The 144,179-nt window shown below is 41.4% G+C and overlaps 3 protein-coding genes, 3 long non-coding RNA genes and 1 pseudogene across 10 annotated transcripts in view; 2 read left to right on the top strand and 5 right to left on the bottom strand.

The window, feature by feature from the left end:
• The window catches only part of LOC146716523 (protein NLRC3-like), a 16,701-nt gene extending 12,610 nt beyond the window's left edge, over positions 1 to 4,091 (bottom strand). Inside the window, exons 1-2 of the mRNA XM_085452532.1 lie at positions 3,833 to 4,091; positions 796 to 931 (exon numbers count right to left, since the gene is read on the bottom strand). Coding sequence (XP_085308658.1) covers positions 796 to 905 — 110 coding nt within the window. The 5' untranslated portion in view covers positions 906 to 931; positions 3,833 to 4,091. The remainder of the gene's footprint in view (positions 1 to 795; positions 932 to 3,832) is intronic.
• An 8,270-nt stretch (positions 4,092 to 12,361) lies between these two features.
• LOC146716522 (uncharacterized) lies at positions 12,362 to 22,071 on the top strand. Of its 3 annotated transcripts, XR_014918998.1 has the most exons (4): positions 12,363 to 12,558; positions 18,294 to 18,922; positions 19,075 to 19,449; positions 19,574 to 22,071. It is a non-coding gene; the product is annotated as an uncharacterized LOC146716522 (long non-coding RNA). The 3 variants fall into 3 exon arrangements; XR_014918997.1 differs by having other exon boundaries at positions 12,362 to 12,558; positions 18,294 to 19,449; XR_014918999.1 differs by lacking the exon at positions 19,075 to 19,449.
• A 30,512-nt stretch (positions 22,072 to 52,583) lies between these two features.
• On the bottom strand, positions 52,584 to 55,937 carry LOC146716521 (protein NLRC3-like). The gene is made up of 3 exons (XM_085441535.1): positions 55,849 to 55,937; positions 54,526 to 54,602; positions 52,584 to 54,409 (listed from the first exon to the last, which is right to left on the bottom strand). Exons 1-3 carry the CDS (start codon positions 55,935 to 55,937, stop codon positions 52,584 to 52,586), a joined length of 1,992 nt encoding a protein of 663 aa, XP_085297661.1.
• Positions 55,938 to 83,869: 27,932 nt separating this feature from the next.
• Positions 83,870 to 87,955, top strand: LOC146716520 (uncharacterized; annotated as a pseudogene). The gene is made up of 3 exons (XR_014918996.1): positions 83,870 to 85,366; positions 85,611 to 85,707; positions 87,008 to 87,955. The product of XR_014918996.1 is annotated as an uncharacterized LOC146716520 (transcript).
• Positions 87,956 to 89,253: 1,298 nt separating this feature from the next.
• On the bottom strand, positions 89,254 to 132,969 carry LOC146716517 (uncharacterized). Its single transcript, XR_014919227.1, has 2 exons — positions 132,919 to 132,969; positions 89,254 to 89,862 (listed from the first exon to the last, which is right to left on the bottom strand). It is a non-coding gene; the product is annotated as an uncharacterized LOC146716517 (long non-coding RNA).
• Positions 93,057 to 107,113, bottom strand: LOC146716519 (protein NLRC3-like). 2 transcript variants are annotated; one of them, XM_085452572.1, is made up of 3 exons: positions 106,887 to 107,113; positions 104,975 to 106,745; positions 93,057 to 93,252 (listed from the first exon to the last, which is right to left on the bottom strand). In XM_085452572.1, exons 1-3 carry the CDS (start codon positions 107,092 to 107,094, stop codon positions 93,057 to 93,059), a joined length of 2,175 nt encoding a protein of 724 aa, XP_085308698.1. In that variant the 5' UTR covers positions 107,095 to 107,113. The 2 variants fall into 2 exon arrangements, with proteins under 2 accessions (XP_085308698.1, XP_085308697.1); XM_085452571.1 differs by lacking the exon at positions 93,057 to 93,252 and adding an exon at positions 96,427 to 96,622.
• LOC146716518 (uncharacterized) lies at positions 118,143 to 118,955 on the bottom strand. Its single transcript, XR_014918995.1, has 2 exons — positions 118,646 to 118,955; positions 118,143 to 118,394 (listed from the first exon to the last, which is right to left on the bottom strand). It is a non-coding gene; the product is annotated as an uncharacterized LOC146716518 (long non-coding RNA).
• Positions 132,970 to 144,179: the final 11,210 nt, after the last annotated feature.

Genomic DNA, 144,179 nt, shown 5'->3' with positions numbered 1-144,179 from the left:
ATACTTGTATCATGTGTGTTTTGTAAGCGTGTAGGCAATCCTTCCATACCTCTAAGTCACTTTGCACAATAGATCGGCATCGCGACATCGCGCCAGACGAAGCTTCTGACCATCAATTATCAGACTGAGCTTAAACTCTTTAAAAGCACAAACTGCAAGATGTGTATAAAAATAGTTATAACTGCACCTGGAATAAAGGTTAATATAGGATTATGATAACACCTGTAAAACAAGTTTTAACGTAATACCAACAGCATCAATAAATGCTTTGATGAAATGATGATTAATGCAATGGTAATGATAATGGTTATGACAGTAACAGTAACATATCTCCCTGATCTCCACACAATAAATGTAACAGCTTCATGAGACAGGAAGGAAAAAATGGAAATGTTAAATTAAAGACATGATGAACAATCTGAAACTCATAAAAATAATGTTCTTACTCTTTGTCACATAACAGTCTTTTGTTAAAGTTTACAATAATACCCTTTGACATGTTGCTCTTTAAAACACACTTTTACTCCCTGACCTTTGACCCAGTGTGACATGTTGACTCACTACCTCAGACAGCTTAAAATAGTCTTTTTGTTTTTTGGTGCTGCCTAAAAGAACCGTAAATATCTGTCCTATATACAGTTATGTTCATATATTTTTGTGCTACATCAGGAAACTCAAAAACATAGTTTGTAACATTTTAATCCTTATTTTTAAAACTGTTTTTGTCATTTTTCTTCTCCCATTGCATCAAAAATCATTATTTACACTGAATAAATGAGTCAGCAGCTCTCTTACATTGTTGCTGCAGGTTCATTACTGAAGTCTGGAGGGTTTCCTTTGGACCAGTCACTCCTCACAGACACACAGCTGGATGCTGCAGATCCTGCTCCATCCTCTTCCTCCATCTTCTTGATGTCAGGGTGGAGTTAGTCTGAGAGGCAAACACACACACTCAGAGGTGCTGTTGTACTGGAAGCATCACACTGACGGGTTTCTAAAGTTCTCATTGATCATTTCATGGAGTTTCTGTGGTAAACAGTGTCCTGTGACGTATGTGTTATGGTGAGGGTCATGAGGGCTAACCAGCCCCACTCCTTCCTCCTCATATTTCAGCCTGAAGCACAATAACAGCCTAAACCTAACCCGGGCCCTGTTTCAGGAAGCCGGTTTAGAAAACTCAGAGTGAAAAACGATACTCAGGGTTGAGTAACCCCGAACTGTCCAACTCGGAATATTCGGTTTCAGAAAGGCTGATAACAATTAGTTCAATCAACGCGGAGTTGCTTTAACCCCAAGTGAAGCGCGCGCACGAGGATACATAAAGCCCTGATTAGTGGAGCACAGATTAAGCGAGTCACCATGGAGACGGAGGGAAAGAAGGCGCGGTCAATGTATTTTACAGCGCTTGAGGCCGAAATTCTGATGGCAGCATATGCCGATAACATGCAAATTTTGCAGAAAAAAGTAACACAGCCTCAGCTGCAAAATAAAGGGAGCATGCATGGCAAAACATAGCCGACAGAGTCAATGCGTGAGTGTTAATTTAAACATTGATCTAGGGATTTCCACCCATTTAACATGTTATTTATTATATTTCATTTTTTATTTTATACATTTTATTTTGTGATGTGATGTGAGCGCAGGTGCAACCCAACAGGCCCCAAACGTTCCTGGCAGCAAGTAAAAATGAAATATAAAAATATAGTCCAAACAGGTAAGGTGTAATTGTATTATGAGCCATAGTGCTTGGACTGTTTGTCCGATGTAAATCAATTGCAGTTAGAGGCTACATTAATTTTCTTTCTGTAAGCACTTATTGAAATTATCTGAGCACATTACAAGTACATATTTGCTTTCTCTGTATGCTCATATGTGACCCGTTATGGCCACTAGAAAAAAAAGCGGAGGCCCGAAAAACAGGTGGGGGTCCTCCACCACCACCACTCACAGAGCCTGGCCACTTGGCTTCCACATTTGTGATAATGTTGGCAGCATCACATATGATCTTCACAGTGCAGAGAACACAAATTAGCATCCATTACTATAATGGAATGATTTGTTAGTTTGAAATGCTACAGGGAACTATGTACCTGTACATTAATGCTGTGGAACGACTTCCTGTTCACATAGTCTCCTTCATTTACTGAAGGAGCAATGATTGGAATGTGAGTGCCATCTATACAGCCAATCACGCCTGGGAACCGTGAAAATAAATGTAAAATTTAAGTAGTAGTTCAAGTATCACCACATCATGAATTAAGTTTTGTTCATCCTGCTACCTGCAATTTTGTGGCATCCCTCTTTGATAAATCTTGTGGGTCTATGACGGGGGAACACCACAAACGAGTACAGGAGACGTTTCAGTGCAACTGCAACATTCCTGACTGCCCGACAGACGGTAGCCTTGGAAACGTGCTCAGCGTCACCAATATTATACAGAAAGCTCCCGTTTGCAAAAAACCGAAGTGCAATACAAATAATATGTACAGAACTGAGAGCATGTCCACGATGTGTCACATGAGCAATATTAGGCCTGAGGATGTTATTCAAATAACTTATAGATTGTGCTGAAAAACGGTAACGTTCACACAGGAAATCATCATGAAATGATAAAATGTCCGAACGCGCTCTAATCACTCTCTCCCGGCGGAGAGCTCTGCGGAGAATTTGGGCTTCAACATCTACTGGCTCTTCAAGGAAGGAGCACGCCATGTCTGACACTAGTGATGGGCAGATGAAGCCCCATGAAGCACTGGAGCTTTTCATCCAATTGGTTCACCCCAACGCGAAGCTTCATGAAGCTTCATTTGCTCTAGCAGGACACCTACTGGACGTAAAAATAATAGCTGGCATGAATTTGAAGAGTGTGGCATTTTGCACACAGCCTGTAAATGTCAACAACAAAAGGAGTGTGTAAAACATGTATATTGTAGTGATGGCAGTATACTGTGTATATTTATGCTGGCAGTATGGAAAATGATTATTTGCGGCAAAGTTCGAACCGCTTCATGAACCAGTCACGTGGTACAGCCGGGCAGCGAGGCTTCGGACGTCATCATTTTCAGCTCCTCCCATAAATGAAGCAAGCCTCGATACGCGCTTCGCGGAAACGCCCCCTCCATTACTCGACACACGCTCCGAAGCCTCGATACAGAACGTCCCATCACTATCTGACACTTCCTACAGTCAGGTTTCCGACACAGAGGCGGAGAACGTCAGGGTTAGTTGAAGTAAACCTGCTAGGGGGCAGGTTAGCTTCACGGAGTGTGTCGTCATAGTAACTCACTCAGGATTAATCTAAACTCGCTTTGTGAAACCGAAAACCCAGAGTTTTCGTTAACTCAGGGTATACTTACTCAGAGTTTGCACTAAACCGGCTTCCTGAAACAGGGCCCTGAACCCTGAACAAACCCACCTGTTCTCTGATTGGATTGTTAAATTTGTGATTGACATGACATTGGCCAATCAAATGAAAGGCAGAAAAATAGGGACGTACTTGTAACTTGAAACTTGAGTGCAGAGTTTCACACGTATTGCTTGGCTAAGTCCACACACAAATCTTTTTTCCACCTACAAATCCTGATTTACAAGTACAAAATATTTATGACCACAATTTGAGCCCATACAGCCACAGACTGACGGAGGCAGGAGAAGCTGCCTACAGACATCAGTCAGTGGATCCACAGTAACATCGAGTTCAGCTGCTGATCATCAACTGTTTCTGTCTCGTTCCCAGACTCTGATCTCACATAAAACGAAGCAGATTTATGCTGAAACTAAGCTGCACACAGCTGATGTCAGCCAGGAAAACAGTACAGACTGCTAACGTTACCTTAACATGGAGACGATCAACTGCGCCACAACATTCACGAAAGCGACGGAAGGAAACGCCCAGAGAGGCGTTTGAGGGACGGTCAGAGTCAGGAACCTCAGAAACTCATCAGGCTGGAGTTTAAGTTTTAATCTGTAGTCTCACACACATGTGCAGAGCACTTTTTTGTTTTGGTTCACATTGATTGATATTCTGCTGCAAACAACTAATGAGGACATTTTCTAAAAGCTTTGAGTGTCCATCAGGATCCTGTAGAAACAGCTTCTGGCTGCAGCTGCCGTGGAGCTCCACAGTAACCGGAAACACGTAACTTCAGTTAAATCGACTTTGACAGCGAAAACTAAATTGCGTTTTTGTTACTATTGATGCTGCTGAGAAATAAAAATGGTTTTAAGTTTTTTTTTAACACTCTGGGTTTGTTCATAAAAATTCCCCTAAATTGTTCGTGGCCAAAAGTGACACTTGCTGTTTCGCTGATTCATTTATTTTTTTTACAGTACATCGCGTTGTGCGTTCTGATTGCTGTAGACCATTGTCAATCAATCTAGTCCAGTGTCTCCTGTACAGGAGCGGTCCCTAATAGGCCCACGGACCGGTCCGTGAGTCTTTTGGTACCGTTCCGCGAGAGTTGATCCTCCGGTGTGAAATGTATGGTTGTAGTTGTGTCTTATTTTGAAAGAACTATTTACGCGTTACCATAGTGACCAGAGAGCATTAAAAAGCAGAGAGGAGGATGTCACTGTCATTGTTGTTGGCGCACAGCTCAAGTCACGTTTATTATTATATTTACAAAATACCACAGTTTCTTTTTTTTATTCTTTTGTTGTATTTATCCGCGACACCTTAAAGGTCGTTCCCTGAAAATATTGTCTGACATTAAAGTGGTCTGTGGTGCAAAAAGGTTGGGGACTCCTGCTGTACAGTACAGAATGCGTTTAGCTTGTCGAATTTACATAAATCTTCGATCGCTAGCAGTGTAACTCTGAAGTGCTGCACTGTGTGTTTGTAAGTTTTCTCCCAAACAAACACAACAATGCCGACGAAACGTTTTGCACCCTCAAATGCACCTTCAGGTTTCATTCCATGATACTGGACTTATGTTTCTACGAAGGTTTGAACTCTAAGAGTGTTTAACATGATAGTGATTTATTGATTCTAACCCTAAATCTATCCAGTAATGTCTGCGCATATTTTCAGTACTGATTTTAAAGTGTTTTAATCCTTCTGTCACTCAGGGAACCCAATAAGGATTCAAATACTTCAAAAGTCAACCAATGACATTGATGTGTAAGACTATTTAATAATTATTTATTGTTTATATTTCATTTATTCATTCATTCTTTGCACTGTGATTTAACCCATCTTTGTGTAAAGCAGGGGTGTCAAACTCCAGGCCTTGAGAGCCAGCGTCCTGAAGCTTTTAAATGTATCTCTGCTGCAACACACCTGAATAAAATTATTAGGTCATTAGCATGACTCTACCCTACTCAAGTACATTTAAATAAATGTAAGTACATACCACCAGGTAGCTCCACTCATACCCAGTGTAACGGGAAGTGAGAGGGTTAGGTTTTGGCGCTTTGAATGTTCAGTTGTGTGATGCAGCGATTAACGTTTGAGTAAAATATTGGGCTCCCTCGTGTCTTCCCTACATTCCTCCACAATGTCCGTTTTTGCAAAAATGTACTTCTAGAAGTACTTTTATTGCACGATGTTCATTCACTCATGAGCTGCTGCAACATGAATCAAATGGCTGAACTGCCACCTTGGCGTGCAGTCAAGTTCTACAGTCTGCTAATGATCTAATAATAAGTATTAATATTCCTCACTCACCTTACTAAATGTTTGTGAACACAGCCAGAAACATTTGCATCACAAACACAGACTAGTGTTTATTAGCAGAAGCTTTTGGGTGGTTGCTCTCAAACCTGTGTACAAGTTGAAGCATTAATGGTCCCTTCACTGATTTCCAGGTATCCAATGTCAGGGCTAACAGATGGATTCAGACGCAGGCAGCGTTCTGGCAAGCAAAGGGTTGACAATTTATTAACACAGAAGGGAAACCACAGTGATGTGTATATACAGTGCATGGGGCAGGGCTTCAGGGCTCCAGGGGAAGGAATCCACACTCGCTCCCCACTCGGCCCAAACTCCGCCACTCCTCTTCTTACGCACACTCGCTTCTCCACAGCCACTCTCGCTCCAATTTCCACTTATGTTGACACACACAGGGATCACAGGTCAGGGTCCGCCACCAGTTCCGGGGAGATCTAAACACAAAGAGTCCAATTAGATCAATACGCCACACAACACTGAGAGAGTTTGTCTTAGGAGAGCTGAGAGCACGAACATGGGAGGTTCAACGTTCCAGTGCCGAATACTCCGTGCCGCAGCGTTAAATAGGCAAGGGGGACGCCGCCTGATCAGCAACAGGTGTAGAAATCACCGCAGATACGTGGGCCAAGGGTGAGAGCCCACAATGAGCTCCACCCAGGGAAGCAGGAGAGAAAACAAAACAAACCTGTGGCCAACATGAGCAAGCCGGAGAGGCACAGGGACCATGACAGCCAATACCAAGTGCACAAGTTCACCCCAGATGGTTCCTCTTCTCTGTAACTTGGAGGATGTGGAGTAGGCTGTATTTTAATCACAGACATATCAATCAATCAATCAATCAATCAATCAATCAATCAATCAATCAATCAATCAATCAATAACCATGTCTAAAAACAACACAGGTTGACCAAAGTGCTGTACACAGTAAAAGAAAAAGTAAAAAGTAGAAACAAATACACACAATGAACAAAACAAAAAATAATCCCAAATTTCGTTTTTTTTCCTGAAGGGGTCAAACACTTTTATGCAAGAATGACAGCGAGGTGAAAAACCTTCACCCGCAAGAAAACTCGAGCTGTGACTCATAGTACGAACACACACCTCACAGTAACACACTTTGTTTAATGTGAACTTTTTGCCAAGCTAGCTAATCCTGACCAACACACCAGACACAGAAGATAAAGGAACGATGTTTTACTGTTAGAGACAGAAAGGTTAAAACATTTTGGCAGAGGGCTAAAAGGGGCTAAAATTACCCAAAAAGAAATTCCATTTGACCAAAAACACTTAATTTTTAAAACATTAAGTATATAGTTATGAATAATGAACAAATAATTAACAAACTGGGGTTTATAAATCGTGTAACACATCCTTATGGTAAGAAATTTTACCTTCATGCGTTACATGTGTTAGAAGTCAATGTATCTTTAACAATATACTCCTTATTTTATATCTCCTGATCCTTCACAGAGCTGCATGAACCTGTTGTTGATGTCAGAGAGTCAAACTCTGCTGAAGAGTGGGTTGTTTCCTGTTCAGCCACTGGTCGACCTGCTCCCACTGTAACACTCTCACAACAAGACCTCAGCTTCTCACAGTACAACACTGTCAGTGTGTCCAACACCAACGCTACATTCACTGTCACCACTACAGCTGTGCTCTCAGGTTCACGTAAACACAGCACACAGGTGGGATGTGCAGCACGAGTGCTCTCTGCTCCTCACAGAGAGGTGATGGAGACGATTCCTGAGGTCCAGCAGACGTCAGATTATCAGTGATGGTGAGAAACTGAGATGCAATAACAATGCATTGTGGTAGTATGCATTTTCTCTTTGATCAATAATTGATGTATTCATTTTGATCAGTGTCACATTTTTCCTGCTTTTTCAAGTTTCCTCCTGGATCATTGTATTAGCTGCAGTATTGGTGATGATGGTGTTTGTCAGTGTTGCTGCTCTACAGTAGGCTACTCTTTAAAGAAAAAGACCAGATAACTTTCATTTTTCATTTCTTGTCATTTTTTTCTACACCAAAATCTATCCAATAATATCTGCATAACATTTTCTACTTGTGATTTAGTTATTAATTCTTTGCTTCATGATTCAATCGGTCTTTGTCTAGTATTAAATTTTATGTTTCCCATTTAATCCCACTGGCTTTAAAGTGTTTCACCAGATTTTTACGAAGTATTTCCAGTCTTTTGTTGTCTCTGTCCCAAATGTTCTGAAATGTGTTGCATGTATTAAAAGAAGTTGGACCAAAAAATGTACTATGTACTTACAAACTTACATTTATGAAAGCTGAACAAACATTGATGTACTTGACTTTTGTAACAGTGAAAAGGCGATCTGTTTTTATTGATAAATATATATGTTTGCATTACTGTTATTTAGATTGCCATGTTAGAACGTAGCAAACAACATTGTTTGTTCCTCTATGGTTTCTTTATTTTTACAAATCTAAATGTTTTTGGTCAAAAGATTAATAATTTCATATTGAGGTCAGACGGTCAGCAGTTTTGATGTTTTTGCAGAGATTTTATTTTTTGCAAAATAGCACAAGTAAACATTAAAAGTAGTTCCTAAATCAAGGCATTTATTATTAAGGCGGCCATTATTATGGCCCTGTGTGGAAAAAGTGATTGCCCCCTAAACCTAATAACTGGTTGGGCCACCCTGAGTAGAAACATCTGCAATAAAGCGTTTGGGATAACTGGCAATGAGTCCTTTACGAGGTGCTGGAAGAATTTCTGCCCACTCATCTTTGCAAAATTGTTGTAATTCAGCCACACTGGAGGGTTTTTGAGTATGAACCACCTTTCCAAGGTCACAGCACCTCAATCAGATTCACGTATGAACTTTGGCTAAGCCATTCCAAAGTCTTTATTTTGTTTTACTTAAGCTGCTTAGAGGTGGACTTGTTGGTGTGCTTTGGATCAAGTGCACTTCAGCTTGTGGTCGTGAACAGATGGCCAGACATTCTCCTTCAGGATCCCAGAAACTGGATTCTGTTCATCTTGACGTTGCATCTCCAGACTGAGAGATCTCAATTACTTTGTTTCTTATTTGCTTCTGAATTTCCTTGGATTGCGCCATGATGTGTAGTTTTTGAGGATCTTTTGGTCTACTCTACTTTGTCAGACAGGTCCTGTTTAAGTGATTGATTCAGCACAGGTTTGGCAGTAATCGGGCCTGGCTATGACTATGGAAAAATTGTATATTTTCTATTGATAAATGCAAATATTTTATGTCTGTTATGTGCATTGCCGTGTGGAGAATATAAGGAAAACAATTGTGTGGTTTACATTGTTTCTTCCTCTTAGATTTCTTGATTTTTTTTAAAAATTGCAATAACTTTATGTTAATTTCAGTGCACTTTCACATTTCTTTAAATTCAAACTACAGTCCTGTGAATAACTAGAAACACTTCTAGCAGCACAAATGTGAGCTAATTGTTTTCTGCTTGACTTTATCAGTCTCTCATATTGTTGTGGAGGAATGTTGGCCCACTCTTCATTACAACGTTGCTTCAGTTCTTTGAGCTTTGTGGGCATTTATTTAAGCACAGCTCTCTGAATGTCCCAGGTTGAGGTCTGGACTTTGCTTTTCAGCTATTCTGCTGTAGATTTGCTGCTGTGTTTGGGATCATTGTTCGACTGCAAGACCTAAACTTTACCTATTAAACAGTTAACTCTGTATTTTACACTTTATGTGAATATTGTTGCAGATTTCAATTATTAATGTTTTTATAACTTTGTTCTTTCTTATATTTAATATTATACAATATTTATACTTCATGTCTCTGTCTTCTTTTGAACACTCCAGCACAGCATCACTATAACTTTGTCCTCACTGACAATAAAGCTGTTTTATATATTTCATTGCAAATGTTTCAAGCAATTTGTAGCTGTATCTTAAGATATTTTGTTAATAATATAGTATTTTATATTGTTTTTTTCCCCATATTTGAGAAATATTTAACATGTAAAAGTCTGTTTATGTACAATTTGGTGATATTAGCCCTGATTATTGGAGGAACTTGTACATGAAGCAGATTTCTGAGACTTCAGATTTGAAGGTTGTTGTCATATAATCTAAATGATGGCAGATTAACGTTCCCTACCTCTGTCCTACAACCACAGGACTCCTTTGCATTCGACTGATAGAAATTTCAAGCTCAGTGTTAATGAAGATTTCAAAGGCCTTAGTGCAGGGGTAGGGAACGTCTAAAACCTGCAGGGACACCGGCCCTCGAGGCCTGGAGTTCCCTACCGCTGCCTTAGTGTGAAAGGAATGAAGCTGTAGCGCCTCCCAGTGGTTGAAAAGAGGTACACAAGAGGTTTTTGCAACCTGCTGTTTAATGAAGGTAATCAGCTGGGACAAAGGTACATTATGAGAATAATATCTCTGACAAACCTCTACCTCAATTAAAAGATGCATTTTGATTTACATGAATGCATTTCATCTTCTCTGCAAAGGCTACACAACCTTCTTTGCCATTTGAGTGTGTCCAGTCCAGCTGAAACCAGCTCATTACTGATGGCATGAAAACGATCTGTGAGGTAACATTTTTACTGTCATTCATTCCTGTTGAAAACTTGTCACGTGTTTGCTTAGGTTCTTCTCAATAATCCTCCCGTATCCTGTGTAAAAACTACCCGAGCTTAAAGTATACAGACTGCCTCGAGGGGCGAGACGGGAATTTTCATTGCATATATATATATATATATTAAAATACAGATAGCAGCAGCCACGAAAACATAGGCAAGAGAGAGCATAGCAGTGTCGTAGATGTAGCCAAATAAGACAGATAAATTAAGATGGAAAATCCCCAAAACAAAACCCAATCTTTAGTGTGGGAGCATTTCCATGTCATTCCCAAAGGTGTAATTATTTTCAGCGACTGCAAACTGAACACAAACTTTTCATAACTGAGTTTGTTTCTTCAGTTGTATTTTGGTAATGCTGTTGTACAGCAGGGAAGCAAACACAAGTGCTAACGCTAACAACATCCAATCAGGATTTATTGGTTAGATCAAAGCTAACATCTGCATTACATGTGAGCACTACACATGTTATTTAACATATATAACGTATAAGATTTTTACATCTTTCTCTTTCCCTCGAGAAGAACTGCTAAAACTGTAGAAATAACATTACAGAAAAGCAGGACATGCTCAAGCAAAACATTATAGAAAGTCTGTCACGGTTCTGGGTCAGTTTGACCCAGTATTTTGAGTTGTCATGTTTTTGCAGGTTTAGTTTAGTTCCATGTGTCATTTTCTGTCTCTCTCTCTATGTCGAGTCTGCGTCTTAGTGTGATGGTTTCTTGTTCCTGTTTTATTGTGAAGGTCTGCGTCTCATGTGAGTGTGTTCAGTTTGACCTCTGTCTCGTCTTGGTGATTATTCCCAGCTGTGTCCACCACCTGTGTGTAATTCCCCTGTGTTTCTCTGTGTATTTAAGTCGTGTCCTCTGTCATTGTAGTTGCTGGTGCGTCTGTGTATCCACCATGTCTCACCCGTGTGTTCTCCCTGCTGTCCAGCTCCTCTGCTCGTTCTTGTCCAGGTTTGTGCTCTGTAGTTTAGTTGTTTCCAGTCTAGTTTACTTCGTGCTCCATTTGCTGTTTGTCCATATTTATTTTTGTGTTCAATAAACCACCTTCACTTCTCCACTACTGCCTGCGATTGGATCCTCATTTATTATTTTCACACGGCTCTCCTCACCCGCCGTGACGGTACGGACCAGCCAGATATGGATCCAGCGGCAGTCACCCCACCTAGGGAGCTTCAGGAGGCCGTTATCGACTCTGCTTCTAAATTGATTTACTAGCTGTTAGAGCATGAGGGAGAAGTGTCTCTTTACACTGTGGAAGCCAACCTACAACACCTTATTTCCAGTTACCCCTGGTTATTGGACTCACTGCGTCCGCTCGTACAGAATTTTGTTCTTCACGAGCTTCACCTACACCCCCCCGCCGCTACCGCTCGCCTGCTCATGCAGTGATATCATCAGTGACAAGTCAGGTGATAGAGGCTAATGCAAAATGGTGTTTCAGTGAGGCACAATTTATTATGACAATACATTTTTTTAAATACTCAGTATGAATTAAACAGGTTAAAGGTCAATGCTCTGTTGTAATATAAAGACAAAATGATTGACAGCAGCCCAGCAATATCAGTAAAACACAAATTAGCCACATGGTGCAATGTAAGGAGCTCTGTGATTGGTTAGGAAAGGACAGACTGGCCACCTCGATTTTTCTTCACTGCACATTGATCCATAGCTTTGCTCTGTAAAGGCTAACAAAGTGCTTTTGCTTTACAAAGACATTCAGCGTCGGTATTCACTCTTTTAAAATGCCACTGAACACTGGAGTGAAATGGAGCCCTGATCCTCAGAGTTTTATTGTTGCTAACATTTCTTATAGATAGCACAGATAGTGCCCCACTGCAGTAATCACTCATGTCTAGATATTCCTGTTAAAAAGGAGTTTTTCCTCCCCACTGTAACATGGCAAACATAGCAAACGGATAATCCAGCTGAAGCTTCAGACAGCCGTCAGACAGTGAAACACTGCCATCTGCTGGACGCGAATAACAAAGACGCTGCTTTGACGGGTGAGGGAGTTTCAACAAGTCTGCAACGACTCAAGCATCAAACTACAGAACTATTCTAGCGGACATGGTGCTCTAATGACTGCTTCATTAACGCAGGTCAGAAAGGATCAAACATATCAATAAATCATAAAACACAAAACGTCTCTTATTGCCCAGGGCTCAGGAAGTGAGTGTGTTCCTTATAGCCCAACACGTTCTCACTCCCAACTCGTCAAACGTGTGACGCATGGTCAGGCTCCCTCTGCTTCACTTATGGACCATATGGACCACCAGGTAAGACCATTTAAACGGACAGCATTTATAGAATGACTATTAAAAGTCTGCGAGTGTCAGTAATGTTAATGTGGTTATGTTAGTAATACACCGAGTGCTAATATAACAGCTTTAAGATGCATTTGTAGATGTTATTACGTGTTTTACCGTCTTTATGGTGCTAGCTTAAAGTTACGGTGTAAACGTTAGCTTATATTGGAGGAAAGCTGTTACTGTTTAAACGATGTTAGCACAGAAATATTAGCTTCTGTCATGACTGATGAAGTTACTAGTTAATAAAGTTTCCAGTAAAGTGTTTAATCGCAGCCACAGATTGACAGCAAATATCTCGATTAGCTTCAGTGCATCTGTAATAAATATGTGCAAGTTTCAGTGCTTCGTTTAAACTGTATGATACTTATACTGACCCAGGGTCAGTGTAAAATACAATCCTAGCTGTGTGAACAAAGCCTGGCTGCTTTAATCCTGCATGACAAACCTCAGGATGCAGGTTATTATTACTCTTTCCTGCTGGCACACCTGTCACACCTGAGAGTCAGCTAGAAACTCACAGTGACGTGGACATCATGCAAAGACTGCCAGACTCTGTAATACTGCAAATGATCAGTGACTCAGGTTATCACTAAACTTTAAACGGCACTGTTGTATGCTCACCTTATTACTAAATTAGGCAGAGCACTCTGAATTGAATCAGGACATAAAGCACGGTCTTTATGTTGCTTTATTGAACACTGTCCATCTTACAACTAGCCACTTAACGGGGCTTCCTTCGGACAACAACATCCGGTTCAAAGGTCATCACCTTAAGACATAGCCATATCAATACATGACATCCCCCTTTTCCTTAGACTCAAACTTTAGTTGTAATAACTTTGATGTCTTTTTTTTTTTTTTTCCAACACTGAACATTCTTCTTGTCTTACTTTCTAACAAGTATATAATCTAACTGTCTCACCACACATGTACCTTTCTTTTTTCAATATATACATGTCGAAATACACATATGAACTTGAAACTTGCCAACTTTAAGTTACCTCTTCACTTTAACATATTATAGTTCATTTCACCACAAAATCACGAAACCTCTCGGGTATCTTTTTAGCCCTCTGTGATCTACTTGGTCTCTCTGGCCCCTGGGAGCCCTCTTGTGGTGTTGGAGTGAAGGTGTCAATCTTTGTGGGTGTTTCACCTTCCTCCCTTTCAGGTATTGTGTCATAGTGTCCTTCTCTGGTCTCATTCGTCTCGTATTTCTTCACATGTGTGGTATTCCGGTGATAGCGAGCTCCTGTTGGTGATTCAATAATGACTTGGTTTCCAGTTCTGCTTACAACTTTGTGTGGTGTTGCGTTGAATGGTGTTGTAAACTTGTCCACTTTGTCTTGTTGAACCAGCACTGTGTCTCCCGAGTCAACTTTTGAATACTCAGCTCCTCTTCGTTCATCAGCATAAAGCTTTGATTTTCCTTTCTGTTCAGCGTCTCTGTCACGCACGTCCAACTCCGTTGTTTTTGCCTCACTGATGTTCGGTAACTTTCCTCTCATTTTGCGGTTGAACAGTAGTTCTGCCGGACTTTTGCCCGTGGTTGGATGTTCAATGCTGCGATACACTGTTACATATTTTCTTAGCTCTCGCTTCCAGTCAAGTCCTTCGGCTTGTGCGATCCTGATTCTTTTCATCAATGATGCATTTTGCCGTTCCACTTCTCCATTTGCTTGAGCCCATTTTGGTGTAGTTCTTATATGTTTGATTCCATTAGTTTCACAATATTCTCTGAACAGCTCAGATTTGAACTGTGGGCCGTTATCAGATTTGATTGTAACTGGTAGCCCATGTCTGCTAAATATACAGTCAATAGAGTCAATGACTCTTTCAGCAGTTGTAGATGACATTACATCATACTCATAGTACCGACTGTAGTAATCTATCAGTACAAGTATTGAGTGGTTCGAAGGTAGTGGTCCCAGTAAGTCTACCGCCACATCTCGCCATGGTCCATCTGGTAAAAGTGTGTTTCTCAGTGGTTCAGGTGGATCTGGTCTGGCTACTATTTGACATCCGTGACAAGCTTTACAAAACTTTTCTGCAGCTTTGTCCATCCCTGGCCACCAAACTTTTGTTCTGAGATGCTGTTTGGTTCCAACAATTCCTAAATGTCCTTCATGAGCTAGTGACAGTGCTTGAGCTCTGAGGTTTTCTGGCAATACAATGCGAGTTCCCCGCAAAACTATGTAGCCGATGACACACAGTTCATTTGCAATGGGTGCATATGTTTTGCATTTTTCAAAGTGTCCATTTTCAATAGCTCTTCGCACTTCTGTTAATTCTGAGTCTGTAGCAGAGGCTTCTTCAACCTCTCTTGTTGTGAGTGCTTTTGGAGTAGCATTAACTGCAACAAATCTCACATATTCTTCAGATTCATGCTTATGTGTCTCTTTTGACGTGGTGTCAGCCAGCAGTCTTGACAGTGAATCCGCAATGTTTTGCTTTCCCGCAATGTGCACTACTTTAAAGTCATATGGTTGCAGTCTGAGAACCCATCTTTCTATGCGTGCACAAGGTTTAGATTTCTGGCTGTATATGACCTCTAATGGCTTGTGGTCTGTGATGAGGTCAAACTTCCTGCCATACACATATGGATGTAGTCTCTCACATGCCCATACCAGTGCTAGGGCTTCTCTTTCTGTTTGAGAATATCTTCGCTCACAGTCTGTTAAACTCCGACTTACGTAGCACACTGGTACCTCTTCTCCGTTCTGTATTTGTATTAGCACTGCGCCCAAGCCTACAGGGCTTGCATCTGCTATGACTCTGGTTGGGGCTTCTTTGTCAAAATAGGCTAGGGTACCTGCTCTGGCTAACTCAGTCTTTAGTCTTTCAAATGCTTGCTTTTGTTCTGGCCCGAATGTAAACATAGTTTCTTTTCGAGTTAAACGTCTTAGTGGTTCAGAGAGTGTAGCAAACTGTGGTATGAACCTGCTACTGAAGCCTACCAGTCCAAGAAAGCTTCTCACCTCAGTAGCATTCTTCGGTTCTCGGGCTTCCACCACAGCTCTCACTCTTTCTTCAGTCGGGCCGATACCTTTCTGTGTCAGCAGTATTCCCATGAACACGAGTCTGTCCATGTTGAACTGACACTTCTCTGAGTTTAGTGTCAGGCCACAGTCAGAGAGTCTCTTCATCACAGCATGCAGGCGCTTATCATGTGTTTCTTGGTCTGGCGCGTGTATGATTACGTCATCTGAAATGTTCTCAACTCCTTCAATGCCAGCTAGTGCATTGGCAATCTCATGCTGGTATTGCTCACTAGCTGATGAGACTCCAAATATTAGCCTTTTGTACCGGTATACTCCGTTGTGCACTGCAAATGTAGTTATCTCTCTTGACTCCGGGGTAAGCTCTAGTTGATGGTATCCCCACTTGAGATCGAGTTTGGTGAAGATTGCAGAGCCGTTTAGTCCTTGCAAGATTTCATCCACAGTGGGTATGGGGTATCTTTCCCTGATTATTGCCTCATTTGCTTTTCTCATGTCTAAGCACATTCTGATATCTTTGTCACATTTCTTTGGGAGTACCACTACAGGATTTACCCAAGGTGTAGGTCCTTCTACACGTTCTATAATGTCCATGTCGATTAGTTCATTGATCTTTTTCTCCACTGCATCCCTCAAATGATAAGGTATGCGCCTCAGTGGCTGTGCTACTGGTTTCACATTTGGATCAATGTACAGGCTGATCTGTTTGGTGTTTAGTTTTCCTACTCCTTTGAACACTTTTGGATACTTTTCTTTAAGAGTGTGCTTTAAATCTGTGACAGCCGCCACATTTTCACCTATTTTCAACACTCCTAACTTTATGGCAGTCTTTTTCCCCAGGAGTGGTTCACCATTACCTCTAATCACAATAAATTCAGCCTCTTCAGTCCTGTCACCAATCTTGATTTCACATCTGAATGCGCCTTTAACCGTGAGTGCCTGTGCTGAGGAATATGCATATAAATTCCTCTGCTCTTTGGGTACATATGAGTGACATTTTATCTTTTCAGCTTTTAGCTTTTCCCATATGTTTTCTCCCATCACATTACTTGTAGCTCCAGAGTCAACTAACATTTTCAACTCTATTCCCCCAACAGAAAAGGTAAGTTTCTCAGGTATATTATCATCATTTACAGTAAATGCATAATCATCTTGTTCAACAGCATTCACATTTTGTTTCTTTTGTCTTTTTGTACGACACATTTTTGAAAAGTGGTCCTTACCATTACACTTGTGACATGTTTGTCCTCGTGCTGGGCATTTGGGATCTTTGCCCATGTGGTCAGTATAACCACACCTGTAACACTGTCTTTCTGTTTTATTATCATCTTTCATTTTTCCTTTTGGTCTGTTGTTCTTCTCTTTCTTTGCTGTAAAAATCCGGCTGACCGTGTCCTCTCCTTTCTTTTCCCCGGTGACGCTCATCGCCGCCATCTGCTCCTCCACACGTTCACAGTGTGAAGCCACCTCTAACGTGCGATTTAGAGTTAAGCCTGGACCCTCCTCAAGCAGCTTTCTCCGTACATATTCAGAAGTGCATTTACTCAGGATAGCGTCCCGTATCTGGTTATCATTGTCAGCTTGAAAGTCACAGTCTTTTGCAGCTCGCCTCAAACGTGTACAAAATTGTTGCACAGTCTCACCTGGTGTTTGGGACAATTTGTGGAAAGTTTGGCGTGCGTATGCTGCATTCACTTGAGGAACAAAGTAAGTGTTGAGCGCAGTCACCGCAGCGCTGTAATCCTTTGCCTCTCCCGTCTGTGGTAGAGTGGAGAAGACGTCCTGCACGTCCTGTCCGGCCATGTGCAGTAGAAGAGCGCGTCTCCGCTGTCTGATCGCGTCTGTAGCATCATCCGTCAAAATAAGACCTTTCCCATCAGCAAACAACTCGAAGGATGTTAACCAGCGCGTCCATCTCGGTCCGAGCGTAGCTGGATCCGTGTAGCAGGCGAACGGTTGAATACCCGACTTTTCCATGTTAGCCCACAAGTTTTTTTTTCGCTAACACCGTGCCGCCGCTGGGTCTACTTCTCACAAAAACAAATCCAGGTCCGTGTCGTCCTCGTCGCCATTGTTGTATGCTCACCTTATTACTAAATTAGGCAGAGCACTCTGAATTGAATCAGGACATAAAGCACGGTCTTTATGTTGCTTTATTGAACACTGTCCATCTTACAACTAGCCACTTAACGGGGCTTCCTTCGGACAACAACATCCGGTTCAAAGGTCATCACCTTAAGACATAGCCATATCAATACATGACAGGCACCTCTGTGTCTCTGTGTGCTGAACATCTAGGATTGAGTCAGGCTGCATTGACTGTGGGACTTTAATGTGTTAAAAGCAGGTTGAAGACGGCTCAGAAACATTTGAAGATTAAAATTTAGCATTATGGCTGCTGGTGGTTTGTAAAGCCTCTACTCAGCTGTATTTTTGTTACTAATTTATGTTTGTTGTTGTTTAACACAGATTTCAGAAGAGCAAATATGCTTAATAGTTTAACTAGATTTCATTTGTCAGTGTGGGACTGCTGAGTCACCTGAAGAACTCATTTCATTCATTCTCCACATGATGTTCATTTACAGAAATGTTTCACAGGAACTGATTTCTCCCAAAGGGTGAACTAGTGTGTTTCCATAGATTACCTCTGTATGAATGTACTTCTTAAATGAAGGCAAGTGTTTGTCCTTTTTTGTTCCTCAGGTACAGTACGTGATATCAAGGGCAGGCGGTCATCACTGGGGGTAGACAAGAAGCAGACGTACTTCCAAGAGGGAGCTGCAGTGAGGTCAGAGGTCAGAATCTGAAACAGCTCAGGTTTATATTTTAGAGGTTATAAAAAATCAAAATGTATTATTTAAAGAAACCTTTAAATAATAGTCATAATTATGATTATTATAAGAAATATCAAACATTTAAGTGGATTTTCTGTTACACATATCGTGTTAGCCCTGCAATAAACTGGCAGCCTGTCTTTGTCCTGTATCAGCTGGGATAGGCTTCATCCTCCTGCAACCCTGAATTGGATACATTGTATTCCAATTATGTAATCTGATCATTTACAAACTCAAGGTATCTAATCAAAATGTAAGTGATGCCGCCCTTGACAGACAGGGAGATTTTATTCCTCAAAGACCATCATCCAGTCGAAGTACTAGTTGCCACGTGGTCAGTGTTCTCACAACCATTGATTTTATCTCACAACTTGTTTTCACCAAAGAATTTCAGTAAGTAAATATTCTTCAATCTCTTTTTCCCCCCAGTGTCTGCAGATCAGCATCAGTGTCCACGTGAAGAACCTAGTTATGTTGCCAGTGTCAACCCAACAAAAGGTACTTTACCTTCTTGTATATATTGTGATTCCTTTACTTTTATATTTGTTGTTATAGTTGAGTTAGGCAGGGCTTTTGTGCAGTCCTAAGAAACATACTGCCTAGAGTGTTTTTCACTTTGTGGAAGAGTTTCTTTATTTTTTTTCTGTTAGTGTGTGGAACTGAGGTGCTTCGTCAGGAGCTCCTTCAGTTGTTGGAGGATGGAGAAGAGGACGCAGCCATGACTTGTGAGACGTTGTCTGAGTCAGCTGCTACTCACTGGGTGATCAGAAACATGGTGTCCTTGCTAAAGTGGAAAGAGGCCAGGCCTTGTCTTATAGACAATATGTTAGCTACTCTGGATCCACAGTCACACCGTGTGTGTCAGTGTGGCAAACAAGTAGTTGTGAGGTGTCTGGACTGCCTGCCTCTTCCATTCCTTTGTGCTGACTGTGATATTGCAGTTCACACACGCTTTGTCCTGCACAGCAGAGAGGCAGTAACAGGAGGGTTTTTGCAGCCTTCATCAGAGTTTCACAATCCAATAGGTACGGTTTTTAAGTCTTATGCATTTATTGCTATGTACTATGAGTGTGTGCTGTTATTGTATATTTATTGTGTATCATTTAATTTCCAATTCTTTTTATATATATTGTGTGTTTTTAATGTTAGTTCGGCTGTTGCCTGTGCAAAGACCAGACTGTGTGTGACTGCCCAGCAGGTAACGTTGAGGTTTCACCCGGTGCAATTGTGGCTCTTGTAACCATAAATGGTAAGTTGCTCTTTTGTCACACAGTACATACACAATAGATGTGTTTGCAGGTTTTATTGCAAATTGTACATTGCTACATTGTTTTGAATTACCCTCGGCCCGCAGTATATGTGGGCACCTGTCAAAGGTCATTTGGATTTACCAGACCGCTTTGAAAACAACATGGGAAAAAATGAATGTCTTTGTTGAGCCATGACTGGATTTCTCCTTATCCTTCCTAAAGGCCGTTATAACCTTGCACTGCCAGTGGTGAGCTGCACCAGCTGTGGCCTAATGTGGTCCCCCTCAGTTAAGGACTTCCAGGGTGGTGGATATTGGCCTGGCACCTTAAATTTCTGCACCCTGTTTTCAATGGATGTCTTTCAGTCTTTCTATGACATTAAGAAGCTGCAGCAGGGATGTCACTTAAGGCCTTTGTCAAAGTGCTGGATGAACGAACAGCCCATTTTGGAAGGGTGAGTTTCTAAATTTGTCAAGTTTAAGGAAATTGTGCAAATCAATGTTTATGATGACTGTCCGTGAATATTCTGTTGTTTGTCCTCTACTTAAAAGACTGGCCGAATATCAGCTGATGCCTTCAGTAAAAGTTTCTTGGAGTGGAGTGCTGTAAAGTGTGAGGTGGACAGGATGTGCAAGGAGCCATGCTTTAGCTGCCCTGCCTGCACTCCAGACATGCTCGCCGTCTCAGTTGATGGAAACTGCAAGCTTTATCGCTTTCAATCAAATGCAAGGTACGTTATGCATTGTGTACATAAATCAAATATGGATTTGTACAAAAATTGTATTTTGATGTTTCTTTTCAAACAACTGTCACCGTGTTCGTTCAGCACTTCAGAGCAGGGGAACTTTGAAGGTGTCTTCATTGAGAAAGATGAGGAAGTTGCTGAGTTTGTGAAATACATCCAGAGACACACAAATGATGTAAGATACACATATATATCAGTGCTGTCAGCGTTAATCTTGTTAAAATGACGTTAACGCCATAACCATATACTCATACGTGTGTGTGTGTGGATACATATTTGGATGGGTGGATATTTATTTTGTTTTTCTCTTGGTGTTGTCGTAATACTATTTACTTGACTTTATCTTAATGTGTACTTCATTTTGAGTAGCTCACACTTGGATGTGCGAGGTATACTGCAGCTTGTAGTCTTGGATACGTTTAAGACATTTTGTTATAAGGTTGAATGAATTCAGCAGTCATGTATTGTGACCTCCTTTCTATAGATCAAATGGGGAGGTGCGTTTCAGGATGGGGCCGGTTCTACAGTTGGAGAAGAGGTGGAGCAAGTAAACAGTTTCCTGTCTAGGGCGGCCATCACAACGAAGTACATGTCTAAAGCAGGTGTGTGTCTGTGTGTGAGATTCCACTCAGTCTCCTGCTCATTCATTCTTATTTGTATACTAACTGAAATGCAGGGCGAACAGACATGCTGAGCCTCCTGGCTTTGGGCTGGAACAAAAGGAAAGTGGAACAACTGGGCCGCACTTTGAGCCAGAGATATCTAAAGGTCATTTTTTCAACACCCATTTTAATGTGTGTGGTAATGGGGCAAAAACACCAGTACTCTAAAAATGTCCATATGAATGACATTTATTAATGTATTCTTAGATCATAAGGATCCTTAGAGAACAAGTGGAGAGCCTGAATGCGAGCAGAAATGAGCTGGGTGTGGATGACGACACACTGCAGCAATGGGCTGAAGGTGAGTCTCAATATAATGCACTCGTGTATAACAACAGGACCCACCATGGCCTCATTAAAGAACTTAGAGTTAAGATCTTTCTGACAGTGTCAACAAACAATGAAAAATAAGCTTGTAAAAGCAGAATTGATGGCAGAGTTGTTGCGTTTGATCAAATTGGATTGGACCTGGGTTGAAGTGATGTCGTACTAGTTGGTTTTATAAAGCTGAACACCAACATACTTGTTATCTCATGATAATGCAGCACATGAAGGCTCCAGATGTCTTATAATGAATATCATCAAGTCAGTGATTACAGAGTCCACTGTAGTTTGGTGACTGTTACTCATCCTGTGTTCTGATTAATATTCCTCTCACTTAGAAACGGATCAAACTGATGGCAGCCTTGGAGCGTTGCAGGCACGAGTAGAGGAGCTTGTCGTCATCATCAGAGTGCGAACACAAAGTCTTTACAGACAAAATGGTGTCACAGTTTCTTTGAAACGGACCGTTTGATGCTCAGTTTGTACAGCTTGTACAGCTACTTTGTAAACAGAATAAAATCAGATCCAGGTTTGTTTAAGCTGGATGTGATTTGTTCTAGCAAACGAATTGATGAGTGTAGATTAAAATGTAAATATATGCATTATGTGAAGGTGTTCCTTTTTATGATTATTTACAGATAGCAACAAGAGGCGACACAGAATTCGCAAGGTTATCTTAGATGAGAAGAAACGCTTGGCGGCTGCTGTTGACGACTACAACAAGGAAACAAGCAACAAAGCAAATCGTATCCAGTGATGCCCTCATGCAGAGCGACGTTTGGCCCTGGCAGAGCACAAGTGAACGTAAGCTCTTGATTTCTAAATATCCTTTTTAAACAAACTCCCAGTATCTGAGCAGCAGTTGAATGTTTTGTTCTTGAATCATAATATGCTGCTATGTTTTCCCATCTGATGTTGTTAAACTGCAGCTGCTGCTGACCTCCGGACAAAGAGAAAGGTCTTTGAGAAGGTGATGGCTGTGAGGCGCCTGAGAGAGGAGGAGATGATCCTTTGCAGGGAGATGCAGCATCACTGGACAGTGTTGCAAATGCGATCTGTGGTGTTGGGGACAATCTCCTCAGACTGTAAGCACATCTTTTATTTATTTATACATTTGGTGATGAATTGATTGAAAATAATAGCAGATGCTAAAGTCTTACTGGATCTTTTACCTATATTTGGGTTGCTAGCTAACACTGCCTTCTCCCTTAAAAAAAGTTTAATTACATGATCCTAACTCCTTGTGTTTATGAGGTTTTTTTGTCTGTTTGTTTGTTTTACTTATATTTAATAGTTTTGTTGTTTTTACAGCCTCCCTTGTTGGCATGTCGGAGGATGCACAGAAAGGACTCCATAGCCTGGTTTAAAAACAAAGTGAACTGAAAGCTGAAACGCTCAAAGTAAAGGACGTGTACAAGAGAATCCTCAGCCACCAACCACTCCTGGAAATGGACTCAGAGGAGGACGATGAGAGTGATTTGAGCACTTCTGATGAAGACTGATTGTGTCATCATTGATGTTATGTTTGCTAGAATAAAAAGTTAATCACATCTGTTTAATGTGATTTTTATAATGTCTGTTTTAGAAATTGCTTATCAACAGACATTTTACATGTTGAGAAGAAAAATGTAATTCCCTTGGTGCAGTTGTTTACCCTGAATCATTCTTTCCCATCTAATTTAATGACTCGTGTACATGTTCAGATACAATAACATCATTGAATTCATGGGATGCTTTCTGGGCTGCTCAAATTACCACAAAATGTAAAAGCACCAGGCAGCACACTCACAAGGACATGTTTTGTTCAGTGTTTTGTTGAAGAAATCAACAAGTACAACTGAGATGTTTGCTGTAGTGGTGTGTTTGTTAAGAAGCATGCCAGCACACTGGTGAACTGACAGTCCCAGAATGCACCCGAGCCAGTGACTCGCCCCAGAACAAATGACATTAATTATCTAGAAAGACAACCGTGATCAAAGACTAAGTAAAAGAGTAGGAAACAAAAGATAAGGAAAGGTACTGTGGGGTAGGAAAGAAAGGCCAGAGCCGTGCAAAATGACCTCCAGCAGGCCACAAATATGCACGTCTGCTCAAACGGTCAGATACTGACTCCATGAGGGTGGTATGAGGGCTCGACGTCCACAGGTGGGGGTTGTGCTTACAGCCCAACACCGTGCAGGATGTTTGGCATTTGCCAGAGAACACCAAGCTTGGCAACTTTGCCACTGGCGCCCTGTGCTCTTCACAGATGAAAGCAAGTTCACACTAAGTACTTGTGACAGAGTCTGGAGACATATTGGAGAACCTTCTGCTGCCTGAAACATCCACCAGCATGATGGTTGGGCAGTGGGTGACTAATGGTGTGGGTGGCATTTCTTTGGGGGACCGCACAGCCCCCCGTGTGCTCGGCAGAGGTAGCCTGACTGCCATTAGGTGCTGAAATTAGATCCTCAGACCCCTTGTGAGACTATATGCTGGTGCGGGTGGCCCCGGGTTCCTCCTAATGCAAGACAGCGCTAGACCTCATGTGGCTGGAGTGTGTCAGCAGTTCCTGCAAGACGAAGGCATTGATGCTGTGGACTGGCCCGCCCATTCCCCAGATCTGAATCCATTTGAGGACATCTGGGACATCATGTCTCACTCCATCCACCAACTGCACCACAGACTGTCCAGGAGTTGGCAGATGCTTTAGTCCTGGAGTCTGGGAGGAGATCCATCAGGAGACCATCTGCCACTTCATCAGGAGCATGCCCAGGTGTTGTAGTGAGGTCATACAGGCATGTGGAGGCCACACAGACTACAGAGCCTCATTTTGACGTGTTTGAAGGACATTACATCAAACCAGATGAATGATTCTGTATTGCACTGATCAAGGAACCAACCCAATAGGAGCTAAAGGCATCCTCTTCACATTACTTAACATAGTGAGTTTATACTATGTTTAATGTGCATTTTCTTCATCAGTCTAGAACATAACATGTTAGCGCTCCCTGGTTCTTTTTGGAGACAGATCCTGAGACAGCAGGCAGCTTTGGAGAACTCATGCCAGCTGTGGTCATTAAGGAAAACTTTGATTTAATATTGATTTCATGACAACTATCCTCAGGCACATATTCCTGGATATATACAATGACACGAGTAGACACTAACCCCCAGCAGTCTGGTGCTATGACAGCATAACTAAGGGCTGACCTGAACCAGCCCCAACTATAAGCTCTATAAAGAAGTGAAGTCTTATGCCAACTCTTAAAAGTCTTGACCATGTCCACCTCCAAAACTCATAATGGACTTTGGAGGTGGACAGCTATCAAGCTCCTCACAGAGGAGCAGCTTGACAGCTAACAGCTCCCAATTTAGTTTAGTCCAAATACATGAATTCAAATTGAGGTGATAACTATTTATCAACAGTATGAATGTCTGTTCCCGTCCAACAAAGTTGTTACTACATACCATGTTGAGCAAGGCTTCCACTTGACTTTAACTTCTTCTTTTTCCTGAAAAACATGATATAAACAAACAATTAATTCAGAAAGACATGCAGGTTGCATACAAAAAGGAGCCTACAAACATTTGTGTACTGTTGAATGGCTCAATATATTATACAGTTAGTTTACAAAAACATAAGAACCACTACAATGCTTGTACTGCCAGCATCGAGTGCATGTCAGCAAAGCAACACTGCTTACATTGTGGCTCACAAGCTCCACTCCTTTTCATCAAAACCACAATTTTATCTACATTCTGTTTTTTACACTTTAAATCCCAGTTAGGTTAAATATTACCAGTAGCTTTTCAGATAAAACAGTAATAAAGTCCTAATGGTTTCATAAATCTTCATATTTTTTTTCATATAAGCATCGGGGACAAGGCTGTCTTGCAACTGTTGAGGTCACTAGTGTGCGCCCTGTTTCTTCCAGGATCACTCTTCATTTGTAGGTTTTAGTGGACTCCTACTACTGTGAAGTGGTTTTCATGGGACAGGGGCTTGTATTCCAAGATCTGGGAGATTGTAGAAATGAGCTGTGATGCCCTTCTTGCCATCTTTCCAGAAATATCAGTGATCTGGAAGCTGTTAGGCTGACTTACAGCAGCAGCACTTTCTGCACCTGCAGAAACTCCAGGACACATTTACTAACAGTGTTTGTTGCTGTGTGTGCTGCAGCTGCAGCTTTGAATTTTTTTTGAGAGCTAATATTTTGGCTTTGGTGTCTTGTTATGAAATGTACAAGAGTAAGAGTGTTAGCATGTGTGTCAAAGCTACGTTTGACTGGGAAACTCAAAGCTCAATAACCTGTATCAACAACAATTCACTGCAGCCTGTGTAATATTTGATGCATCATAATTTATTCCAGTCTATCTTGCAAATACATGTTTGCGTTGCAATGTCATGCACAACACACACAACTATTAGAGCCTTAAGATCAAACCTGCGTCATTCTTTTGGTCCACTGCAGTGTAGCAGTCAAACAAGGAGAAGTGAAGTGGCCCCAAATGGCCAGGATAGAGATCAGAGGGTTAATGCGTAAAATGCATAAAAATATTATTGATTACAGGATAATACATTAATGTTAATATCAACAATAAGCTTTTTACTCTGAAGTTACAAGTATAAACAATGCTGTTACATTTACACTTACATTTTTTACTATAAGTATGGAAACAAGTGAACAGCATTTTATAATAAGTTTAACTGGAATTCTGTACACTGAAAAACAAACAACAGATAAAAAACACAAACAAACAGCCAGTGCCTTCATCTGTCCATTAAATGTCAAACATCGCTTTGACCTGTAGTCTCTGCTCGTCAGCACATGCTTTTAAAAAGAGCTCCATGTCCTCTGCAAACTGAAAAACAAAGAGGAAGAAGTCCCTCTACACAAAAACACTGTGGATGACAGGCCAGGCAAACATCTATTGACCTGTTTGAATGCCTCCTCATCATGTGAGCCTTGAAGTTTTTTTGTAAGAAGACTAAGACCACAGTGAGGACGTTTCATTTTCATGGACTTTCCACAAGCCCCAGTTTCATTTAGCACAGAGGGTGGAGCACATGAATGTTCTACCCAAGATTCAGGAAATGGTTTAGATGCTGGAGACGAGACATGGAGAGGGAGACGAGGCTCCACGGAGAGTTCAGTGGGGAGCAGTCCTGAATGCTGACATGACAATAATTGCCTTGCCATATCCCCACGCTGTATGACTGTCATGTTACAGAAGGGCAGTGAAAGTGCACCGGCACATCATTTTGTCTGTAAGAGAGAAAAAAAGAAAAAACATGTAATTTAAATGTAGTTGTATAGAATGCAGTCAGTTTATCTAACAATCAGATTGTACATATTAACAAAAATATCCAAGCCGTCCTCAATAATGAAAGCAAAATGGTGTGGATCACAAGAGCTGTCAGGAAATGTGGTGAACAGGAAAAATATTTAATGAAAACACTTTTTTCTCTCGCTGATGAATGAACTGAACTGTACAATGTGAAAAATAACTTTTAAGTCAACAAAGACCTGCAGAGGTGCTGAAAAGAAGTGCATATTTATGACTTTAACTATGAGGTATATTTAATACCAACATACCTTTGAAAGGCAAAGCACTTTGAATGTGTCCATTTATATGCTGCTCAATCTTTGCCCTGACAGCAGGGCTGAAAGTGGGGCACAGAGGGCAGTGAAACAGCCAACACGTGGTGCATTCCTGCAATTCTGGCCTGGAGGCAGAACTCCAATTTGATATTTGCATCTAAAACAGAGAGAAAAACAGATAAACACCATATACACATTTAAGTTCAGGTTTTAGCAGAAATAACACGTTACAGTTAGCATGTAAGAGATTTGGGAGAAAATTCTTTACAAAAACATAATTTACAAGAAACTTTTATTTGTGACATACGTATCTATTGACATATAAAAGACAATTGAACAAAGGCTAACTAACATCTGGGCAATAAAACAGAATAAATAGAGAATATTAGTATTTATACATATATAAAACTCTCTGTGACGACCTTTACAATGTTTTTGCAGGTGGAATGAGAGACATGAATAAAGTGCAATATGCAGTAAATGGAACAATGTGCATTGATGTTACAGATCGTGAAAAGTAGTGAAGTGAATTTGTTCATAACAAGCAAAAATCAAATACGTTTGAAACTGACCACTAAATGCTAACCAGAGGTGTCAAAAGTGCACATTCTTACTAAAGTTTAGATGCCTCGGGGGTCTGACCGTTGTTGTAGCGCTAACAAAGTGCCAACGTAATCAGTGTAAGCAAACTAGATGATTCCTACAATTATATAATTATTAACGGCAAATTTAGACATGAAAGACTCTGTAACAACCTTTACGATCCACTTGCAAGGTTTCCACAGTCGATGGCTGTATCCCAATTCAGGGTCTGCAGCCTTAAAGTTTGCAGCCTCAACGGTCCATGAACTCTGAACATCTGAACTCTGAAGCATGAACTCTGTGTCAAAGATTCAAGCTGCAGTTATTTATATTTCCTATCACCTTAAATCTTCACTCAAAGACACTCAAGTATCTGTGACAGTGTGTATATAGATGTATCATATATAAGAGAGAAATATTGTTCTTTTAATATGTTGGCATTACTAAATTTGGCTCAATGCTTACATATATGTGTAAAAAGCAAATGTACGAGCTGTGATAACTGTGTCTGATAGAATGAAGAGTAGACTGATAAATGAAATATTCCTTTATTGGGTGAGAAAATCAGACCATGTCATAACTGCTTTAAGTCATACAGAATAGACATCAGAGCCTTAAACAGGCTGACTTCTGCTAAATGGGTCAAACTGGGCAGAAAGTCTACAAACACATAACATCCTTATAGAATATGATGTAACACTATAGATCAACTTAGCTCAGAATATATAAAGCATATAAACAATCACAGCAATATGATGCAACAAACACAGCAGTGCTACTGATCCAAAATACTCAAAGCTTCATAGAAATGAAACAAACATTTATTTTTAGCTCCATTCTGCTGCTGATACAGACTTTAGGTTTCTGAACATTAAACTTGTTGCTGCCTTTCATAGTGTGTAACTTGAAGGCCCTGAGTACTTTCTCCCACACTGGAAACACTGGGAGGATAACATTATTTGAACATTACCTAATAAGACTGATTCAGCACAGACAGTTATGTTAAACTTTCCTAGCAGTCCTTCACAAACAGGGAACAGTCTGTCTATTCTCTCCATCTGTCAGCTGCTGCTGGCTCTTCCTCCTCCTCTTCCTCACACACTGCTGAGTTTGTCCTGGTGGATCATCAGGGTGCAAAGCCTCACAGATGATGTGCAGCAGTGGGTCCCTCAGTCTGTCCTCACTCTGGACACTTGCAGTCGTCACACATGGAAATCAAATGTGTGATAAGGTGCAGGATTCAAACACAAGTGTGACTTATAAACACATGTTCATACTTTTATTCCACAATCAGAGAGAAAGAAACAGAGAGAGAGTGCAGGACCATAGCTGGACTCGCCATCGGGCATACCGGGCATTTGCCCGGTGGGCCGCTGGCGATTTTTTGCTTTTATGGGCCGATCGATTTTTTTTTTTCTTTTGGAAGGGTATAAATAATGAAAGGTGTTGGATTGGCCAATTGGTCATGATCGACTCTGGGCTGGACCAATTACAGCCGAGGAGGGCGGATGCACCCTCCCCCTTGTTTAGCAATCTTATAAATGAACTAAGGAAAATGGAGAACAAAAAAAGGAAAGGAGGTGCAGAAAAAATTAGGGCCAAAAAGAAACAAGCCCTTCAGGCAGACGCTGCCAAATGTGTAAAAATAACTGAATTGTTTGGCGGTAGCTGTGGCATAGCTTCCACAGATTTAGCAACATCAGCAAGTGGTGGAGGCCAGCAGGTGGATAAGGGAAAGGGGAGGCAAGAGGAGGAGAGACCCGAGGTCGCCACCGGTCATAGTGGCAGAGGAACTGAACTTCAGGTAAGAAGTTATGACCTGCTGTCTATCTGTGTCAGATATAAACCAAGTTTAGTTGTAGTTTGTTTTCGTTGTGCTGACTTTTTACAGTCGCTTAGAATAACTGGTACTAGCTAGCATGACGGAGTTTATATACTGCTGGGCGGGTGCTATGAAGTTACTGATAGTAAATTTTATTTTATGCTTAAGGTTAGTTTCTCAAACTCCTCAAAATCTTAACAAATTGTGCCAATCCTTACATGTTGCACCAGGCTGATTTATCATCTAAAGTGGAGAAGTCTGTGACAGAGGAGACAGAAGAGCAGCAGAGAGAGATGGAGCAAGAGAGAGAAATAAAAGAGCAGGAGATGGAGATGGAGAGATGACTTTATGTCATCCATGAGGGATGCATTTGACATATGTTTCACATATTATAGCCCAACAAGTTACTTATAGCAATTTAAATACGAGCAATCACTTTTTGGCAGACAATCACTTTTTGGCACAACACCGGCTATTTTTTGTGTTTCTTTTTATCGCTCTGTAGCTGAGTTCAATTGAAAGCCTGCATGCGCTAGTACCTCTTGCCACAAGTTCCCAGAATCCTTTGCGGTTTTACCCCTGAATGACGTCACATTTTTGGTGGGCCGGTCTCTAGTCAAAATGCCCGGGCCGATTTTTTGTCCCAGTTCAGCCCTGTGCAGGACAGACAGACAGGTGACAGTCTCAGGTGTATACACTGCTACACAACAGCACCAGAGAAGGAGGATTTAGTGTTTGTGTTATTACGAGTGCAAACAAGAAGAGTTCCAGATGGTGCAGTGGACACATGTGTGACTGCTGTGATTAAAGCATCTTTCTTTCAGCTTAACGAGTGAACCGTCAGCTCGTTCAAACACACGTTAAAGTCCGTTTGGCTCGACACCACCGAACAGAGGCAGCAATATAACATTAACAGTGCAGTGAATCCTGCTTGTGCCGTGATATTCAGGACTGCAAACCGAGCAGCATCACTGACTTTCAGCTTGTTGTGTTTGTGGATATAGGACTGACTTTAATTATCCACAAAATCATCACATTCTCTGTAGGATTAAGGTCGACTATTGAACAGCGTATATTTTAAAGTAAAGGCTTTAAAACCAAGTAAACGCTGAAAGTACAAACATCACTAATGTCACATAACTCTGACCGTTGTTGTAGCGCTAACAGGGGAGGAAGCCAGAGTCCCCTGAGAGGACCCACACAAACACGGGGAGAACATCCAACCTCCACAGAGACTCTCTCTGCACTAAAAGCACAAAATAAAAATCACACCGTCATGTAATTCAAGAAACTGGTCTTAAAAAACATTTAATCTAATATGTCCACATGGAGCCCGTGTTAAGGTCCGTACTGGGCTTCAGAACATCAAGTGAACAACGTCAGATGGGACCTGAGTGCGTTGTCTCCTGATAGAAAGTGCTGAGGATCAGGACTCAGGGACAACACGATATCTGTCCAGCAGAGGGCGGCATTATTCCAAACGGCTCCATCCTAGAAACATGATGTGGAACAGCTGACCTGTAGATCTGCTCAAGAACAATCGTCACAGTCTGATCACAGTCAGTCCCACGTCTGCCATGTTCTCAGCTTCCTTTAGTACAGGTAGCTTTAATGATCATTTCAAGTGTGGTTGTTTCATGGAAACAGAGAGCAGACTGCAACATCTGTGACAGCCGCCTCTAACACTCTGATGGACGTGTGGACAGCAATGCTGCCTTGAACAGTACCGATGTTTCAGGGCTGATGACGTTTTTGGGTGGGACATCTACATCCTGACATATCAAGGTTACTTTACTTTTACGTAAATTTGCTTTACAGAAAAATAATAGCGTTTGTCATCCCTTCACAAACACACACATCGATTTAAACCTGACAGACACATATTTGGAAAGTAGACGCGATGAATCAAATCAGGAAAACAGTTATTAGTTATTACGTTTAGTGACGGCAGCAGGGACAAAGCTGCTTTTATAAGACTTTGTCCTGCATCATTCTCATGATAAAACAGACTCAATGGCCCCAAGATATTTATATGACTGCACTTGCTCAGGTTTGTCCGGATTTCAAACTGTTCTAAAAGTCTTTTGATTCAAATCTGGGGCTGTGTTATTGAAAGCAGCAGAGAAATCGATGAACTGAAGTCCTTTACTCTCTACATGTTTGACAATCAGGTGAAGTAGAATCAAAAGCACGTCCTCCACTCCTCTGTTGGGCTTATGTGCAATCTGCATTGAATCAAGCTGAAGTTCAGTGTCTTCCATAATCACATTTCTGATGATTTGTTCAAAGACTGAGGTGAGGGCAGCAGGCCTGAAGTCGTTTAGAACTTTTGGACGACTAGATTTAGGACCAGGAACCACAACAGCTTCTTTCCAAAGAGAGGGCATGAACGATTTATTCAGAATAACCTAAAATATAGGACTGAGTTCTTGAGCACAAGTGTAGGAGCCATATGAGTTGTTCCTTTTTGTTTTGGATTAAGAGGGTTGGTTTAAATGCACACCTTGTATTGGTGCACGGGTGTGGGGCGTGACTCGTGGGCGTGTTAGGTGATAAATGTGGTTGCACTCACCTGATGAGCAGAAAGGTCGGGTGAGCATGAGGGGAACCTGTTGACCCCAGCTTGAGTCATTGTGATGCATTTTTGGCTGTAACTTGATGTATGTTTTATGCACTAATTGATGCCACAGGCCGATGTTGTAGTTTGGTGTAGTAATTGGTGTAATTCTTGTGAGATGCAGTTATTGTGTTTGTGCAGTCTGTGCATTTGTTTAATAGTTCGATGTGCTGATTTGTATAGTGGACAGTAACATGTGGAATTAAAGGAGCAAATAGTGCAGAAGTGCATCTCATGTGTTTGTTGTTGTCGTCATCAGCGTCCTCATGTTTAGCCTGCTGCGGCCATTTGCTGGAGGAGCCACAACAACTTGTCAACAGAAGAGTTTGTAGGTTTTATTGGATTATTTATATATAGTTTGATTGGTGAGAGTTTTATGGTTCGCTGTTGCCTTTTAGAGTAAGCCTGTGGCTTCACACAGCTGTTTCAATCAGGAGTCTTATTCCCCTGTTAGGTTTCAGCAGTTTCACCTGCATTAGGCGTTGTACTGATTTGCTTTCTATTGTGCATCAGGCGGCTGAAGCCATTGGCTTGGGAGTACCGCCGCAGTTTGTGTTTAAGACAGTTTGTCTTCCTCACAGCTGACGGTATGGAGGTACATAAATACCCATCGCCAGTATGTACGGAAGACTAGGCTGGGTTAGCTAGGTTTAACAGGCAGATTAGTGGGGATGTTACTCCTGTTAATTGTGTGTGTCCAAGGTTTATTGAAAGGAACGTCATTAATTTGATGTGTTGGAATGAAGCTCTGTGGCATAGGTGCAGTTCAGCGTTTGGATTTTGTAATGTTTGAGTTATGAGTTATGTGAGTTATGCAAACAACAAAGTTTTTTGCAGCTGTTCACCTAAAAATGCAGCCAAGGCGTTTTTAAAATAAACATTTCAAACTATTTACAGAACAATCAGCTGTTCGGCATCAAATCTGATGCCACACAAATTATTTGTGCCACTGCAAAAAATAATATCTGTCCACTATGAGATAAAGGAGAACAACAGCCTGATACCTGCAGGCCTGACAACAGCAGATGTATCACTCCACATCAGCCACGCCGCTTTGCTAGCTAAAACACATAAGGACGCTGTCATAGCCTGTCAACCATGTTGATTAGCTGCGTATATACACGAATGTGAATCGCATCATTGGCTGGACTATGGGATAAGGTGGCATCATTCTAATCGCATACAGGAGCAGCCGGACACTTACTGACTATTAACTACTCGATTTAAATCAAGACGCAACCTCTCGCGCTCTCTCTCTCTCTCTCTCACTCACTCACTCACTCACACACACACACACACACACACACACACACACACACACTCTTTCTAACAGCCATCTTCAAGATAAAACAAATCAAGCTCCAATAACTAGTGAAAAATGTAAAAACTCTCCAAGACATCTGGATTAACGTTAAATCCTAATAACTGTGAACTCTTTGCCATAAATGATAAACTGTAAGATTCCTGTTAAATCAGAAATAAGATATTTGGAAATTCATCTCACAAAGGACCAAAAAGTAAATCGGTCGTTGAACGTGGAGAAGAAACTAAAAGAATTCAAGACCAAACTGAACTCTGGGCTTTTGTCACGGTTCTGGGTCATTTTGACCCAGCATTTTCAGTTCTTATATTACTTTGTATTATGGTTTGTATCCCGATGCTTTTGTTTATTGGTATTCCATGTTTCTGTTATTCTTAGTGAGGGATTAGTTCTTAGGTTGTGTCTCGTGTTTAGTATAGGTTCAGTGTCAAGTCTGCGTCTGTTTCTTGTTTCCTGTTTTATTGTGAAGGGTTGTCTCATGTCAGTGGCTGTATCCCAATTCAGGGTCTGCAGCCTTAAAGTACGCATTTCAAGGCCGATTACGTCACAGCGGCGCGCCGAAGGCTGTCCCAATTCAAAGGCTGCTCCAAATGCGGCCGTGAAATGCGTCCTTCATTTCCCTGAATTTTAAGGCTGTGGCAGTGTAGACTTCGTGGCCCAACATATCCCAGAATGCATAGCGCGGCAGTGGGTGTGGATAATTTAGCCGAAAAATGGCATTAAAACGGATCTCCAATGTGCACTGGACGACAGGAGGGGGAAATCCTTGTGAAAGTGGCCAAAAGACACGAAAAAGGTTACGGCAAAAACAACTAATCATCCGTGTGGATACTAACTCACTCGCCTGGCTAGTGCGCTGCAGAGAGGACGTGAGTAACATCAGTTCTTTTAAGTGAAGGATGTTTTTGAAAATACTGAGAAAATGTCAGGAGGCGTTGGACAAATGGACATTTTTGATAATGGCAAAGAGGATTGAACAACATATGTGGTGAGAGATGAACAATATTGTCTGGCTAACAAAATAGAGGATGAGAGGAAAGTTGCTGTGTTCCTGAGTGTCATGGGAGGAAAAACATACAACTTGCTGCGCAGCATCAAACAAAAACTAAATGTGCAAAAGAGACCGAAAGCTGCATGAAGTAACTGAGAAAGACTCAAATGATTCTCAGGAGGATTTGGCATGCCTGGAGCTGTACACAATGCAAGAGAAAGACAATGATGCAATATGGCTCACACCAAAAATACAAGAGGTTGAGTTACAGATGGAACTGGACACTGGGTCTGCCCTCTCACTGATCTTATATGAAGATTACAGAGACAAATTCCCCAATCTGAAACTGAAACACACCTCGGTGAAACTGAAAACATACACAGGTGAAAGAATAACTCCTCTGGGAAAAGTGAAAGTGGAATATGAGAAAAAGAAACGCAACCTGGAACTTTATGTCAATGAGACTGGAATGAGGCCTGAGTGCACATTCTGTGGATGAAAGACTGAAACAGAAACTTAATAACCGTGCCCAGGTGATCAAAGATGGAATCAGCACCCTGAAAAATATTAAAGCACAGATCATACTGGAGGACAATGCAAAACCAATATTTCACAAGGCACGTCCTGTACCTTATGCTTTATGCCCCAAAGTCGAAGCAGAGCTCCAGCGCTTGGAAGAGCAAGGAATACTCACCAAGGTGGAATGGTCAGATTGGGCTTCACCAATAGTGTCAGTAAGCAAGAAAGCAAGTGACAGAGTGCAGATCTGTGGTGATTTTAAGGTTTCAGTGAACCCAGTTCTCCACATAGATCAGTACCCACTTCCGCGGATAGAAGACATATTCACAGCAGTCGCAGGTGGCAAACACTTTTCAAAAACTGACCTTGCCCAGGCTTATCTCCAGTTGGAAGTAGAAGAGACATCCAGGAAATATGTGGTGATAAACACTCACAAAGGCCTATATCAGTACAACAGGCTGGTATTTGGTATCGCCAGTGTCCCAGCAGTATGGCAACGTGCCATGGATCAGGTCCTACAAGGCATTCCAGGAACAGTGTTTTCTGGATGACATAATAGTCACTGGTGTTGATGAGGAGACTCATCTGGCTAACCTAACAGCAGTCCTGGCCAGGCTAGAAAAATATGGATTGAAAGCAAACAAAAACAAATGTGAGTTCTTCAAGGATGCCATTGAGTATTGTGGACACAAGATCGACAGACATGGGCTCCACAAAACCGAGGACAAAGTTGAAGCAGTCCTGAAGGCACCAGACACTAAAAATGTGAGTCAGCTACGTTCATTCTTGGGCTTAATTAATTATTACCACAAGTTTCTACCAAACCTTTCAACAGTCCTGCACCCGCTGAACTCTCTGCTGCAACAAAATGTCAAATGGAAATGGACAAAAAACTATGAAGAGGCATTTAATTTAGTTAAGTTAAGCAGCTCATTACATCAGAGGAGGTTCTGACACACTTTGACCCCAATCTACCACTTCGCCTCGCCTGTGATGCCTCACCATATGGCATTGGTGCCGTGCTATCTCACAAAATGCTTGATAGATCCGAACGACTACTTGCCTTTGCCTCAAGGTCCCTAAATGCAGCCGAGCACAACTATACGCAGATAGACAGAGAAACACTCAGTCTAGTGTGGGGAGTGAAGAAGTTTAATCAGTATTTATATGGACGACACTTCACCCTGATCACAGACCACCGACCGCTGGTGTCCATCTTTAACCCTCAGAAAGGTATTCCAACCATGGCTTGCGTACGCTTGCTTGGGCTTTGTTCCTGGGTGCACACACCTACACCATTGAGTTCAAAGGGACAAAGCTACATGGAAATGCAGATGGACTTTCACGTCTTCCACACATGCAACCCACCGAAGAAATGACTGATCCAGCTACTGTGTTTCATGTTACACAAATGGAACCCCTACCTGTCACAAGTGCTCAGGTGAAAAGAGAAACGAGCCAAAACACAATCTTGTCAAACGATCTTACTGTGAATGGTTGGCCGTCCTGTAGTGACACTCAGTTCTCTGCGTACTCCACCCGCAAAGACCAACTATCCGTTTGCCAAGGATGTGTCATGTGGGGAACTCGTGTCATCCTGCCACCCAAACTACGTACAAAGGTACTGACTCACTGCACGATGGACATTTGGGTGTTAAGATGAAAGGTCTTGCTAGAAGCTATGTTTGGTGGCCAGGCACTGATTGTGAAATGGAGAATATGGCTAAATCCTGCATTGTTTGCCAGCAGACGCTGCGCCAGCCTCAAACAGCACCTGTACACGCGTGGGAGTGGCCATCTGCTCCATGGCAACGCATTCATATAGACTATGCTGGCCCATTTATGGACCAAATGTTCCTGGTTGTGGTTGATGCCCACTCAAAGTGGCCAGAAATCTTCCCCGTAAAGCAAGCAACAGCTGCCAGCACGATCAATAGTCTTTGGTCACCGTTTGCACGCACAGGTCCGCCACAACAGCTCGTAAGTGACAATGGTCATCAGTTTACTGGAGAGGAGTTCCAGTGTTTCCTTAGGAGTAACGGCATACGACATATCACTTCAGCTCCCCATCATCCTGCAACAAAGCTGAACCAGCCAGTCGCACAGAGGGGAAACCACTACAACAGAAAATTGACAATTTTTTTACTGTCTTACCACTCATGCAACAACTGGACACACACCTGCAATGCTCTTCATGGGATGAGATCTGAGATCACATCTAGATTTGCTGAAACCAGACATTCGCAAGGATGTCCAAGATAAACAGTCTTCCATGGTGGAAGCAACAAGAAACAAAACCAGGTTCTTCAATGTTGGACAAAGAGTTCTCGCCAGAGACTACAGAGACCCAAGTCAGAAAAGGCAGTCTGGCACGATTCGTTCACGGACCGGACCGCTGATATACACCATAAATGTTGGAGCCAACTTAGTCTGGCGTAGACATGTTGATCAGATTCTAGATGCAGAATGTCACGTAGTTCCAGAGCAACCCGAGAGGACACATCTACACTTCAAGATTCAGAAGAGTTTGCCCTCGCTTCACCACCTGAGGTTCAGGGTTTACGTGAAACCACCAATGTTCAAACACCTGAACTTTCCACACAGAGCACTATGGACTCTGACCAAACAGGCAGACGTTACCCTGAGAGAAATCGCAGAGCACCTCAGAGACTGAACTTATAGGTTTCCAGTTCATTTTGTAAGGAAAGCGGTTAAAATGTTTAAGAGGAAACAACCTACCTCTATGTTGTAAATCACTGAGTAGGTGTCATATTTCAGTTTAAGTACAATTATTGGGTTACGGCATTTACCTGAAAATATCTCGATTGTTTGATACTTAATGTGTTCATCAAAGCTGGATGGGAGGAGCTGTGATGTATTTAGTAAAATCAGTTTATATTTTGTGGTAAAGTAGAGAACACCAAGCGTGGTGTATGTGTGCATTGATATGCCTGTGCCATTCCACAACATGGTTAATAAAGTAAGTTACTAACAACCAAAAATGTGTTGTTACTTTATCAGTTAAGTTATAAGAGAGAACATAAAAAACTGGTTGAGATCCTGGATTAAAGAGGGAATGGGAAGGGAAGAGGAGTACAGAGGACTGATTGGTCGGTTCGTGAGGAGAATCACCTGAAACTGAATGTGGCCAAAACAAAGGTGCTGGTGGTGGACTAATTGTAATTTAAAATGTGAAAATTTTAGCTGTCCTCCATCATTCTCCCTGAGGAGTCGAGTTACGGTGACTTTGTATCTTCTACAAGAGACGCACAAGAGCAAGTTTAAAAAAAAAACTGTAGAGGAAAATATGGCAAAGTCCCAAGACTTACAAAAGGAAGCTTATGCTAGACGAGTCCAGAAGTACAGAAACCTTGTGTACAGCGTTGGAGATGAAGTTCTTCTCTTGAACATGAAACGTGGAAGGAAGGGAGGAAGACTTGATCCAGATTCTTCAGGACCCTACACCATTCAAGACATCGCTGGCAAATGTGTGAGATTAAAAAACACAGAAGGAGCAACTTTAAGAAATCACTACAGCATTGACCATATCAAGCCGTACAGAAGAAGCCACCATGTAAATATCAGTGACAAGTAAAAATACCCAACTCGCAGTCAGACAGTGAACAGCAGCACAGACCTGAAGATGCCTCCCTGCCATCCTACTGCTAACCCTCAGTGCCAGCAAAGTCCAGAGGATTCATTATGCACCCAAAACGGCTGACACAAGGAGTTTAATTGTGTTCCAGGACCAGAAACGCGTGAACAAGAACTTCCCTCCCAGAAACAAAGCTTAGAAGATGAAGGTGACATAGTGAACAACTCTTTTTGACCAGTTGGTCATTTGTTGCCAGTTTGGCGTTGCAACTTAATTGACTGTTGCATGACTTTGTTTGCATTTTGCAGTCTTCAACTCATATTAGATGTAAAGAAACGTGCAACGTGCACTGAGCTTGTGGAAGTCTGGAAATGGATCTGCCTGTCAGTAATTTTCTCTTTTGCCCACCCGCTGTACCTTTCCTATTTCTCTGCGTGTAAATGCATGCCTATTGTATTGACTTTTTTCCTGTTGTGGCCCGTTGGCCTTTACCAAGCTTATCCACTAGAAATCTCATGCATGCCTAAGCTAACTTATCATATTTTTCTTTTAGTAAAGAGGCTATGGCGTGCAAAGGATACTGGGCGCTTGGAGGCAGCTGTTGGACCATACAAGTTATTTTTCGAACACTGCAGGGGTCACGGTGGTTTCTGATGAGGTAAGAGAACTTATCATTATTGAGTCTGATTTCGAGGTTCTGCTCCTTCTGAAGCATTTGCAGTGCAGAGACCATTAATAGTTTAAAATGTGCGGGTAGGTCGGGGGGTTTATATAGCAAAACTCTGATAAGGTTTCACCCATTCACTTCAACAGGAAAAAATGTTATCAACCACAACACAGATGTTGTGACATCATAATACCCAGTTTCAGTATATGCAGAAAGAACCTTTATCAGCAATTCGATTCCTTTAGATGTTTTTGTGTACAGCACTCAAGCAGTTACTTCAAAAATTGTTGCTGTTGTTGTATAAACTCAGATTTTTCAAAACAGGTCATTGATGCATATCTGCACCGTGTTATTGACAGACGAAAGGTAAGTAAGAAATGTCATTTACCTACTAATTTTAAAATTAAATTAAAAAAAAACACTATTTACTGTTCTATAACATTTTTCTATACTTGTGCAGAATGCTGCACACCTGCTCTGTTCAGTAGTTGCAAGCTCGTTGTTTTCTGGGCAGTTCAGATGCCTCAACTGGTATGTTGAAAGCTCAGAAGTGGTCCAAACAGTTGACTCCTTTCTGTTGCTGAGGAAAGAGTTCGGTTCCTTTAAAGAAGACTATATTTGAAAACACCCTGAGACGCATGGTTCCTAAGTAAATCCAAATTACTCTGCACTTCCAATCCCACAGATGAAGTTCCCAGTTGAAGACGTGGCTGTGCCCTGTGAACTTTGGTACACACTGGATTCTTGTGGTATGTGTTCATTTTGTTATTAATTTGCATAATTTGTTGTGAAGCAGTTTCTTGCACAAAGTGTTATTTTTAAATAAGTTTTCAGTGGCACAAACAATTGTAATTTTTAATTTAACTTTTTCTTTAGATTGTCAACATTTCTGCACAGAAAATACTGCTCATAGACCCCATGGGAATGAAGGTGTTTATGACAGGAAAATTCTGCGCAACTGGAGGTATGTATGATACTGAGGTGTTATTCTTAGATTAAAAAAAAAAAATCTTGTTTCATTACAAACACTTTTGTTCAACTAGGAATTTTCTGAGGATGAGAGGGCATGAAGACACCATGGAGTGGCAGTTACAGACTATGCAACACAACAAGCGACAGGATTCCAGCAGTTGTGGAGTTTTACTGTTAAAGGTAACCCGTATTCAAATGATTCAGTTTCTTGTTAGCTAGAATTAAGACTTTAAGTGAATTTAAGAGAAGTGAAAGTTATTTCGGTCAACAACAACAAAGATGATCATTTTACATAGAAGTACTTAATCATACAGTAACTGAAAAAGGAATAGGCTGAAGCCTTGTGGCTTATAATTATCCTATCCTTTACCTAATTAAGACTTTACATTCTAATTATGATCAATCTCACAGTTTGCAGAACACTACCTTGATTTTGGAGAGGTCAGTGAGGTGTCAACCACTACAGAGCCAGTTGTGCTGGAGCGAATGCAGATAGCTTGCACCCTACTTGAAAATCGAGGTAAGTCCAGTAAAGTCCTTATCACGTTAGTGCGTACTTCCAATTTAAATAGTGCTTTTCAAACAGCACAGTACAAATAGTGCTCTTTAAACACTTTCAGATAAGACCCTTCTCAAAGTCTAATTTAGACTAATTTTCCAGGAAGTATATTTGGAAAAAATGTACTATTATTTTTTAATTATTCAATAAATAATGTTTGATTAAAACCTAACTATGATTGTGTTTCAGGGAACGCTGAGGACTACTGCATTGTTTTCTCCATGTTAGATGCTAACACTGACCGCAGCATGATTGAAATGGTAAAACAAAACAAAACAAAAGAAACACATAAGTCTTAGTATCATTACTTGCCAATCATAATTAAAATGTTGAGTAATAGTATTCACCAAACAGAATATGAGCCATTTATTTTTCCTTTCCAGGTGCAGTATGAATCTTGCCAAAGATGGGCACATTTTGCATGTGAAAAATATAAAGAGAGCAACCAAGAATATAAATGCCAAAAATGTAGCCAGAGTCAGACAGAGACTGTGCAGAGACTGTAGAAGGACAGAGCAGCAGCAGAGCAGTCCAGATACACTGATGATCCTCTGTCAGATCCAGAGGGACACACAGGGATGATGCTGGACTCTACATTGTGTCTGACAGTGGAGCTGTTCTCAGAGCAGTTCACTCTGCAGCACTGACAGTCATCTGCACTTCTTCTCATTCCTCTGTCAGTCACTGCTGGATGAAGCTCTCCTCTCCACCTCCCAGTAACATGGCCCAGTCAGAGCGTCTCTACACACAAGCTGCTGCTGCTTCAACCTCTCTGGATCATCAGGACACAGCTCCTCCTCTCTCAGCACACACACCGTCCTGTTTACCATCATCAGCTCCACCTGCAGAGAGAAGAAGGAAGAGCAGAGGAGATAAACGAGTGTTTCCAGAGACTCTTCATCAGCTGTCAGTCAGTGATGCAGCACATCCAGTATAAAGAGCAGCAGGGACTTCAGTGCTGGGACTGTACTAGGACTCATTGTTGCTTCACTTTTTCTAATCTTTGGATTTTTATTGAAGTTGATGAAAATGTTTTTCCCTCCTAGTTTGAGTTTGGACTTTCATTCATTAGAAGAACCTTGGTGTGTCCACTCTGAGCTCTGTAGGAACCCCAACAACAAGCCCAACAATCCAGATGGACGGTTCCAGCTGTTAACTGGAGGAATTCCATCCAAACATCTGCTCTCACTAAATTCTTCCTCACCTACAGACTGTGTTCTTCACTGCTTTAAACTTGGAAATGAATGCAGTCATTGGTCTGTGTGCTGCTTTGTTCAGAGAGCTGATTGGCTGTTGACAGTGTTTGATCAGAGCGTGTCAGCCGTTACTATGGTGACCATAAAGGTCAGAAACAGGAAGTGTTTGTGTCCAATCCTGAAGCCTGTCACCATTCTCCTCTCACAGCTTCACTGAGAAGCTGCAGCTTTACAGGAAACACTGGATCTTTGTTTCATACTGACTGTGTTTAGTACAATACTGCTGACAGCACCACCCACTCACTCCATCACTCTACTGACCTCAGAGTCTCCAGTCTGTAGTCTGGACTCTGCTGAAGATCAGACAGCTGCTTCACATCTGGATCCTTCAGGTTGTTTCCCCACAGGTCCAGCTCTCTCAGATGGGAGGGGTTGGACTTCAGTGCTGCTACCAGATAATCACAGCTGATCTTTGACAAACCACAGCTCTCCAATCTGTATAAAGAATGAAAGATGTAAGTTTATTAGACAAAGTGTGAGCTTGAAATCATTCAGTGTTTCATCATCTGTTCAGAGCTGAAGAAGGTTCAGAATGTAGAAGTTTAGAAAATGGAAACTCCAAACAGCTGAAGCCAACAGGAAGCAGCTTCAAACAGGAAACTGTGCAGAGTTTCAGACTATATGTCCTGATGCAGCCAGTTGGATTTTGGAGATTTGAATCTCTGTTCTGTGACTAAGTCCTTGAATCGTTTCTTCCAGTTGGTCCAACAAGACAGACTAAGTGTTGGACATGTGTTGTGGCTCCATTAGGGGAGCTTCTAAATGTGATGTGATGGCCCCTCTGGGTCTGTCAGGTCACAGCACTGAAGAGAGCTCAAACTGGGCACACAGTTGTTCCAGTCTGGACCAAAGACTATATACTGGGACTGAGGGACTGCTTTGACTGCACCCACTGGGACTTTTTAAAGGCTCATGTTCTCACTTAGATCATCGATTTCTACTTACATTTCTTTCTGGGAAAAATGGGGATTACTTTGGAAACAGGAAGTATTTTCCCCAATAAGCAGCCCTGGATTAGTAAATCACTCCAACATGTTCTCAGGCAGAAGAAGCTGTCTTGTTATGAGGGAGAGAAGAAAAAGATTGAGGCACAGAAACTTGTTGAAAGAGAGATAAAGCAGCTAAAATCAGGTGTAAAAGTAAAGCAGAGGATGAGCTGAATAAAGGACACTCAAGGCTGGCTTGGAAAGGAATGAAGTCCATGGTGGGGATGCAGAACAAGGAGCAAAGATGAATGTGATGCTGAATCAGCAGAAGACTTGGACTCATTTGATTCCAGCTTTGATATCATTGATTTCAATGAAGAGCTTTGTGATTGTAGCAAAGGGCTGGTAGCTCTGAGAGTCCCACTGATGAGGTGTTTGTGTGGAAATCTCTTAGTGGGACCAAAGAGAGAAAAAGCCCTGGTCCTGATGCTGTGGGAGGGAAATGATTGAAGTGTGCTGTGAGGAACTGACTGGGAGATTTTCACACATTTTCCAGTCCTCCTTGGAACAACAGGAAGTTCCCAGCATATGGAAACAAAGGTTAAGTGTCCTATGGCACTCAGTGATGATGGTGCTGTGGCCCCACCACCTCCACCTCTTTGTAAAGGAACTAACTGTAATCTGAAGCTTCAAATGGAACTAAGACTTCCTCCACTAGGTGGCAGTGTCTGATGAGAAAGTGTTAGTGGAGCTGGCCTGGAGTCAGAAACAGGAAGATGCAGGATTTGGGCTGAAATGGGGAAAAGTGGTTCGCACTAGTGCCTTAAAGCAAGAAGGTTGTAGGTTGAAGCTTGTTGGCCTTTCTGTGGAGGTTGGATGTTCTCCCACAGTCCAATGAAATGCTGCTTAGGTTCATTGGTGCTTCTAAATTGGCTGTAGGTGTGGATGTGAGAGAGTGCTTCTCTGTCTCTCTCTGTTGGCCCTGTGATGGACTGCTCACCTGTGCAGGTGGACCACGCCTCTTGCCCTATGACAGCTAGGGCACAGGCTGCAGCCCTGTGAGCCTAAGCTGAATAAACAGTTAGCAAAAATGATCCATAGATGGCCTGAAATCCCCCAGTTAGCAGTTTGGTAGATAGCTATGACATGCTAATCCCATCCAGCAGCTGTATTCTACCTGTAAGCTGATCCCTGCTGAGCCAAAGCACTTTTTCATATACAAATTACAACCTTTAATAGAAACCTATTGGTCAGCATCTTATTAGCCTGCTGTTAGCTTCATTCCACAGAAAACTGAGAGAAACTAACAGAGTTGATAAAGAATAAAGAGAAATGTGCTGATTTAAAGCCTTTGAAGTGCTTCAGATGATCTCTGTCCACTTCTGTCCACTCATTCATTCATGTAAGCTTTCTAATGCAGCTTTGATCTTCACAGTCTGCTTCATGAAACTCATTCTAACCCTGAATGTCAGAGTGTTCCTCCTTCTCTTTCCCATCATTCATGCTGGCAGTGGAGGAGATTTGGATGTTGGACTGTGTTTTGGATGATGTGTGTATGTTTGTGTTGGACTGCTGTCTGTAAAGCAAACGCACATTTTGCTTTGGATTTCAGTGTCAGACAGACTTTAAGGTGGAATGAAGACTTGGAGAGTTTCACAGTGAATTATCCAGTGGAGGATTTTTCTTCTTCTTTGAAGGTTTGAAATGTGAACATTGTTCTGCTGCAGTCAATGGACTAAACCAGAGAAGAAGAAAACAGACTTTACCATGAAGATCCTCAGTGTGGATCAGTATAATATCAGCCTGATGTCTGCAGTTTAGTGTCAGCACAACTTTCACATCATATTCATCTCAGCACAACTAAAACATGCTGACTGACCTCAGAGTTTCAAGTCCACATCCTGGACTCTCCAGGAAACCACACAGATGCTTCACTCCTGAATCCTGCAGGTTGTAGTTGTCACTCAGCTCCAGCTCTCTCAGATGGGAGGAGTTGGACTTCAGCGCTGCTGCCAGATAATCACAGCTGATCTCTGACAAACCACAGTTGATCAATCTGTATAAAGAATGAAAGATGTAAGTTTATTAGACAAAGTGTGAGCTTGAAATCATTCAGTGTTTCATCATCTGTTCAGAGCTGAAGAAGGTTCAGAATGTAGAAGTTTAGAAAATGGAAACTCCAAACAGCTGACAGAGTTCATACGCCTTTGTCAGGGTCAAATTCAAGCAAGACCATGTGAAAATTAAAACACATCATCCTAGGTGAACTTAAACACCTTTGTTCCCCTTTTGTTAAGACATAGAAAAGTACACCACACAAAAATACTGCAAAAGGAAACGGTCGCCTTATATACATAGTGTATAAACTCAAAATGCACATTTCACTTCAAATTAAGATTAAGGCTTTGAACAGATCACATAGTTCAGTTCAACATATAAGACTTTAAGAATGCACAAGCATCTACTTAAAATCTATTTAATTTATCATCCATGATATTATTTTGTACAATTCCAATGTATTTTGTTCATCTCCCTTAAATAAACAGGCAGTCTTAAAGTATGAAATATTCATATACAAACACATATAAATGTGTGTACTGTCTCAGTGGCTGATAGTACCCCACAGGCCTCAGTGTGAGCTTGAAGACATTTATAATGTTTAAGTAGTTTAATGTGCAGGTGCTGACGATAAACACATTTTGAATGAAAGCCGGGGAACTTTGGTAGCACAGAAACAAGTGGCTATTCTTTGTGACTATATGGATCACTCACAATACCATTATTTCACACAAAGGAACCAAATTAATACTCAAAAAAGCTGCAGCAATACACACAAATATAAACAGTACTTGGTGACAACTTTGCTTTTAGCCTTTAACCCTTCTTGACTACTTTTGATGTGGCCTCTATATTTTACCTTTAAAAACAGTTTATCTTGCCAATCTGTTATTTTCTCATTTTGACCAACTGTATCAGCACAATTTATCTAAATTCAGACAAAATTTAAAATACAAGTAGAAAGTGATATTTTGACTGTAAAAACCACACACATGTTTAACGAATCATCTTCATAACTTGAAATGCAAATAGAGATTGTACACTTTTAAAAATACGCACACGTTTTGCAAACAACAAAGTTATATGGTACTATTTACCAAAAAATGCAGCCAAGGCTCAGACGTTTTTCATATAATCATTTCAAACTATTTACAGAACAATCAGGTGTCAAACAATAGTTTGTGTCACTCTAACACATATGAGAACAGCACAGGGATAAACCTGCAGGTCTGACAGCAGGTGTGTCACTCAGCGTTTACACTGCAATCTGCCTTTGTTGGCTTTAAGGCAGCAACTGTGACGATCACTAGTAGAACTGACACACAAAACAAAACAACAGCTACACACTAAATACACAAGACAACAAACTAACTTGAGACCAAACACGGTAAACGTCACAAATCTCTCACGTATCAAAACTCTCTCTCTCTTTCGCTCACTCGCTCTCTCTTGCCGGTCACTCCTAAAACTTCCCCCTTTTGCTAAACAACCAAATGTCATGTTTCCATATCATTTTTGATTGGTCGACATGGTACATTTTCCCACCTATAGGGCTTTGGAGCGTGATGTCACGGGAGATGGGCCATGCCCCCTTCCGCCATGACAGTAGGCCAGCCAAAGGATACCATTTCAGCTATGGATCGTACGTGTTGTGTTGTCGGTTGCAACGTTAGATCACACGATCGTGAAGGCAAGAAGCTGGATAACGGGCTCTCTTTTCATCGTTTTCCATCCTGGAGGCAACGTGAGGGATCCCATGTATCCGATATTACTAAACAAAGACGTCAGGCTTGGATTGCAGCGGTGAGACGAGCGGATATCGAGTTCTCTGCAATCCCCAGCTTTTTGTTGGTTTGCTCACGGCATTTTCTTTCCGGTGAGTTCTAAATTAATTCATATCACTCTTGAAAGGCTTTTAGTGTTATTTTCAACGTGCTGAGGTCATAGATAATGAGATAAAACATGCTAATGTGTGATGCTGCAGAACCACATCATGTCGACTGAGTAGCTTATGATTTGGCATTATTGCAGGCAAACCAGCATATGAAATGGATGTAACAAATCCAGACTGGGCACCAACACTGCACATGGGGCATGACGACATACCTGTATCAGACTCGGACCGGCACTCAAGGCGTACGCAACGGAAGCGAAAAAGAGCACCCATCGGAGGTAAACAACCCCCCCCCCCCCCTCTAAAAACATACTAAATTGCTATCACTGTACACTAATCCGCACATAACTTCCAGATGAATCACACACCTGTCATTGGAATATTGGTGTACATTTACCTTATGTCTAATTTTATCTTACAGGCTTTCGTTATGCAGCTGCAGAGTCTGAAGGTGTGCCCCGTGCAGAAGTGATTGATGAAGATCTGACAGAAGACCAACAGCAAAATCACAATGTCATGGAGGCAGTGGACAGCAGTTGTGTTGGACAAGTGGAGGTTGAGGTAGCAGCTGCAAATGTGGATATACTGAAGAAATGTAAACCTTTTAAAATGATGACAGATTACAAACTCTCAGCTGTGTCTGTAATCAAACCTCTGTAACTTTGCTTCACTTCAGCAGCATCAGCTCATGTTCACATGTTGATTCATGGTTTGCTTCAGTTTTTGATGGACTGCAGAATATTTTGAAGGTTATCTGCTATAAAAAGCCAGAACAGGAAAATCTGCTTCATGTGTTTCTGTTTGATCCTCAGTGACTTTGACACAAAGGCCTCTGCTGTGATGATCACACCTCTGATCAAGTCTCACAGTGTCAGCTTTGTTTTTATACATATGGATATGTGCTGATAAATGATCAGAATTATAATATTTCCCACTGTCTGCTGTGTGCCGTGACCTTTGACCTGCTAAAGACAGTCAGCTGTGGATTATTCATTGTTGTGTCTGATACTTAGAACTGTGAGGAAGAACACTACACAGTTAATCAGGGTCCCCTCTCTCTGAATCAGGAAAGGTGGGCAGGCCACGTGTGGGCCGCGGGCCATACGTTGAGTCTCACTGTTTGAAATGTGAACATTGTTCTGCTGCAGTCAATGGACTAAACCAGAGAAGAAGAAAACAGACTTTACCATGAAGATCCTCAGTGTGGATCAGTATAATATCAGCCTGATGTCTGCAGTTTAGTGTCAGCACAACTTTCACATCATATTCATCTCAGCACAACTAAAACATGCTGACTGACCTCAGAGTTTCAAGTCCACATCCTGGACTCTCCAGGAAACCACACAGATGCTTCACTCCTGAATCCTGCAGCTCGTTGTTCCAGCTCAGCTCCAGCTCTCTCAGATGGGAGGGGTTGGACTTCAGTGCTGCTGCCAGATAATCACAGCTGATCTCTGACAAACCACAGCCCCACAATCTGTATAAAGAATGAAAGATGTAAGTTTATTAGACAAAGTGTGAGCTTGAAATCATTCAGTGTTTCATCATCTGTTCAGAGCTGAAGAAGGTTCAGAATGTAGAAGTTTAGAAAATGGAAACTCCAAACAGCTGAAGCCAACAGGAAGCAGCTTCAAACAAACACAACAAGAGAAAAAACTCTGAATGTTTCACATTAAAGTCGTACATTTCTCATAAAAACAGGACAAAGACTTGAAAAAGTCGTGTTTTTCCTTCCAGGAACCACAAGGCTTCACTTTTAAAGGTGAAGTGTGAAAGAAATGGACATATTTGAAGTCCAACACCTTTTTCCAGTCACATTATTAAAGCAGACAAACTACAAGCTCATTTTCATTCCAACAAGTCATCTTCTGACCTGGACTAACAACACTGGTCTCTATGTGCAGCTGGCTGTGAGACCAGTGCTCAGGGAGCGTCTACAAAGTGCAACACTGAAAGAACATCACACACTAGCTGTGTCCCAAAACGTCGGCTGCATCCTTCGGAGGACCCGGTATTCACGGTCTACGTGGGCCGGGTCCTTCAAAGACCGAAAAGGCTGGAAGTGCGAGGCTGTGAAATGGGACGGTCTAGCCTTCAGATTTGCGTCACCGCTGTGTTGGTGGAGTTTAATAAACTCGGCCGTCTGCTCCTTGCTATCTAAAATATAACAGGACACTGGCGTAAATTCTCGACCGTCTCACACTTCTGTTTAATCAGTTTCCTGTTTAACGTTTATTCAGCTGTGTGAAAATCCCGGAGGAACTTTGATCTCAGCCAAACCGATTTACTCCGGAACAAATAAAACACAGAAAAAAGGCAAACAATTACATTTTTAAGTTCTCCGAGTGACTTATATATCGTGTTTCACCTGAGTAGCGAAAGAGCGGGGTCTGAAAACGATGAAGCCGGGCGTCCGCTGCTCTCGCCGGCTGGAGTGACCATTGAACCCCCCGGCTTGCTAGCGAGCGGGTGGGTAACAGACGTCTCCGAAAACGTCGGCACACTTTTGCAAATATGCGATGTCTTGATAAACCAAGCAGATATTTGAAGTTTACACAGCTACTTTCTCGCCTGAAAATATGTTAAAAGTTTATTTTGTGACCCAGAAAGATTAATAACAGTCATTTGAAAACTTAGTAGCTGCCGCCATTGTTGGCAGCTGAAATTTGGCTGGGCCGCGCTATGAATTCTGGGATATGGTGGGCCACGAAGGACACACCCGACGAATCCTTCAAATTCGGGGAAATGAAGGACGCATTTGTCGGGCACATTTGAAGGAGTCGACAAATACGGACAGCCTTCATCGCCTGGCTGTGATGTAATCGGCCTTCAAATGCAGCCTCTGGAGGATGCAGCCGACGTTTTGGGACACAGCTACTAATTTGCTTCCATCATCCAACCTGAAGAGGAAACAGAGACGCCTCCCCTTCAAAGTAAAAGCTGCTCCTTTTGGACACAGTATCAAAGAAAGTCTACAGTATAACATAGAAAAGACAGAACAAAGTTTTGGTTGTTTTTAAATTGTGCAGAAATGAAACTACACTAAGCTCAATTATGTGACAGACATTTCATCCCATGTCAGTTTGGCCTCATCCTGGGCCGGATTATCCAGCACACACTCTGACCACAGGCCCAGGGGCCACGCACAGCTGGGCTCCATCCAAGAGACAGCAAACAAACCAACACAATAATAAAAAGCACCATGTGATCTTCTTACATCTTCAAGACAAACATAGTAAAAACATGAGCATATTTGTTTCCTGATAAAATGATGTGACAGGTAGAACAGAGTAAAGTGGTGGTGTTACAGCCTTTCTCCCCTCTGCTGCCGAGGCTGTTAGTCTCTCCCAAACTCAGCTACAGGACTTCCAAATGAATGAAAGCAGCAGAAGTGGCTTTACAAATGAAAGAGGAAGAGGAGAAGAAGAGGAGAGGGAGGCCACCCTGACCATCACTCCAGCTGAAAACATCACACTTCCATTAAAGTTGGTGAGAAAATGTTGAGTAGGATGAGCTGCTGGCTAATCTGGAGGCTGTAGCAGCAGCTCACAGTCACAGTGGATTTCCACTCATGAAAAAGCTCTGGCTGCTTCATTTCTCATCTCATATCAGAGACTTTAATGCTTCACTGAAGCTGTACAGTGATGCTTCCATATTCCAGTGAGGCCTCCATAATGATTTCAGCTGTTCTGTACACACACTGTGTGCCCTGTATGGCTCAAAGTCTCTGCAGCCTGTTTTTATCTGCTATCATCAGATCTTCATCATCCTCATTCACATCCCTCACACACTCTACAGCCTCATCAGCACTGACTTCATCTTCACTGACTGATGGAGCACAACATGACCCTGTGGAGGCTGAAACACTGTCCTGTCAAACATCTCCCCGTCACCACTCCACTTCTGTCAGCCTTTAAATGAACCCTGCTCAAGTCTGTCACTTCTGTTTGGAGCCAAAAGGAAAAACTGTTGTTCAGTCGTTTGGAAAGACAACATTTCTGAAAGCACTCAAACTTCTTCACATTTGTCTTCAGACACATCCTGAACATTTAGGAACTAAAGAAAGTTTCAAACATCCATCAAAGACCTGAAATATAGAAAAACAACAACAGCCGCAGTCAGTGAACTCACCTCAGAGTCTCCAGTCGACAGTTTGGACTCTCCAGTCCAGCACACAGAAGCTTCACACCTGAATCCTGGAGGTCTTTATTTCCACTCATGTCCAGCTCTGTCAGATGGGAGGGGTTGGACTTCAGAGCTGAGGCCACAACTTCACAGTGAGACTCTGAGAGTCCACACTGAGTCAGTCTGTGATGATAGAAAATATAAAATGTGTTATTATAAAAGCAGAAAATCTGCATTATAAACACAGACTGAATGTATACGAAGACAAAACAGAGTGAGGTCATAATCTGATGAATCTGCTCTTCACATCTGTGCTTCAGCTCCTCTTACTGTGTTTGACATGACACAACGATTGAGTCTCTCTCAGACCTGCAGACTTTTAATGAGAATCTTTGTTTGGCTTTAATCTGCAGATGAAGGAGGAAGATGGTGTCACATTTAGGCTTCCATAATGTCCACAGTCTGTCACTGAGATCTGATCCAGAGTCAGAGTGAAGACACACATTTGGACTGTTTCCTGTTTTGACTCCAGAACATTTTGAATGAGTTCAGCTCAGTGAAGAGTTCCAGCTGGAAAGATGATCTCTGTTTGCTACCTGCTGTCAGGTACGACTGTTCACGTCCACACGCAGGAAAAACCTGCTGACTGTTACCAAACGGAGCAGAAATCTCATCACTGGACAATAATGATGAATGAACTCAGAGCTGCTGATATCAGATCTGATTTCAGGGGAACTAAACACAGAAATGATTGGCTCATTTGAGCTTTCTGAGCCATTATCTGCTGGTGTGTCGCTAGTTGGCAGAAAATGATTTGTATTCCTGTTCAGGGCTTCAGTGTTTATGAGTCCAGATCCAGGTGACAGCAAGTCAAAATGATGTTACCTGTCTGTGTCCAGCAGCAGCCTGTATTCACTTTGAATATTGTTATAACCTGACATGGATCAGTTTGTCTTTGATTGGTTTGTAAATGTCACTGTTTCCATTGGACCTGAGTGACGTACAAAGACAGAGAGGGAGAGAAAGGAGAGAGAGGATGGAGACAGCAAAGAGAGAGCAAACACAAACAGGTGAGAGTGGACAGGTGACCAAGGTCAGCAACCAATCAGAGAGCTTCTGTTTGACCCACAGTCACTGATGATGACTGCACATAACCAAGCAGTGTGTTACTCTGATATCAAATATGGATCCTGCTCTTATAATAATGATCATCAGATGATATTATTGTGTTATTTTGTAGCTGAATACGATGTTTGTGTGATTATCAGTGAAAGAAGCAGTGAGGAGGATGGAGAGAGAGAGAGGACAGAGGGTGAAGTTAGAAACACTAAAAGGATTTTTCATGGATTTCATGGATGATTTGAGTGATTTCCAGCAGGACACTTAAACATGTCAGTGGACGTCCTAAAGAACATATTCACTGATATGAAACGTGTCATTGAACAGGATTAATATCAGTGGAAACATGGTGGAAACAGCTGTGACTGCATGGATGTGACACACTTCAAATCTGTTCTCCACTCTTGGATTTGGGATCCATGGAGCTGCTGCTGAGTCTGTACAATAAAGGAATGGTGTGGAAGGTTGCAGCGTACGGACACAAACACTTTGTGGTTACAATCTGATTTTATTTTCAACATTAAACTACTAACCTACACTGATCAGTGATGTTAATGATCACATCTGGACTCACCCAGCCTTTCTGCAGTTCCTCACAGCTGGAATCAGTCTCTGTCGTCCCTGCTCTGATGTGTTGTACTTCTGCAGGTCCAACTCATCCAGAACCTCCTCTGTCATCTGCAGCATGAAGGCCAGAGCTGAGCACTGGATCTCAGAGAGTTTCTTCTCTGATCTGTTCTTTGACTTCAGGAACTCTTGGATCTCCTGAAATAATGAGAGGTCGTTCATCTCCATCAGACAGTGGAAGATGTTGATGCTTCTGTCAGGAGAGATTTCATCACTGTTCATCTCCTTCAGGTTGTTGATGACTCTCTGGATGGTTCCATAACTGATCTCTGTCTGACCCAGCAGACCTACTAAGAGTCTCTGGTTGGACTCCAGACAGAGGCCATGAAGGAAGCGAACAAACAGGTCCAGGTGGCCATTTTTACTCTGGAGGGATTTTCTCATGACTTTAGTTAAAAAGACATCCAGGAATTTGAAGTTGTTTAAAAAAGATCTGTTTTTGTATTCTTCTCGGAAATTCCCAAGAAAACCTTCTACCACCTTTGTCTTCCTGTTGGTGTGACAGTGGAACATGTAGACAGCAGCCAGAAACTCCTGAATGCTCAGATGAACAAAGCAGTAGACTGGTTTCTGGAAGATCACACACTCTCTTTTGAAGATCTCTGTACAAACTCCTGAGTACACCGAGGCCTCTGTCACATCCAGACCACACTGCTCCAGGTCTTCTTGGTAGAACATGATGTTTCCTTTCTCCAGATGTTCAAACGCCAGCCTCCCCAGCTTCAGAAGAACTTCCCTGTCAGCCTCCGTCAGCTCCTGTGGACTCGTCTCATGTCCCTCATGGTACTTGTTCTTCTTCCTCTTTGTCTGAACCAGCAGGAAGTGTGAGTACATGTCAGTCAGGGTCTTGGGCAGCTCTCCTCTCTGCTCTGTAGTCAACATGTGCTCCAGAACTGTAGCAGTGATCCAGCAGAAGACTGGGATACTACACATGATGTGGAGGCTCCTGGATGTCTTCATGTGGGAGATGATTCTGCTGGACAGCTCTTCATCACTGAATCTCCTCCTGAAGTACTCCTCCTTCTGGGCGTCAGTGAAGCCTCGTACTTCTGTTAGCCTGTCAACACATGTAGGAGGGATCTGATTGGCTGCTGCGGGTCGGGAAGTTATCCAGACGAGAGCCGAGGGAAGCAGATTCCCCTGGATGAGGTTTGTCAGCAGCTGGCTGACTGATGACTTCTGTGTGACATCAGACAGCAGCTTCCTGTTGGTGAAATCCAATGAAAGTCTGCTTTCATCCAGGCCGTCAAAGATGAACAAAAGCTGAGAGACAGCCAGCTTCTCTGCTGTGACCTTCTGTAATGTTGGATGGAAAACATGGAGCAGCTCCAGAAGACTGTACTGCTCATCTCTGATCAGGTTCAGCTCCCTGAATGAAAGCAGAACCACCACACTGACATGTTGGTTCTCCAAGCCCTCTGCCCAGTCCAGAGTGAACTTCTGCACTGAGAAGGTTTTTCCAACACCAGCCACGCCGTTGGTCAGAACCACTCTGACGGGTCTCTGTTGGTCAGGTGAGGCTTTAAAGATGTCCTGGCACCTGATTGGAGCGTCATGGAGGGCGTCCATCTTGGAAGCTGTCTCCAGCTGCCTCACCTCATGTTGGGTATGAACCTCTTCACTCTGTCCCTCTGTGATGTAGAGCTCAGTGTAGATCCTGTTGAGGAGGGTTCTACTTCCTGTTTCATCACTTCCTTCAGTCACACGTTCACATCTCCTCCTCAGACTGATCTTATGTTCATCTAAAACCTCCTGCAGACCAACATCTGCTGAAAGAAAGAAAAACAACGAGACTAAAGAGAAAGAAAACTCTTCAATGTCTGAACAACACAAGAAGTCCAGTTTTCAGAAATGAGTCCATCAGCAGACAGATGTTCAGTCTTACTTTGTACACAGCTGCTCTGACTGGCTGTCTGCAGTCCAGCTCTGCTTCTGGATCTTTCTCCACACTGTGCAGAAGCTCTGATGGTGACACAGAAAAGTCAAAGTGGAGATACTTCTGTCCACCTTTGATTAGACTCATTATAAAAAGGAAAACAAAGTTTGAACACAGTCATGTTTCCAGTTCACTGACTTACATTTATTCCATGGACACTCACTCTAACCTGAAGCACAGCTACAACCCAACATTGTTGAGGCCTCATCTCCTCCTTTCCTGACTGTAGAGGTTAAATATGCAACAACCAACAAATAAAAGAATTTGGTTCATTTCAAAGAAATTCACACGGTGACCAAGTAAAGTAACCGTAGTAAAGGAGACAACATCCCGTTGATGGTGGGATTATTTGAAAGATTTGCTTTAGTCACGTCACCAAATGCAGTTGAACCACCCGTGGATCCATGTTTGACCATTCTACCACTCTGAGCTCTGCTTTTTAATCATTTTATTATTATCATCATTCATTTATTCATTCTTTGGAGGGGGGCTATTTCCTAATGCCGCCCTAATAAGCTGATGTTCAAGGGGAAATATAACAGAAACTCTTTCAGTGTTATTCATTAATAAATTAACAGATAAACTGTGAAGAAGAAAAAAACTGAGATTGAAAGGAGAGAGTGAGAAACTTGATCATCCATCCTCATAATACATGTTTATCAGTATCTGCTGTGACCATACTGCAGTAATAACTACAAGTCTACATTTCTGTGACTGTTGATCAATCACAGCAGGAATCTGAGCTCATCTCTGCACACAGAGCAGCTTCAGCTCTGGGATAAACTGCTCGCTTCATGTCCTTCTCAGCTCACAGACACTCATCCTGATATTTTCCTTTAACATTTGATGGTATAATTCATCTGAGTTTACACTTTATTTGCATAAATACAGAAAAACAGACCCAAACACCAGAAACCATCAGTTTCACCATGTAGAATATATTGTTGTTTCCTTTTAATTCAGAGAAAAACTCTGATTTGGATTTTCTCTGTTCTCTTTGCCACAGCCCATCCCAGCAGCAGCTGAAGCAGCTGACTGTCACAACACTGAATAACACTTTAGGAGGAATTTCAGAGGTCAGTAAAGCTCCAGTTTCAACATCAGTTAATTAATCATAGTTCATCATAAATGTTAACCTGGCTGGCACACATGTTAATGTTAGCCATTTAAATATTAGCAGTTAGCTGAGGCCACAAGAAGAAGAGGCCCTAGAAGAACAATGGATGATAAGATTAGATTTTCAAGACTAGGCAGAGACGTGTTTTCCTTTACTGTCTCTTACAGAGGAGGGAGCAGATACCAGACGAGGTCACGGAGGTACGGGGAGGATTCGCAGCAGACAGCAAGACTGCCACGTCCATGCGAGAGAGCGATGGCTACGATAATCTCTGTTTTTGTCTCCCTATATAATGTTGTACAGCCCATGTGAGGGTTAACACAAACATCAGTCCTTCTACTTAAGTATGTTTGACACTTTGTTTACGTCTAAATTAACTTTACTGTTAACCAGTTTTCATGTTTCTGTAATCCACCAGTGTGCTCATGCTTTTTTAAGTGAAAACATATTTTAATGATCAAATATAATAATTTTTGTTATTTGTGGATTTTAAATGTCCTTGACAGAGACAGATGATGATCATTATCCTGCACTGTGCTCTCAGGTTTGGTCGAGCTAGCACAAAGAATGGCTATGTTGAACTTCCTCCTGGGATCTACACTAAGAAGTGAGTCCAACATTAGCAGGGTCTCTTTCCTTTATCTGGATTCACTTTAGCATTCACAGTCACGTGAAGCTTGTTATTAACTCGATAAGTCAACCCAGGGTTTCAGCTGAGCGCTCACATGAAACACATGGTGTTGGCAGCATCTGATCAATCATATTCATGGAGACGTGTATCAGCAACAGAGCAGCTGAGTTTGCAGAAGGAAGTCAAACTAAACCACAGGAACAATATGAGGAGATTACACACATAATAAAATACTAGCAGTAACACAGCTGCTGCAGACAAATCAGTCGTGTGATCGTGTGTGAGAGGAGAAGGACTGTAAAGGAGTTTGGTGTTAAAAGCTCTGTATGAATGTGGGAGACTTTGAAGGGCTTTAAAAAGGCCAATATAAAATAAAAGGCAGCAAAATTGCTGAGTGTGAAAGTCACCAGACTTATCAGAGCTCTGTGATTAAGACCTGTAAGAACACCTGTTTGTACTTGTTGGCATTATATCAAACACACACGTATATTAAGCCTTTGTTTGAACTCTGGTTGAATTTGTTACTTTCAGACTGTGAAACATCACAGAGGCTGCAGCTGCAGATCTTTTATTCACCTGGAAATTTACTTTAAATGTTAGATGGAAAATGTATTGCTCAGTTTAACCAAAGTAAGAACAAGAATCCATAAACCTTCATAAAGACAAACATCTCCCCAGAACATTGAGCTGCTGAAGTGTCACTGAAGGGAAAAACTATTTGTCCTCCTCCATCCAGCAACACCTGAAACACCTGAGTGGAAGCTCCTCCCTACACTGTGTTTGAAGCAAAGCACAAAGGAGACACCTGCTGGAGCAGCTGGAGTCCTACAGACACTCAGCCTCTTCACTACACAAACACCTCCTACAACATCCACTCTTTCCACTCTGACTGCTGTGTTTGTGGAAACACTCCAACACACACCGCTTCACACACCAACATAGAAATGTGTGAAAAAGAGCTGAGCTGATATTAAACATGAGGATTTATTCAAAAATACAGAGTCAGGAACAACATCTAGACACACATTACCTCTCAGCAGCAGAAGAACAGCCTTTAAAGTCTATAAAAGCACCCTTCGACTCGTTGCTCTTTAAGGAAACACAGCTGGGTTCAGGTCCAGGAGATTCTGGCCTCTTATTGATCCTAAAAGAAAAACAATAAATGTCACAGCTTCATGAGACAGGAAGAAAAAACTGGAAACATTAAATTAAAGACATGATGAACAATCTCATAAAAATAATGTACTTACTCTTTGTCACATAACAGTCTTTTGTTGAAGTTTACACCAACACCCTTCGACCTGTTGCTCTTTAAAGAAACACAGCTGGGTTCAGGTCCAGGCTCTGGATTAGTTTCAGGGTTACGTCCAGCTGAGCCTGGTACGCCCCACAGCTCTGGGCTTTAAAACAACACACACAGAGGTATGAGTGTGAATAATGATGGAGCAGTGATGTGAGTGCTGAGCTGTGACATGGAGAAGAGTCATGGACAGTTAGAGATGGTCATCTCACCTCTGAGCTTTGGTCTGGCTCTCATGTTCCCCACACAGAGTGCTTTTAGAGGGAGGGACTCCCTCCTCTCTGTCCTCACACTGATCCATGCTGCTCAGTTCACATCAGCTCACACACACTTTCTACCTTCACCTGCAGAGGAAACACAAATCATTCATGTGCACATCAACTGAGAGCTGCAGAGGTCGTGTTTGATGTGTTGGACTAACATCCATCTGAGACGCAGCTTTCATTTCAGTAACAGTGCCCAGGACCAAGCTGACTGCTTACAGAGAGTTCATACTGTAACTGCTAGCTGCTCTTTGGGCTCCGCCTCCAAGACTGTGTTGTAGGTTGAATGGCTTCTTTGTGAGCACGGCTGCTGAGTTATTGCATTTATGTGCAAGGAATTTAATTGTACCCTTGAAATGAAATTATTTGCTCGGATCATGTTTTTGCTAATGCTTGTGTTATGACATAAAAAAACAAACTGTAGGACAGGTGAGAAGTGGGAGGAGATTTTCAAATTAATTTGTAGCTGTTTATCTTTGTCTTGTCAGAGTTAAATGTATCTTATATCTCCCTTTTTTCACTGAGCAGTTTCAACTTTTATTAAAAATGGAATGATATTTTTTAAGTCTGTAACTTGTGGATTATCAATAAAGTGCATTTATTTTTTCAACATGAATAGTGTACCACTCTTCAACCTTCTGCATGACTTGACTTCGTTTACTTTTCAAACATACTTTACTAAGAGCATAAACAGGACATAATGCCAGCATAAAGATGATGATTGGTGATGGTTCTGCCTCGCACAACCCCTCGCTGGAACAGAGACAATTCAACTACAACAGCAAAAAGCTTTGAACACCAGGCAGAGCTCTTTGAGTTTCTTGTGCATGAGGGAGAGAACTGGACAAAACTCATACTGGAGACATACAAACACATCTGTGTTTGTATGTGTGGGGGTCAAGATGTGACCCCATAAACAACTTCCCTAAACCTGCAGTCCAGCTATTGTTGGGATTTAAATATATATTCTTAATTCTTATTTTCTCATTATATTTTTTATTTATTTTAATATGAGATGCCTTCAGAAACTGAGCTCAGAGGAGACAAGACTAGGTTAAGGCATAAAACAATAAAAGAAGGTATGACCTCTCTCATGATCCCAAGTTGTGTGTGCATGCCAGAACACTCTGGAAGGCACACAGAGTCTTTACAGACTACTAAGGATCAAACCTCTGTCATCATGCAATCGATTATAAAACTCTAAGCATATATGAGTAAATATTTCTAAGCATAAATGACAATCAACAATATTAACCTTACAATTGGCATCAGGGATTTACTTTTAGGCAATAGGGCAGTTTTACTTGCTGATCAGCAAAAACATATTTATGTTACAGTTTTTTCAGCTAAGAAGAGCTTAAAGACTCTCAGCTTTTATACTCAAGCCCCTGTAAATAGTTGGACAAAAAAATCATTTTCTCAGAAGTGTTCATGTTCCTTTATTCACAGATTATTTCACAGATAGAGACTGAATAACATTTGTAACCCGGCACTTTGCAAAAACCAATGACTTTAAATAAGTATTGTATTATTTTAAAAGTCGGAATATAGTATAAATACTATGCCTAACCAGAAACTTGTGACTTTTATTAAAAAAATATTTTTAAAAAATTGATCGTTTAAATGCATTTATCTTTAAATAGTTTTTGTCATTAACCAAAATGCAGTGAGTTTATTTTCGAAATGTAAAACCTGTCAAACCCGTTTATGGTGTGAACAAAGCGGACATTTTATGACGCAGTATTTTAAAGCAGAGTCAGACATGAGAATCTAGAAACTATCAACTACATGTAGGTAAAAGACTAACTTGTGACTTTTTTTAGCTTGTGCTGTTTCCATGAATACAAAGACAAATTGTTAAAGGAGGAAACAAAGCAAACTTACAGTTTCTTCACACACCAACAAGCTCCGCTCCACACCTGGACACTAAACACGGACACACAGGTGAGCTGCTTCCGGGAAGGAGGCGGGGCTCCACCTGAAACTCAGCACAGGTGGGAGGGGCTCAGCTCTGTGTGTGCTGATTGTTAACTTTAAAAATATGCCGTCTGACTGCTCAGACTGAGTCAGAGTAAAGTTCACATGCTGACGTGTGGAGACATGAAACCTTGTTGTAGCTGCAGGTGTGAACACACTGATCCCAGATCAGCTCTGTTGTATTTGTAACATGAACATTTCTGCTGCAAAGCTTCAAATGTTCAGCATGTTTCTTTGTTTCCAGTCTATAGATCAGGTCACACTTTCTACCTTCGCCTGTGCAGTAAAGACTGAGAGCAGAGCTGAAACCAAGCGTCCAATCAGGGAGCAGCATCAACACCTGAGCTTCCTTCAGACTCTGTTATTGAAGATGTTGTTGGTACAAAGTTCATCTGCTGCTCACATGAATCCTGTGATGAAAGCTTTGTTTCACTGAAGGTTTCTTCAAAGCTCATTTCAACCTGTTGAAGTCATGAATGAAAGTGCAGACTGAGAGTGGATCACATGATGTTTAAGGTGTGTCATGTGACATGTTCAGTATTGTCACACATGTCTAGTTTGTCCCTGATATCATAACTGCTCAAACACTGATGATTATATTTGAAGAATTATTACTGATGGCAGCAAAGTTTGAATTGAGCTCTCTGTCTGTGCGGATTTGTCGCCCTCTGGAGGTCAAAACACAAACTGCATGATGTCACTGTAACCAGTGACATCATGCAGATATATATACATATATATACATATATATATACACACATATACATATATCACTGACTTTCAGCTTGTTGTGTTTGTGGATATATGACTGACTTTAATTATTAAACATTCGCACATAAATAAGTGACGTCATATTCAGTACTTTTGACAGTTCACTCTTCAGCTGCTCCATCTTATTAGGGAAATTCCAAATACATAAATGTAAATTTCAAAACTCAACCCCATCATTTAATTTGTTTTTGATTGAAATTGAATATTACTTAAACTCTCTTAAATTAACTTCCAATAAAAAAGGTTTATCATTGATTTAAATTCATTCAGAAATGTTTAACGAATGAGCTGTCACAACTTTCAAGTACAAAGTTGTTATGAAGTCTGTCACATTCCCCCCTTTTTTTCTTCTTTTTTTCTCCTTTATTTATTCATCCTTCTTATTTCATTGTACTGTATATTGTTACTCTTATTTGCCTTGTATGTCTACTGTACAAACTGGAACTGGAATGACTGACTGTTCACTTTATAATTTCAATAAAGTTTGGGGGAAAAAAAAGAAAATCTCTTCGGCCACTCCCTTCTGCCGTATTTTGCGGCAAAATTATCCACACCCACCGCTGCGCTATGAATTGTGAGATATATGGGACCACGAAGCGTGCGCCGGACCATGCTTGATATTTGGGGAAATCGACAGCGCATTTGAAGTACACTTCGAATTGGGACAGCCGTCGTCGCGTGGCGGTGACGTAACCGCACTTAAAATGCGTACTTCAAGCATGCAGACCCTGAATTGGGACAGAGCCATCAAGCCATCCTGTCACACTGAGCATGTGCAAACACAGCAGCCAACATTCTGTTAGACTGAGCATGTGCAAACACAGCAACCAACATCCTGTCATACTGAGCATGTGCAAACACCACTCTCAGCTTCCATCACTCACAAGCTCCACCCTCCACTTAAAAGCCCAGAACAAAGCTTGTGACCAACACAGCACAGACAGAGGTGATGTTCACGCTCTGTTTCTGGGTGGGAAACTCACCTGTGGGTGTGGCTGTTCCTCCCCTACAATCTCTGATGTCACAGCTGCTAAATTAGACTGAACTGAAGCCAGACTCAAACAGAAAACATCCTCAAAGACTTAGAGAGAGCGCTGCTCTATCTCTGGACCCAAAATATATGTTCCACCTGTGCTTCAAATCCAGGGAGAAGGTGGACATGTTTGTGGGAGGCTAGGATTCTGGACGCCCTTTGCGGCCACACTGTGATGTCATGGACCTTCAGAGGAAGCAGAGGCTGAATTTAAACACACCTGCTGACTTCATGTGTTCGGCTCTGACAGCTGCCATGTGTCACAGCGTGGATAATAAAGCCATCAAACTTCACTCAGCTCCAATAACACCATCAGTGTTTGATGTCCAGAGGATTCATCAGCTTTAACCATGATAGAAGCAGGAAGTTAAGATGAAGATGATAAACCACACTGAGCGACACACTGCGAGCAGGTTCGCAGAGATCTGAGCAAGAGCGAATGAAAAAACTGAGCGAGAGGGGCTGTTATTGAATGAATGAAGTCCTCATTTCCCAGCTTCAGTCAGACTGGTTCACCTGTCCCCACACCAGTCACACCACTGGCTGAGAACATGGATCAGCACTTGCACTTGAGCACATGGATAATGTGACTTGGAGCTCTTTTGGTTCAGAGACAGCAAGCAGTTAGGCAAAGAGAGAAGAACTCAGCCTGTGGGATTCACTGAAAGAAGTCATATAAATCCTCAGCACCATCCACAAGCATTTGTATTATTTGCAAAGAACATGGAGAACATCGGTGTATGAACGCAGCAGTATTCATGTATATTGGAAAACAACATTTACAGCTACATTTACCAGAGGATCACAGACCCGCGCAGTAAACACAAGAGAGATAAACATGTTTGTGAACACAGGTTTGTTCTTACAGATTTATGACTTAATGCCAAACTATTCTGATCTCATTTTAAAATGAAACATGTCCATGTAATGACTGCATTAACCTGATGGGCCTGAGGTCAAGTTTAGGATATATTGTTCATTTCTTCAAAAGATATTTCAGATTGGTCGTACCTGATAAGTAGAAAAAGTAAAAATTATCTTTGAATGGTGTTTTTCTGTTTATTTATTTCTAAATGCTTGGACTGGCCAAAATGAAAAGGATTAGCAACGAGTATGTAACACTGGTGGTGCAATACTAGTAATGGGCATGTAAGACCTGTTAGTGCTACTTCTTGCCTTCGTTGCCTGTTGTACGGCAGTATAGTTACCTTTAACCACAGTACGAGGACAGAAGGGAAATATGGACCAGATCAAACAGGTTCTAGATTTGTAGGAGCTAAGGGTGTATGACAACAGAGGACTTGTACACAGTAGGTGTAGAAAACACAATTGCATTTATTAGCAATTATTAAAGTTGTGCACATTTAACAAAAGTAGAGCGCGCTTCTTGAAAACAAAATAAAATAAAATAAACCCCACAAATGGTCGACCCAAGGATATATTGTCTTTTGTGTCTTTTTTAAAGTCAATTTCAGTCTTTCAATGTTCAATAGTCACTCAGTGTGTTTGTAACCAGTCGGGTTACAATCTACCAGTTCATTCATCCGGCTCTTTGGGCTGGGCTCGCCATCCAGTACTGGAAAAGGGATCCTCGATTCTTCTCAGGTCCTCAAAACCAATCCAATCCAAATAAGCAAAGGGAAAAAACCTGACCTGGGGACCAGGCCAGAACACAGTAGTTCAACATTTAAGCTATCATGCCTGTAACTTATTATTACTACTGGTTGCTTGTAGTGCTTCTAAATTTCTTTCAAAATATTCTATGTTGTACAACAAATTATTCTCATTTCAAAGGGAAAAAGTGCATAGGAAATACACATTTAAAACAATACTAAATAGCTCAGCAGTGCATTAAAAATACACATTGGCTTGAGACTTATCAAGTTTCAGCTAAGTACAGTGCAGGTGAAGGCACTTAATTTTACGTTGCTAATACTTAATTGTGCAGAACTATAATTAGCACCATGAGAAAAGTGAACATGTGCTAACATAACAACTTCGCACAAAACCATACATCAATACCACAGTAATGTGACATAAACCTTTAAAGAACATCTCGTATAAAGTGCAGCAGACTCAGTGCTAATTGCTTTAGCCTCGGAAAAGGCACTTTCATTGCAAAATGGCTAATGGAAGTTAGCATCGGAGCTAGCGGCAAGTAGCATGCTATGCTAGCGCACGTGTTTTGTTTTTTTTTGCGATCAACTTTTTTTTTTTATTAACAATTGAAACAATACAGTCACAAACAACATAACACATTATAGTGCAAATGAACTCTCGTGGAGGATTAAAAAAAAAAACACAGTCAATACAACAAAACTAACAGCAAGGATCTGGGGGGACGGGGGCTAGACAAAAAATCCACAGGATTAACGGGGAAGAATTCAAAAAAGAGCACAGGTTGATATACAATAAAGGTAATAATCAAAACAGTTGCAAATGGGAAATGTCATCACAGATTGTGGCAAATCTGCTTGACTTCAGTTTTTTAAGTGACATGAAATAACGTTTAAAGTCATTGATGAACCATGTAAAGGATGGTTTTCTATTCCTCCATTTACAACAATGTATATGGTATTTACCTAACAGGATGACAATGTTAATCACAGTAGAGACAGATGGATGTTGTTTAGCCATATAGAAAATAATATCAGAAATATTAAACTGGGGAATATCGTTGATCTTGAGGGATAACCAACTGTGTAGTTCTAACCAAAAGGCAGCTGATACGGGACATGAGAAAAACAAATGGTGTAATGTTTCACAGGCTGAATCACAAAATGCACACTGATCAACCTCAAATTTAAACCTCCTCTTCAAAAATTCAGACACAGGATATATATTATTAATTATCTTGAAATGAGTTTCTTTTACTTTTGGGGAGACAGGCCACTGAGTGAATTTTGAGAACGCCTTTTCCATGAGTGACTGGTCCCCATGAAGGGCCTGCAAATATCTACCTGAGTTAAACCCCTGGAAAAGAATAGATTTAAAATTCACACTGATAAATTTATTGTTACATTTACTATCATTTAGGATGCGGTTACCAATTTTTAAGTTTGGCAGCGCTGGATTGACCACAGAGAGTAGCATTGAGTAGCATCAGCTGCCTTAGGGCCAAAGGGATAGCACAGCAAACTTTTCTGTATTCTTTTAATGGACAATTAAAGTCGTGTCTTTTTGAGAAAGACACGTAATCCAATAGAGCACCACTCGAATCCAGCAAGTCAGTTACAAACAAGATACCACTCTCAAACCAGTTCCTGATAAATAATGTCTTTTTGTTAGCAGTTATCACTCTATTGTTCCATAGGGTCGACATGTGAGGAGAAAAGTTGTGTGTAAACACCATTTTCCAAAAATGAAGAATCTGTTTGTGAAAATTACAGAGTGTAACAGGTATTTTACTAGTCTCAAAGTCACATTTTAATAGAAAATCAATTCCTCCTAATTCCTTAAATAAAGATCTGGGTATATGAAACCACATGGAATCAGACTGACATAAGCAAGCTCTGAGCCAGTTGATCTTAAAAGTTCCGATCATATCTGAGTAATGGTCTTTATGTGCGATGAACATTTATCCGTCTTAATCTCTAGTGAGACACCGAGCTGTAATGGAACTTTCAGCTTTGAGTGGCTTGGTGGTTTTACTGATTGCCCTATCAACAGTTCTCAGAAGCTCATTTTATATTTACAGCGATCGTCTTCCTATACTCGTGAAACTCGGAAAGTAATATTGCACAGATTTATAGAACGTAATGTATTGTTATTGTTAAGAATCAGCGTTTGAATGATTTGGAATCATCCAGTGCAAACAGCAACTGCAACTGCAACAACTAGTCGGAGGGGAAAATGCAAAAGAGCAGGAATAACAATATAAAACCAAACATGGACATTTTTTTTTTACCCCTTCAGTTTAGACAGGTGTCTCTTCTAGAAGAAGAACTCCTTTAATCTCCCCTCGAGCCAACACAGCGACCTACCACAATCTTAAAAGCAAAGGAAAGGACTAACTCTCCATGATGACAGGCAGCTGGATACAGGAACATCAGCACTGTTAGTGGACTGGAGCCGGCCAGCCAGCTGGCCATGTTTGCATCACACACTACTAATCTGGATTTCATAATGGCGCAGCACGTTGCATCACCACTAATATTAATACAACAAACACATCTTGGACCCTGTGATTCCTGCGCTGGTTTCCTGGGCAAACATGAAGTCCTCTCATGGCAGCAGTCACGATAAACCCTGCTCGGACCACGGCATTAAAAGTCATCGTGATCTGACTGGCTAAACTACAGGACCTTGCTAAGAAGAATATGTAATTATTTATTCAAGCTTAGTGAAAATTTGAATTTTTATTTTATAAACAACTACATGCAGTCAAGTCCAGGCCCCTCGTGAAGGACCTTCTGAGGGAGCTGTTTTGTAAATGTTAAGACATTGCAAAGTCTCACTAATTCCATCAAGGAGCTTTTAATGCAAAACAAAGCCAAATTAATGTGCTTCTGAAATCAGAGTCAAAGTGAAACTTCAAAGAACAGAGAACATTAATCACAGGCATCAGTCTGACTTGTGGACGCACTGTGACTTTGTTCTTTCTTTTCCTTCCTGCACAATTTTATTAAGGAGTGTGGGTGGGATGTTGTAGACCAGTGGTACTTTACACCCCCTTCCCAAAAACACTCCACCCGCCCACTCAAGTACATAGCAGACTAGCATGCCATAGTCACCGATGTAACAATTTAATTTAACATCACTCTGCTGCAGATTTAAAAGCCCTCTGCTGCAGATACAGCTCAAGAATCTGCTGTTAGCAGTGAAGCAGCCAGTCAGTCACAGCTTCAAAGGATAGCTAAACACAGCTAATTAGACTCGAAAATTACATGCACATGGCATTTCATAGTTTGTAATGGGTGTACAATAAAGGGGTCGTAGAATTAGGGATCAAGAAAGGAAAACAAGCTGACCATAGTTATAGCACATGCTGCATTTCTGCAAAACTGTGTTCTGTCCGTTTCAAAGTTCAGGTGTTTGATAGTTGCTCATAACGGCTTCATTACTGACAGATTTTGATGCACAACTAGTGTTACTTTCTGCATGTCTGTGTGGGTCTGTGGGTTTGAGCAGCTAATGCACCCTCCCAGCAATCTGTCTGTGACCACAGCAAAGAGCTGAGAGAGACGGAGGCACCGATTTCCATTAAGAACTGGGTTTTATGCAGCATGACTTTACTTCATACCAGCTCGTTTCGCTAACTTTCCTGAAACCTGCTTACTGAAGTTAACAACCACACTTGCAGAGATGGCATTCTCTCACAAAACTCATTTTGAGTTAACTAAAGTAACGTAATTGCGTGCAACTGACAGCAACACATTTGGCACCAGTGCACATCTTATCCTGGGTGGTGTCAAAGCTGCAAGCTGGAAGATACTATATCGCAGCTTACATAAATTATTCAGCACGTTAGCAATGATATTGCTTTGGGGGGCAGAATGACTGAATCATGGTAATCATTTATGTCAACTCTGGAGTATTGGAAATCCAAATTGTTGTGTTGGATCTTGCTTTGGCATGCATTACTTTCTCCTGCATAACTATAATTTTCATCAGCAAGTCCGATATTCTTATTAGTTCAAGAATATCAGACAAATATAAGGGCAAGGGAAAAGTTTAAAATCTGGCACCCTGTCCTCTAGTCTAGGAGTGCAGTCAGGGAAAAAAAAAAAAAAAAGGGGGGGGGGGGGGGGGGTTCAACAGTGGATAAATACAGCATCATAGAGTTACAATTTGCTATTCATTCCTCACTCAGAATGGAATCCCAGCATTTTTATAGGCACTGGAGGCTTTGTGAGTAGAAACGGCAGTTGAATTAATGCATCAATAGACTATGCCATCTTCCTGTCAGCTTGAGTAAATCCCCTGACGTCTTTTAGGGCTATTACTACAGATACAGCACAACGTCACACTGTGGCAACTGTCACCTTAACGCCGTCTCATGCTGATACAGCTCTGTCTAAACCCAATGACGTACATGGGGAAGGATGAATATAATGTGACACAGATGGTATTCGATCCCAAAAGGTTTCACACAACGAGTAGTGACTGACACTGCACAGGTGTGTTTTCTTTGTTCTAACTCATAGTGCAGATGAAGCAAGTCAGATTGCAAATTAAAATTAGAAGAGCTTCACAGGAAGTGATTAGTGATTATAAGCAATGCTGCAAAGGGGACTGGGTGTCCATGCTAAAGTGCAAACTAATAGACTACTAAGGAATCAGCAGAGCTGTTGGTATTATTAATGTTCTCATCAAACCCAGAAACCAGTGCAGGCACTGGTAAGCTACAAGTGATAAATTGGAGGCTGGTGTTACATTTTTGTCATTGCTATGAGCTGTGCTACTAGTGCATCTCGCACCAAGCTGCTCAGTCATGCAGGACACATGGTTGAAAGGGTGAGGTGGGGACTAATTTGCACAGGTCCATGCAAACTAAATGAGGAGGCAATGGTGAGGCCATATTTCTGAGCTATGCACAAAAGAAATTATTTTCACTGAAAATTTCTTTTTTAGATTTATGTAATTTGGATTAAAAGAGATGATGTGAAAAGTAACAGTTTAATCAAAGACCATTCATTTAAATGAAATTTAAGTGCCACCTACTTCCACCTCTGACCTGTGTATAGCTGCTAGATTATGAACAAAGTAAGACATTTTTAAATGCATACAGCGCAACCCTGAACTTCTGTACACATTACCCCGTAAAGAGTATTCAAATATCCTTCAAAGTCGACATTAAATGTTGTTTAATCTGTCAGATCCTTAGTACAAAGTACAAATGGACCGATCAACTGGCCAGGGATCGGAATCAGACGATATTCAACTTCTCGACATGGAGTAGTGACTGGCTGATCAGCTTCCAGTATGTCTGATTACAAGCCAGCTAGTTTCATATATGTGCACAGTGCCACAGACATATAGGCACACACACTCACAGACACACACTAACCTGTTGTTAGAGGCAAACCGCCTCACTGTGTTTCCAACATCAAACTCCACAGACCCTTAAATCACCCTCACCCAGCTGAACATTGAATATTTTAAAGAAAGTAAGGAAGAAGAAGATGTTGTTAAAGTTAAAGCTATCCAGAGCTCATAGCCAGCCCCAAGCCAGCAGCCTTGGTATGAGTAAAGATCAACACAAAAGAAAAATTCCAGAGATGAGTAAAAAAAAAAAAAAGCGAGAGAGAGAAAGGATCAATGCCCTGTGATCTGGTGAAGTTCCTGACATTTGTTTTGGTATATGAATCTGTTGTACCTGCTTTATTTGTAAAGGTAAAATATGTCAGGCAGTGTGGATGCACAGCAACTCATTATTAGACAATTCTTTGAACTTGTTTCCAATAGACACATCATGCTCATCTGATCTGATCTTCTTTTGCTTCCTTAAAAAACCAGTCAGCTGCAGACCTTTTTGGCCAGAGCGGCGATAACGACGCCCAGGTTGGACAGTGAGCTGTTGATGGCGGTCATCTCTTTGAAACGGTCACCCTGAGACTGGCTCTTCACCATTCGCTCACTGCCAGCCAAGTCCACCAGGCACAGAGTGGCTACACACACAGAGAAAACCAACTCTTATAGGAAGCAGTGATCCGTTTTTCCTTCCATTAAAGGTAGTTTTAATACTTTACGAAACACTTCTTTTAGCGCTCAGGGGCTCAAACATTAACGTTGAGTCATCAGAGCAGATTTTGCACTGGTTACAGTAACAATAACTAACCAGACTAAATATTATAGATCCAAAAAGAAGAAACCACATTCCTGATGCTGGTACTTCCAGTGTGATACATTTGCACTTGACATCCCTGCCGGCATTAACTCCCTCAATATCCAGCTGGAAGACTGAGTGGGAGCGAGACGAGCGGTCATTCTGGGCTGTCTGGGCAGTGGAGCGATTCTGATTGGTCAAAGCAATCAGACGGAGAACCTGAGAGGACGAGGGAACGTTTTAAAACATAGAGCATCGATAAAGTTTGATGTATTTTCAAAGTTTGGTAACAATTTGTCAGCAGATTTGAAATTAATTTGTTCTGAGCTACAGATGTCTGTCTGCTGTACCTGATCCTCATTGGAGACCCGCTCATAGGTGAGATTAGTGATTGTCAATTCGTTGCTGGCTGTCTTGCGGATCTCATGCTCAGGTCTCTTGCTGGACTTGCCGGTGAACACAAGGTCCCTCAGGGTCTCATTGTAAATTTCGACGAAGCTCGCTGTGAACGTGAACTGTGAAGTGAGTGGGGGTTAATGCCCCACACTCTTTTCTGTCACTGCTTTGAATGCACAGACTGGTCTTAATGTTGATCTTTGTAATCTTCAGTGTTACGACCCGGCTCAAAAGCCGCAACATAAAAACAGAGATGAATAGCAGAGTGTGGGTGAGAAGAGGTTTCATCCTAAAATGGAAAACCAGGTTGGCTAAAATGGCTGGTGCCACCAAGGCAAAGACTAGTGCACTGCCGGGAAGCTTGCCTCAGGTATGCTTTTATCCACACCTGACTAGGTGTGGCCAATTAGCACCAGCTGAAAACACTGAGACGATTAGAAGCTGCAGAGGGACGTAACATTCAGTATTGATATTTGTAAATGTAAACTATGAGGATTTATTTATTTTTAATTCTTTTCTTTTTTTTTCTTTTTTTTCCCTCTTTTTTTCTTTTTCCAAATAAATGTCCCGATTGAGTAATGAAACTAACCCAAAGGAGAATTCTAACAATATTAGACAGGCCATTCAATATGCTTTATCGTGGACAACTCGTGGCTAAAAACCCACACACACACAGACACACACAAACCTCTAATCAAACATGAAAACGGATAATCCAGCTGAAGCTTCAGACAGCCGTCAGACAGTGAAACACTGCCATCTGCTGGACTCGAATAACAAAGACGCTGCTTTGACGGGTGAGGGAGTTTCAACAAGTCTGCAACGACTCAAGCATCAAACTACAGAACTATTCTAGCGGACATGGTGCTCTAATGACTGCTTCATTAACGCAGCTCAGAAAGGATCAAACATATCAATAAATTATAAAACACAAAACGTCTCTTATTGCCCAGGGCTCAGGAAGTGAGTGTGTTCCTTATAGCCTATTAAACCTTAGCAGGTTATTTTGATGTGTTACAGATGAAACAGCTATCCAGTAACATTCAGCTACAAAAACGATTTTTTATAATTACTTTTTTACAGCTTCGCACTTTTACACAAGTTTTATCATCAGTGTCACAATGGCTGCTGCTAAAATTGAGTACAAGATATTTGTTGGCCTGATTAAAAGGTCTTGATGCGTGCTCAATCATCAGGGAAGTAAATCTCCAAAAGTTGATTCTGTTCTTCTGGACGTAGCGTTTTCAGTCAGAGAAACCAGCCGACTGAAGGAACAATGGGCTGGGAGGTCAGTTCCTTAATCATGATTATGCAAATTCTCATGACCATTGATCAACAACCACTGATCAATGGTCCTGAGTACCATTCACAGAGAGTTGGAGAACGGCTGCAATCACAGCATTGTAAGATGGTGACAGATGTACCCTTAGGCCCCCCTCCTTGATTCAGAGAGGGTCTTTCCCTTTTCACGTAAATGGCCTCCTTGACTCCGCCCTCAAACCAGCGTTCATTGCAGTTATTGTTGACAATCACATTGTGTCGTGTAACCATCCAGCTCACATATTCAATGTAAATGATTTGTTGAACTGAAGACATGATGAATGTTCCTGCATTAAAACACATCCAGCCTAGTGTTCTCACTCTCCCTAAATGGATCTGTTACATTAGTGATATATGGGAGTTGTGTTTCAGTCTTTTCCACATGAGGACATTTACATTTAGTTTTTGCTTTACTGATGAGTGGCTGGTTAACCTGCAGTGGTTGAAGCATGTGTCGGTCGTCTGGAAGAGTAGGTGTAGAAGACGTCTTTAATGAATGTAATGCTCTGAAGGTGTCAGTGATTACTGTGAATTCATTATAAAAGTGGATTTCAGTGAATAAAGTGAATAAAGACAGGCCCTCATGGTGACGCTCAGGTGTCCATAAAGTGTAACAGGAGAGCTTTGTCATACTTTCAGAGATTTTACATGAGCCAGTCTTTCAAAAATTACATAAATAAATAATTCATTCATTCATCCACAGGAAACACAATGCTCATATCTGAAAGTAAACTCTGATATATATCCCCGACTAGAGTTACTACTAAATAAAGGATCGCCCCAAAATGACTAAATATATAAAGACACTCTCCAGAAGAAGTTAAAGGGATTTTATTTATTGTACAAGCAATATCTTCATAAGAATTACAAATTCTGCAGACATATTACCTTCTTACTGAACCTGAACAACTCACACACAGACGTGTCTGCTGCTTATCTTTGTTCAAACATGATGTTTTATCTTCTCTTCAAAACACATTACTCATCTTTCTGGCATCGTGTTACATGAAAACACCTGCATTCTACCTGTGTCATTGTACCACAAAGACAATGATTGCAACACTGTGCTTGCAAAATAGAAGAAATAAGACGACCAGCAAATACATAAAAGATGGTAAAAGTGATTCCATCTTTGTGTCTCCTCCCATTGTTTCCCCAGTCTGTCTAGTTCCCATATTCCCAGGACACCGCTGGACAACAAGTGGGTATTCCAAGACTGAGAGACAGCCAGAGTTGGCAAAAGATCAGACATTCTCCACTTAAGTAGAAGTAAAAATACTATTGTTCCAGTGAAAGTTAAAGTACTGATTCAACTTCATTACTCAGCTAAAGCAAAAAAGTACAGGCTCGAAGCGCTTACAGAGAAAAGCAGACAACAGAATACAACAGAATGCTGATGGCGGCAGTAACACACACTTGGAGGAGAGGCTCCAGCCGTCCATTCCAGCCCTATCCCTAACATTAACTCTAACCATAACTTTAACCTTAACCCTATCAGGTCTTGTTTTACAAAGCGATTCATGATTAGAACAAAAAACACATTTACACATACCGATGATTTGTCACATAGCATCGTTACCTGTTGGGATGAGAACGTGTTGTTTCCAGAGCACCACAAATTGGGGTGTCTGTAGCTCAGGTAGAGCAGGAAACCTACTAATCAGAAAGTTGCTGGTTCAATCCCCGCCTGCTCCAGCCTGCATGCCAAATATCCTTGGGCAAGACGCTAACCCCAAGTTGCTCTCCGATGCATCCATCGGGAGGATGAATGCGTATTAATGTTAGATAGAAAGCACTTACAGAGAAAAAGCATAGAAAAAAGTGAGTGCATGAATGAGGCAAGTTGTAGAGAGTAGAAAGGTTTTATACAAGAACCAGTTCATTTACCGTTATATTTTAGTTTCATTTTCAGTTCTGTACTTTTTACATGTAATATTGATTCATTAGATTGACTACATGCATTAGACCTAACTTGCTGACAGCAAATTTAAACAACCGTAATAATTTATTTTCAGCGTCTGAAATATTTATTTAGTTTGTTTTTTGTTTTCTTTTTGGCTCCTGATATTAGTCAACTACTATTTGTCAATGTTGAACTAATAATGAATCTAAGAAAAGCTATTTGTCACGGTTGGCCAGCGTCAACCGTGGGGATGTGAGGAAGGAGGAGCCAGGCACGGAGCTCTGAATGCAAGCAGTGCGTTTATTTACAGTGAATGGAAAATAACAATAAATCCGCAGTGCGTTCCCGACTCCCGTGAAATGTCCTCTTCCCAGTGCTAGTGTTCCTTGTCTCCGCTCCTCAGTGTCTGAGCACCCCGTGCTCGCTGCCCTCTCATCTCCACGCTTCTCCTGGGGAGATAACAAACAGGCAGCCGTAAGACACATACAATGCGGCAGACTATCCGTACTGACTGGCCGAGAGACTAACGTGAAGTCACGCAATGATCCAGCGTCAGAGAGAGCGCCACCGCATTCTCAAGTAGCTCCTCTGACAAGGCTTGATCAGCTGTGTGATGGTCTTCAAGTGTGGCCAACCACCTGGCAGGGCCACACCCACCAGGCCTGAAGGTGCCTGTAAACAGGTGCTCTCAGAAACTCCGGCATCCACACACACACACAGATATACCTGCAAGCAGGGAGAACGAGGGACAGCACACCAAAAACACACATGTCCATAACTGCTGGGTCGTTTAGACTCCTGAGCTGTGCACGAGGGGTCAAACACCCACTGGAAGGCCGGGCACTGGTTTTCAACCGTAATATACCTGATGTGCTCAGGTAACCTGTAGCGCCATGAAACCACTTTCACACCAGGGCGCATAAAAATGATGCTTTAAGAGACTGATGGGATCGGGCAGCAGGGAAAACATCCACAAAATGCTACTTTCAGTTTGACTCCCTAAGACTACCTAAACTAATTAGAGTCATTACATGCTTGTTAAAAGCAAACTCTCATATAGTTTTTAATGTGCTTCTTTCATTACAATGACTAGATAAAGAATGTGGCCCTGTCTCTATTTAACACTGGCTACCCCAAAATGTTTCCAAACCTACAACCGTAACTTTCACTGAGAGATTTTTAGATACGGTTATTGAAGCTGTGGGGTTAATTTTTTAAGTAACATGAGAGAGAGGCAGCAGCATACTGTTAGATTATAATATTATTTTATGCCATGTTATACCCCTAACTAAAGATTGTGAATTATTATGTAGTTTTAGTTTGCATTATTCTCCTGAATTAGAAGAAGCTGATAACTATTGCATTAGTTAAACTGATTTGCATTACATTAGACTGCTGATTTATTGTGGATGAATGATATTGTTTTATGATGCATAATACTGCTGCAGAAAGTCATCGCCTTATTTGTCTGATTAGAAGAGAACAGAGCATGCTGGAGTTTTCTGCCCCAACTCAGCAGGAGCAGATAAACGGGGAGCCAAGGTCGTAGCTTAGGCGCCGTGTGAGAGAAAAGCATGTGAATGTTTAGGCTTTTATGATAAGGTGGGAGAACCAGAGGCTATAAGAGTTTGAGCAATGCTCCACCATTTTGAGATCTGAGGCTGTCTGCATACGGTGTCCATCTCCCACGCGTGTGATCATTAAAATCATCGTTTGACTTAACCCGGCCGGACCAGTGTTGTTATTGTGGTTTTTTTCTCTTGTCTCCATCCCCATATTTTGAACCATAACAATACACACAGAGCATCAGTGATAGAAAGCTAGGCTAACATAGGGTAGCTACCTGTTCAAGGAGAAACATAGGCCCATCTCAAGTGCCAGTGAACATCTAAATGATTCAGGGAAGACTTTGGAGAAAGTGCTGTGGGGAGATGAAACCAAATTCCAATTATGTGGCTTTAACTGACCTTTTGAAATAGGAGTGTGATGCAAAAAATAGCATCCCCGCAGTCAAGCAGAGAGATGGAAACATTATGATGTGGGCTACAGGACGACTTAGTCGGGGTTCCAAGCAGTCAGGAAATGTGACATCGTCAGACTGCAGGCCACGGATTGGCTCGTCAGTCGCGGCACTCAATGAGTCATGAGACGGTGTCTTTCACTAAAATCAAAACTGCAGTTTTTTAAAAACCCTGCAACAAGGCAAATAGCTGCACAACACCGTGGTTTCCAAGTGTGACAAAAAGCCACAGATACATCATTCACACATTCACACACTGGTGATGGCAGCTACATTGTAGCCACAGCTGCCCTGGGGCGCACTGACAGAACATTGCAGAACCTTCAGCACCTCGTATGAAAAATATTTGACTGTGTGCATGCTTTTAGCACTGTTTGGATTTGAGAAAATCTAAAATAAATCGAAATTTGCTTTTAGAAGTTGTTTTATAAAGTTCAGTGGTATATTATGCATACAATAGGACATCTATTTAGATTTACATCTTCCACAGAAAAAACTGCACATTACTGAAACTTAGTATACTGGACTTTGTTGTTGTCCCACACAGGTTCAATTTCGAGTGGTAGATGGCTCAGTGCTCAGTCAACCAAGATTTTATGATAGTGGGCACAATGAGATCGATAAGCTGCTTGTAAACAGTACTTTTATGCTCTCTTTTTCCATTTGGATAAGAAAGAAAGAACCAGGAAACAAAGGCAAACAAATAATCTGTGCCTTTATCCCAGATTCACATTATAGGAACAGCTGCTCAATGACCACTGTAGTCTTTGCTTACTGCACTTTTATCTAGATCTATGCAAAGTGATCCACTACACCTACTTTTACAGTTAAATCATTTTATGAGCACTGATGCCATTTTAATCTGAGTTTCTACTCAAATACAATCAGTAAAGAAAAACACAGTCTGTGACGTTTGTTTTGAAGGAAAAGGTATTCCCTGCAAATGTTTATCTGTGTGAGACTATTCAGAAAACAGTCATTTTGTTTTATAGGTGAGACACTTGGCCTCTTTTTTCCTTGTTCTACGTTTGTCTTTTGTCCGATTACTCTGGAACACAAGATGGAAAACTGATATTCTCATGTTAAAAATATAGAAAAAGGATTTTATCACCCATAAATGTTAACTTCTCATGCCTCTAAGCACAAGCAGGAGCAGAAGTGCCCTCTGCAGTTTGTGTGTGGAAGTGCAAAAGCTTACAGCACCTGGTATTCCCAGGCGGTCTCCCATCCAAGTACTGACCAGGCCCGACCCTGCTTAGGTCACGATATCGGGCAAGCAGAGCTGAAGAGGAGGATGCAGGAGGCCTGTGTGTGTTCAGCAGCCTGCTGCATTGGAGTTTGCCTGGTAACAGATGACTCAAACAGCCCACACACCCGCTGGACGTGACCGCAAACACTGCCCCCCTACACCTTTTACATAGCCCGGCTGCTCGAGTTCTTTTGCTGGTTTTTCCCGCGACCCCCCACCTTCTTCAAATCCAACAAAAGTGGTATCAAACGTTTATGCTACGTTTGTGCTGTAAAAATTTTTGTTTGTGCTGCTATCATTTTAAAGATATTCAAGAAAATTTCTAGAGGTCCCCAGAGGTCAACCAGCCCCCCCACATTAATTAAATCAAACAAAACTGGTGTCAATCAACTGTGCTACGCTTGTGCTGGTTTGTGCTGCTAAAATTCTCGTTTCTGCTGCTTCTGTTTTAAAGATATTAACGAAAATGTAAAGGTCAAAAGGTCTCTTCAGTATCCTTCCTGATGGCAGCAAACTGAAGACGCTGTTGAAGAGATGAGTGGAGTCACCTGTAATGAAGAGGACCTTTCGAATGAGGCAGGCACAGTAGATCTCCTGGGGAGGGAGGCAAGAGAGGACCCTGCAATCCTCTCCACTGCTCTCACTACCCGTTGTCATATTTTTCCTGCAGGACCCAGTGCAGGAGTCATACCACACAGTGATGCAGTTGGTGAGGATACTTTCAATGGTGCTCTTTAGAAGGTGCTCATAGTGGGGGTTGAATCTCTTGTCAGCAGAGTGAAGAGAATTGTTATGTGCATTATTATTCAGCCCCCTTTGGTCTGAGTGCAGTCAGTTGCCCATAGACATTGCCTGATGAGTGCTAATGACTAAATAGAGTGCACCTGTGTGTAATGTAATGTCAGTACAAATACAGCTGCTCTGTGACGGCCTCAGAGGTTGTCTCAGAGAATACTGGGAGCAGCAACACCATGAAGTCCAAAGAAACACTCTGATGGACGTGTGGACAGCAATGCTGCCTTGAACAGTACCGATGTTTCAGGGCTGGGTGACGTTGTTGGGTGGGACATCTACATCCTGACATATCAAGGTTACTTTACTTTTAGGTCAATTTGCTTTACAGAAAAATAATAGCATTTGTCATCAAGATATTTATATGACTGCACTTGCTCAGGTTTGTCCGGATTTCAAACTGTTCTAAAAGTCTTTTGATTCAAATCTGGGGCTGTGTTATTGAAAGAAGCAGAGAAATCGATGAACTGAAGTCCTTTACTCTCTACATGTTTGACAATCAGGTGAAGTAGAATCAAAAGCACGTCCTCCACTCCTCTATTGGGCTTATGTGCAATCTGCATTGAATCAAGCTGAAGTTCAGTGTCTTCCATAATCACATTTCTGATGATTTTTTCAAAGACTGAGGTGAGGGCAGCAGGCCTGAAGTCGTTTAGAACTTTTGGACGACTAGATTTAGGACCAGGAACCACAACAGCTTCTTTCCAAAGAGAGGGCATGAACGATTTATTCAGAATAACCTAAAATATGGGACTGAGTTGTCTGTGACGGTTCTCAGTCATCCAGGTCATTGTAGACTAAGGAGCTTGCAAAGAAAAGCGTCTGGACTTCTTTGAGTTGCTTGAAGACGTTTCACCTCTCATCTGAGAAGCTTCTTCAGTTCTAAGGGTCAGTTGGTGGGGAGTCCCAGATTTAAACCCAGTGGGAGTTTCCCCCCAAAGAGGGACAAAGGACCCCCTGATGATCCTCTACGTAATCACATGAGCCAAGGTGTGAAAGCGGGTGGGGGTCCTAATCAGCCAGGGTTTCGGGTGAGCTCATTGTGAAACCTGGCCCCACCCTATCATGTGATTTCCTGAGGTCAGATGGCCCAGGATGTGAGTGGGCGTTAAGGTGTCTGGGGAGGGAACTCAAAACTGGATTATAGATTATTTATATTATATATTGATATTATTTATCTGAATATTTATTTATCATAACTCTGTTTCTACACTCACTTTATATGAGTGCTTGTTGTTTCTTGTATATTTGCTGCTATGACAACTCAGTTTCCCTCCTGGATTAATAAAGTTTCTCTGATTCTGAAATACAGTGAGCCATTATATTTGTAGTTTCTAACTAACAATATAAAGGCTCTGCAACCGATAGTGCCACAGCACGTCCCACTGGCAGCTGAAGGAGCTTTTATACAAAGGACTTTGTAATTGAAGCTTTATTTATACAGGTCGGCTCATTGAGACTCAATGTCTCATTTACAAGAGAGACCTGTTCCAGACACACATATTAAAATTACAACAATAAGAGAAAAGTTTGTGTAATGTACTCAGTCACATTAAAAACGAGAACAAGTTCCCAGAGATGGTTTCACAAAAACATGTGTACGTCTTTTGAAGTCTGCAAGTGAAATCAACGGAGAGCCTTAAATCCTTCGGTTATGTTTTCCATGAAGACGGAGCAGAAAAGGAGAACGCCTTCTTCCCAAGCTCTGCATGAACTGATGGAACAGTGAATGTAATGATGTCCTGAGACTGCAGGCTGTGACTAAACTGTTTGCCTAACATGTACTCTGATGAATAGGAGGCAGTAACCCAGAAACAGATTGATAGATAAAATGATACTAATGGACCATCCTGTGTAAGACCAATGAGGACCAGTTAACCAGAGAACACAGAGTATAGTGGTGTTCTTCTGTTGTAGAGAAAGATTAAAAATATAAGACACTGGCTCAGCTATGATATTTGCAGCCAAGTGCAAGAAGGAAGGAGAACGATTGTGAGGACGAGTTTGTGGTGTTGGGGCTATTCAAAGCCTTACAAACCTCTTCTACTGTGACAGGTGTGAAGGAAAAGGTATCAGTAAGCAGGAACTACGAGCAGAGTTGTGTGCAAGAGGTTTACCATCAGATACTGTGCTGAACAAAGAGCAAGAAGCAACAAAGTGTTTGTTAAAGCAACATTTCAGTTTTGTGTGACACAGGAGTGGAGTCGATATTTAAGTGAGGAGGAAGCTCTGAGGAGTCACAGCTGGCAGAGACACTTTATAGTTTGCCAAAACCTCCTACGGTCGTTTGGACTGTCAGTCGTTAAAGTAAAAAATAGTTACATCTTGATGATGGAGGCAGTAATCCGATTACACAGCTAATGAAAACGTAGCCAATCAGCATCAGAGCCAGACTTCCTGCCCAGGCCTGGTTTCTCTCATGTAGGAGATCGGCCGGTACTGAACCAAACCAGGCCTGTCCCGACCTTTCACCCTGACCTGGCAAAAAGGGGCGTGTCTGTCCACAAAGTAGACACAACTCTCCTGTAAATGTTCCCAAACTGACATTGTCAGCCTGTTTAATACGACCCCAGTTCAAACTGATGCGGGCTCGGAGCGTGAGATTTTAGTGTTTCTCACAGCACCAACTATGCAGTGATCACTCAGGTCGTTGGCAAAAACTGCAGATGTGGAAAACTTACGCAGCATATTAGTTAAAAAAGGTCAATAAGAGCAGATTTATCTGGGTGTTTAGGATCAAGGCGTGTGAGGCTTTAAATAATTTGAGTCAGTTTTAAAAACAAGCAGCGTGCCTTAAAATCATCAGACACAGAAGAAAGCCAGTCCCAATGAAAATCATCCATCTGAAAGACGTCATTAAAATGCAGCTCAGATAAAAGTTGAACCAGAGACGGTGATGTGCTGGGGGAAGCAGGTGGAGGCTGATAGCAGCCAACAACGGTCTGATTTCCAAACAGATCAATAGTTAAGGCCAAGATTTCAAATGGCTGAGGTGCAGATGGAGAGAACAAGACTTGAGCAGCAAGACAGACCTTCACATAAACTTCCAGACCTCCGCCTTTTCTGGGACAGTCTGAGAGCTAAATGTTAAATCCATCAGTTGCTACGTTTTTATCCAGTAAAGATTTGGAAAGTCTCAGAAACAACAATGATACCAGCACCGCTTGAACAGCCCAGATTCCAATCATATCCATGTTAGGAAGCACACGACGTGATGCACGTGTAACCCAGACAGTTTTTAACATCTGCTGGTGTTTCACATTCAGCCAGAGGCCCAGGGTTAGGTTGGATACCAGACAATAATAAAAGCATCGTTATTAGACTCTAGAGCTGGTTTATAGCTGACACCACATGTAGAGTTCACACAGAGACGATGACATTTTTCTACAACCAGCAAACAATAAACAAGAAATGTAACAAGAGTTTCAGAAGAAGCTGTTTTACAGAGAAATGATTCCCTGAAGACAAAATTATTATTATCATCTTTATTTCTCCAGGTGAAAATTTAATTGAGATTAAAAATGTTGTTTTCAAGAGAGACCTGGCATCATGGCAGCAAGAGTCAGAAATACATCATAATTCAAACAAATACAAAATAGGAAAAACATCCTACATAAACTTCATAAAGTTTCATTAACAGACTTTGAACAATGGACTTCAAACTTCCCCCCAAAACAACAGAAACACATTTGAAGACAATGAATGACATTTATCCCTCTAAAGAAGGACTTAGACTACGATTTAATATGAATGAGAACATGTTCATAAATGGATGCAACCAAAGATTTCATCAATCCCTGATTCAGAGACAACAGAACGTTTGGTTTGATTTCACAAGATAAGAATGACGACTGAGTTGGAAGATTGTTTTACGTTTAGTCAAATCTTTCATACATAAAGTCGGATTACAAAATCATCCCCTAAGTTTGTTGTTTTATTCAAGGAATTGAAATTATAGAGAAAATCTGTGAAATGACTTAAAGAAAACAAACCACAAAAACTCTATGATGCTCTAAACCCCCTGGTTTAGGTCGGACACCTTTCTGATGATGAGTGCATCTAACATTTCCTCAGAAGTCAATGTGCCATATGATTGCATTAGCAATAAATTACACACTATATAGAACCACTTCATAGGATTATATTTGTGCACAGATGTTTGCAGCTATCAGCGAATATTTATCAGCTATTTTGAAACAAAAAAAGACTTTTTATCCATAACAGCAAATGAACTGTACAACAGAAAATACAAATGCTATTTATGGTCTCCTCACAACAATGATAAGAAAAATAAACTGGGCCAATATGTCATGTTTCTTAATACAGAGACACACATGTTAATGTGATCTCTGGTCTCCTCTGAGTGGGAGTTATTACACCCTAAAAAATTATTCAGGGGCTTAGTAAATATCATTATAATTCTAAGTTAGATGACCTTGATTAAATCTTTGAAAATCACAAAAGTGTTATCTTGAGTTGAAAATACTGAAAAGAATGCTTAAATTTTCAACACCAGTTTTTGAGTTGAACTGAGCTCTTTTGTTCAAGTTTATTTAAAAGAAAAAATTCTGTATTTGAAACACAGGGTGCATTATTTAAATCTACTCAATATATCTCATAGAAAGTACTCATAATAACTGAGACACTGGTATTCATACTTATCATTGTCTTTAACTTTAATTATTAATGGTTCAAAAATCAATATAATTTTGTCCCCCAATACTAACTTAAAACTTTGAGTAAGACTAATGACCTTTGGCATGTACCGCACGCGAGGAGCATGGCCTCATGGGAGATTTTCTGCACGTTGAACGAGACAGACACACATCCACTGCAGACTTGGTAACGTTTTCAGGTAAGTGACCAATTCTTACATTAGCTGTCTTTATCCACACCGTTCTTTTATAACATGTTCTGAAGAAAGCGTTTGTCATGGTGGCTCACTTTTCGCAGCGTGTTTGTGCACGTTAATTTAAGTTTTCAACCCGTCTTCCAGTCAAGGCGGCGGGAAACCGCACCCTTTTATCCTTTTACGTTCTGAGTCGCTATCTGCGTTCCGGGTAATTTGACCGGAATGTCCCGGTACCAGCGACCTGACCGTTTAATTGGGGGCATTTTAGGAACCACGTGAAAGCAGGTGTGCTCAGACATTTCTAGAAAATGGCCCTGTTGAGTCACGGTGCGGGAGCTGCGGTAGTCACGCGGCCTGACTCACTCTGTCAGGTTGTTCAGGAGGAGATGAACAGACGTCATCAATGGCTTTGGTAACTAAGAAGACCTGCCCGCGGAACAGTTCATAGCAGCAACCATGCTGCTTAGCTTTCTTGTTCTATGTGGGGTCTTTCAGAGCATATAAGACGCTGCTTTCAGCTTTGTCCCGAACAGGGCCAGTTTTTGAGAGAACGCTGACAGGACCGCCCGGGTCAGCAGATTACCTCATCCAGGGCCGGTCCAAAGTACTATGGGGCCTTAAGTAAATTTAGACTGGGGGCCCTACTTCCTTTCAGATCCCAGAAAATAATGAAAAAAAAAAGCTTTGGTCCTTTTGGTCAAGCCAAAAGTACCATCATTTCCAGTATAGTTAGTATATAGTTAGTATAGTATAGTTCCAGAAACACTCAGTTTATTTAAATCCAGGTTGAAGACTCACCTATTCTCTGCTGCATTTGAATAAAGCACCAAATCCACACTTTTAAGCTTAAATTTCAAAACTTACATTTAACTACTGATTTTATCTACTGTTGTGATTTTATGTTTTGATTTTATATACTGTTTTGTTTGTTAGTTAGTTTGTTTGCTTGCTTTAATCAATTTTAAATCATGCTTTTTATTTGTTTTTGTTTCTCTGTAAAGCACTTTGAATCACCTTGTTGTTGAATTGTGCTATACAAATAAATTTGCCTTGCCTTGCCTAGTTACTCCCAATTTACATAAATGTTTATTTCAATCCAAGCTAAACTTTCTTATAAGAGATTGGTGTTATGGCAGATTACTCAGTGACATGTTTTGTAATGATAAAGTTTTGATTTGTATTTTTTCAGCACCATCTTCACCACCAGGAAAAAAATCTGCATCAACTACAAAGTAAAGCACGTAATTTTACTCAGAGGACTTGATGTGTTAAATTTTGGAAGGATATGATATTGTTTTATACAAGCTGAGTAGTGGATGGTGATACCACCTAAATATTTATACTGGTTTTGTGGTGGGTTATTTTAGTCATACAAATGCCAAATCTAAATTTTGAGAATTTTTCAGTTCGGTAAATATATTGATGAGTTCATGGCCTGTCATCCAGTGTCACCATGAGTATAGGCGCAGCCCTTTAAGTGGGTATTCCCCTTGTGCGCGCAGCACTGAAGTATTTTAGTCCACGCCCACCTGCTGTGTGGGCCTCACCCTGGTCTAGTATAAGTTACGGTGAGACCAGGAAATCGGCTCTACCGTTTTTCTTCAGCCAGCCAGAAGATGTCCAGCGAGACCATCCGTCTGTGTCCATCCTGCCAGACCGGCTACATCATGTTGTATGACCGACATGCCGTCTGCGTGGGCTGCCTCGGTCCTCACCATGCGGACCTTGCCCTCACACCTTAATCCTATTGCTGCTCCTGTTAGCTCCTCCCGCCAGAGGAAAAGCAGCGGAGGTCAGCCTTTTTCAAGGCTGATGCTGAGGAGGCGTTCCCACTAAGAGGCACTCGCTGGAAGAAGCCATCGAGTTCTTCGATGGTGGGCCGGAATTGGATGATTCCACCCACCGTGAGGAAAACGGCAGTGGTGGCAGCTCCACTGCCTCCCAGCTGGGCAGCCTGGTGACAGAAGGGTGGATGAGCCGACGCTCATCCACCCCTGGCCTTCACATGTCGGCAAGGACGCCGCTCCCAGTTGTTGGTGCGCTGCTCCTGGATCTGCCTGGCATCATCCAGGAGGCAGCTGGTGAGAAGGAACTTCCCGTCCCTCAGCCTGCTCCACCCCCATCTGATGATCGTGGCTCAAGAGTTGGGAGTTCGCCTTGTAATCGGAAGGTTGCCGGTTCGAGCCCCGGCTTGGACAGTCTCGGTCGTTGTGTCCTTGGGCAAGACACTTCACCCGTTGCCTACTGGTGGTGGTCAGAGGGCCCGGTGGCGCCAGTGTCCGGCAGCCTCGCCTCTGTCAGTGCGCCCCAGGGTGGCTGTGGCTACAATGTAGCTTGCCATCACCAGTGTGTGAATGTGTGTGTGAATGGGTGGATGACTGGATATGTAAAGCGCTTTGGGGTCCTTAGGGACTAGTAAAGCGCTATATAAATACAGGCCATGATCTGGCGGGAAGGTATGGCTCCACTCACTCTCGTTGCCCAGATCCCATCTGGCCTCAGTTCCCAGGGATGATGACCAACCTCTCTGAGGCAGCAGCAGAGCCAGCGAAGATTAGAGCGCCGGTCTCTACCTAGGGCTTCACAGAGGGCTTCACAGACCGGAGTTTTCCGCCTGTTCCCCCTCTGGAGCCGAGCCTCGCTTCAGTTTTCGGCACCAAAATGACCAAGGTCGTTGGACAGCGACCGGCCCATCCCGCCAAACTTGACCAGCTGATAGCAAGGTTCACTGATCGCGCACATCAATGCACTGTTCAGTCAGCTGCATTGACTAACAACACTGATTTGCTAGCGTTTGTCATCTCCAGGAAGGTGGAGGAAGCAGAGCTGCCAGAGGAGCTGAAAGGCTTTCTCTGTAAAGCCGCTGACACGATTCTGAATATGTGCGCCACTTCAGCGGTGTGTTCCTCTCGCATCGCTGCCTGGCAGACGATGGTTCAGAGGGCAACCTGGCTCCGCCTCTTCCCTCTAAGATTATACAATCTCACAGGGAAATAGTGCAAGCAATTCATAACATAAAATTTAGAAGCTTAGTGGAAGATAATACTTTATGTTGAGGGTTTAGTCTGCATACTGAACAACTCCACTTATATGGATTTATGTCTGGATGTGTAAATTAATCTTTTGCATGTTAGAAAATAAGGTCCAGGTTGCAAAAAATGGTAGATTTTTATTTTTTTATTTATTTTTTTTTGATTGAATCAGAATTTTGGCCTTCAGATTTTTTGTCCTCTCCCATCCAGGTCAGTGCAGCGTTTCATAGGATCACGACCCTGAACCTTGAACCAAAGTTCATGTCATCGTTGGACTTGTATTCATCCAAACTCCTGTCCTTGTTTCAAGCCAAGAAAGGTGCTGCTGGACAACGCCACAGGGCACAGTTAAACCTTCTGCTTCAGGTAAGGAAGATTGCATTTTCTAACCACAAAAACGTTCCAACACAGCATTGAAGAGGCCCTTCCACTAAAAACGGCTTTTCTTAGGTTTCTGTTCAATATTTTAGCTCCACAGGTGTTCTTACCTTGATGGTGGGTGTGAAAACAGGTCAACAACAGAAAAAAAATAGTTATGTTTAAGCTAGAAATGGTAAGTCATGTTTTAAATGTGCAAATTTTGCCTCAGTTGAGACTTCCTGTTTTACAGAGTGGAAATTCCATCGAGGAAAAAACGAGAAGTCATCATCAGATGTTTCATTGACCATCTGGGAGAGGATCCAAGTGCCTTAATCAAAACCTTTGAGGTTGGTGCAATAAATCTGTTTTAGGAATATTAGTACCGCATTTCCCGGACTACAAAGCGCACCTGAATATTAGCCGCACAAGCTAAAATCAGGGGAAAATCCTGGTTTGTACATACATTAGCCGCACCTGACCAAAAGCCGCAGGTGTTTCAATGTTGACTTATCATATGTAAGAGAATATGCACAAAGGGAATTGTCAGGAAAGAGATGGCTGTTTGGAGACACACCCCTTTTATTAATATCTTGAAAAACAAGTTATGGGTACATATTTGCATAACTTTTTAGGTATATGTACAAGTAGCGGTAATTACAAGTAGGACACATGTACTGTGCTTCATAAATGAGTAACAAATGTAGTACATAACAATAACCTGCAGCACACCAGAAAAATAGATTCAGACTACCTTTTAGGCTCAGGTGCAGCGACACGGCTTTAACAAGAAGAAAAGTCAGTCATTCACCATCTTTCTCTTCTTCCTGCGCACTGAAACCACCAAAGTCCTCTTCTCCAGTGTCGGAAACGAACAGGCTCAGGGTGGCTTCGTCATCCACTCTCCGCTTCTCTCCTTCGTTGTCACTTTCAAAACCAAAGAAATCCTCATTGTCAGTGTCAGAGTCGAACACCCTCAGAAGGGCCGTGGCGGTGTCCTCTCCATCATGCAACAGTCCAGCCCTTCAAATCCGTTGGTGATCGTGGATGTTTTCACACTTTTCCACGCTGTCAGAATCCACCGGTGGAATTGAGCATAACTTGCTTTTCGCAAGTTTATCACCGCTCGTCATCCACGCCTCCCGCTGAACGCGTAGCGCTACTTTGAAGTTTGTTTTTCGCGCTACTTGTACGGCACTGTGTTGCCTGGCGGATGGACATGTGACCAACATACCACTCTTGAACCCCGATACTGTGTGTCTGATCACATGCCCTTCCGCCAGGCAACAGCGGAACAAACAAAACAAATCTTACGATATGACAAAAATCATGGACAATCCAGAGAAAAGCCGCACCTGACTAAAAGCCGCAGGGTTCAAAGCTGGTGCAAAAAGTAGCGGCTTATAGCCCGACAATTACGGTAGTTTATTTTAGCTTGTGAGATCATAGAAAAGTTTTAAGATACTGTTCTAAAGAAAAAAAAAACACTTCAAAGCATACAAAAGAATAGCGTTTGCATTTGCTATTGCTATAAGATTTTGGAGCACAGTGTCTACATATTATGAGTACCGGTGATGTCATACAAATGAAACTTTTTGTTTCAATGTTTGGAAATATGTGAGCTTAAAACAGTTGTTTCTCTTTTTAAAGGATGGTGCTGATGCTGTCTTTGTTGAAGAGGCTTTGGCTGAGGAGGTGATGAAGATTTACCTGCTGCAGAATCAAGACAGGTCAGGCGAACCTACTGATGTGGGTATTGTTATTGAAGGCGTTACTGTTCTGGGCAAACTTGGGAATCTGAGCAAAGCCTGTTGCTATCTTTTGGGACTGTGCTATGCTCTGGATCTGAAATACCCCAAGAATTTCAAATGCACATTTGAAGCATTTCGAAAAGTGTTCATGGAGCTGGATCCAGGAAACCTTTCTGTCAAGGTTCAAAGACTGAAAAATGACCTCTGTTCATTGTAGACAAAATTTCACAGGGCTGTTCTTAAAGTGTTAGACTTGTTAAGTGACATGTAATGCTCATCAAAAGGTTCAGTTGCGACATTACATTGTTTTGACATTCCTGTTCATAAATAATGTTTGTACCATAAACTGTGTTTTTGTATTAACTTTCCAGATTCACATTAAGGTGTAAATGGTAGAGTATCATTATGGATGTTTTTTGGTCACTCTTTAGTTATAATCTTCCCAATTTTTTGGAATCAAAATAAGATGTTCAAAAACTATGTCACAGTGCAAATGGTTTTTTTTTTTTCAGGATTTATATCTTTTTGGGATCTTAATTTTATTTTTGTCATTTGACCTTTTCTGAAAAGGTAAAGCACTGCGTTCACTTGAGTCACTTTTATTCTTTGTATGGCAGGTACATTTTTCTTGTTGTTAGCATCAATATGCCAGTTTTACAGAGTTTTATCAAGCATGCCAATTTGGATGCAATTTTATTATATAAGGCTGTTGTGACTGAAATTTTATCCAAGTTTTATCCACTGAATGTAGAACAGATTTCAGCTCACTGTGTTCAGAGAAGGAATCTGCTAAATGTGTGATTCACAAAAAAGCTGTTTAAAATAAATCATTGTGAACAATGTTGAATTGACGTGGTTCTTTTTTTCCTGTGTGTGTGTGTGTGTGTGTGTGTGTGTGTGTGTGTGTGTGTGTATAAATAAAATAAACACTTAATTGTAATTAACGTTTTTGCTTAAATTAACTTAAAAATATTAAGTAAATTGCACCATTATTTAAAAACAAATAATTGTAATGGTGTAGGTTAAATGTGCCAAGCTTTTCAGCATTTCCTAATTAATATTTTATGTAGTTTGAACTTTTGGTTACTGTTGTTTTAACTTAGATTTTCAATTGTATTTACTCAATTTTGTATGTTACTGTAACATCTTTAATTGTTCATAACAACTTATTCCATTTTAGTTGGATTTACTCAATTAATAAGGTGTATTTAAGAGATGTGATTGTTTTTGCATTTACTCATTATTTTTGAGTGTAAAAGTGTTGCACCAAAATATTTAAGTAATTATCAGTTTTAGTTCTTAGAGTGTATAACTGACTGTAAAAAGTCAGCACAAGGAAAATAAACTGCACCTAAACTTGGTTTATATCTGACCCAGACAGACTGCAGGTCATAACTTCTTACCTGAAGTTCAGTTCACCTGACACTCGGACCGGCGGCCGCCTCAGGTCTCTGCTCCTCCTGCCTCCCCTTTCCCTCATCCACCTGCTGCCTCTGTGGAAGCTCCGCCATAGCCACCACCAAACAACTGACTTATTTTTACACATCGACCAGCATCCGGCCAATCCGCCATCTTTCATTGTTTATACCGTTACAAAAAAATAAAAAAACATCATCAGCCCATTAAAAACGAAAAATCACCATCAGTATGCCCGATGGCCAGTCCAGCTATGGTCGTGCCATCAGTTAACCCTTCACGTGGCAGCTGTGACACGCGTGCCCAGGGTTGCCGACCCCTGCTCTAAAGCATCTGATTTGGATTCCTGAGATCAAATATATTTTCCTTTGTGTTTGTTTTCTTCCCATTTGTGGCTTTAATGTAGTGTTACATCCTGTTTGTTTGCTTCCATCTGTATACATGTCCAGATTCACTGTTATGTTTCTATTCTTACATTGCTGTGTGATCACTGTTCCCTCTGCTGACTGATGTGACCTTTTGTATCTCACACTGATACTTGTCATATTTGTATCTGCGCCTAAAAGATAAAAAGTTTTCCATGCTAAAACACAGCTCCACCTCCTGCAGTTCTCCCTCTGAACCACTAGATGTCTCTGTTATCTAAATGAAGACGTGCAGCACAGCAACCACAGCAGCGCTCAGATCACACGTGTCCTGTTATTATGTATAAAAGCATGAAACAGGTGAGACAGGTGGGATCAATATTAATGTTGTGGAAATATATGAAAAAGCAACAGAAGAGTGAAAACATTTCCTGTTTCTAGAAAGATCTTTCAGCTCACAGCTGCTCACAGACTGTATTTACAAGTGACAAACTGCAACTCTACAGTACATCTACAGTATATATCAAATATATTCTGTATTCAAATCTATTGAGTGATGTTTGAAAGTCTTTCCAGGTGAGTTTGATCCAGGAGGGTCTGAAGCCAGAGTCAGACAGAGACTGTGCAGAGACTGTAGAAGGACAGAGCAGCAGCAGAGCAGTCCAGATACACTGATGATCCTCTGTCAGATCCAGAGGGACACACAGGGATGATGCTGGACTCTACATTGTGTCTGACAGTGGAGCTGTTCTCAGAGCAGTTCACTCTGCAGCACTGACAGTCATCTGCACTTCTTCTCATTCCTCTGTCAGTCACTGCTGGATGAAGCTCTCCTCTCCACCTCCCAGTAACATGGCCCAGTCAGAGCGTCTCTACACACAAGCTGCTGCTGCTTCAACCTCTCTGGATCATCAGGACACAGCTCCTCCTCTCTCAGCACACACACCGTCCTGTTTACCATCACCAGCTCCACCTGCAGAGAGAAGAAGGAAGAGCAGAGGAGATAAACGAGTGTTTCCAGAGACTCTTCATCAGCTGTCAGTCAGTGATGCAGCACATCCAGTATAAAGAGCAGCAGGGACTTCAGTGCTGGGACTGTACTAGGACTCATTGTTGCTTCACTTTTTCTAATCTTTGGATTTTTATTGAAGTTGCTGAAAATGTTTTTCCCTCCTAGTTTGAGTTTGGACTTTCATTCATTAGAAGAACCTTGGTGTGTCCACTCTGAGCTCTGTAGGAACCCCAACAACAAGCCCAACAATCCAGATGGACGGTTCCAGCTGTTAACTGGAGGAATTCCATCCAAACATCTGCTCTCACTAAATTCTTCCTCACCTACAGACTGTGTTCTTCACTGCTTTAAACTTGGAAATGAATGCAGTCATTGGTCTGCGTGCTGCTTTGTTCAGAGAGCTGATTGGCTGTTGACAGCGTTTGATCAGAGCGTGTCAGCCGTTACCATGGTGACCATAAAGGTCAGAAACAGGAAGTGTTTGTGTCCAATCCTGAAGCCTGTCACCATTCTCCTCTCACAGCTTCACTGAGAAGCTGCAGCTTTACAGGAAACACTGGATCTTTGTTTCATACTGACTGTGTTTAGTACAATACTGCTGACAGCACCACCCACTCACTCCATCACTCTACTGACCCCAGAGTCTCCAGTCTGTAGTCTGGACTCTGCTGAAGATCAGACAGCTGCTTCACATCTGGATACTTCAGGTTGTTTCCCCACAGGTCCAGCTCTCTCAGATGGGAGGGGTTGGACTTCAGTGCTGCTGCCAGATAATCACAGCTGATCTTTGACAAACCACAGCTCTCCAATCTGTATAAAGAATGAAAGATGTAAGTTTATTAGACAAAGTGTGAGCTTGAAATCATTCAGTGTTTCATCATCTGTTCAGAGCTGAAGAAGGTTCAGAATGTAGAAGTTTAGAAAATGGAAACTCCAAACAGCTGAAGCCAACAGGAAGCAGCTTCAAACAGGAAACTGTGCAGAGTTTCAGACTATATGTCCTGATGCAGCCAGTTGGATTTTGGAGATTTGAATCTCTGTTCTGTGACTAAGTCCTTGAATCATTTCTTCCAGTTGGTCCAACAAGACAGACTAAGTGTTGGACATGTGTTGTGGCTCCATTAGGGGAGCTTCTAAATGTGATGTGATGGCCCCTCTGGGTCTGTCAGGTCACAGCACTGAAGAGAGCTCAAACTGGGCACACAGTTGTTCCAGTCTGGACCAAAGACTCTATACTGGGACTGAGGGACTGCTTTGACTGCTTTGACTTTTTAAAGGCTCATGTTCTCACTTAGATCATCGATTTCTACTTGCATTTCTTTCTGGGAAAAATGGGGATTACTTTGGAAACAGGAAGTATTTTCCCCAATAAGCAGCCCTGGATTAGTAAATCACTCCAACATGTTCTCAGGCAGAAGAAGCTGTCTTGTTATGAGGGAGAGAAGAAAAAGATTGAGGCACAGAAACTTGTTGAAAGAGAGATAAAGCAGCTAAAATCAGGTGTAAAAGTAAAGCAGAGGATGAGCTGAATAAAGGACACTCAAGGCTGGCTTGGAAAGGAATGAAGTCCATGGTGGGGATGCAGAACAAGGAGCAAAGATGAATGTGATGCTGAATCAGCAGAAGACTTGGACTCATTTGATTCCAGCTTTGATATCATTGATTTCAATGAAGAGCTTTGTGATTGTAGCAAAGGGCTGGTAGCTCTGAGAGTCCCACTGATGAGGTGTTTGTGTGGAAATCTCTTAGTGGGACCAAAGAGAGAAAAAGCCCTGGTCCTGATGCTGTGGGAGGGAAATGATTGAAGTGTGCTGTGAGGAACTGACTGGGAGATCTTCACACATTTTCCAGTCCTCCTTGGAACAACAGGAACTTCCCAGCATATGGAAACAAAGGTTAAGTGTCCTATGGCACTCAGTGATGATGGTGCTGTGGCCCCACCACCTCCACCTCTTTGTAAAGGAACTAACTGTAATCTGAAGCTTCAAATGGAACTAAGACTTCCTCCACTAGGTGGCAGTGTCTGATGAGAAAGTGTTAGTGGAGCTGGCCTGGAGTCAGAAACAGGAAGATGCAGGATTTGGGCTGAAATGGGGAAAAGTGGTTCGCACTAGTGCCTTAAAGCAAGAAGGTTGTAGGTTGAAGCTTGTTGGCCTTTCTGTGGAGGTTGGATGTTCTCCCACAGTCCAATGAAATGCTGCTTAGGTTCATTGGTGCTTCTAAATTGGCTGTAGGTGTGGATGTGAGAGAGTGCTTCTCTGTCTCTCTCTGTTGGCCCTGTGATGGACTGCTCACCTGTGCAGGTGGACCACGCCTCTTGCCCTATGACAGCTAGGGCACAGGCTGCAGCCCTGTGAGCCTAAGCTGAATAAACAGTTAGCAAAAATGATCCATAGATGGCCTGAAATCCCCCAGTTAGCAGTTTGGTAGATAGCTATGACATGCTAATCCCATCCAGCAGCTGTATTCTACCTGTAAGCTGATCCCTGCTGAGCCAAAGCACTTTTTCATATACAAATTACAACCTTTAATAGAAACCTATTGGTCAGCATCTTATTAGCCTGCTGTTAGCTTCATTCCACAGAAAACTGAGAGAAACTAACAGAGTTGATAAAGAATAAAGAGAAATGTGCTGATTTAAAGCCTTTGAAGTGCTTCAGATGATCTCTGTCCACTTCTGTCCACTCATTCATTCATGTAAGCTTTCTAATGCAGCTTTGATCTTCACAGTCTGCTTCATGAAACTCATTCTAACCCTGAATGTCAGAGTGTTCCTCCTTCTCTTTCCCATCATTCATGCTGGCAGTGGAGGAGATTTGGATGTTGGACTGTGTTTTGGATGATGTGTGTATGTTTGTGTTGGACTGCTGTCTGTAAAGCAAATGCACATTTTGCTTTGGATTTCAGTGTCAGACAGACTTTAAGGTGGAATGAAGAGTTGGAGAGTTTCACAGTGAATTATCCAGTGGAGGATTTTTCTTCTTCTTTGAAGGTTTGAAATGTGAACATTGTTCTGCTGCAGTCAATGGACTAAACCAGAGAAGAAGAAAACAGACTTTACCATGAAGATCCTCAGTGTGGATCAGTATAATATCAGCCTGATGTCTGCAGTTTAGTGTCAGCACAACTTTCACATCATATTCATCTCAGCACAACTAAAACATGCTGACTGACCTCAGAGTTTCAAGTCCACATCCTGGACTCTCCAGGAAACCACACAGATGCTTCACTCCTGAATCCTGCAGCTTGTTGTTGGAGCTCAGGTGCAGCTGTCTCAGATGGGAGGGGTTGGACTTCAGTGCTGCTGCCAGATAATCACAGCTGATCTCTGACAAACCACAGCCCATCAATCTGTATAAAGAATGAAAGATGTAAGTTTATTAGACAAAGTGTGAGCTTGAAATCATTCAGTGTTTCATCATCTGTTCAGAGCTGAAGAAGGTTCAGAATGTAGAAGTTTAGAAAATGGAAACTCCAAACAGCTGACAGAGTTCATACGCCTTTGTCAGGGTCAAATTCAAGCAAGACCATGTGGAAATTAAAACACATCATCCTAGGTGAACTTAAACACCTTTGTTCCCCTTTTGTTAAGACATAGAAAAGTACACCACACAAAAATACTGCAAAAGGAAACGGTCGCCTTATATACATAGTGTATAAACTCAAAATGCACATTTCACTTCAAATTAAGATTAAGGCTTTGAACAGATCACATAGTTCAGTTCAACATATAAGACTTTAAGAATGCACAAGCATCTACTTAAAATCTATTTAATTTATCATCCATGATATTATTTTGTACAATTCCAATGTATTTTGTTCATCTCCCTTAAATAAACAGGCAGTCTTAAAGTATGAAATATTCATATACAAACACATATAAATGTGTGTACTGTCTCAGTGGCTGATAGTACCCCACAGGCCTCAGTGTGAGCTTGAAGACATTTATAATGTTTAAGTAGTTTAATGTGCAGGTGCTGACGATAAACACATTTTGAATGAAAGCCGGGGAACTTTGGTAGCACAGAAACAAGTGGCTATTCTTTGTGACTATATGGATCACTCACAATACCATTATTTCACACAAAGGCACCAAATGAATACTCAAAAAAGCTGCAGCAATACACACAAATATAAACAGTACTTGGTGACAACTTTGCTTTTAGCCTTTAACCCTTCTTGACTACTTTTGATGTGGCCTCTATATTTTACCTTTAAAAACAGTTTATCTTGCCAATCTGTTATTTTCTCATTTTGACCAACTGTATCAGCACAATTTATCTAAATTCAGACAAAATTTAAAATACACGTAGAAAGTGATATTTTGACTGTAAAAACCACACACATGTTTAACGAATCATCTTCATAACTTGAAATGCAAATAGAGATTGTACACTTTTAAAAATACGCACACGTTTTGCAAACAACAAAGTTATATGGTACTATTTACCAAAAAATGCAGCCAAGGCCCAGACGTTTTTCATATAATCATTTCAAACTATTTACAGAACAATCAGGTGTCAAACAATAGTTTGTGTCACTCTAACACATATGAGAACAGCACAGGGATAAACCTGCAGGTCTGACAGCAGGTGTGTCACTCAGCGTTTACACTGCAATCTGCCTTTGTTGGCTTTAAGGCAGCAACTGTGACGATCACTAGTAGAACTGACACACAAAACAAAACAACAGCTACACACTAAATACACAAGACAACAAACTAACTTGAGACCAAACACGGTAAACGTCACAAATCTCTCACGTATCAAAACTCTCTCTCTCTTTCGCTCACTCGCTCTCTCTTGCCGGTCACTCCTAAAACTTCCCCCTTTTGCTAAACAACCAAATGTCATGTTTCCATATCATTTTTGATTGGTCGACATGGTACATTTTCCCACCTATAGGGCTTTGGAGCGTGATGTCACGGGAGATGGGCCATGCCCCCTTCCGCCATGACAGTAGGCCAGCCAAAGGATACCATTTCAGCTATGGATCGTACGTGTTGTGTTGTCGGTTGCAACGTTAGATCACACGATCGTGAAGGCAAGAAGCTGGATAACGGGCTCTCTTTTCATCGTTTTCCGTCCTGGAGGCAACGTGAGGGATCCCATGTATCCGATATTACTAAACAAAGACGTCAGGCTTGGATTGCAGCGGTGAGACGAGGGGATATCGAGTTCTCTGCAATCCCCAGCTTTTTGTTGGTTTGCTCACGGCATTTTCTTTCCGGTGAGTTCTAAATTAATTCATATCACTCTTGAAAGGCTTTTAGTGTGATTTTCAACGTGCTGAGGTCATAGATAATGAGATAAAACATGCTAATGTGTGATGCTGCAGAACCACATCATGTCGACTGAGTAGCTTATGATTTGGCATTATTGCAGGCAAACCAGCATATGAAATGGATGTAACAAATCCAGACTGGGCACCAACACTGCACATGGGGCATGACGACATACCTGTATCAGACTCGGACCGGCACTCAAGGCGTACGCAACGGAAGCGAAAAAGAGCACCCATCGGAGGTAAACAACCCCCCCCCCCTCTAAAAACATACTAAATTGCTATCACTGTACACTAATCCGCACATAACTTCCAGATGAATCACACACCTGTCATTGGAATATTGGTGTACATTTACCTTATGTCTAATTTTATCTTACAGGCTTTCGTTATGCAGCTGCAGAGTCTGAAGGTGTGCCCCGTGCAGAAGTGATTGATGAAGATCTGACAGAAGACCAACAGCAAAATCACAATGTCATGGAGGCAGTGGACAGCAGTTGTGTTGGACAAGTGGAGGTTGAGGTACCAGCTGCAAATGTGGATATACTGAAGAAATGTAAACCTTTTAAAATGATGACAGATTACAAACTCTCAGCTGTGTCTGTAATCAAACCTCTGTAACTTTGCTTCACTTCAGCAGCATCAGCTCATGTTCACATGTTGATTCATGGTTTGCTTCAGTTTTTGATGGACTGCAGAATATTTTGAAGGTTATCTGCTATAAAAAGCCAGAACAGGAAAATCTGCTTCATGTGTTTCTGTTTGATCCTCAGTGACTTTGACACAAAGGCCTCTACTGTGATGATCACACCTCTGATCAAGTCTCACAGTGTCAGCTTTGTTTTTATACATATGGATATGTGCTGATAAATGATCAGAATTATAATATTTCCCACTGTCTGCTGTGTGCCGTGACCTTTGACCTGCTAAAGACAGTCAGCTGTGGATTATTCATTGTTGTGTCTGATACTTAGAACTGTGAGGAAGAACACTACACAGTTAATCAGGGTCCCCTCTCTCTGAATCAGGAAAGGTGGGCAGGCCACGTGTGGGCCGCGGGCCATACGTTGAGTCTCACTGTTTGAAATGTGAACATTGTTCTGCTGCAGTCAATGGACTAAACCAGAGAAGAAGAAAACAGACTTTACCATGAAGATCCTCAGTGTGGATCAGTATAATATCAGCCTGATGTCTGCAGTTTAGTGTCAGCACAACTTTCACATCATATTCATCTCAGCACAACTAAAACATGCTGACTGACCTCAGAGTTTCAAGTCCACATCCTGGACTCTCCAGGAAACCACACAGATGCTTCACTCCTGAATCCTGCAGCTTGTTGTTCCAGCTCAGGTTCAGCTGTCTCAGATGGGAGGGGTTGGACTTCAGTGCTACTGCCAGATAATCACAGCTGATCTCTGACAAACCACAGTTCCACAATCTGTATAAAGAATGAAAGATGTAAGTTTATTAGACAAAGTGTGAGCTTGAAATCATTCAGTGTTTCATCATCTGTTCAGAGCTGAAGAAGGTTCAGAATGTAGAAGTTTAGAAAATGGAAACTCCAAACAGCTGAAGCCAACAGGAAGCAGCTTCAAACAAACACAACAAGAGAAAAAACTCTGAATGTTTCACATTAAAGTCGTACATTTATCATAAAAACAGGACAAAGACTTGAAAAAGTCGTGTTTTTCCTTCCAGGAACCACAAGGCTTCACTTTTAAAGGTGAAGTGTGAAAGAAATGGACATATTTGAAGTCCAACACCTTTTTCCAGTCACATTATTAAAGCAGACAAACTACAAGCTCATTTTCATTCCAACAAGTCATCTTCTGACCTGGACTAACAACACTGGTCTCTATGTGCAGCTGGCTGTGAGACCAGTGCTCAGGGAGCGTCTACAAAGTGCAACACTGAAAGAACATCACACACTAGCTTTGTCCCAAAACGTCGGCTGCATCCTTCGGAGGACCCGGTATTCGCGGCCTACGTGGGCCGGGTCCTTCAAAGACCGAAAAGGCTGGAAGTGCGAGGCTGTGAAATGGGACGGTCTAGCCTTCAGATTTGCGTCACCGCTGTGTTGGTGGAGTTTAATAAACTCGGCCGTCTGCTCCTTGCTATCTAAAATATAACAGGACACTGGCGTAAATTCTCGACCGTCTCACACTTCTGTTTAATCAGTTTCCTGTTTAACGTTTATTCAGCTGTGTGAAAATCCCGGAGGAACTTTGATCTCAGCCAAACCGATTTACTCCGGAACAAATAAAACACAGAAAAAAGGCAAACAATTACATTTTTAAGTTATCCGAGTGACTTATATATCATGTTTAACCTGAGTAGCGAAAGAGCGGGGTCTGAAAACGATGAAGCCGGGCGTCCGCTGCTCTCGCCGGCTGGAGTGACCATTGAACCCCCCGGCTTGCTAGCGAGCGGGTGGGTAACAGACGTCTCCGAAAACGTCGGCACACTTTTGCAAATATGTGATGTCTTGATAAACCAAGCAGATATTTGAAGTTTACACAGCTACTTTCTCGCCTGAAAATATGTTAAAAGTTTATTTTGTGACCCAGAAAGATTAATAAGAGTAATTTGAAAACTTAGTAGCTGCCGCCATTGTTGGCAGCTGAAATTTGGCTGGGATATGAATTCTGGGATATGGTGGGCCACGAAGGACACACCCGACGAATCCTTCAAATTCGGGGAAATGAAGGACGCATTTGTCGGGCACATTTGAAGGAGTCGACAAATACGGACAGCCTTCATTGCCTGGCTGTGATGTAATCGGCCTTCAAATGCAGCCTCTGGAGGATGCACCCGACGTTTTGGGACACAGCTACTAATTTGCTTCCATCATCCAACCTGAAGAGGAAACAGAGACGGCTCCCCTTCAAAGTAAAAGCTGCTCCTTTTGGACACAGTATCAAAGAAAGTCTACAGTATAACATAGAAAAGACAGAACAAAGTTTTGGTTGTTTTTAAATTGTGCAGAAATGAAACTACACTAAGCTCAATTATGTGACAGACATTTCATCCCATGTCAGTTTGGCCTCATCCTGGGCCGGATTATCCAGCACACACTCTGACCACAGGTCCATGTTGAGCAGGATGAGCTGCTGGCTAATCTGGAGGCTGTAGCAGCAGCTCACAGTCACAGTGGGTTTCCACTCATGAAAAAGCTCTGGCTGCTTCATTTCTCATCTCATATCAGAGACTTTAAAGCTTCACTGAAGCTGTACTGTGATGCTTCCATATTCCAGTGAGGCCTCCATAATGATTTCAGCTGTTCTGTACACACACTGTGTGCCCTGTATGGCTCAAAGTCTCTGCAGCCTGTTTTTATCTGCTATCATCAGATCTTCATCATCCTCATTCACATCCCTCACACACTCTACAGCCTCATCAGCACTGACTTCATCTTCACTGACTGATGGAGCACAACATGAACCTGTGGAGGCTGAAACACTGTCCTGTCAAACATCTCCCCGTCACCACTCCACTTCTGTCAGCCTTTAAATGAACCCTGCTCAAGTCTGTCACTTCTGTTTGGAGCCAAAAGAGGTTAAAGATTACGCCACTACATTCTTGTCTAGAAAATATTAAAGTGTATTTGGTGACACACAAAAAAGGGTAAAAGTATAGTTTGGGTCCACACATGTCCAAACCCTGGTGTGTAGGCCTACTTAGTATTGAGAAAAGCCCACTAAAAGAACGCCCACCAGACCAAAGCAATGGTGTTGACTTGATCAGCATTAACCCCGCCCCCTGACTTTGATGGGTGAAGCTGACAAATAAAATGTATTTATGAACAGCGATGCAGGGCCAGGAGTAGCAACGTGAATTAAATAAATACATCATTAAATAATTCATTAAATGTGTCAGTAAAATAATTAAAATAGAAAACAAACCAACAAAATATGTAATTAACTAATTTGAATTGTACATAAATACTTAATGAATTATTTTAAATGAAATTAACCGATAATTCATTGTGATTTTGTTTTGTGTTTTGATGAGCTAATAATCAGCTCTCTTTTTCTCATTGTTGTTCTAAGCCGCTTATCCAAAGGTAAGGCACTACCTGTTGAATTATTTCCAAAGTGTGCCAAATTGGACATTACAAATTAAAGTCTACTCACTGAAATTACTGGGGAATGTCTGCTTTGATTTTGATGAGAATCTCATGACAGTACTGAGGATTTAATGCAGTTGGACTGCTAAAAATGATTGAATGCGGTTGGACCGCTAAAGGATTTAATACGGTTGGACCGTGGAAAGCAGTTGGACTGCTGAGTGATTTTAGTATATTAGGGAATTTGGTTATTGTTTGGGGTGGAGCCCGTATTGGTTATAAGGTTGGACCTGCTTCAGTCTTACACTTTTTTGGCTGTTTTACTGTTGTTCCAAAGTATTATAAATTATTCAAGAACGTCAGTTGGACTGATAGGAAGCGCAGTGCTCAGAGGTAACGCTTGCCAATGCCAAGGACGCTTAGGCATTGTCCTCGAAGAGGGATAGTCAGTTGGTCACTGTGGAGCTTGGGGCACTCCAGAATAACTAGGAGTTAGAGTCTCCTTACCGTTTGGAACGGTAGTCTGCGCTTTTTTGGCCAGCAGAAGTTGGACTTCGGGCGTGTAACTTTAACTTAAAACTTCGGGGTAAGCCTTGGCTGTGAAATGCCAAAAATAGAGCTTCAGGCAAAGTTTGGGTTGGTTGACGCTTTTAAATTGAGTTAGGGATTTTAGAGATGAGGCCAGAAACTGTTGGACAGATACTGGTTAATTGATCACAAAAAAGTTGGACTTTATCGGTTGGACCGTTAACTTAAATTTGTCGAAATTGTTTAGGCGCTAAAGCTGACAGATGTGACAGTGGTTGTAAATATAAGACGTCTTTGTAATATAAAATAAGAGATCTCTGTGTGAAAGGAGTCTGAGGCAGTGCTGGAGCTATTTTTAGACTGTGTGTGTGTGAGTGTGAAAATGCAAATTAGTCAGCAGTGAACTGTTTAACCCACAGTTGGTTTTACAAATACTGCTGCAAACATTGTTGAGTGTGTGTTTAAGACGCCATTTATGTTCATTAGAGGGCTATAAATAAAGTTTTGAGTTGCCGTAGTGGATGTATAGTAATTGACTGAGTTTTGATATATAAATATAGTGAGTGCACTGTATATATTTAAGACTAACATATTACTTTTAGGAGTAACCTCTCATCAGCAATAAATGCTGGTGTGTTTTATTTTTTCTATTCTATGTGTGTGCTGTGAGAATTAATAGAGGTTTCAATTGTTTTCTTTGACTTGCTCTTTCTGATTATGAAAGGCATGTCTGAAATACTCTTAGGAAAGCGTGTTGTGAGTATATTCCTCAACTCTTGTCACAGTTTAAGTGTGTGAATGCTGTGAGTAGCAGGTTTTGAGTGATTGGGTGTGATTTGTACAAAATAATAAATAATAATAACACTATGAAAGTTGATAGTAGAGTGAGTGCAGAAGTGGAAGTGTGAGAGAAAAGGCGGTGTGTGTGTGAGACGATCTGACAAACGCAAAGAATTTAGTATATTTAGAAGTGTGTGCGTGAAATAAGGGTGAATTGTTTTAGATCAAGACTTAGTAAAACAAGAGTTTTATTAGCCTGTAAAAAAAACAAAACAGGAGAGATAGAAACAGAAAATATGGTTCTGAGCAGCTGCAAGGTTGACAGGAAATGGTGTGTGTGACAGGAACTTTGCATGCCCATAAAAGGAACTGACTGTGACAAGTGAGCACACAGAGAGAGAAACATACGAGTTAAACTCCAGGCAGATGAAGCAAATGGAGGTTTTAAGAAAAGAAATGAAAAGGATATTAATTGTATGCTTTAGTGTGTCAATACAGGTGGACTTCTTTCAACCTAGAATCTTGAGTACAAAACCATTGATTAACAGAATTGGGAGGAAAACAGGCCAGATTTTGGCTTAAAATTTTACAGCTTGACCTCCCACTTGTCCCGATCCTGAGAAGAAGCTCATAGGACAGTTAATCTCCTGATGAAGACCGACAGAACATCGTGGACTTCAAGAATTAACAGCAGGCAAAAGACAGTGCAACTGAAACTACACTGACGATACCAGCAGCAGCATGGAAGAAAAGCACGTGATGGAAAATGCACGGTGAACTGCAGGCTGGTAAGAACAGTGTGACATAACTGTTTAAAGACACTGAATGGGATATTTTGCCAGGCTGGGATTTAATCTAAAAGGAAAATACTGAAAAGAGCAACGGAGAAGAAACAGAGAAGAAACAGACTGTGTTTGCTGGGGATCACAAGACAACAAAGGACACTAAGAGAAGGGCACAGGGGCCAGTGGGAAGGTGAAGCCCAGACGAGTTCGACTGCGAGAATAGAGGGTACAATTGGGTTGAAATTGAAGCCGGAACTCAGGATGGTTTAGGGATGTCCACGTCACAAACAAAGAGGTAAACAAAAAGAAGGTAAAATAAAGAGAGAAAATAACTGACAATTACATTAATGAATAGAAGACACACATACAGATATTACATAGATTTATTTTTAGGATAAAGGGGAGAGCTTATACGTAGAAATGACTTTTTATACATATTGCATTTTGTGCCTTTAAGGGAGTTGTGGCTCAATTCGTCTCTTGTGGGTCACGAGCCTTTGGCTAGCGCTATGATTAGCCAATCTACTGTGAGGATGATATGAGTTATTGAAGGATTGCACACGCTTACAGACATATAGAGTCCATAAACACACATGACAGTATTGATTCCAGGCAAAAGGCCTCAAATTAATTTAGCGTTTAACTGAACTTGAGCTGGCCCTGTAACAAGTGACAGAAAAGAGGAACTGAATAGGAGTTTCTTGCTTTAGAGAAGGACCAAAGGAAGGAAAGCATATATTTTGGTTAAGTCTGATAAAGTAGAATGAGAAGGTATTGTTACATCAAAGGAGCAAGATGAAATAAAAAGGCTGTACCAAAAACAGGCTATAACATAGGAAATGTGAGTTTTAAAATGAAGTTAGTGTTAACCAGAGATGGGCAGTAACGCGTCACTTGTAACGCGTCACTGTAATCTGATTACTTTTTTCAAGTAACAAGTAAAGTAAGGGATTACTATTGCAAAATCGGTAATTAGATTACCGTTACTTTCCCGTAGGAACGCTGCGTTACTGCGTTACTAAAACCGAGATTTTTTTGCGAGAATGTCTCACGACAGTGACCTAAGCGAGTGCGCCGTTAGTGACAACAGCTGTGTGCAGATCAACAATGGATCATAAATCGATTGTGGGAGAGAGTATGAGCGTGCAGCGTTTAAAGCGTGGAAGTACTGACCTTATTTTGAGTTTGATTCCATAAAAAGTGACAGAAACATTAGTGTCCGTTGTGCGTGGGAAGAAAACCTTTTACAGCGAAAAAAACCCCCTAAACTTCCAAGCAAGCACCGAGTGCGCAACGACGTAATGGGAAATTCACAGAGAAACTCGCGGATTCTTCAACTGACCGCGGCACACCTGCACCAGGGTAAACCTCCGCCTACCCCCAGTCCTGCTTTACAGGTGAAAATAGAGCAACAGGACCGCTGAGTCTTTGAGTTTATTTATTTTCTGCTGTGTTTTACTTGCATCTATTTGAAAGACTGAGTATAAACACAAAAAATATTTCATTTTATGTGCTGGAATGTGCAGAAAATAGGTTTCAATGTTAAACTAATTTATTCAAGTCAGAGAATGTTGCATATAATTAAATTTTTGCTTGATGCATAAAATTAAAAGATTAAAACTGATAAAACAAGTTTAAAAAAAGAGACTTTTCCATTTGATTACATTTTGTATGATGGATTATGCAGAAAAAGTAGAATTGGGCTGAAAGATCTATCGCTTTATCACCTCTTCAGGTTGTAAATCGTGTTTTTAAAAAGTAACTAAGTAACTAAGTAATTAATTACTTTTGAAAATAAGTAATCAGTAAAGTAACGGGATTACTTTTTTGGGGAAGTAATCAGTAATTAGTTACTGATTACTTTTTTCAAGTAACTTGACCAACACTGGTGTTAACACACAGGAGTTGTTTCAAGGCAGCGTTTAGCTATGATAAAATGTATGCAGGAGTAATTGCTTATATGCTTAAACTTAATTGATTAAAGTGGGTTTTTTTTTTTGGATCTTTTAGTAGAATAGGCGCTTATAATGATTTTCTTGTGAAAGGAGATTCTAGGTCAGAGTGGAGGCCTTGCAGCAGCGAGACTTCTGTGTACAGGATGTTGATGATTAGATAAGGCAAGCGACAGGAAACGCATGCAGGGACGTGAAAGCAGCGTTTTAAGAGTTTTAAAATGATGAGTAACGTTGAAGAATATATATAAATACAAGTCAATAAGTCAAGAAGATAATTAGGATCAGGCTTTTGATTAAAGAGTCCCAAAGATGATAAGTTAGGGAGGTGCAGGAAAAGGTGTTTTGTTTGCTTTACAGAAGATCTCGGCGACCACAGGGGGGTGAGGATCCTGGAGGCCCGAGGCATGATGGACCACAAGAGAGGGACGCAGAAAAAACCTAATCTTACGCATGGAGTGTTCTCGAGGGGGAGCTGGTGTTTATTACTGGACCACTTAGATGACATGAGGTTGTCTGATTTGCTGAGCCAGAGGACGGCTAGAGAGGGTCAGAGCGGGAGTGGTGACCCCGATGTCCATGATGCCATGGATGGACATGGAAGCAGCTGAGTGGGCCGAGGAGTGACCCAACACAATGTATTGTGACCTCTGGTGTTCCAGAGGTCGAGAGAGGGAGTATTGAGATTGGAGAGATATTTTGCTGCTATTGTTAATAATCATCATCATTACCATTGCATTAATAATATAATCTACAGAATTGATATTGCATTCAGATGTTTAAACAGTGTGTGTCTTTCAGAAAGACTAAGTTGCAGGCTGACAGGAAGTTGCAGGTTTGAAGAGTGTGTCTTTTGCAGAACTGAAACCGAAAGCAGAGTCTAAGTGCAGGTTATTTTGAGGAGCCTTTAAGGACGAGGCACACACTTAGTTAAAGAGAATCATTTATAGGTGGAAGTTTAATCATGTTTTGCTCGGGGTTGCAAAAGAGCAGTTTGTCGCAGAACTGCTGCTGATGTGTCAAGATGATAAGCGAGCATCCGGCAGTGACAGGAAGTACCTGCCATGAAGATAGGAGATAATGTTCTTTTAAACTGTGTTAAAAGTCATTGTGGTTTTGATTTGACATATGCATATATTCTGTTTGTGACGTATGAGAGGGCGTCATTAAATTCAAGCCCTGATGGTATAAAATATCTGTTTATGCTTTGATTAAGTCGGAGATCAGCCCGGTCTGCGAACGGAGCTGGTCTTCCCACGCGTGTATTTCATTAAAATCAATTGTTTGACCAAGTTCTGGACCATGGTTGTTTGTACTCTCCTTCCCCAATATTTGAACCTTAACATTAGTTTACTCAAAATAAATTTAAGACATCAATATTAAAGGTTAAGTTATGATAATGAATACATGCAACTATAACTGATGACATAAGAATTTGGATTTTTAAGCTAAAGCGAAGGTGCTGACTCACTTGGCATGTTACTCTCAAATCCTCCCTAATAACAAGAACATAATTACACTTTAGCCACAAGAGGGCAGCAGCATTAATACAAGTCACGTGTATATAAAGGTACAGTGATTATATTACAGTGATTTTGACAAAAACAAAACAGAAGTTGATGCAGTGTGTTTTCCATAACATACCAACCAAATTAAATAATAAAAACTTTATAACTTACAGAGCTTTTTTAGAGACTTTGACCACTGGCAGCAGCCTCAGAAGAGCCTCCTCTGAAGCAGAGTATTTCTTCAGGTCAAACACGTCCAGATCTTTTTCTGATGACAGTAAGATGAAGACCAGAGCTGACCACTGAGCAGGAGACAATTTATCTGTGGAGAGACGTCCTGAACTCAGGGACTGTTGGATCTCCTCCAGTAGAGAACGATCATTCAGTTCATTCAGACAGTGAAACAGATTGATGCTTTTCTCTGCAGACAGATTCTCACTGAGCTTCTTCTTGATGTACTGAACTGCTTCTTGATTGCTCTTTGAGCTACTTCCTGTTTGTGTCATGAGGCCTTGCAAACGAGTTTGATTAGTCTTCAGACCCAAGAGAAAACGAAGGAACAAGTCCAGGTGTCCATTGGGGCTCTGTAAGGCCTTGTCCACAGCACACTGGTAGAAGTATTTCTCTGTCTGAGAGCTTGTTTGTTGCTCTTCCAGCAGATTGAGTCCAGAGTTGATGAAGGTCAGGTGGACATGAAGAGCAGCCAGAAACTCCTGAACACTGAGATGAACAAAGCAGAACACCTTGTTCTGGTACAGTTGTTTCTCCTCTTTAAAGATCTGTGTGAACACTCCTGAGTACACTGAGGCTGCTCTGATATCGATGCCACACTCTGTCAGGTCTGGTTCATAGAAGATCAGGTTTCCTTTCTGCAGCTGATCAAAAGCCAGTTTTCCCAGTGACTCAATCATCTTCCTGCTCTCTGGACTCCAGTGTGGATCTGTCTCAGCTCCTCCATCATATTTGATCCTCTTCACTTTGGCCTGAACCACCAGGAAGTGGATGTACATCTCAGTCAGGGTCTTGGGCAGCTCTCCTCCCTCTCTGGTTTTCAGCACATCCTCCAGAACTGTAGCAGTGATCCAGCAGAAGACTGGGATGTGACACATGATGTGGAGGCTTCGAGCTTTCTTGATGTGGGAGATGATCCTGCTGGCCTGCTCCTCATCTCTGAATCTCTTCCTGAAGTACTCCTCCTTCTGTGGGTCAGTGAACCCTCTGACCTCTGTCACCATGTCGACACACTGAGGAGGGATCTGATTGGCTGCTGCAGGTCGTGTTGTTATCCAAAGGCGAGCAGAAGGGAGCAGGTTCCCTCTGATGAGGTTTGTCAGCAGCTCATCCAATGAGGTGGACTTTCTTGTTTCAGTCAGGATTTTAGTTTTGTTGAAGTCCAAATTAAGTCGACACTCATCCAGACCATCAAGTATGAACACAACCTGGAAGTCTTCAAGCCTGCAGATTCCTGATTCGTTAGTTTGATTAAAGAAGTGATGAACAAGTTCCACCAAGCTGAACTTTTCCTCTTTCAGCACATTCAGCTCTCTGAAAGTGAATGGAAATATGAACTGGATGTCCTGGTTGGCTTTGTCTTCAGCCCAGTCCAGGCTGTATTTCTGTGTTAAGACTGTTTTCCCAATGCCAGCCACTCCCTTTGTCAGCACTGTTCTGATTGGTTCGTCTCTTCCTGGTGAGGCTTTAAAGATGTCTTCTTGTCTGATTGTTGTTTCTGGTCTGTCTGGTTTCCTGGATGCTGTTTCAATCTGTCTGACCTCATGTTCCTCATTGACCTCTGCAGTCCCTCCCTCTGTGATGTAGAGCTCTGTGTAGATCTGATTCAGGAGGGTTGGGCTTCCTGCTTTAGCGATGCCCTCAAACACACACTGGAACTTCTTCTTCAGTTGGGCTTTAAGTTCTCGTTTACAGAGTGGAGCAAATATTTCTGAAGGTAAGAAATTCAGAAACAAATATTATATAATAAATATCATAGCCTTTCAGTACCCTGAAAGGATGAATGTCTATTGGTCCATTTCTTGAGCTATTAGGAAAGATCAATATTCAGTCTTTAGAGAAATTCTCTTACTGCTCTGCAGATGGTCAGCCATCTCATGCTGCTTAAGTCTCCTCAAGAAGTGGAGTGTGATCTTCAGAAATGCTTCTCTGCAGCTCTTTCTTTCATCTTCATCCTCTCCTTCAAACATCTCCTCATCCTCCATCTGGCTCTTTAAAGTTTCTGGGTGATCTGGACTCAGAAGCTTCTGGATCTTCTTCAGCTCGTTCTTCACAAACATGGTGATGTTGTCCTCCAGCCGCTGGAAAAGAAGACTATATGAATTACCCAGTGGTAAATGGACTGGTTCTTATATAGCTCTCTTTGATACTCTGTGCACACAAAGCATTTATACAACATGCCTCATTCAACCAAGCACATTGTTCTATGCTTAAATACTTTCTTTCACACTCTGATGGATGCATCAGAGGGCAGCTTGGGTTTAGTACGTTACCCAGTACATTTGCCAGCCAGGGTTTGATTCACAAACCTAACTAGTAGCTGACCTGCTCCCCTGCTGAGCTACAGTCACCCCAATCTGACTGAAATCATGGAGCCCAAACTCTGATTTATGTTGGACACACTGACAATCCTCTGGTCCACAAAGTGCAGCATAGAGGTGACTGAAAAGAACAAATGTAAACGTAGTACTACAAACCATAACCACAGAGTCCAGGTGTGTTTGATGTTGCTGTGCAGACTGACCAGTGGAAACCTCTGCTCTCTGCTGGTCCACTCTGTGGAGGAGTAATGTATAATTAGCTCATGTTATGTCTGTCCACACACAGACACAAGCTAAAGGTCCATGAAGTGATGTTTGGATGGGTTCAGTCAATCAGATGACTGTCATGGTGAAGCTTTGCTAGTCCTGCTGATCCCACTGAGAATTAACAACTCAGTTTCCAGATGTCTGTAGTTTTCTGCTCAGTTTCTTTAGTCCCAACAGCTCTTACCATCTCCTGCATAAAGCTTTCCCTCCATGCTCAGATGCCCTGGAACAAGGTGCTCTCTTTATATCAGTGACTGGTTTAAAGGGACAACTTGCAGTGCTCGCCAAACTTTGTGTCAGCAAAAGTAGTTCTAATGTTTCTTACATTTTTACATTTTTACACACACAAATCAATGAACGCAAAAACATGAACTTTCCAGATATTTTGTTTTACAATGTTACAAAACTCAGTTCAAAACTACACAGTCTGATTTACAAGTACAAAATATTTATGACCACAGTTTGAGCCGATGTATGTCCCGAGTCTGTGGACTCAGTGGTTTTGTTTTGATTGTTATTGTCTTTTGTTACAATTTCATTCTGATTAAGATTTTCTAGTTCTGAGGTTTTGGTTTCTGTGTTCCCTCTGTACTGTGTTAGTATTGTGTCTCTGTGTTCACTTCCTGTTTTATTTTGACAGTGCCATGTCCTACGTTAGTGTGTCTACTTTTGCTTCCCCTTGTCTGGTTATGTCCAATGAATCCTGCTGTGTCTCCCTTTTCTCATTCCCTGATGGCTCTTTTGTGTATATGAGCCCTTTGTTTTCTCCTGCTTGTTGCTGGTTCGTCTGTGTTGTCTCCCCGTGTCTCCGTTTAAGGTTTCAGGTTAGTTTTGTAGTTTTTTCAGTAGAGGTTATCTTAGCTTCTGCACAGGCCATCTCCACTGCACTTCACCGTTTCAATAAAGCTCACTCACTTCACAGCAGTGTCGGCATCTTGGGTCCTTTATTAAATTCAACATGGCTCGCCCCGCTAGCCGTGACATAAGATGTGAAAACAATATCCAAAAAACACGAGGGACAAACAGGGAATAGTTTTAAGGTGCAGGGCCAACAAACTGAGTCTAGCCATGAACTCAGAGTTGATTGAATTAGCATTTTGAATTGGCTGATCTGAGCAATCAAGTCTATGTTCACTTTGAGTTAAGATTATACGTGATTGATGGAAAAGAAAAAAGCCATCATCAGCAACTGATTCTGATTTAGCAGGTTTTCAAATCTAAACGGTACCCATCCCTAGCTGGCTGTAGTTAAACCTTTACTTAAAAAGCATCCCTAGACCCAGCTGTCTTAGCTAATTATCAATCCTTGAAAGAGTAGTTGGGGGGCGACAATCAGAGGGGCAGTGTGATGATCTTTGGTTACAAACTACTGCAGTCAAGTCATTAAGGGAGACGGGATCAAACTGCTCTAAGACAGCTGAGCACACAGGAGAAAGACTCGGATCTGAGGCAGCAGTCGGCGAGACAAGAGCCCTAATAGATAGAAGCTTGTTGTTAAAAAATGCTAAAAAGAGTGACACTGAAAAACTAGTTCATGCATTTATTACTTCCAGGCTGGACGACTGTAATTCATTATTATCAGGATGTCCTAAAAACTCAGTGAAAAGCCTTCAGCTAATCCAAAATGCTGCAGCAAGAGTCCTGACAGGGACTAGAAAGAGAGCAGATTTCTCCTGTTTTGGCTTCCCTTCATTGGCTGCTCCTCACATACAAGGTCTTAAATAATCAGGCCCCATCTTATCTTAATGCTGCACCACAACACCTGATCTCTGGTTTCCTCACCTCTTCAATCCCACTTTAATACTTGACTAAACTCATTTTCCTGTTTAGGTGTTGAGGCAAAGCCGCCCATCTACAATGCAGGCAACAGCAAACGGAGCTATTTTTGATTCCCTTTGAGTTTTTTCTACTTTTGTGCTACAAAATGTTCAAGCTGATTAAATTCATTAGAATAAAAGTTCAGATAATTTTCTCATATTAATGTTGGAGGTAGAAATTCAGGTAACTTTGCACAAAAACTGGCAGAAATTTCCTTCAAAGATGGAGTTTTTACTTTAATACTGTGAGTACATTTCAGAGCCTGGACTCTTTTACCTTTACTTGAGTAAAGAAGTTGAATCAGTATTTCAGCTTTAAGAGGGTATTTTAACACAAACATCAGTCCTTCTACTTAAGTATGTTTGACACTTTGTTTAATCATCATTTTTAATGATCAAATATAATTATGTTTGTTATTTGTGGATTTTAAATGTCCTTGACAGAGACAGATGATGATCATTATCCTGCACTGTGGTCTCAGGTTTGGTCGAGCTAGCACAAAGAATGGCTATGTTGAACTTCCTCCTGGGATCTACACTAAGAAGTGAGTCCAACATTAGCAGGGTCTCTTTCCTTTATCTGATTCACTTTAGCATTCACAGTCACGTGAAGCTTGTTATTAACTCGATAAGTCAACCCAGGGTTTCAGCTGAGCGCTCACATGAAACACATGGTGTTGGCAGCATCTGATCAATCATATTCATGGAGACGTGTATCAGCAACAGAGCAGCTGAGTTTGCAGAAGGAAGTCAAACTAAACCACAGGAACAATATGAGGAGATTACACACATAATAAAATACTAGCAGTAACACAGCTGCTGCAGACAAATCAGTCGTGTGATCGTGTGTGAGAGGAGAAGGACTGTAAAGGAGTTTGGTGTTAAAAGCTCTGTATGAATGTGGGAGACTTTGAAGGGCTTTAAAAAGGCCAATATAAAATAAAAGGCAGCAAAATTGCTGAGTGTGAAAGTCACCAGACTTATCAGAGCTCTGTGATTAAGACCTGTAAGAACACCTGTTTGTACTTGTTGGCATTATATCAAACACACACGTATATTAAGCCTTTGTTTGAACTCTGGTTGAATTTGTTACTTTCAGACTGTGAAACATCACAGAGGCTGCAGCTGCAGATCTTTTATTCACCTGGAAATTTACTTTAAATGTTAGATGGAAAATGTATTGCTCAGTTTCACCAAAGTAAGAACAAGAATCCATAAACCTTCATAAAGACAAACATCTCCCAGAACATTGAGCTGCTGAAGTGTCACTGAAGGGAAAAACTATTTGTCCTCCTCCATCCAGCAACACCTGAAACACCTGAGTGGAAGCTCCTCCCTACACTGTGTTTGAAGCAAAGCACAAAGGAGACACCTGCTGGAGCAGCTGGAGTCCTACAGACACTCAGCCTCTTCACTACACAAACACCTCCTACAACATCCACTCTTTCCACTCTGACTGCTGTGTTTGTGGAAACACTCCAACACACACCGCTTCACATACCAACATAGAAATGTGTGAAAAAGAGCTGAGCTGATATTAAACATGAGGATTTATTCAGAAATACAGAGTCAGGAACAACATCTAGACACACATTACCTCTCAGCAGCAGAAGAACAGCCTTTAAAGTCTATATAAAAATCCTTCGACCTGTTGCTCTTTAAGGAAACACAGCTGGGTTCAGGTCCAGGAGATTCTGGCCTCTTATTGATCCTAAAAGAAAAAGAATAAATGTCACAGCTTCATGTGACAGGAAGGAAAAACTGGAAATATTAAATTAAAGATATGATGAACAATCTCATAAAAATAATGTACTTACTCTTTGTCACATAACAGTCTTTTGTTAAAGTTTACAGCAACACCCTTCGACCTGTTGCTCTTTAAGGAAACACAGCTGGGTTCAGGTCCAGGTTCTGGATTAGTTTCAGGGTTATGTCCAGCTGAGCCTGGTACGCCCCACAGCTCTGGGCTTTAAAACAACACACACAGAGGTATGAGTGTGAATAATGATGGAGCAGTGATGTGAGTGCTGAGCTGTGACATGGAGAAGAGTCATGGACAGTTAGAGATGGTCATCTCACCTCTGAGCTTTGGTCTGGCTCTCATGTTCCCCACACAGAGTGCTTTTAGAGGGAGGGACTCCCTCCTCTCTGTCCTCACACTGATCCATGCTGCTCAATTCACATCAGCTCACACACACTTTCTACCTTCACCTGCAGAGGAAACACAAATCATTCATGTGCACATCAACTGAAATCCTCCTTTCCATCATGTGTGCTGTCCAAATATCAGCTGAATGCAGTCAGACAGCAGTGTGAGGCACAGGAAGCTGCCATCAGCTGCTCTACTTCTACTATCAGTCCACTAGATGGAGCCATGAAGCACACATGATGCATTCACTGACACACACTGATTCACTGTGACTGGAAGTTTAAGTACATTAAGCCTCCACTCATCTACATTGTGCTTACAACCCACTGCCCCCCATCTCCCACCCCCATCAACCTCCTGGGGCCAGGAATGACTGGAACTGAATTGGAAACGGGCGTAATCAAACATAAATCTGTTATTCTTATCCAACCTGTCTGCCTGGACACAGTCTGCTGACCGATCATGGAGCCTGTGATTCGCTTGGACAACAACTTCATGAATGTGGAAATGAAACTGAGTGTCAGCTGAGTGTCGAGCAGAAGAGGAATCAGAGAAAAGTGACAGAGCTGCTGACTTTACAAAGAAAACTAAAACCATGTTGAAGAGATTAAACAGATAATACAATCTAACAACAACAACACAGCTGCTGCTGCAGACAAAACACATGTATGAGTGTGTGACAGGAAAAGCACTGAACAGAAGTTTACTATTAAAAATGCAGCATGTTGTAAAAAGTTTGGTCAGTGAGACTGAAAAATGGCTGCATGAGTTACTATTGTGAACAAACCCCTATAAGAACCCTGATATTACCTGAATAAGATCAAATCCTGATACGTAGTGCAGACCTTGGTAAGAGATACGGTCCAACTGGAATATAAACCTTTGGTGTGTTTAATCCAGTCAGTCTCTGAGTAACTGCACTCCTCTGCTTTCTGTTGGAAGAGAAACGAAAGTTTGTAGCACGATCCTTTTCCTCAGAGGCCTGTGTTGAATTTATATTACATCTAAGATAAAAAATAATTCACAAAGTCTGCTCTGTCCTCCTGTCCTCCCTGCAGTCTCTGTGAGCTCCGCAGAGTGATTATAAAGACCCGGAGCTCAGAGTTTCTCCAACACCGTGGTCAAGTGTGAGCCACGCCCGCCACCCGTTATCTGTCAAACTTGAGCTTCAACGCTAAGTTTTACAGTAGTGCTGCTTCTTATCCCTTTTTGCTGATCACACACATAACAACACACATGATTTTCAGGAAGTTAACAGAAATTAAGCCACAGTGTCATTTGTTTTTCACTCAAGTTGTCTTTTCTTCTTAATTTTTCTGGTAATGCTTCTTCATTCATGATTCATTCAAATCTAAAATAACTTCAAAAAATGTAAAATATTTCTGAAAATCATCTCTTATAGTTGAAATTCAGTTGTCATTTGGCTCAGCTGCTCTTTCATGCATCCATAGTTTCACCTCAAACTGCTGCTTGAGACACGAGAAATTAAAGAACAACTCTGTTCAAACGGAGAAACTTCGAAGGAACTCAATAATGTCATTTAAATGGTTTCAGGTAGGTGTATGAAGGTTCTGTATTCAATCATATATGATAGTTGACATGAAATTCTGAATTCATCTTCTTGGACACCCACACTGCAAAATTCTGTAGAAATGAAATTAGTCGTTTCTAATCAATTTCAACATCAAATATCATAACATTGCATCAAAATGCGTAAAAATGATTCTTGATAGCTGACCTTAAAGTCTCTGTGCATTCTTCCTCTGGGTTACCTTCTCTATATATTTGCAGTTTAACCACCAAAAGCTGCAAGGTTTCAGAGAAATAAAAGGAACGTTCTACTCAAATTTAATAAGATTCATTTAATAAACAATAGAAAAAAACTTTGACAGTTGTCATAAAATTCTTAACAAACTCCTCTTCTGTCTGTAGCTCAGGAGTTAGAGCAGGTCACGAAGTAACTGGAAGGTTGGTTGTTTGATACGAGATACTAACCCCAAGATAGAAAACTCTTCTGCACAGGAAAAGTCCTTGAATGAGTCATTTGTATGAAGCACTTTGAATGCTCAGAGTAGAAAAGCACCATATCAGAACCAGCCTCACCCACTTGTGATGGGTGGGTGGCTGTGGCTCAGGTGGTAGAGCAGATCAGCTGCTGATTGGAAGGTTGGTGGCTCGAACCTTGGCTTCCCCAGCCTGCATGCCAAATATCCTTGGGCAAGATACTAACCCCAAGTTGCCCTCTGATGATTAGTTTGCACTTGTGTTTAGAAGTGCTTGTGTGAATGAGGCCTGTTGTATAGAGCACTTTGAAAACTCCAGGAGAGTAGAAAAGCACTATATAAGAATCAGTCCATTTACTACATGTCCGCAAAGTTTCATCTCCAACCACTGCAATATTATTTGTTAGGATCGCTGTTCTCTCCGGGTACTCCGGCTTCCTCCCACCGTCCAAAGACATGCAGCTTGTGGGGATATTTAGTTGGATAATCCAAATTGCCACTAGGTGTGAATGTGCGAGTGAATGTGAGTGCGAATCGTTGTCTATCCCTGTGTGTTGGCCCTGCGACAGACTGGCGACCTGTCCAGGGTGTGCCCCGCCTCTCGCCCTATGACAGCTGGGATAGGCTCCAGCGCCCCCGCGACCCTGAAAAGGAGAAGCGGAAGCTGATGGAGGATCGCTGTTTTTTTCCTCAGGGTTTTGTGATGCCTTTTTGTTTTTGAGAGTCTTTTGTGTTTTAGTTTGGATCTTTGTATATAAGGATGGTTAATAGTTTGCTTTAGGATTTACTATATCCCATGTACCCTGTTTTCATATTGTAGTTTGTCTTCTTGGTTTTGTAACACTAAATATCTGCTTTTGTGATCCCTTTCTGTACTTCAGTTATGTCCCTTTGTCTGTCTTGTCTCTCTGTTTGTCTGTCATTGTCTGATTTCCCCATCTGTCATGTTTCCCATTCACTTATATTTTCCTTTCTGTTTTCTACATGTCTGCGTATGTCTCTGTGTATCATTTCCTCTTTTTTATCGTCTCATGTCTTGTGAACTTAGCTTTGAGTTTTACTTCCCCCATTTGGTTAATGATTTGTTCCCATCAGTGTCTCAGTCTCGTCTGCATTTATCTAGCTCATGTTCCCCTGTCCAGTCTGTTCTCCTCTATGTAATTTAAGCCTTGTTCTCCATGTTTTCCTGTTTTATTGTTTTAACTGTTGCTTCCTGTGACTATTGTAGTTTTCTCCTGCATCATGTCTCTCACCCGTTGCCTCTCGTCTCATTATCCAGTGTGTATTTATTGTCCCCGTCTTCTTGTGTACTTTGTGCTTTCCTTGCTCTGTGTTCCCATGGTTTTGGGGGCGGTGGTGTGGGATTGATTAAGGAAATGGCTGAGTTAATAGGAATGACCAAAATGAGAAAAATAAATCGATCTTCAATAAGAGAAAGGATTATTCTAAGAAGGAATATTTTTGATGGATCAGAATTATATAATGAAATATGAACAAAATCTTTTGTTAATCATTGTTTATTAACTGAACCTTGTTGAATTTGAGTAGAACTGTTTTTTAATTTGGCAGAAACACGGCAGCAGTTTGAAATGAAACTATCCAGGCTGTAGAGTAGACGAGCAAAGTCAAGAATCCACTGAGATTTTCATGACAATAACTAAGAAGGATTTCTTAAATGAATTGTTGATACGCTGTTATAATAATCCACTGAGCTTATTGAATTTGGGGAGAAATGTCCTTTAATGTGCAATCACACAGTGGGCTGAGATGAAACTGCACACAGTGTGGGTGTCCCAGAAGAGGAATCAGTTAGAAATTTAGTGTCAGCTAGTAAGCAAGAATTTAAAAAATATTTTTACAGATATCAAATTTGTTCTGTTATATAAAACTCTAATTTATACTAGTCAGGTGGATCATCAACAATCATCAATCAGTGCAGTACCAGCAAAATTCAGACAGACACACAAACACACACATGCACAATTTTACTGTCTTAACACAGTATCATAAATCTAATTAGAATATGCTATAGTCCTTTAAATACCAATTTAAATATATTTCAAAAATATATTACAGCTTTTTTCAGTCTGTTGAACAAAAATCCCCAAAGAAGAAGAAGCACTACCATAAAACTTTGTGTAAAAGTGCAAGAAAGTTTAAGAGGCTTACAAATGACGGCTCACATAACTGCGGTGTTACAAGTCAACCTCCTTCATATCTGTCATCATGAACAATGCTATGGTTTGTGCTGGAGCGAAGCTGCACACAGCTGATATTATCAGAAAAAAATACATACTGATTCGATTACCTTCACACGCAGATTCACACAAAGACGACCAGCTGCATCAGCGAAGTTTAGAAGACAGACAGTGAAACTTAAAAAAAGGAAACAGACAGATTTGTGGGAATGCTGGGGCTGGGGAACATTAGTAATTAGAAACACAAAATGTTTCTAAGCATTTGTAAATGTTTGTTGGAGGGTTTAGAGGAGTTGAATCATTTTGTGTGAAAGTTAAAGTCAAACACACTCTTAGTAGAGAGAGACTGTGTCTGCAGGTCAAACAGGTCTCACTGTGATGTCCCTTTAGTCAGACTCTGTCTCTGCTACATTAATGACTGAAAGTTGTCACGTTCTTATTTAGTTAATACTCTTTAAACCAGGTGTACACTTTTAGTTTAATACATTATAGATTCTCTGATGAAGAAATACGGTATATATATGCACACTGATGAAGCGGTATCTAAAATGTTTTTATGTTTGACATACCAAGACTGTTTCACACTGCAGGAGTTGCAGATGATAAAACAAAGACTGTAAAGCTAAGCAGTTTGTTTGCTGTTTATCACTGCCTGTCCATTAGTCAAATTAATATTACTTTTATCAAAAATAATTTCCCGTCTGTATTTGGTCTTCCTCCATAGTCGCCATAGTCACATCATTGTGTTTTGTTGATGTTTCCCCTCCTTGTGATTCATTCAGTGTTCCCATGTCTGTTTCGCCCCCGGTCCCTGTGTGTCGAGCCGTGTCTCTTAGTTTGTATCCTGTTTTATTTGGAAAGTCTCGTGTCCTGTTCAGTGTGTTCAGTTTTGCTTTCTCCTGTCTCATCACATCTAATTTGTCCCTGCTGTGTCCTCATGTGTTTCCATTTCCCTTATCATCCCTTTGTGTATATATTGTGTGACTTTCCTTTTGTTCATTGTCAGGTTGTCTGTTTATTATGCGTTATGTGTCGGGGGCTGGATCTGGACCCAGTATTTTGAGTTGTGTGTTTTTGGAGGTCTTATATTATATTGAATATATGCTTAGTTCTTGTGTTGCCATTATTAGTTAGGATTTAGTTGGGTGTTATTCTAGCTTAGGTTTCCATCTTACACCTTAAAGGTCGTTCCCTGAAAATATTGTCTGACATTAAAGTGGTCTGTGGCGCAAAAAGGTTGGGGACTCCTGCTGTACAGTACAGAATGCGTTTAGCTTGTCGAATTTACATAAATCTTCGATCGCTAGCAGTGTAACTCTGAAGTGCTGCACTGTGTGTTTATAAGTTTTCTCCCAAACAAACACAACAATGCCGACGAAACGTTTTGCACCCTCAAATGCACCTTTAGGTTTCATTCCATGATACTGGACTTATGTTTCTACGAAGGTTTGACCTCTAAGAGTGTTTAACATGATAGTGATTTATTGATTCTAACCCTAAATCTATCCAGTAATGTCTGCACATATTTTCAGTACTGATTTTAAAGTGTTTTAATCCTTCTGTCACTCAGGGAACCCAATAAGGATTCAAATACTTCAAAAGTCAACCAATGACATTGATGTGTAAGACTATTTAATAATTATTTATTGTTTATATTTCATTTATTCATTCATTCTTTGCACTGTGATTTAACCCATCTTTGTGTAAAGCAGGGGTGTCAAACTCCAGGCCTTGAGAGCCAGCGTCCTGAAGCTTTTAAATGTATCTCTGCTGCAACACACCTGAATAAAATTATTAGGTCATTAGCATGACTCTACCCTACTCAAGTAAATTTAAATAAATGTAAGTACATACCACCAGGTAGCTCCACTCGTACCCAGTGTAACGGGAAGTGAGAGGGTTAGGTTTTGGCGCTTTGAATGTTCAGTTGTGTGATGCAGCGATTAACGTTTGAGTAAAATATTGGGCTCCCTCGTGTCTTCCCTACATTCCTCCACAATGTCCGTTTTTGCAAAAATGTACTTCTAGAAGTACTTTTATTGCACGATGTTCATTCACTCATGAGCTGCTGCAACATGAATCAAATGGCTGAACTGCCACCTTGGCGTGCAGTCAAGTTCTACAGTCTGCTAATGATCTAATAATAAGTATTAATATTCCTCACTCACCTTACTAAATGTTTGTGAACACAGCCAGAAACATTTGCATCACAAACACAGACTAGTGTTTATTAGCAGAAGCTTTTGGGTGGTTGCTCTCAAACCTGTGTACAAGTTGAAGCATTAATGGTCCCTTCACTGATTTCCAGGTATCCAATGTCAGGGCTAACAGATGGATTCAGACGCAGGCAGCGTTCTGGCAAGCAAAGGGTTGACAATTTATTAACACAGAAGGGAAACCACAGTGATGTGTATATACAGTGAATGGGGCAGGGCTTCAGGGCTCCAGGGGAAGGAATCCACACTCGCTCTCCACTCGGCCCAAACTCCGCCACTCCTCTTCTTACGCACACTCGCTTCTCCACAGCCACTCTCGCTCCAATTTCCACTTATGTTGACACACACAGGGATCACAGGTCAGGGTCCGCCACCAGTTCCGGGGAGATCTAAACACAAAGAGTCCAATTAGATCAATACGCCACACAACACTGAGAGAGTTTGTCTTAGGAGAGCTGAGAGCACGAACACGGGAGGTTCAACGTTCCAGTGCCGAATACTCCGTGCCGCAGCGTTAAATAGGCAAGGGGGACGCCGCCTGATCAGCAACAGGTGTAGAAATCACCGCAGATACGTGGGCCAAGGGTGAGAGCCCACAATGAGCTCCACCCAGGGAAGCAGGAGAGAAAACAAAACAAACCTGTGGCCAACATGAGCGAGCCGGAGAGGCACAGGGACCATGACAGCCAATACCAAGTGCACAAGTTCACCCCAGATGGTTCCTCTTCTCTGTAACTTGGAGGATGTGGAATAGGCTGTATTTTAATCAAAGACATATCAATCAATCAATCAATCAATCAATCAATCAATCAATCAATCAATCAATCAATCAATAACCATGTCTAAAAACAACACAGGTTGACCAAAGTGCTGTACACAGTAAAAGAAAAAGTAAAAAGTAGAAACAAATACACACAATGAACAAAACAAAAAATAATCCCAAATTTCGTTTTTTTCCTGAAGGGGTCAAACACTTTTATGCAAGAATGACAGCGAGGTGAAAAACCTTCACCCGCAAGAAAACTCGAGCTGTGACTCATAGTACGAACACACACCTCACAGTAACACACTTTGTTTAATGTGAACTTTTTGCCAAGCTAGCTAATCCTGACCAACACACCAGACACAGAAGATAAAGGAACGATGTTTTACTGTTAGAGACAGAAAGGTTAAAACATTTTGGCAGAGGGCTAAAAGGGGCTAGAATTACCCAAAAAGAAATTCCATTTGACCAAAAACACTTAATTTTTAAAAAATTAAGTATATAGTTATGAATAATGAACAAATAATTAACAAACTGGGGTTTATAAATCGTGTAACACATCCTTATGGTAAGAAATTTTACCTTAATGCGTTACATGTGTTAGAAGTCAATGTATCTTTAACAATATACTCCTTATTTTATATCTCCTGATCCTTCACAGAGCTGCATGAACCTGTTGTTGATGTCAGAGAGTCAAACTCTGCTGAAGAGTGGGTTGTTTCCTGTTCAGCCACTGGTCGACCTGCTCCCACTGTAACACTCTCACAACAACACCTCAGCTTCTCACAGTACAACACTGTCAGTGTGTCCAACACCAACGCTACATTCACTGTCACCACTACAGCTGTGCTCTCAGGTTCACGTAAACACAGCACACAGGTGGGATGTGCAGCACGAGTGCTCTCTGCTCCTCACAGAGAGGTGATGGAGACGATTCCTGAGGTCCAGCAGACGTCAGATTATCAGTGATGGTGAGAAACTGAGATGCAATAACAATGCATTGTGGTAGTATGCATTTTCTCTTTGATCAATAATTGATGTATTCATTTTGATCAGTGTCACATTTTTCCTGCTTTTTCAAGTTTCCTCCTGGATCATTGTATTAGCTGCAGTATTGGTGATGATGGTCTTTGTCAGTGTTGCTGCTCTGCAGTAGGCTACTCTTTAAAGAAAAAGACCAGATAACTTTCATTTTTCATTTCTTGTCATTTTTTTCTACACCAAAATCTATCCAATAATATCTGCATAACATTTTCTACTTGTGATTTAGTTATTAATTCTTTGCTTCATGATTCAATCGGTCTTTGTCTAGTATTAAATTTTATGTTTCCCATTTAATCCCACTGGCTTTAAAGTGTTTCACCAGATTTTTACGAAGTATTTCCAGTCTTTTGTTGTCTCTGTCCCAAATGTTCTGAAATGTGTTGCATGTATTAAAAGAAGTTGGACCAAAAAATGTACTATGTACTTATAAACTTACATTTATGAAAGCTGAACAAACATTGATGTACTTGACTTTTGTAACAGTGAAAAGGCGATCTGTTTTTATTGATAAATATATATGTTTGCATTACTGTTATTTAGATTGCCATGTTAGAACGTAGCAAACAACATTGTTTGTTCCTCTATGGTTTCTTTATTTTTACAAATCTAAATGTTTTTTGTCAAAAGATTAATAATTTCATATTGAGGTCAGATGGTCAGCAGTTTTGATGTTTTTGCAGAGATTTTATTTTTTGCAAAATAGCACAAGTAAACATTAAAAGTAGTTCCTAAATCAAGGCATTTATTATTAAGGCGGCCATTATTATGGCCCTGTGTGGAAAAAGTGATTGCCCCCTAAACCTAATAACTGGTTGGGCCACCCTGAGTAGAAACATCTGCAATAAAGCGTTTGGGATAACTGGCAATGAGTCCTTTACGAGGTGCTGGAAGAATTTCTGCCCACTCATCTTTGCAAAATTGTTGTAATTCAGCCACACTGGAGGGTTTTTGAGTATGAACCACCTTTCCAAGGTCACAGCACCTCAATCAGATTCACGTATGAACTTTGGCTAAGCCATTCCAAAGTCTTTATTTTGTTTTACTTAAGCTGCTTAGAGGTGGACTTGTTGGTGTGCTTTGGATCAAGTGCACTTCAGCTTGTGGTCGTGAACAGATGGCCAGACATTCTCCTTCAGGATCCCAGAAACTGGATTCTGTTCATCTTGACGTTGCATCTCCAGACTGAGAGATCTCAATTACTTTGTTTCTTATTCGCTTCTGAATTTCCTTGGATTGCGCCATGATGTGTAGTTTTTGAGGATCTTTTGGTCTACTCTACTTTGTCAGACAGGTCCTGTTTAAGTGATTGATTCAGCACAGGTTTGGCAGTAATCGGGCCTGGCTATGACTATGGAAAAATTGTATATTTTCTATTGATAAATGCAAATATTTTATGTCTGTTATGTGCATTGCCGTGTGGAGAATATAAGGAAAACAATTGTGTGGTTTACATTGTTTCTTCCTCTTAGATTTCTTGATTTTTTTTTAAAATTGCAATAACTTTATGTTAATTTCAGTGCACTTTCACATTTCTTTAAATTCAAACTACAGTCCTGTGAATAACTAGAAACACTTCTAGCAGCACAAATGTGAGGTAATTGTTTTCTGCTTGACTTTATCAGTCTCTCATATTGTTGTGGAGGAATGTTGGCCCACTCTTCATTACAACGTTGCTTCAGTTCTTTGAGCTTTGTGGGCATTTATTTAAGCACAGCTCTCTGAATGTCCCAGGTTGAGGTCTGGACTTTGCTTTTCAGCTATTCTGCTGTAGATTTGCTGCTGTGTTTGGGATCATTGTTCGACTGCAAGACCTAAACTTTACCTATTAAACAGTTAACTCTGTATTTTACACTTTATGTGAATATTGTTGCAGATTTCAATTATTAATGTTTTTATAACTTTGTTCTTTCTTATATTTAATATTATACAATATTTATACTTCATGTCTCTGTCTTCTTTTGAACACTCCAGCACAGCATCACTATAACTTTGTCCTCACTGACAATAAAGCTGTTTTATATATTTCATTGCAAATGTTTCAAGCAATTTGTAGCTGTATCTTAAGATATTTTGTTAATAATATAGTATTTTATATTGTTTTTTCCCCATATTTGAGAAATATTTAACATGTAAAAGTCTGTTTATGTACAATTTGGTGATATTAGCCCTGATTATTGGAGGAACTTGTACATGAAGCAGATTTCTGAGACTTCAGATTTGAAGGTTGTTGTCATATAATCTAAATGATGGCAGATTAACGTTCCCTACCTCTGTCCTACAACCACAGGACTCCTTTGCATTCGACTGATAGAAATTTCAAGCTCAGTGTTAATGAAGATTTCAAAGGCCTTAGTGCAGGGGTAGGGAACGTCTAAAACCTGCAGGGACACCGGCCCTCGAGGCCTGGAGTTCCCTACCGCTGCCTTAGTGTGAAAGGAATGAAGCTGTAGCGCCTCCCAGTGGTTGAAAAGAGGTACACAAGAGGTTTTTGCAACCTGCTGTTTAATGAAGGTAATCAGCTGGGACAAAGGTACATTATGAGAATAATATCTCTGACAAACCTCTACCTCAATTAAAAGATGCATTTTGATTTACATGAATGCATTTCATCTTCTCTGCAAAGGCTACACAACCTTCTTTGCCATTTGAGTGTGTCCAGTCCAGCTGAAACCAGCTCATTACTGATGGCATGAAAACGATCTGTGAGGTAACATTTTTACTGTCATTCATTCCTGTTGAAAACTTGTCACGTGTTTGCTTAGGTTCTTCTCAATAATCCTCCCGTATCCTGTGTAAAAACTACCCGAGCTTAAAGTATACAGACTGCCGGGAGGGGCGAGACGGGAATTTTCATTGCATATATATATATATTAAAATACAGATAGCAGCAGCCACGAAAACATAGGCAAGAGAGAGCATAGCAGTGTCGTAGATGTAGCCAAATAAGACAGATAAATTAAGATGGAAAATCCCCAAAACAAAACCCAATCTTTAGTGTGGGAGCATTTCCATGTCATTCCCAAAGGTGTAATTATTTTCAGCGACTGCAAACTGAACACAAACTTTTCATAACTGAGTTTGTTTCTTCAGTTGTATTTTGGTAATGCTGTTGTACAGCAGGGAAGCAAACACAAGTGCTAACGCTAACAACATCCAATCAGGATTTATTGGTTAGATCAAAGCTAACATCTGCATTACATGTGAGCACTACACATGTTATTTAACATATATAACGTATAAGATTTTTACATCTTTCTCTTTCCCTCGAGAAGAACTGCTAAAACTGTAGAAATAACATTACAGAAAAGCAGGACATGCTCAAGCAAAACATTATAGAAAGTCTGTCACGGTTCTGGGTCAGTTTGACCCAGTATTTTGAGTTGTCATGTTTTTGCAGGTTTAGTTTAGTTCCATGTGTCATTTTCTGTCTCTCTATGTCGAGTCTGCGTCTTAGTGTGATGGTTTCTTGTTCCTGTTTTATTGTGAAGGTCTGCGTCTCATGTGAGTGTGTTCAGTTTGACCTCTGTCTCGTCTTGGTGATTATTCCCAGCTGTGTCCACCACCTGTGTGTAATTCCCCTGTGTTTCTCTGTGTATTTAAGTCGTGTCCTCTGTCATTGTAGTTGCTGGTCTGTCTGTGTGTCCACCATGTCTCACCCGTGTGTTTGTGCTCTGTAGTTTAGTTGTTTCCAGTCTAGTTTAGTTCGTGCTCCATTTGCTGTTTGTCCATATTTATTTTTGTGTTCAATAAACCACCTTCACTTCTCCACTACTGCCTGCGATTGGATCCTCATTATTTTCACACGGCTCTCCTCACCCGCCGTGACAGTACGGACCAGCCAGATATGGATCCAGCGGCAGTCACCCCACCTAGGGAGCTTCAGGAGGCCGTTATCGACTCTGCTTCTAAATTGATTTACCAGCTGTTAGAGCATGAGGGAGAAGCGTCTCTTTACACTGTGGAAGCCAACCTACAACACCTTATTTCCAGTTACCCCTGGTTATTGGACTCACTGCGTCCGCTCGTACAGAATTTTGTTCTTCACGAGCTTCACCTACACCCCCCCGCCGCTACCGCTCGCCTGCTCATGCAGTGATATCATCAGTGACAAGTCAGGTGATAGAGGCTAATGCAAAATGGTGTTTCAGTGAGGCACAATTTATTATGACAATACATTTTTAAAAAAATACTCAGTATGAATTAAACAGGTTAAAGGTCAATGCTCTGTTGTAATATAAAGACAAAATGATTGACAGCAGCCCAGCAATATCAGTAAAACGCAAATTAGCCACATGGTGCAATGTAAGGAGCTCTGTGATTGGTTAGGAAAGGACAGACTGGCCACCTCGATTTTTCTTCACTGCACATTGATCCATAGCTTTGCTCTGTAAAGGCTAACAAAGTGCTTTTGCTTTACAAAGACATTCAGCGTCGGTATTCACTCTTTTAAAATGCCACTGAACACTGGAGTGAAATGGAGCCCTGATCCTCAGAGTTTTATTGTTGCTAACATTTCTTATAGATACCACAGATAGTGCCCCACTGCAGTAATCACTCATGTCTAGATATTCCTGTTAAAAAGGAGTTTTTCCTCCCCACTGTAACATGGCAAACATAGCAAACGGATAATCCAGCTGAAGCTTCAGACAGCCGTCGTTGTTATAGTTGAGTTAGGCAGGGCTTTTGTGCAGTCCTAAGAAACATACTGCCTAGAGTGTTTTTCACTTTGTGGAAGAGTTTCTTTATTTTTTTTATGTTAGTGTGTGGAACTGAGGTGCTTCGTCAGGAGCTCCTTCAGTTGTTGGAGGATGGAGAAGAGGACGCAGCCATGACTTGTGAGACGTTGTCTGAGTCAGCTGCTACTCACTGGGCGATCAGAAACATGGTGTCCTTGCTAAAGTGGAAAGAGGCCAGGCCTTGTCTTATAGACAATATGTTAGCTACTCTGGATCCACAGTCACACCGTGTGTGTCAGTGTGGCAAACAAGTAGTTGTGAGGTGTCTGGACTGCCTGCCTCTTCCATTCCTTTGTGCTGACTGTGATATTGCAGTTCACACACGCTTTGTCCTGCACAGCAGAGAGGCAGTAACAGGAGGGTTTTTGCAGCCTTCATCAGAGTTTCACAATCCAATATGTACGGTTTTTAAGTCTTATGCATTTATTGCTATGTACTATGAGTGTGTGCTGTTATTGTATATTTATTGTGTATCATTTAATTTCCAATTCTTTTTATATATATTGTGTGTTTTTAATGTTAGTTCGGCTGTTGCCTGTGCAAAGACCAGACTGTGTGTGACTGCCCAGCAGGTAACGTTGAGGTTTCACCCGGTGCAATTGTGGCTCTTGTAACCATAAATGGTAAGTTGCTCTTTTGTCACACAGTACATACACAATAGATGTGTTTGCAGGTTTTATTGCAAATTGTACATTGCTACATTGTTTTGAATTACCCTCGGCCCGCAGTATATGTGGGCACCTGTCAAAGGTCATTTGGATTTACCAGACCGCTTTGAAAACAACATGGGAAAAAATGAATGTCTTTGTTGAGCCATGACTGGATTTCTCCTTATCCTTCCTAAAGGCCGTTATAACCTTGCACTGCCAGTGGTGAGCTGCACCAGCTGTGGCCTAATGTGGTCCCCCTCAGTTAAGGACTTCCAGGGTGGTGGATATTGGCCTGGCACCTTAAATTTCTGCACCCTGTTTTCAATGGATGTCTTTCAGTCTTTCTATGACATTAAGAAGCTGCAGCAGGGATGTCACTTAAGGCCTTTGTCAAAGTGCTGGATGAACGAACAGCCCATTTTGGAAGGGTGAGTTTCTAAATTTGTCAAGTTTAAGGAAATTGTGCAAATCAATGTTTATGATGACTGTCCGTGAATATTCTGTTGTTTGTCCTCTACTTAAAAGACTGGCCGAATATCAGCTGATGCCTTCAGCAAAAGTTTCTTGGAGTGGAGTGCTGTAAAGTTTGAGGTGGACAGGATGTGCAAGGAGCCATGCTTTAGCTGCCCTGCCTGCACTCCAGACATGCTCGCCGTCTCAGTTGATGGAAACTGCAAGCTTTATCGCTTTCAATCAAATGCAAGGTACGTTATGCATTGTGTACATAAATCAAATATGGATTTGTACAAAAATTGTATTTTGATGTTTCTTTTCAAACAACTGTCACCGTGTTCGTTCAGCACTTCAGAGCAGGGGAACTTTGAAGGTGTCTTCATTGAGAAAGATGAGGAAGTTGCTGAGTTTGTGAAATACATCCAGAGACACACAAATGATGTAAGATACACATATATATCAGTGCTGTCAGCATTAATCTTGTTAAAATGACGTTAACGCCATAACCATATACTCATACGTGTGTGTGTGTGGATACATATTTGGATGGGTGGATATTTATTTTGTTTTTCTCTTGGTGTTGTCGTAATACTATTTACTTGACTTTATCTTAATGTGTACTTCATTTTGAGTAGCTCACACTTGGATGTGCGAGGTATACTGCAGCTTGTAGTCTTGGATACGTTTAAGACATTTTGTTATAAGGTTGAATGAATTCAGCAGTCATGTATTGTGACCTCCTTTCTATAGATCAAATGGGGAGGTGCGTTTCAGGATGGGGCCGGTTCTACAGTTGGAGAAGAGGTGGAACAAGTAAACAGTTTCCTGTCTAGGGCGGCCATCACAACGAAGTACATGTCTAAAGCAGGTGTGTGTCTGTGTGTGAGATTCCACTCAGTCTCCTGCTCATTCATTCTTATTTGTATACTAACTGAAATGCAGGGCGAACAGACATGCTGAGCCTCCTGGCTTTGGGCTGGAACAAAAGGAAAGTGGAACAACTGGGCCGCACTTTGAGCCAGAGATATCTAAAGGTCATTTTTTCAACACCCATTTTAATGTGTGTGGTAATGGGGGGGAAACACCAGTACTCTAAAAATGTCCATATGAATGACATTTATTAATGTATTCTTAGATCATAAGGATCCTTAGAGAACAAGTGGAGAGCCTGAATGCGAGCAGAAATGAGCTGGGTGTGGATGACGACACACTGCAGCAATGGGCTGAAGGTGAGTCTCAATATAATGCACTCGTGTATAACAACAGGACCCACCATGGCCTCATTAAAGAACTTAGAGTTAAGATCTTTCTGACAGTGTCAACAAACAATGAAAAATAAGCTTGTAAAAGCAGAATTGATGGCAGAGTTGTTGCGTTTGATCAAATTGGATTGGACCTGGGTTGAAGTGATGTCGTACTAGTTGGTTTTATAAAGCTGAACACCAACATACTTGTTATCTCATGATAATGCAGCACATGAAGGCTCCAGATGTCTTATAATGAATATCATCAAGTCAGTGATTACAGAGTCCACTGTAGTTTGGTGACTGTTACTCATCCTGTGTTCTGATTAATATTCCTCTCACTTAGAAACGGATCAAACTGATGGCAGCCTTGGAGCGTTGCAGGCACGAGTAGAGGAGCTTGTCGTCATCATCAGAGTGCGAACACAAAGTCTTTACAGACAAAATGGTGTCACAGTTTCTTTGAAACGGACCGTTTGATGCTCAGTTTGTACAGCTCGTACAGCTACTTTGTAAACAGAATAAAATCAGATCCAGGTTTGTTTAAGCTGGATGTGATTTGTTCTAGCAAACGAATTGATGAGTGTAGATTAAAATGTAAATATATGCATTATGTGAAGGTGTTCCTTTTTATGATTATTTACAGATAGCAACAAGAGGCGACACAGAATTCGCAAGGTCATCTTAGATGAGAAGAAACGCTTGGCGGCTGCTGTTGACGACTACAACAAGGAAACAAGCAACAAAGCAAATCGTATCCAGTGATGCCCTCATGCAGAGCGACGTTTGGCCCTGGCAGAGCACAAGTGAACGTAAGCTCTTGATTTCTAAATATCCTTTTTAAACAAACTCCCAGTATCTGAGCAGCAGTTGAATGTTTTGTTCTTGAATCATAATATGCTGCTATGTTTTCCCATCTGATGTTGTTAAACTGCAGCTGCTGCTGACCTCCGGACAAAGAGAAAGGTCTTTGAGAAGGTGATGGCTGTGAGGCGCCTGAGAGAGGAGGAGATGATCCTTTGCAGGGAGATGCAGAATCACTGGACAGTGTTGCGAATGCGATCTGTGGTGTTGGGGACAATCTCCTCAGACTGTAAGCACATCTTTTATTTATTTATACATTTGGTGATGAATTGATTGAAAATAATAGCAGATGCTAAAGTCTTACTGGATCTTTTACCTATATTTGGGTTGCTAGCTAACACTGCCTTCTCCCTTAAAAAAAGTTTAATTACATGATCCTAACTCCTGAGGTTCAGGGTTTACGTGAAACCACCAATGTTCAAACACCTGAACTTTCCACACAGAGCACTATGGACTCTGACCAAACAGGCAGACGTTACCCTGAGAGAAATCCCAGAGCACCTCAGAGACTGAACTTATAGGTTTCCAGTTCATTTTGTAAGGAAAGCAGTTAAAATGTTTAAGAGGAAACAACCTACCTCTATGTTGTAAATCACTGAGTAGGTGTCATATTTCAGTTTAAGTACAATTATTGGGTTACGGCATTTACCTGAAAATATCTCGATTGTTTGATACTTATGTTCATCAAAGCTGGATGGGAGGAACTGTGATGTATTTAGTAAAATCAGTTTATATTTTGTGGTAAAGTAGAGAACACCAAGCGTGGTGTATGTGCGCATTGATATGCCTGTGCCTTTCCACAACATGGTTAATAAAGTAAGTTACTAACAACCAAAAATGTGTTGTTACTTTACCAGTTAAGTTATAAGAGAGAACATAACAAACTGGTTGAGATCCTGGATTAAAGAGGGAATGGGAAGGGAAGAGGAGTACAGAGGACTGATTGGTCGGTTCGTGAGGTGGTGTGAGGAGAATCACCTGAAACTGAATGTGGCCAAAACAAAGGTGCTGGTGGTGGACTAATTGTAATTTAAAATGTGAAAATTTTAGCTGTCCTCCATCATTCTCCCTGAGGAGTCGAGTTACGGTGACTTTGTATCTTCTACAAGAGACGGACAAGAGCAAGTTTAAAAAAACTGTAGAGGAAAATATGGCAAAGTCCCAAGACTTACAAAAGGAAGCTTATGCTAGACGAGTCCAGAAGTACAGAAACCTTGTGTACAGCGTTGGAGATGAAGTTCTTCTCTTGAACATGAAACGTGGAAGGAAGGGAGGAAGACTTGATCCAGATTTTTCAGGACCCTACACCATTCAAGACATCGCTGGCAAATGTGTGAGATTAAAAAACACAGAAGGAGCAACTTTAAGAAATCACTACAGCATTGACCATATCAAGCCGTACAGAAGAAGCCACCATGTAAATATCAGTGACAAGTAAAAATACCCAACTCGCAGTCAGACAGGGAAAAGCAGCACAGACCTGAAGATGCCCCCCTGCCATCCTACTGCTAACCCTCAGTGCCAGCAAAGTCCAGAGGATTCATTCTGCACCCAAAACGGCTGACACAAGGAGTTTAATTGTGTTCCAGGACCAGAAACGCGTGAACAAGAACTTCCCTCCCGGAAACAAAGCTTAGAAAATGAAGGTGACATAGTGAACAACTCTTTTTGACCAGTTGGTCATTTGTTGCCAGTTTGGCGTTGCAACTTAATTGACTGTTGCATGACTTTGTTTGCATTTTGCAGTCTTCAACTCATATTGGATGTAAAGAAACATGCAACGTGCACTGAGCTTGTGGAAGTCTGGAAATGGATCTGCCTGTCAGTAATTTTCTATTTTGCCCACCCGCTGTACCTTTCCTATTTCTCTGCGTGTAAATGCATGCCTATTGTATTGACTTTTTTCCTGTTGTGGCCCGTTGGCCTTTACCAAGCTTATCCACTAGAAATCTCAGGCATGCCTGAGCTAACTTATCATATTTTTCTTTTAGTAAAGAGGCTATGGCGTGCAAAGGATACTGGGCGCTTGGAGGCAGCTGTTGGACCATACAAGTTATTGGATTCCTCTTTTCAAACACTGCAGGGGTCACGGTGGTTTCTGATGAGGTAAGAGAACTTATCATTATTGAGTCTGATTTCGAGGTTCTGCTCCTTCTGAAGCATTTGCAGTGCAGAGACCATTAATAGTTTAAAATGTGCGGGTAGGTGGGGGGTTTGTATTGCAAAACTCTGATAAGGTTTCACCCATTCACTTCAACAGGAAAAAATGTTATCAACCACAACACAGATGTTGTGACATCTGTGACATCATAATACCCAGTTTCAGTATATGCAGAAAGAACCTTTATCAGCAATTCTATTCCTTTAGATGTTTTTGTGTACAGCACTCAAGCAGTTACTTCAAAAATTGTTGCTGTTGTTGTATAAACTCAGATTTTTCAAAACAGGTCATTGATGCATATCTGCACCGTGTTATTGACAGACGAAAGGTAAGTAAGAAATGTCATTTACCTACTAATTTTGAAATAAAAAAAACCCTATTCACTGTTCTATAACATTTTTCTATACTTGTGCAGAATGCTGCACACCTGCTCTGTTCAGTAGTTGCAAGCTCGTTGTTTTCTGGGCAGTTCAGATGCCTCAACTGGTATGTTGAAAGCTCAGAAGTGGTCCAAACAGTTGACTCCTTTCTGTTGCTGAGGAAAGAGTTCGGTTCCTTTAAAGAAGACTATATTTGAAAACACCCTGAGACGCATGGTACCTAAGTCAATCCAAATTACTCTGCACTTCCAATCCCACAGATGAAGTTCCCAGTTGAAGACGTGGCTGTGCCCTGTGAACTTTGGTACACACTGGATTCTTGTGGTATGTGTTCATTTTGTTATTAATTTGCATAATTTGTTGTGAAGCAGTTTCTTGCACAAAGTGTTATTTTTAAATAAGTTTTCAGTGGCACAAACAATTGTAATTTTTAATTTAACTTTTTCTTTAGATTGTCAACATTTCTGCACAGAAAATACTGCTCATAGACCCCATGGGAATGAAGGTGTTTATGACAGGAAAATTCTGCGCAACTGGAGGTATGTATGATACTGAGGTGTTATTCTTAGATTAAAAAAAAAAAATCTTGTTTCATTACAAACACTTTTGTTCAACTAGGAATTTTCTGAGGATGAGAGGGCATGAAGACACCATGGAGTGGCAGTTACAGACTATGCAACACAACAAGCGACAGGATTCCAGCAGTTGTGGAGTTTTACTGTTAAAGGTAACCCGTATTCAAATGATTCAGTTTCTTGTTAGCTAGAATTAAGACTTTAAGTGAATTTAAGTGAAGTGAAAGTTATTTCGGTCAACAACAACAAAGATGATCATTTTACATAGAAGTACTTAATCATACAGTAACTGAAAAAGGAAAAGGCTGAAGCCTTGTGGCTTATAATTATCCTATCCTTTACCTAATTAAGACTTTACATTCTAATTATGATCAATCTCACAGTTTGCAGAACACTACCTTGATTTTGGAGAGGTCGGTGAGGTGTCAACCACTACAGAGGCAGTTGTGCTGGAGCGAATGCAGATAGCTTGCACCCTACTTGAAAATCGAGGTAAGTCCAGTAAAGTCCTTATCACGTTAGTGCGTACTTCCAATTTAAATAGTGCTTTTCAAACAGCACAGTACAAATAGTGCTCTTCAAACACTTTCAGATAAGACCCTTCTCAAAGTCTAATTTAGACTAATTTTCCAGGAAGTATATTTGGAAAAAATGTACTATTATTTTTTAATTATTCAATAAATAATGTTTGATTAAAACCTAACTATGATTGTGTTTCAGGGAACGCTGAGGACTACTGCATTGTTTGCTCCATGTTAGATGCTAACGCTGACCGCAGCATGATTGAAATGGTAAAACAAAACAAAAGAAACACATAAGTCTTAGTATCATTACTTGCCAATCATAATTAAAATGTTGAGTAATAGTATTCACCAAACAGAATATGAGCCATTTATTTTTCCTTTCCAGGTGCAGTGTGAATCTTGCCAAAGATGGGCACATTTTGCATGTGAAAAATATAAAGAGAGCAACCAAGAATATAAATGCCAAAAATGTAGCCAGAGTCAGACAGAGACTGTGCAGAGACTGTAGAAGGACAGAGCAGCAGCAGAGCAGTCCAGATACACTGATGATCCTCTGTCAGATCCAGAGGGACACACAGGGATGATGCTGGACTCTACATTGTGTCTGACAGTGGAGCTGTTCTCAGAGCAGTTCACTCTGCAGCACTGACAGTCATCTGCACTTCTTCTCATTCCTCTGTCAGTCACTGCTGGATGAAGCTCTCCTCTCCACCTCCCAGTAACATGGCCCAGTCAGAGCATCTCTACACACAAGCTGCTGCTGCTTCAACCTCTCTGGATCATCAGGACACAGCTCCTCCTCTCTCAGCACACACACCGTCCTGTTTACCATCATAGCCTCCACCTGCAGAGAGAAGAAGGAAGAGCAGAGGAGATAAACGAGTGTTTCCAGAGACTCTTCATCAGCTGTCAGTCAGTGATGCAGCACATCCAGTATAAAGAGCAGCAGGGACTTCAGTGCTGGGACTGTACTAGGACTCATTGTTGCTTCACTTTTTCTAATCTTTGGATTTTTATTGAAGTTGATGAAAATGTTTTTCCCTCCTAGTTTGAGTTTGGACTTTCATTCATTAGAAGAACCTTGGTGTGTCCACTCTGAGCTCTGTAGGAACCCCAACAACAAGCCCAACAATCCAGATGGACGGTTCCAGCTGTTAACTGGAGGAATTCCATCCAAACATCTGCTCTCACTAAATTCTTCCTCACCTACAGACTGTGTTCTTCACTGCTTTAAACATGGAAATGAATGCAGTCATTGGTCTGCGTGCTGCTTTGTTCAGAGAGCTGATTGGCTGTTGACAGCGTTTGATCAGAGCGTGTCAGCCGTTACCATGGTGACCATAAAGGTGAGAAACAGGAAGTGTTTGTGTCCAATCCTGAAGCCTGTCACCGTTCTCCTCTCACAGCTTCACTGAGAAGCTGCAGCTTTACAGGAAACACTGGATCTTTGTTTCATACTGACTGTGTTTAGTACAATACTGCTGACAGCACCACCCACTCACTCCATCACTCTACTTACTCCAGAGTCTCCAGTCTGTAGTCTGGACTCTGCTGAAGATCAGACAGCTGCTTCACATCTGGATCCTTCAGGTTGTTTCCCCACAGCTCCAGCTCTCTCAGATGGGAGGGGTTGGACTTCAGTGCTGCTGCCAGATAATCACAGCTGATCTTTGACAAACCACAGCTCCACAATCTGTATAAAGAATGAAAGATGTAAGTTTATTAGACAAAGTGTGAGCTTTAAATCATTCAGTGTTTCATCATCTGTTCAGAGCTGAAGAAGGTTCAGAATGTAGAAGTTTAGAAAATGGAAACTCCAAACAGCTGAAGCCAACAGGAAGCAGCTTCAAACAGGAAACTGTGCAGAGTTTCAGACTATATGTCCTGATGCAGCCAGTTGGATTTTGGAGATTTGAAACTCTGTTCTGTGACTAAGTCCTTGAATCATTTCTTCCAGTTGGTCCAACAAGACAGACTAAGTGTTGGACATGTGTTGTGGCTCCATTAGGGGAGCTTCTAAATGTGATGTGATGGCCCCTCTGGGTCTGTCAGGTCACAGCACTGAAGAGAGCTCAAACTGGGCACACACTTGTTCCAGTCTGGACCAAAGACTCTATACTTGGACTGAAGGACTGCTTTGACTGCACCCACTGGGACTTTTTAAAGGCTCATGTTCTCACTTAGATCATCGATTTCTACTTACATTTCTTTCTGGGAAAAATGGGGATTACTTTGGAAACAGGAAGTATTTTCCCCAATAAGCAGCCCTGGATTAGTAAATCACTCCAACAAGTTCTCAGGCAGAAGAAGCTGTCTTGTTATGAGGGAGAGAAGAAAAAGATGGAGGCACAGAAACTTGTTGAAAGAGAGATAAAGCAGCTAAAATCAGGTGTAAAAGTAAAGCAGAGGATGAGCTGAATAAAGGACACTCAAGGCTGGCTTGGAAAGGAATGAAGTCCATGGTGGGGATGCAGAACAAGGAGCAAAGATGAATGTGATGCTGAATCAGCAGAAGACTTGGACTCATTTGATTCCAGCTTTGATATCATTGATTTCAATGAAGAGCTTTGTGATTGTAGCAAAGGGCTGGTAGCTCTGAGAGTCCCACTGATGAGGTGTTTGTGTGGAAATCTCTTAGTGGGAGCAAAGAGAGAAAAAGCCCTGGTCCTGATGCTGTGGGAGGGAAATGATTGAAGTGTGCTGTGAGGAACTGACTGGGAGATTTTCACACATTTTCCAGTCCTCCTTGGAACAACAGGAAGTTCCCAGCATATGGAAACAAAGGTTAAGTGTCCTATGGCACTCAGTGATGATGGTGCTGTGGCCCCACCACCTCCACCTCTTTGTAAAGGAACTAACTGTCATCTGAAGCTTCAAATGGAACTAAGACTTCCTCCACTAGGTGGCAGTGTCTGATGAGAAAGTGTTAGTGGAGCTGGCCTGGAGTCAGAAACAGGAAGATGCAGGATTTGGGCTGAAATGGGGAAAAGTGGTTCGCACTAGTGCCTTAAAGCAAGAAGGTTGTAGGTTGAAGCTTGTTGGCCTTTCTGTGGAGGTTGGATGTTCTCCCACAGTCCAATGAAATGCTGCTTAGGTTCATTGGTGCTTCTAAATTGGCTGTAGGTGTGGATGTGAGAGAGTGCTTCTCTGTCTCTCTCTGTTGGCCCTGTGATGGACTGCTCACCTGTGCAGGTGGACCACGCCTCTTGCCCTATGACAGCTAGGGCACAGGCTGCAGCCCTGTGAGCCTAAGCTGAATAAACAGTTAGCAAAAATGATCCATAGATGGCCTGAAATCCCCCAGTTAGCAGTTTGGTAGATAGCTATGACATGCTAATCCCATCCAGCAGCTGTATTCTACCTGTAAGCTGATCCCTGCTGAGCCAAAGCACTTTTTCATATACAAATTACAACCTTTAATAGAAACCTATTGGTCAGCATCTTATTAGCCTGCTGTTAGCTTCATTCCACAGAAAACTGAGAGAAACTAACAGAGTTGATAAAGAATAAAGAGAAATGTGCTGATTTAAAGCCTTTGAAGTGCTTCAGATGATCTCTGTCCACTTCTGTCCACTCATTCATTCATGTAAGCTTTCTAATGCAGCTTTGATCTTCACAGTCTGCTTCATGAAACTCATTCTAACCCTGAATGTCAGAGTGTTCCTCCTTCTCTTTCCCATCATTCATGCTGGCAGTGGAGGAGATTTGGATGTTGGACTGTGTTTTGGATGATGTGTGTATGTTTGTGTTGGACTGCTGTCTGTAAAGCAAACGCACATTTTGCTTTGGATTTCAGTGTCAGACAGACTTTAAGGTGGAATGAAGAGTTGGAGAGTTTCACAGTGAATTATCCAGTGGAGGATTTTTCTTCTTCTTTGAAGGTTTGAAATGTGAACATTGTTCTGCTGCAGTCAATGGACTAAACCAGAGAAGAAGAAAACAGACTTTACCATGAAGATCCTCAGTGTGGATCAGTATAATATCAGCCTGATGTCTGCAGTTTAGTGTCAGCACAACTTTCACATCATATTCATCTCAGCACAACTAAAACATGCTGACTGACCCCAGAGTTTCAAGTCCACATCCTGGACTCTCCAGGAAACCACACAGATGCTTCACTCCTGAATCCTGCAGCTTGTTGTTGGAGCTCAGCTCCAGCTGTCTCAGATGGGAGGGGTTGGACTTCAGTGCTGCTGCCAGATAATCACAGCTGATCTCTGACAAACCACAGTTGATCAATCTGTATAAAGAATGAAAGATGTAAGTTTATTAGACAAAGTGTGAGCTTGAAATCATTCAGTGTTTCATCATCTGTTCAGAGCTGAAGAAGGTTCAGAATGTAGAAGTTTAGAAAATGGAAACTCCAAACAGCTGACAGAGTTCATACGCCTTTGTCAGGGTCAAATTCAAGCAAGACCATGTGAAAATTAAAACACATCATCCTAGGTGAACTTAAACACCTTTGTTCCCCTTTTGTTAAGACATAGAAAAGTACACCACACAAAAATACTGCAAAAGGAAACGGTCGCCTTATATACATAGTGTATAAACTCAAAATGCACATTTCACTTCAAATTAAGATTAAGGCTTTGAACAGATCACATAGTTCAGTTCAACATATAAGACTTTAAGAATGCACAAGCATCTACTTAAAATCTATTTAATTTATCATCCATGATATTATTTTGTACAATTCCAATGTATTTTGTTCATCTCCCTTAAATAAACAGGCAGTCTTAAAGTATGAAATATTCATATACAAACACATATAAATGTGTGTACTGTCTCAGTGGCTGATAGTACCCCACAGGCCTCAGTGTGAGCTTGAAGACATTTATAATGTTTAAGTAGTTTAATGTGCAGGTGCTGACGATAAACACATTTTGAATGAAAGCCGGGGAACTTTGGTAGCACAGAAACAAGTGGCTATTCTTTGTGACTATATGGATCACTCACAATACCATTATTTCACACAAAGGCACCAAATTAATACTCAAAAAAGCTGCAGCAATACACACAAATATAAACAGTACTTGGTGACAACTTTGCTTTTAGCCTTTAACCCTTCTTGACTACTTTTGATGTGGCCTCTATATTTTACCTTTAAAAACAGTTTATCTTGCCAATCTGTTATTTTCTCATTTTGACCAACTGTATCAGCACAATTTATCTAAATTCAGACAAAATTTAAAATACACGTAGAAAGTGATATTTTGACTGTAAAAACCACACACATGTTTAACGAATCATCTTCATAACTTGAAATGCAAATAGAGATTGTACATTTTTAAAAATACGCACACGTTTTGCAAACAACAAAGTTATATGGTACTATTTACCAAAAAATGCAGCCAAGGCTCAGACGTTTTTCATATAATCATTTCAAACTATTTACAGAACAATCAGGTGTCAAACAATAGTTTGTGTCACTCTAACACATATGAGAACAGCACAGGGATAAACCTGCAGGTCTGACAGCAGGTGTGTCACTCAGCGTTTACACTGCAATCTGCCTTTGTTGGCTTTAAGGCAGCAACTGTGACGATCACTAGTAGAACTGACACACAAAACAAAACAACAGCTACACACTAAATACACAAGACAACAAACTAACTTGAGACCAAACACGGTAAACGTCACAAATCTCTCACGTATCAAAACTCTCTCTCTCTTTCGCTCACTCGCTCTCTCTTGCCAGTCACTCCTAAAACTTCCCCCTTTTGCTAAACAACCAAATGTCATGTTTCCATATCATTTTTGATTGGTCGACATGGTACATTTTCCCACCTATAGGGCTTTGGAGCGTGATGTCACGGGAGATGGGCCATGCCCCCTTCCGCCATGACAGTAGGCCAGCCAAAGGATACCATTTCAGCTATGGATCGTACGTGTTGTGTTGTCGGTTGCAACGTTAGATCACACGATCGTGAAGGCAAGAAGCTGGATAACGGGCTCTCTTTTCATCGTTTTCCGTCCTGGAGGCAACGTGAGGGATCCCATGTATCCGATATTACTAAACAAAGACGTCAGGCTTGGATTGCAGCGGTGAGACGAGGGGATATCGAGTTCTCTGCAATCCCCAGCTTTTTGTTGGTTTGCTCACGGCATTTTCTTTCCGGTGAGTTCTAAATTAATTCATATCACTCTTGAAAGGCTTTTAGTGTTATTTTCAACGTGCTGAGGTCATAGATAATGAGATAAAACATGCTAATGTGTGATGCTGCAGAACCACATCATGTCGACTGAGTAGCTTATGATTTGGCATTATTGCAGGCAAACCAGCATATGAAATGGATGTAACAAATCCAGACTGGGCACCAACACTGCACATGGGGCATGACGACATACCTGTATCAGACTCGGACCGGCACTCAAGGCGTACGCAACGGAAGCGAAAAAGAGCACCCATCGGAGGTAAACAACCCCCCCCCTCTAAAAACATACTAAATTGCTATCACTGTACACTAATCCGCACATAACTTCCAGATGAATCACACACCTGTCATTGGAATATTGGTGTACATTTACCTTATGTCTAATTTTATCTTACAGGCTTTCGTTATGCAGCTGCAGAGTCTGAAGGTGTGCCCCGTGCAGAAGTGATTGATGAAGATCTGACAGAAGACCAACAGCAAAATCACAATGTCATGGAGGCAGTGGACAGCAGTTGTGTTGGACAAGTGGAGGTTGAGGTACCAGCTGCAAATGTGGATATACTGAAGAAATGTAAACCTTTTAAAATGATGACAGATTACAAACTCTCAGCTGTGTCTGTAATCAAACCTCTGTAACTTTGCTTCACTTCAGCAGCATCAGCTCATGTTCACATGTTGATTCATGGTTTGCTTCAGTTTTTGATGGACTGCAGAATATTTTGAAGGTTATCTGCTATAAAAAGCCAGAACAGGAAAATCTGCTTCATGTGTTTCTGTTTGATCCTCAGTGACTTTGACACAAAGGCCTCTGCTGTGATGATCACACCTCTGATCAAGTCTCACAGTGTCAGCTTTGTTTTTATACATATGGATATGTGCTGATAAATGATCAGAGTTATAATATTTCCCACTGCCTGCTGTGTGCCGTGACCTTTGACCTGCTAAAGACAGTCAGCTGTGGATTATTCATTGTTGTGTCTGATACTTAGAACTGTGAGGAAGAACACTACACAGTTAATCAGGGTCCCCTCTCTCTGAATCAGGAAAGGTGGGCAGGCCGCGTGTGGGCCACGGGCCATACGTTGAGTCTCACTGTTTGAAATGTGAACATTGTTCTGCTGCAGTCAATGGACTAAACCAGAGAAGAAGAAAACAGACTTTACCATGAAGATCCTCAGTGTGGATCAGTATAATATCAGCCTGATGTCTGCAGTTTAGTGTCAGCACAACTTTCACATCATATTCATCTCAGCACAACTAAAACATGCTGACTGACCCCAGAGTTTCAAGTCCACATCCTGGACTCTCCAGGAAACCACACAGATGCTTCACTCCTGAATCCTGCAGCTTGTTGTTCAGGCTCAGCTCCAGCTGTCTCAGATGGGAGGGGTTGGACTTCAGTGCTGCTGCCAGATAATCACAGCTGATCTCTGACAAACCACAGTCCATCAATCTGTATAAAGAATGAAAGATGTAAGTTTATTAGACAAAGTGTGAGCTTGAAATCATTCAGTGTTTCATCATCTGTTCAGAGCTGAAGAAGGTTCAGAATGTAGAAGTTTAGAAAATGGAAACTCCAAACAGCTGAAGCCAACAGGAAGCAGCTTCAAACAAACACAACAAGAGAAAAAACTCTGAATGTTTCACATTAAAGTCGTACATTTCTCATAAAAACAGGACAAAGACTTGAAAAAGTCGTGTTTTTCCTTCCAGGAACCACAAGGCTTCACTTTTAAAGGTGAAGTGTGAAAGAAATGGACATATTTGAAGTCCAACACCTTTTTCCAGTCACATTATTAAAGCAGACAAACTACAAGCTCATTTTCATTCCAACAAGTCATCTTCTGACCTGGACTAACAACACTGGTCTCTATGTGCAGCTGGCTGTGAGACCAGTGCTCAGGGAGCGTCTACAAAGTGCAACACTGAAAGAACATCGCACACTAGCTTTGTCCCAAAACGTCGGCTGCATCCTTCGGAGGACCCGGTATTCGCGGTCTACGTGGGCCGGGTCCTTCAAAGATCGAAAAGGCTGGAAGTGCGAGGCTGTGAAATGGGACGGTCTAGCCTTCAGATTTGCGTCACCGCTGTGTCGGTGGAGTTTAATAAACTCGGCCGTCTGCTCCTTGCTATCTAAAATATAACAGGACACTGGCGTAAATTCTCGACCGTCTCACACTTCTGTTTAATCAGTTTCCTGTTTAACGTTTATTCAGCTGTGTGAAAATCCCGGAGGAACTTTGATCTCAGCCAAACCGATTTACTCCGGAACAAATAAAACACAGAAAAAAGGCAAACAATTACATTTTTAAGTTATCCGAGTGACTTATATATCGTGTTTCACCTGAGTAGCCAAAGAGCGGGGTCTGAAAACGATGAAGCCGGGCGTCCGCTGCTCTCGCCGGCTGGAGTGACCATTGAACCCCCCGGCTTGCTAGCGAGCGGGTGGGTAACAGACGTCTCCGAAAACGTCGGCACACTTTTGCAAATATGCGATGTCTTGATAAACCAAGCAGATATTTGAAGTTTACACAGCTACTTTCTCGCCTGAAAATATGTTAAGTTTATTTTGTGACCCAGAAAGATTAATAAGAGTAATTTGAAAACTTAGTAGCTGCCGCCATTAGGGCTTCTCAATTAATCGAATTTTAATCACGATTACGATCTGGGCTTTCAACGATCATTAAAAATGACTGAGCCGATTATTAGCCCCTCCCTCATTTATCCGCGACACCTTAAAGGCCGGTCCGTGAAAATATTGTCGGGCATAAACCGGTCCGTGGCGCAAAAAAGGTTGGAGACCGCTGATTAAGAGGACCCGAGGGAAGCTCGGAAAGCTAAGCAGAAGTTATTTGGAGAGTGACTGCCGTTGGTTGAAAAGAGAGTTTAAAAAAAAAAAAAAAACAGTGGTGTTGCACACTATTTTATATTATTTTTTTAAAAGTCATTGTTAACCCTTTAAAGCCGGTCAGAGCAGCACGCTCCGTTTTGCATAACTATTGTTAAATCCCTGTAGAACCTGAACCGTGTAAGCTAGCGCAATAATTTGTTTTGCATATGAAACCGGAGGAGTTGTACTTACATCTGATGCCATCAGCTTGTCCTCGGTCACGGTTTCGTTCCACATATAGCTTTGCAAAAATTGCATAAAAAGCGCTTGCAGGAACAAAAACATAATATTCCAGAAACACGCTTTGCCGATCCGATCAGCTGTTCGTAACACTTCCCACAGTGAAATGATGCACATGCTGTTTTCTTTGCAAATTTGCATTATAGGATTGTTTTTTGTTTTTCCTCTCCAAAATAAAACTATGAAGACACTCAAAATAAATTTCCTGTTGTTGTAAACTATTTTTTACAACTTTATTGTATTTAAAGTTTTGAGGGATAAACCTCTTAAATTTCTCCAAGTAGAAATATATGTAAACAAAACAAAAGCGATTTTCAATTTTTTTTGTAGTTTATTGCACTTTTTTGCAATTTATGTAATTACTATGGACTTAATGCATACATATTATTAAAATATGGGCTATAACAGTTGTATTGATGTATAGCAACTTGAAATGCTCCCACAAATGGCACTACAGCATGTAAAAAAATAATATAAGCTCTGGTGGACTTGGTTCTATAGTAGGTCTTAAAGGGTTAAATAAATATCGTCAAATAATCGTGATCTCAATTTCAGTGAAAATAATCGTGATTATCATTTTTGCCATAATCGAGCAGCCCTAGCCGCCATTGTTGGCAGCTGAAATTTGGCTAGGCCGCGCTATGAATTCTGGGATATGGTGGGCCACGAAGGACACACGCGACGAATCCTTCAAATTCGGGGAAATGAAGGACGCATTTGTCGGGCACATTTGAAGGAGTCGACAAATACGGACAGCCTTCATCGCCTGGCTGTGACGTAATCGGCCTTCAAATGCGGCCTCTGGAGGATGCAGCCGACGTTTTGGGACACAGCTACTAATTTGCTTCCATCATCCAACCTGAAGAGGAAACAGAGACGCCTCCCCTTCAAAGTAAAAGCTGCTCCTTTTGGACACAGTATCAAAGAAAGTCTACAGTATAACATAGAAAAGACAGAACAAAGTTTTGGTTGTTTTTAAATTGTGCAGAAATGAAACTACACTAAGATCAATTATGTGACAGACATTTCATCCCATGTCAGTTTGGCCTCATCCTGGGCCGGATTATCCAGCACACACTCTGACCACAGGCCCAGGGGCCACGCACAGCTGGGCTCCATCCAAGAGACAGGAAACAAACCAACACAATAATAAAAAGCACCATGTGATCTTCTTACATCTTCAAGACAAACATAGGAAAAACATGAGCATATTTGTTTCCTGATAAAATGATGTGACAGGTAGAACAGAGTAAAGTGGTGGTGTTACAGCCTTTCTCCCCTCTGCTGCCGAGGCTGTTAGTCTCTCCCAAACTCAGCTACAGGACTTCCAAATGAATGAAAGCAGCAGAAGTGGCTTTACAAATGAAAGAGGAAGAGGAGAAGAAGAGGAGAGGGAGGCCACCCTGACCATCACTCCAGCTGAAAACATCACACTTCCATTAAAGTTGGTGAGAAAATGTTGAGCAGGATGAGCTGCTGGCTAATCTGGAGGCTGTAGCAGCAGCTCACAGTCACAGTGGGTTTCCACTCATGAAAAAGCTCTGGCTGCTTCATTTCTCATCTCATATCAGAGACTTTAAAGCTTCACTGAAGCTGTACTGTGATGCTTCCATATTCCAGTGAGGCCTCCATAATGATTTCAGCTGTTCTGTACACACACTGTGTGCCCTGTATGGCTCAAAGTCTCTGCAGCCTGTTTTTATCTGCTATCATCAGATCTTCATCATCCTCATTCACATCCCTCACACACTCTACAGCCTCATCAGCACTGACTTCATCTTCACTGACTGATGGAGCACAACATGAACCTGTGGAGGCTGAAACACTGTCCTGTCAAACATCTCCCCGTCACCACTCCACTTCTGTCAGCCTTTAAATGAACCCTGCTCAAGTCTGTCACTTCTGTTTGGAGCCAAAAGAGGTTAAAGATTATGCCACTACATTCTTGTCTAGAAAATATTAAAGTGTATTTGGTGACACACAAAAAAGGGTAAAAGTATAGTTTGGGTCCACACATGTCCAAACCCTGGTGTGTAGGCCTACTTAGTATTGAGAAAAGCCCACTAAAAGAATGCCCACCAGACCAAAGCAATGGTGTTGACTTGATCAGCATTAACCACGCCCCCTGACTTTGATGGGTGAAGCTGACAAATAAAATGTATTTATGAACAGCGATGCAGGGCCAGGAGTAGCAACGTGAATTAAATAAATACATCATTAAATAATTCATTAAATGTGTCAGTAAAATAATTAAAATAGAAAACAAACCAACAAAATATGTAATTAACTAATTTGAATTGTACATAAATACTTAATGAATTATTTTAAATGAAATTAACCGATAATTCATTGTGATTTTGTTTTGTGTTTTGATGAGCTAATAATCAGCTCTCTTTTTCTCATTGTTGTTCTAAGCCGCTTATCCAAAGGTAAGGCACTACCTGTTGAATTATTTCCAAAGTGTGCCAAATTGGACATTACAAATTAAAGTCTACTCACTGAAATTACTGGGGAATGTCTGCTTTGATTTTGATGAGAATCTCATGACAGTACTGAGGATTTAATGCAGTTGGACTGCTAAAAATGATTGAATGCGGTTGGACCGCTAAAGGATTTAATACGGTTGGACCGTGGAAAGCATTTTAGTATATTAGGGAATTTGGTTATTGTTTGGGGTGGAGCCCGTATTGGTTATAAGGTTGGACCTGCTTCAGTCTTACACTTTTTTGGCTGTTTTACTGTTGTTCCAAAGTATTATAAATTATTCAAGAACGTCAGTTGGACTGATAGGAAGCGCAGTGCTCAGAGGTAACGCTTGCCAATGCCAAGGACGCTTAGGCATTGTCCTCAAAGAGGGATAGTCAGTTGGTCACTGTGGAGCTTGGGGCACTCCAGAATAACTAGGAGTTAGAGTCTCCTTACCGTTTGGAACGGTAGTCTGCGCTTTTTTGGCCAGCAGAAGTTGGACTTCGGGCGTGTAACTTTAACTTAAAACTTCGGGGTAAGCCTTGGCTGTGAAATGCCAAAAATAGAGCTTCAGGCAAAGTTTGGGTTGGTTGACGCTTTTAAATTGAGTTAGGGATTTTAGAGATGAGGCCAGAAACTGTTGGACAGATACTGGTTAATTGATCACAAAAAAGTTGGACTTTATCGGTTGGACCGTTAACTTAAATTTGTCGAAATTGTTTAGGCGCTAAAGCTGACAGATGTGACAGTGGTTGTAAATATAAGACGTCTTTGTAATATAAAATAAGAGATCTCTGTGTGAAAGGAGTCTGAGGCAGTGCTGGAGCTATTTTTAGACTGTGTGTGTGTGAGTGTGAAAATGCAAATTAGTCAGCAGTGAACTGTTTAAACCACAGTTGGTTTTACAAATACTGCTGCAAACATTGTTGAGTGTGTGTTTAAGACGCCATTTATGTTCATTAGAGGGCTATAAATAAAGTTTTGAGTTGCCGTAGTGGATGTATAGTAATTGACTGAGTTTTGATATAT

The sequence above is a fragment of the Copadichromis virginalis genome, linkage group LG3 (genome assembly GCF_057382275.1).
Source record: "Copadichromis virginalis isolate Kocher_CV1m ecotype Utaka linkage group LG3, C_Virginalis_male_GT1.1, whole genome shotgun sequence".
Lineage (NCBI taxonomy): Eukaryota > Metazoa > Chordata > Actinopteri > Cichliformes > Cichlidae > Copadichromis > Copadichromis virginalis.
The sequence above is the reverse complement of the archived record's forward strand: the minus strand, read 5'-3'. Positions and strand labels throughout refer to the sequence as shown.

Bases quoted from the DNA above. Each gene is read 5' to 3' on its own strand.
- LOC146716521 (XM_085441535.1), bottom strand. From the start codon at position 55,937: ATGGACGTGGCAGTCTTGCTGTCTGCTGCGAATCCTCCCCGTACCTCC. The intron at 54,603-55,848 runs GTAAAGGAAAAC...TGTCACCATCAG, and splicing joins TCCCTCCTCTGTAAGAGACA to AGCTTCTGCACAGTGTGGAG. The intron at 54,410-54,525 runs GTAAGACTGAAC...TCTTTCTTTCAG, and splicing joins TCAGAGCAGCTGTGTACAAA to CAGATGTTGGTCTGCAGGAG.
- LOC146716519 (XM_085452572.1), bottom strand. From the start codon at position 107,094: ATGTTTGTGAAGAACGAGCTGAAGAAGATCCAGAAGCTTCTGAGTCCA. The intron at 106,746-106,886 runs GTAAGAGAATTT...TCTTACCTTCAG, and splicing joins GGCTGACCATCTGCAGAGCA to AAATATTTGCTCCACTCTGT. The intron at 93,253-104,974 runs GTAAGTTATAAA...TTCTTTATACAG, and splicing joins AAAGTCTCTAAAAAAGCTCT to ATTGATGGGCTGTGGTTTGT.